The 120,712-nt window shown below is 42.2% G+C and overlaps 1 protein-coding gene and 1 long non-coding RNA gene across 6 annotated transcripts; one reads left to right on the top strand and one right to left on the bottom strand.

Annotated features, from left to right (window-relative positions):
• Positions 1–16,200: 16,200 nt before the first annotated feature.
• On the bottom strand, positions 16,201–95,514 carry LOC122561380 (pantothenate kinase 1). 4 transcript variants are annotated; one of them, XM_087999028.1, is made up of 7 exons: positions 95,284–95,511; positions 56,298–56,650; positions 54,287–54,540; positions 40,566–40,742; positions 34,630–34,753; positions 22,153–22,278; positions 16,201–18,887 (listed from the first exon to the last, which is right to left on the bottom strand). In XM_087999028.1, exons 1-7 carry the CDS (start codon positions 95,435–95,437, stop codon positions 18,828–18,830), a joined length of 1,248 nt encoding a protein of 415 aa, XP_087855154.1. In that variant the 5' UTR covers positions 95,438–95,511; the 3' UTR covers positions 16,201–18,827. The 4 variants fall into 4 exon arrangements, with proteins under 4 accessions (XP_087855154.1, XP_087855157.1, XP_087855155.1 ...); XM_087999031.1 differs by lacking the exon at positions 95,284–95,511 and adding an exon at positions 94,321–94,455; XM_087999029.1 differs by lacking the exon at positions 95,284–95,511 and adding an exon at positions 94,059–94,296.
• LOC148145986 (uncharacterized) lies at positions 94,488–117,969 on the top strand. Of its 2 annotated transcripts, none has more exons than XR_015760951.1 (3): positions 94,488–94,594; positions 99,263–99,447; positions 117,452–117,969. It is a non-coding gene; the product is annotated as an uncharacterized LOC148145986 (long non-coding RNA). The 2 variants fall into 2 exon arrangements; XR_015760952.1 differs by lacking the exon at positions 117,452–117,969 and adding an exon at positions 115,077–115,146.
• The last annotated feature ends 2,743 nt before the right edge of the window (positions 117,970–120,712 follow it).

Raw genomic sequence — 120,712 nt, 5'->3', positions numbered from 1 at the left:
CTGGACAAAGGAACTGAGGGCATGGTTGGTAAGTTTGCAGATGACAAAGATATGTGGAAGGACAGGAAATGTTGAAGAAACAAGGAGGCAACTGAAGGACTTGGACATGCTAGTGAGTGGGCAAAAAGTGGAATACAAAGTGTGAGGTTGTAAGTTTGCTCGCTGAGCTGGAAAGTTGTTTTCAGATGTTTGGTCACCATACCAGGTAACACCATCAGTAAGCCTCTGGTGAAGCGCTGGTGTTATGTCCTGCTTTCTATTTATGTGTCTTGGTCTGTTAAGGTGGGTGATATCATTTCCAGTTCTTTTTCTCCGAGGATGGTAGTTGTGGTCTAAATCGATGTGTTTATTGATGGATTTCCGGTTTGAATGCCAGGTCTCTAGGAATTCCCATGCATGCCTCTGTTTAGCCTGCCCCAGGATGGATGAGTTATCCCAGTCGAAGTGGTGGCCTTCTTCATCTGTATGTAAGGATACTAGTGATAGTGGTTCATGTCTTTTTGTGGCTAGTTGATATTTATGTATCCTGGTGGCTAGTTTTCTGCCTGAGTGTCCAGTGTAGTATTTGTTACAGTTCTTGCCGGGTATTTTGTAAATGACATTAGTTTTGCTGGTTGTTGGTATAGGATCCTTTAGGTTCATCAGCCATCAAATACATTCTGCTGATTTCTCAACAAACCCAAACAAGCAAACACAACACATCCAGAAACCCTAGCTACTCTCCCCAACTCAAAGACATCTCTGAAATAACTTCCAGATTACTCTGAGCCCCTTGGCATCCTGGTAGCCCACAAACCTACCAGCACTCTCAAACAGCTATTGAGGAACCTAAAGGACCCTATACCAACAACCAGCAAAACTAATGTCATTTACAAAATACCCGGCAAGAACTGTAACAAATACTACATTGGACACTCAGGCAGAAAACTAGCCATCAGGATACATAAACATCAACTAGTCACAAAAAGACATGAACCACTATCACTAGTATCCTTACATATAGATGAAGGTGGCCACCACTTCGACTGGGATAACACATCCATCCTGGGCAGGCTAGACAGAGGCACACAGGAATTCCTAGAGGCCTAGCATTCTAACCAGAATTCCATCAATAAACACATCGATTTAGACCTCATTTACCATCATCTGGAAATGATATCACCCACCTTAACACCCAAGACACACAAATAGAAAGCAGGACAGAACACCAGTGCTTCACCAGAGGCTCACCGATGATGTTACCTGGTATGGCGATGAAACGTCTGAAAACAAATCTGCCAGTTCAGTGAGCTAACTTACATCCAGAACCTCAAACTAAGCTACAGATTTTTTCAAAAATCACAAACAAAGTGTGATGTTATACATTTTGTAAGGAAGAAGAGATGTGGACTATTTTTAAACTGGGAAAGCTTTGGAAATCTGAAGCACAAAGGGACTTAGTTCAGGATTCTCTTAAGGTTAACATGCAGGTTTAGATGGCAGTTAGGAAGGCAAATGCAATGTTAGCATTCATTACAAAAGGGCTAGGAAACATGAGGAGGGATGTACTATTAAGTTTGTAAGAGGCTCTGGTCAGACCGCATTCAAAACATTTTTGAGCAATTTTGGGCTGCGTATTTGAGTAAGGATATGCTGCCATTGGAGGATGCCGCCATGGATGAAGGACTTGTTATATGAGGAGCGGTTGAGGTCTCTGTGTCTGTACTTGATGGAGTTTAGAAAAATGAGGAGGATCTGATTAAAACTTACAGGATGCTGACAGGCCTGGATACAATGGATATGGAGAAGATGTTTCCATTAGTAGGAGAGACTAGGACCTGAAGGCAGACCCTCAGATTGAAAGAACAATGTTTTAGAGCTGAGATGAGGAGGAACCTCTTCACCTAGAAGTGGCGTATCTATGGAACTCTTTTCACAGAAGGCTGTCGAAGCCAAGTCATTGAGTGTATTTAAGACAGAGATACACAGGTTCTTGATTAGTAAGGGGGATTAAGGATTATGGGAAGAGGACAGGAAAATGGTGTTGCGAAACATGTCAGCCATGATCGAATGACGGAGCAGATGTGATGGGCTGATTGGCCTAATTCTGCTTCTCTACCTTATGGTCTTCTTGTCCTAAGATGATGGGCTGAGCCTTGTTTCTCAAATCGGAGTTCAGCATCACCTGACATAGTTCAGGAGCCTCACTCTGGGATGGTAGTCTCTTTCCTCATCTGTTGCAGACAAAACAGTGGGGAAAGGCCCATGACTTGCATTTTCTCTGGACTCTCTTTCGGCTTAGTTTTACAGGCTCAATATCAACTATTAAACTGCTTACTTTCCATAGTCGCCTGGTCTTCACCCAAACTAAGAACCAGTTGGTCTCATTTTTGAAGTTGACAGGCATCACGGGTAGGTAGGGCAGCTTTTCACTAACCACATCTCAAACCCTACTGCTCCAACTACTACTTCAGTCAAACAATCAATTAACTTCACACGGTCAATACAGTCCAATTGGACTCTAGATGACACCAGGGTGCTTTGATTGATTGAATTGCAGATATACTGCTCATGTTACATAAAGAAAATCTGAAGGCAGTTCACAAAAAAATGCACCAATCAGGCAAATAAGGAAATCAGATTTGACTTTACCTCATCACTTACAATCAGAACAAGAGGAGGATATTAATGTTGTTTAACAGAATAGATTCCTTTGGATGTTTTTTGGTTGAAATTCATTTATTAAAAGGCTTAAAAAGAAAACTAAATTACAAGGTTTACTATTTTTCTCAATAATACTTTATCACAGTAGAAAGAACTTTTAACTGTTAAAATTAATCAAGCTATTATCTATTTAGAGTTTTAGTCAGAACATTTGTAGGAGTTGGGAGGTCATGTTGCGATTGTACAGGACACTAGTTAGACCACTTTCAGAATACTGTGTACAATTCTGGTCTCCCTGCTATTGGAAGGATGTTGTGAAACTTGAAAGGGTCCAGAAAATATTTACAAGATTGCCAGATTGGAGGGTTTGAGCTATAGGGAGGGACTGAACAGGCTGGGGCTGTTTTCCCTGGAGCATTAGAGGCTGAGGGGTGACCTTATAGAGGTTTATAAAATCACAAGGGACATGGATAGGATAAATAGACAAGGTCATTTCCATTGGTGGGTGAGTCCAGAACTAGAGGGCATAGGTTTAAGGTGAGAGGGGAAAGTTTTAAAAGGGGCCTAAGGGGGAATCATTTCACGCAGACGGTGGTGTGTGTATGGAATGAGCTGCCAGAGGAAGTGGTGGAGGTTGGTACAATTACGACATTGAAGATGCATCTGAATGGCTACGTGAATAGGAAGGGTTTAGAGGGATATGGGCCAAGTGCTGGCAAATGAGACTGGATTAATTTAGGATATCTGGTCGGCATGGACGATTTGGACTGAAGAGTCCATTTTCACACTGTACAGCTTTATGACTATGTAGAGTAATGAGTTCGCAGAATGTTTAATGACAAAAAGGTTTCAGATATCGTGTGATTTGCAGAGCTCTGGAAAGAGGCAAATGGTCTGTCAGGGTTTAAGTAAATGCATGTAAATATAAAGTTTTGAGGAAAACATCTTGGACTCAGCAAGAAACCGTACTTGCGACACTAAAGCTAGTTAGGTCCCATACACACAATTAAGCAAAAATTTTCTCTGCAACAGAGAAATATGAAGTTCAACTCTGCTCTGCCACTCGCTTAGAAGGAAGTTATATTTGTAACATAAATTTTAGCTCAAACATCAGAATGGACAATATCCATCTATACTAAAAAATTCTGTCACCCTCAATTTATGGAGATTTAAGGTTCCCAAGATCAAATGCAAATTATATTGTTCCATTAACAGAAAATCACCTTCCCTTGCAGTAACCTTCAGGGATTACATGCCCAGAGGAAACACTTCTCAAGTGTGATTCAGTGCTTTCCTGAGCATCAAGCCTTTTATATTTCCTAGCTCAGTATGATTACATTGCTATGGGCCGGGTGTCTAAATCCATCGCGATGAAAATAGCAAAGTCAGCAACAATCGCCAGTTACAACAGAAGCCAGCAGGAAGTTTTCATAGGAAAACTACACCTTTATGCTTCAGTAACTAACCTCAAAGGTCCAAAACTCATCAAATCATAGAACAGTGAAAAAGTATTACTGCATCTTGAGAGAATAGATACACTATTCATCATTTTGTAAACTGTTAACTCGGCTCAGCACAAGGGTCCCACTTACGAGGTGACACTTAACACCATTACGTTGTTTAACATTAGCTTGACCAAAAGTCACAGTGCAAAATGCAATTTGAAAATGTGAATGGTCAGCAAATTGCTGGTACATGGAGTACAAATATGGTTTTAAAATATCCCAAAATCAACACTAAAAAATACACTATTCCAATTTTTAACTAAAGAATGGGCAATTTGTCGAAAAGGCAGAGCTAGAAAAATTATAATCCGCTTTACTGTGTCTATCATTGTGGCATGTAATGCTTGGAAAGAAAGTCCAGCCCAATACAAAGATCAGTACTGTGGCCTTGCACTTCAAAGCTGGAAACCATGGAAACATCCTCAGGCAGTATGCACCAGAATGTTTCACGTGAAATGTATTTTATAAACACAACCTATCCCACCCAGCAACGTTCACATCCCATAAATTAATTTTTGAAATTTGTAATGTAGCGAGGAATCTTGTGTGCATTGGAAGAAACAGTGATACTGCGTCTTATATAATTTTACATTTGAACTGTCACGTAAGGTATTTCACAAAATGTTTGGAGTAAAAGTGTATCTTTTCACAGAAAGGTCAGCTTCAGAAATGACAAGTCCTTACAGGGAGACAAAGTTAACCTTGGTTTTAATTCATGTTATGTTAGTTATTTCCTAGCAGATTATCTTCAAGGAATTGTAGGATTAATAATTCCACAATTCAGGTTAAATTACAATAAACATCTTAACTATAAAGGCATACTTCACTTACTTTAACTGACCTCTAGAGGGTAACATTATCAATCAAACTAAAAATTTGATTATAAGATTACGTTAATACCTCCCTTCCTTTTTCAGTCAGTTCGTTTCTTCTCCTCTATTTTCCACCCTAGTACGGGGTCAGCCAATTAACTACATTCCGAACCTGCAGAGTGCATTGATTCTAATTATGATCATCTTGGTTACAGCATCAAGAAGTGTTTGACTGATCAACTAACTCCTCAGTTTTCAATTCCAGTCATTCTAATTTGAAATACATGCTACTTGGAAGACTGCCTCCATGGGGGTCTCGGAGGAACATACTACAATATCTGACTATGCAAGCTCACAAACCTACGAGATCAGCATACTGATTCAGAGTAATATTAGAGACTAGGTGTGCAGAGGTTGCCAAGAGTGAAAAAGGAATGAAATGTTGAGGTTAGTCATTCAAAATCAAGAGTCTCTGAATAGCATCTTCGGTAATGAATTCCCAAATTTTGTAAACATGAGCTGATATAAATATAGGGAAAAATATTTTAAAAACAGTCATATGAACACGGAAAAGAATCTTTTAGCCAAACTGAAACTGAAGCACACCCAATGTAACCTGCTTCCTCAACTGATATATTTTACAAAAATGCTCGTTCAACTTCCTCCTAAAGTTATTGATCATAACCAGTTTCCTCCTGGACCAGTCCATTCTCAGCATTTCGACTCTCTGCATGAAATGAAATAGTACATCTCATCTGTACACTGACCTTGCCTTTCAGAGCTTAATTTTGTGTCACCATCTCCGCCATACTCTGCATAAATCCCTGCAGTTAAGAATTAGACTTTTTCAAATTTTGAAGAACCTCGAATACCCTAAAATCAGATCTCACTTCAGTTTTGCGACCAAAAGACAGCACTTAAAAAGAAACACAGAGCAGTCCCTGTGTTGCGCAATGGCTACTGGAACTTTGTGGCGGTTTCACTGGGTCATACTGGTAACAGTGGTTGAGCAATCAGTTGAGATCCTTGGCTTTGCAGGTTCGCTGACATACTTTTATCTGTTCTTAACGTGATCACCAGCTTACAGAACTCTGAGTGAAAGCACAATTTATTCTTACTTGTAGTACAGGGGTGTTTAGTGTCTGCGCTCAAGCTGTGACTTGTGCAGCACTCTGGTCCCCACTGGCACATCAGCTGACCAATACACGCACCAGATTTTTAAATAAAGTTTTTTCTATATATTTCTGGAAGGGTTAAACAAAGAGTGATGTTCTAATTGCCAAAATGGCCACCAGCAACATAAGGCCATTCAGTCCACTTCTTCATTCAATGAGAACATAGGTAATCCTCAATTCCCTTACTGATTAAAAAGCTATCCAAGTCTTGAGTATGCTTAGTAACCAAATCTCTACAGCCCCCTGCAGTAAAGAATTTCACAAGTTCACTAGCCTCAAAAGAAAATCACTCATCTCTGTCTTAAATTAGCGATCTTTTAGTCTTTTACTCTGGTCCTAAACTCTCCCACAAAACAACCTTTCTGCATATACCTTTAAGGTACCCAAGAATCTTGTATGTTTCAATAAGGTCACCTCTCATTCTTTCATATTCCAATGAATACAAGCCAAAATTACTTGAAGCCAGTCCCCTTCATATCTAATGTATCTTCTCTGGACTGTTCAAAGTATTCCAGATGTGATCTGACTAATGCCTTGCATAATTTTAGCAAGGCCTCCCTTTTTATACTGCATTCCCTTTGTAATAAAAGGTCATCATTTCATTTCCCTTTCCTATTACCTAACAAACCTGGAAGCTAGCTTTTTGTGATTCATGCATGAAGATTTCCAAATCTCTCAGACTTGAGAAAGCTACAACCTCCTCCATTTAACTAATATTCATCTCCTCTATTCAACCTCTCAAAGTGCATAACATTACATTTCCCCATATTATATTCCATTTGCCAAATTTTTTCACACTTGCTTACTGTCAATATCCCTCTGTAGATTCCAAAGGTCAGCCTCACCTCTTGCCTTCCCACCTACGTGTGTCATGTGCAAACCTGGCTATAGCACATTCACTTCCCTCATTCAAGTCATTAATATATATTTGAAAATAATTGCAGCCACAGCACCAGTCCTTGCAGCATTCCACTAGTTACAGACTGCATTCCTAAAAATGCCCTTGCTTATGCCAACTGTCTTATATTAATTAGACAATCCTGTATCCATGTTAACATGCCACCCTCAAGTACTTAAGTAGCCTAATACATAGTACATTAAGTGTCTTCTTAAACTCCACATAAATTATTTACTACTTTATCTATCCTGCTTACTATCTATTCAAAGAATTCTATAAAACTGAAGCTGCCCTCAGTCTGCCTGATTGTATGCATTTCTAAATCCTCTGCTGGTATATCCTTTATATCAGACCCTAAGTTTCCCACAAACAACCATTAACTGCCCTACAGTTCCATTTATTGTCTCCCTCACCTTTTGAATAAAAGTGCTCCGTTGCTAGTTTTTCCAGTCCTCTTGGAATTTCTCAGAATCGAAGGATTCATGGAAGATCACTATGAGTGCATTCACAATCTCTGTAGTTGCTACTTCTTACATCTGAGGATGCATTCCATCAGGTCCAAAGGACTTGTCAGTCGTTAGTCTCATTAGAATTCCTAGTGCATTTTGTCTGGTGATATAATTGTTTTTATTTCCTCTCATCCCTTTGCCCTTTGACTATTTCGTAATTCTGTAACGCTATTAATGTCTTCCACTTTGAAGACTGATGCCATATGCAAATCAGAAGGTTGACAGTGATTAAGTCCAGGCTAGGATTCTAAAGATCTAGGCTAATGTTCCAATCCCACAATGGCATTTGATGGAATTTGAATTCCAATTAATAAACCTGGAAAATAAGTTAGTCTCAGTAATTGTGATCATGAGAACATTGTCAACTGTTTGAAAACATCAATCCTGCCATTTAAGGAAACAAATCTGCCATACTTATCTGGTCTGGTTTTCATGTGAATCCAAACTTACAGCAATACATTAACTTCCTTCAATTGTCCTAATTGCCTCAGAAATGTTGAACAAGCCGCCCCATTTAAGGGCAATTAGAGATGGGCAAGAAATGCTGGTTTTGTCAGTGAGGTTAACATCTCGTGAAAAAAAAGACATCAGCCAGCCACAACAGATGTCAGGAATTGACTGCACGTGTGCCACTCACATCATCATATTACCATCCTTGCACTGACACTATGGCTGGCTGTGTATTCAATGTGCTACAGTTCCTGAGCAGCAGCCTTTTTAATCCACAATCATGAGAGATAGCCTGCTGTAGGAGACGAGATGCAGCAGCAGTGGGGGTGAAGAGGAGTCATAAACAGGTAGTGGTAGCATCAGGCCCCAAGCACTGAGCTTGGGTCAGTCTTGGAAAGGACAACTGCTTCCATCACATATGAAGGACATTGGCGGTAAGTTTGCACAAGCATGCTCCTTGCATCACCTACATTTGGTGTTTACATGATTCACAGACAAAATAAAAGCCAAGAATTTTGACTCATCCCATGTTTGGAATAAAACTCAGAGGATAGATTTTCCTGGCAAAAGGTAATTAGATTGCCTGATAGAGCCGCCCTTTGAAGCCTCTGTCTTTGCACTCTGCAGGGTGCCAAGAAAACTTCAATGTTCCAGGGGTTCATGCAGGTAATTTTTTAGAAGCAACGTTATCAGTCTTTGTTTTAAAAAGAAGTCCAAAAGTTCAATATAAATCAGTAAGTAATTTGGTGTTCTCATCCATCGTCCTAACTCAATTCAACTCTTCAATCCTTCTGCACCATTCAGTGAGGCCATGGCTGATCTGCTTGTGGTATCAACTCCGTTCTACTGTCTGCCCATCATGATATCTAGCTCAGTCTCAAATAAATTCAATGGCAGCCTTCAACAATCTCCAGGGAACAGCACTCCAGAGGGTGAAAGATAAAAGTGAAGAAATTCTCTCAGCTTCTGGGAGAGGTCCTTGTAGCTCAGCTGTGATTTTAGCTAGGTATTAAGTTACTTATCTTACGTACATCATGGATACCAACTTAAGAGTCCTATCAGTCCATGCTGACCATGATCCCAAACTAAACTAGCCCTACATGGCCCATATCCTCCCAAACCCTTCCTATTCATGAACTTATCCAAATGCCTTTTAAACACTATAACTTTACCTGCATCACTTTCTCTGGCTGTTCATTCCACACATGAACCACTGTGAAAAGGTTGCCTCTCATGTCCTTCGTAAATCTCTCCCCTCTTACCTTAAAAAGATGCCTAGTTTTGAACACCCCATCCTAGGAAAAGACCCTCATCATTCACCTTATCTATGCTCATGATTTTATAACGTCAATTTGATGCATGTGCTTCAGGCTCTGAGACACTGTGACCACAATCCCTATACCTTTCAGACTTAATGTCTCTTTTCTGTTCTGTATGGTTTTATTCAAGTCTGCTTGTGGTTGGAGAAAGATGAGGTAAATGGAATCAAGCAGCTTTAAGCATCAGTGCAGTAATAAAAAAAAATTAAAACTCCTATTCAGACATATAAACCATTGTCATTGCTGCAGATCTCCAAGACAAAATAATAATTGGCCTTTGCTGCAACTATGTCACAGAATCTTTGGTGAATTGAAATACATAAAGGTACTCTACATAGGGATGAATTACTATGTCACATATAGACCCCATATTATTGTCTGGATTGTTACATTATGCTGTTTTGGGACTTAATTTCTTTAGGTACACATTCCTTTTTTGTAGTCTAATCGAGCTTCGTTAAAAGAATATATATCCATTAACACAGGAAAAGAGCTTGGCTTCAGTGCAACAGCAGAGGCGTTGTCTAAATCTGCCCTTATAAATAATTTGACTCTGGAGATGATATTTTCACATAACTTCCTTTCAATGTTTAGCAGCAGGAAGGCTTTAACTATAGTTAATGTCTACAATACTTCACAGTTGGCAAATCCTTTTGTAGCATAAATAACTAAATTCATTAATACATGGAAGTTGACATGTCCAAAGATGCCTTCTTTGAGGATGCTGCCTTGTTTTGCTCATCTGGGCTGGAGCAAGCTTGCAAAAGCTGGAAGCTGGTTACTGAAGCCGTTAAGCAGACACTATTAATTTAACCATTTTAACATTTAACTTCAGAGGAACCTCACTTATTTTATGCTCTCAGCAAGCCTTCACACAGTTAATCTCTAATACTACTCTGAAAGAAACAGTTCACAAAAAAAACTGTTAAATGCACAAAGAACTTGGGACAGCATGAACATTCACTTGTTTCTCAGAGGCACATTGTAACAGCACAATTCAACCATTGGTTCAATTACTATTTAGGTTGTGGCAATTAATTGGTTAAAACAAATTAATGAATGCTACATTTTTACTGGCTGCACAGAAGTACTGCGCTGAATAATCCAATTCCCTCCAAGCCAGACAATGAGCATACACACATGTACAAATGTCATCTAGTTGTTCAAACACTGCTTCACAGATGGTCAAGTGCATTATTGCTTAAGTAAGAAGGCACTAACATCTACATTGATTCTAGTTCATTTAACAGCCAATTTGACTGCATTGCCAGAAAATATAATCTCCTACACTGTATTTAATTACATGTGATATTACGCCTTCCATTGATTGTACTTTTAATTCACCATCTGCAATATTTTAGACAATTTGAATAATGAATAGAGTACTCAAATTTACCAAGCGATTGAATATTCAATTATGAAAATAAGCTTGATGTTACATCAGTCTAGGAACAAAGAGGAACTTACGTAACAGACTTTGCAACAGTCTGTGGAGCAATATTCCAGTCACTGCTTGACATATACAAAACTTGGACCGTGTATTAGCATCAATTAGGAAACTCAAACACTTTCATTTGAATTGCCTTCATAACGTAGCACAACAAAATAACAGACGTTAAGGCGCTCACCCGCCTTGACATGTCAAAAAACAACACATTTCCACTGGGTACATTGTGACTGTCCCACTCTATCAAACTTCCTAGATGATAAATATGCTTACAATCACTTCAAAAGCTGAATAAAACTAACAAGATCATGGCCCAAATGACCAGAGCAGCAAAATGTGGTCTCTTTTCGGTGTCAAGTTTTGGGACTCTAGAAGCTCAGGTTCAGACACACCCACCTGTGATAGGTTTAGGGTTGATTTGTGCTGTCCAGGATCCTCTCCAAAACGGAGCTCAGTGCAGACTTGGACTAGATAGATGGAGCTTACTCTGGAAATCCTTTACTGGTTAATACCTGGCCTAACTCAGTCAGCATAAATGAACTGAGCACTATAACTAATCACCCAAGGCAACACATGCATCCACTTGACCTGAACACACACAAACAACTACTCCCTCCACCTCAACATGAATACATGTACCCAACTGGCTCTCCACCTCAGCCAATTACCCACCCAGCTAGACCGCCAACACGATCAGACTACTCCCCCAACTTAACCAAACCTCACCCTCGACTGACTGCCCTTCTATTCATTCAAAAATACACACAATGAGACCTTTCAAAACATGACTGAAATACAGCTGCTACTATATCCTCTCCTCCTCCACTCAAAATCCGTGTGCAGAGTCTGCAACCCATTTCTGCTGCAGCTGTAATCAGATGCTCTGACTGAAAATGAGCAGCTCTGTTGGGACGCAGAAAACTTTGAAGGCTACAACTATGTGCCCAGCACCGCCATTGTCTTCAACCATTATTGAGCTATAAAAGTTCACAGATCGTGGACTTCTCTCTATAATTTCTGGTGGTTATGGCTATCCACTTCATTACTTGTAACAAGTAAAAGTTACCATGATTCGACATAACTGATCTTATAACCAGTTGTTTTCTCCCTTTTCCTGCTACTGAATGACATAAATGGTCTCTTTGACATTTCCTCATTTAGAGCTGCCATGATAATAAATAAAAGTGGCTGAAATAGCAATGGAGAAGTTTTTGTGATCAGATTCAAGGTAAATTTCAGAGAAAAATATGCCTGTTGACTGTGCAATGGACAAATTGAGCTAACTCTTCTCAATTGCAGCATGACCACCAAAACTCTTAGTCCCTCTCTAACAGGAGGTCACCTTGTTAATTACTGTAGCACACCTGCTCAAGGTATAGTGAAAGGAACCCAAATTAAGCTCAGTGATGCGAAGAATGTCACCAAGCTGAATGAACAAAACATACCGAAGAAACACTTTATCCAGGAAATCTTAGAATGGTTAATATCTGCCCTAACTCATTAACTAGCAGAAGTGAACTGAACACCATAATCCCAACTCAACATCCACCTGACCTGACCATACATGAACGTGACTACTCTTCCCTGACTATATTTGGCCACTCCATAATCTCTGATGCTATGACTAGAGCTATTAATGTAGCAAGCAAATCTGTTATTACCATCGGATCCTGGATCAAAAGATGGGCTATTCATTTATAAATGAATGAAAAATCTGTAAAACTCTGCTAGAGGAAAGAGTTGAATATATCCTGTTCCATGGGTGCAGACTACAATGCATCAGTTATTTTTCAATCCAAGATTCACAGGTTAAGGGATCCATGACAAATGCAACTTTATGAAGTTTTGTTACAGAACACACTTGACCACTTCATGGGGCATTGGCATCAGTTTTAGAACAGGGGGGATCTGCACCGTTGGGACGGTCTCCACCTGAACCGATCAGGTACCAATGTTCTCGCGAAGAGGATAAATAGGGTGGTCAGTAGGACTTTAAACTTCTGAGTTGGGGGGAAGGGAAAGTGAAAGCGACAGGGAGTATGGAGGTAAATGGCAAGATAAGCAGCAGGATAGCATGTTTCCAGGCGGATTTAAAATTGAGGCAGACTGAGAATGCAGTAAAAAGCAAGGATAACTTAGGACATATGACTTCCAACATCTCTAATGATAAGGAAGTTAGCATTAAGGCACTTTACCTGAATGCTCGTAGCATTCATAACAAAGCCGATGAACTAATGGCACAGATAATAGTGAATGATTATGATGTAGTAGGCATCAGAGACTTGGTTACAGGGGGGTCAGGACTGGTAGTTAAACCTCCATGGTTTTTCAACTTATCGAAAAGAGAGAGAGGTGGGCAGAGGGGGTGGGGTTGCCTTGTTAGTTAAGAACAAAATTAAATCTATGGTATTGAATGATATAGCGTCGGATGATGTGGAGTCTGTGTGGGTGGAATTGAGGAACCACAAAGGCAAAAAAAACATAATTGGAGTTGTGTATAGACTTCCTAACAGTGGTCAGGACCAGGGACGCAACATGTACCGGGAAATAGAGAAGGCATGTCAGAAAGGCAAGGTTACATTGATCATGGGAGACTTCAATATGCAGGTGGACTGGGTAAATAATGCTGCTAGTGGATCTAAAGAAAGGGAATTCATGGAATGCTTACAGGATGGCTTTTTGGAACAGCTTGTCATGGAGCCCACAAGAGAGCAGGCTATTCTGGACCTAGTGCTTTGCAATGAACCAGACTCTATAAAAGATCTTAAAGTAAGGGAACCCTTAGGAAGTAGCGACCATAATATGGTAGAGTTCAGTCTGGAGTTTGAAAGGGAGAAGGCAAAATCGGATGTAATGGTGTTACAGTTGAATAAAGGTAATTATGAGGGCATGAGAGAGGAACTGACTAAAATAGACTGGAAGCAGAGGCTAACCAGGAAGATAGTAGAGCAAAAATGGCAGGAGTTTGTAGGTATAATTGAGGACACTGTACAGAGGTTCATTCCCAAGAAAAGAAAGATTAACCGGGGAGGGATTAGACAACCTTGGCTGACAAAGGAAGTCAGGAAATGTATTAAAGAAAAAGAGAGATCCTATAAAGTGGCTAAGAACAGTGGGAAATCAGAAGATTGGGAAGGATACAAAAGCAAACAGAGGATAACAAAGAGTGTAATAAGAAATGAGAGGATCAAATATGAAGGTAGGCTAGCCAGTAATATTAGAAATAATAGTAAAAGTTTCTTCAGTACATAAGAAACAAACGACAGGCAAAAGTAGACATTGGGCCACTTCAAACTGATGCAGGAAGCCTAGTGATGGGAGATAAGGAAATAGCAGGAGAACTTAACAAGTACTTTGCGTCAGTTTTCACAGTGGAAAACATGAGTAATATCCCAAAAATTAAAGGGTGTCACGGGGCTGAGTTGAGTATGGTTGCCATTACGAAAGAGATAGTGCTAGAAAAGTTAAAAAGTCTTAAAATTGATAAATCTCCTGGCCCCGATGGGATACACCCTAGAGTTCTGAGAGAGGTGGCTGAGGAAATAGCAGAGGCATTGGTTGAGATCTTTCAAGAGTCACTGGAATCAGGAAAGGTCCCGGATGATTGGAAGATGGCTGTTGTAACCCCCTTGTTCAAGAAAGGATCAAGGCAAAAGATGGAAAATTATAGGCCAATCAGCTTAACCTCGGTTGTTGGTAAAATTCTAGAATCCATCATTAAGGATGAGGTTTCTAAATTCTTGGAAGAGCAGAGTCTGATTAGAACAAGTTAACATGGATTTAGTAAAGGGAGGTCATGCCTGACAAACCTGTTGGAATTTTTTGAAGAGGTAACAAGTAGGTTAGACCAGGGAAACCCAGTGGATGTGGTCTATCTAGACTTTCAAAAGGCCTTTGATAAGGTGCCACACGGGAGGCTGCTGAGCAAGGTGAGGGTCCATGGTGTTCGAGGTGAGCTGCTGGGATGGATTGAGGATTGGCTGTCTAACAGAAGGCAGAGAGTTGGGATAAAAAGTTCTTTTTCAGAATGGCAGCCGGTGACGAGCGGTGTCCCGCAGGGTTCGGTGCTGGGGCCACAGCTGTTCGCATTATATATTAATAATTTGGATGAGGGAACCGGGGGCATTCTAGCGAAGTTTGCCGATGATACGAAGTTAGGTGGACAGGCAGGTAGTACTGAGGAAGTGGGGAGGCTACAGAAGGATCTAGACAGGTTGGGAGAGTGGTCCAGGAAATGGCTGATGGAATTTAACGTGAGCAAGTGCGAGGTCTTGCACTTTGGCAAAAAGAATAAAAGCATAGACTACTTTCTAAATGGTGAGAAAATTAATAAAGCCAAAGCACAAAGGGATCTGGGAGTGCTAGTCAAGGATTCTCTAAAGGTAAACATGCAGGTTGAGTCCGTGATTAAGAAAGCGAATGCAATGTTGTCTCTTATCTCAAGAGGGTTGGAATATAAAAGCAGAGATGTACTACTAAGACTTTATAAAGCGCTGGTTAGGCCCCATTTGGAGTACTGTGTCCAGTTTTGGTCCCCACAACTCAGGATGGACATACTGGCACTGGAACGTGTCCAGCAGAGATTCACACGGATGATCCCTGGAATGACAGGTCTAACATATGAGGAACGGCTGAGGATACTGGGATTGTATTCGTTGGAGTTTAGAAGATTAAGGGGAGACTTAATAGAGACGTACAAAATAATACATGGCTTGGAAAAGGTGGATGCTAGGAAATTGTTTCCGTTAGACGAGGAGACTAGGACCCGTGGACACAGCCTTAGAATTAGAGGGGGTCATTTCAGAACAGAAATGCGGAGACATTTCTTCAGCCAGAGAGTGGTGGGCCTGTGGAATTCATTGCCACGGAGTGCAGTGGAAGCCGGGACGCTAAATGTCTTCAAGGCCGAGATTGATAGATTCTTGTTGTCTAGAGGAATTAAGGGCTACGGGGAGAACGCTGGTAAGTGGAGCTGAAATGCGCATCAGCCATGATTGAATGGCGGAGTGGACTCGATGGGCCGAATGGCCTTACTTCCACTCCTATGTCTTATGGTCTTATGGACCAGAGTGAATAATAGGCCTTGTGAGGCTAAATGGCCGACCCCTGCTCCCACAAATATCAGAGGATTCTTGGCCAATCTGTGGAAATTCAATAATGTTATTTTTATGATTAAGTAGCTAGTTGCAAAGGGTTGCCACAAGAATGCTCAAACTATTTTAGTCAGTAAATCTTTTTTAGTGCAACATGTTGGTCATTGTATCCTTTCAGTTATCATTCATCTATTAATGTATTTCAACACACAAACTGTCATCAGTTACACAACGTGCCATGTTGATAATGAATCAACAATCTCCCAAAATCTATTCCAGTGTCTGAATAACTTGTGAGGTCTATAATAAACTGAATTTCAAGCAAAATAAAATACCATGTGAAATCAGACATACTTCAAGTCTTTATTTTAAGATGTAAATTTTGTCGACTGTCCCAATTGGATTAAAACAGTTTACAACTCAATTTTACAGATTAAAATAGACTAAGAACGACATATAACAGGCTAAGAACCAATATCACATACCATTAAAGTATTTCAATTAGTGTTATCATTTCAGATTTTGTCAGCTGATGACTGCAATGTTCAGTTTCGCTTTCAGCTTCTCAGATAATGAAGCAGCCCATGCCTGCATGCATGCAATGCCAATTTGACAATTACCATCACCAAACCCCCCCATCAATATCCTGAGGGCTTAACCATTGACCAGAAAGTGAAATAGGCCAGATATGCAAATACTGTAGTTGCAAGAGGACTTCTACAGCAACTAACTCACCTCCTGACTCCCTAAAATGTCTGCACCATCTAAAGGCACAAATCAGGAATGTGACAGAATACGTTCGATTTGCCTGGATGAATGCCTTCCAACACCCAAGAATTTTGAAATCATCCAAAGCTAAACTACCAAGCTGATTGGCACCCCACCAACACTTTAAACTTCACTCCCACCAGCAGTGATGCAGTGTGGCACTCCCATGTACCATCTACAAGTTGTATGCAGCAACTTAATGCTTCCAACCTAAAACCTCAATGCGTAGAACAAGCACAGAATGCCATCACTTTCAAATTCCACTTCAACCCAACTGGGAATATATTGTCATCTTTTCATAGTTACAGGATCAAAATTCCTACTTAACAGCACTGTGGACCTATCTCCACCCACTGAGCCTGCAGAAGTAGGCTTATCACTACCTCCAATAGGGCAACTAGGGATAGGCAATATATATTCATTGAAACATGGATCGAATGGCATTCTTCAATGCTCAATAACCAACTGTGACTTTTCACAAATAAAAGAAACGATAAATCAGTAACCTTATATATTTCAGCTCTTCTTGGGGTGCTCACTCTTTTGTGTTCAATAAGGTAAATGCTGATGGTGTACTGAATTAGTTCACTGAAAAACATGTGAAACCAGTCTCCATGAATGACCAAATTAGGGTGGAGCACACATCCCTCTGCGTCAGATGTGGAGTGCATACTCCCTCTGTACTAGAACTAGATGGAGTTGATTGCTAAAGGCATCTAGCCAAGATAAATTTGCAGATTGGACTGGTGATATATCTGGGAGGCAAAAGCAGAAAGAACACATCCAGAGAATGAACTGCATACAACCTTGGCTCCTAGCCACAGACACATAGCAAATCTTTATAATTTGCTATAAAAATGTGACAACGCTGATTTACAGTGTTCTTAGTCAGTCTTTTCTTCAGATATACATGTAAAACAGAATAAAATGTAGATAGAATGACTAGTTACAATAGCATTTATAGCTCAAGATTGCAGTTAAACAATAGATCAATGTACACAAATCGAAAAGTGAAGAGTTTAGTTAAAATCTGTTATGCAGAGGAAGGGGTAGACCATTCCAATTAAAATTCATTACAATATTAGAGTCAATCAACTCCTGCCATCATGAAATTCAGAAAGAAGGACATCTCATGCAATCAATTTTTTTTTTAAAAAAAGGTCCTCAAAACTGAAGTCAATATGTCAGAAATATCATGATATCAATGGAATGTGAAATATATTCCATGAGAAAGCCAATTCTTAAACCACAAACACCTACATTAGGTTTTCCTATTTTTGTGGTTATATTCAGTCATTATACTGCACACTTCAGATATTTAGTATTAACTTGAGGCACCTATCTCAAAATGCACGGTACAATGACAGCAGTTCTTTTTAAATACAGTTTTGAAAGATCAGACAATGAACTGCCACAGTATAAAGCTTTGTGTAGTTTGATGGATTTTCCATCACACAGTAGTTCTTAAGTAGTGGCTTTTCTTAAAAATAGAAGAACAAATTATCCAAAATTTCCACATTAGTGGAAAGGTACCTTCACTTGTGTGGCCAAGACAGTGTTTACATGAAAAAGCTTCTTGTTGCGACTGGATAAGCACTTACATCTAAAAGATATTAGAACATCAAGAAAGCATAGGCTTTCAAGTTGAATGTCTGATCAGCACATCTGCCATGGTCACTACTTGTGCATTTTCAAAGAAAGGTCATTTTTTTTTTATAAATATGCAGGACAGTTTTACAAAGGCAACAAAATCAACACTACACAAATAACAGGTTCATCTTCAGCTTTGTAGTTTCAAATGAAAAATGGCAAAACAATTCCCAGGTGATTTATAAATAATACTTAAATCATTACAGTATGATCATTCACAAGGCAAGTACTTCCCAGGAGAGAAAATTAAGAACGGTTCACATTTATACAGAAATTATCTCCAAATATTAATACAATAAACCAGTTGGTTTTGGCTATTTTGCACATTGTTTAAAATATATACAGTACATACAATAGATTACTCAACTTCCCTTCGAAATGAGTTTCAGTGCAGTACAACAGTAGCTGCTGTAAAGCAAGCAATTTATACTTAACCTGATATGAAAACTAAATAGTTAATTGTTTCGTTAGACAAGTTCCATTCTGGCACTAATTTCTGGATAGTAGCTTTTAAAAATACATGTCCTCTTTGTCAACTCCTGTGTCCGACTCAGCAACTCAGGATGCATCTGTCATCTTGAGTAATTCCAGCAATGCACCAACAGCTCCAAAATAACCCTAAAGATGAAGAGGAACAGATTTGATTGGACTGTCAGTGGCTTCTCCTCGAATTATATTTTAAAGGCACAATTATTCAATAAAACAAATTACAGTGGAATAACTTTAGACAGCATAGATATAACATACCTCAACCAGTGAGATTAAAAGTACTGAAATAATTTTTAATATTGCCCTTTTTTTCCCTCCTTCCCTTCCTATTTGAAAATAATTTTGATACTCTCCTTATGTCAGAAACACACTTTACTATTCCACCAACAAGCAATTACATACTGAATGCCTTTGTGGGCTTCTGTCCTTTTCAGTTCTGTGAAACTAGTAGAGGTTGTCACATGCTCTCAATCTGTTGGGTGAGAAGAATTCCAATAATCCTATATTTCACCACATGGTGTGATTTGTACTTCAACAGAGTTTATTTAGATTAAGTAGGAAACAATTTTGGCAATATTGCATTCATATTCAAAATCTATATAAATAGATCTGCAAACATATTAAATATATCTATGGCATATACAGGAGTTAATCTGTGTAACTGTTTTTTTTGGTTGCATTACTGCTTTCCATTAAAGAGCACTGAGCCAAAACCTGTTAAATAGACAGAAAACAGAAAGAGAATTTCCCAACAAGCTTGCAGTCTGTGGGATGTGACCATTTGCAAGGCTACTTTGCCCGTTGACGGTGTGAAATGAGTGAGAGAAGGATTGCTGGTGCTGGGGCTACCGTTGGACCTTGTAGGGCTTACTGCTGACAATATGATAGATAGGAAGAGGAATCTCACCTTGGAAATCCAGATAGCCCAATATATCATCCTGGGCACAGTAACCAGATCCTACACCTAGTGGTACTATCATTGGTGTGTTTAGCTAGCTCTCTACCCTAGATTATTTCCAACATCCAATAGAAACTTTTATAATATTTCAGCCCGGACCTGCATGTGCATGGTTAGTGGGTACATCACAAGAAGAAATGTAAGGAGGTGGTTTGGTAAAATAGTGACTTTAATGCAAGTAGTAGCATCAGAACAAAGTCATTCGGCCAATCAAGTCTGTTCCAATGAGTCCATGGGTGATCCGACAATCCACAATTCCACTTTCGCGCCTTTGTCTTGTAACCCTTGATTCACTTATATATTAAAAGTCTGTCTCTCTCAGTCTCAAATATACTTAATGACCCAGTTTCGACATTCCTCTGTGGGAAAGAATTCCACAGTTTCATGACTTTCACAAAGCAAGTTCCTCATGTCTTAAATGGGCGATGCCTTACTCTGAGATTATGCCCTCTGGTGCTAGACACGCACACATAATGGAAACAATTTTGCTATATCTATACTGTCAAGCTCCTAAAGAATATTTTATGATTCAATAATATCGTTCCATTACTGTTCTAAACTCCAAGGAATACAGGTTCAACTACTCAAACTCTCATATTCAGGATCAACCTAATGAACACACTCTGGACTACCTCCAATCCCAGTAGTTAACCACAATTAGGATACTTTTCTTCGATCAGGGGATCAAAACAGTTCGCAGAATCCTAGATGTGGCTAGGGATTGGAGGCAGTCCAGAGAACACTCATTAGGTTGACTCTGGGGATAGAGGGAAGAATATAAACGCATTGAGAGATACTGGAGAAAACTCACTAGAGTATATCACCTGGAATAGGCAGGTTATTTTAGGAGGAAAGATTGGATATGCCACACTTTAAAATCGTGGGAGTTTAGGAGATCAAGAAGAAACTTAATTAAAACAAGCAGGATCCTGAGGGACTTAGACAAGATACACGTGGAAAGGATGTTTCCTCCTGTGGATGAATCTAGAACTAAGGGTTTTAAAAAAGGTCATCTATTTAGGAATTTTTTTTCCAGAATCGAAAGTCTTTGAACCCCTCCTCAAAAAGCAGTAGCAAGAGTGAATACATTCTTGATAAGCAAGGAGGTGAAAGGTTATCATGAGAAGGCAGAAATGTGGAGTAATCATTTCAGTCGTTATCTTGTTGAATGGTGGAGCAGGGTCTAGTTGTTAAGTGGAAAATTCCTGTTCCTCTTCCATATGCCTGTACGTAGACAATTCAATCTTCAATTTCCAAAAGCATCTTTTTCCTCCTTCCTCATATTCATATATCCACTTTTAGCTTTTCAGCTTTCTCAGAGTTTCCAACATTTTCATCAACATAATGAGCTACTTTCACCAAGTTCACCAGTTACTTCAACATATGGGTCTTTGCTTTTGTACATTTTGTTTTCATTCAGACAATCAGCATTTAGGCATCTTGGTTGTGCAAAGTCACTTATGTTAGTTTTCTAGAAATAACAAACAGAGCACCACTAATCCAGAATCTGGTTTACTGTTTAGAGTCTGGTAGAAGGGGATTTGTAATTTTATGCGGCTTTCCACAGATCCCACTTTGTCACACATTATACTTATGGCTCCATCTACTGGTGCAATAGCATGGCACCATGACATTACAGAGAACTGGCCAATTACAATAACCTCCACCTGCAAAATCCCTTCAAGTCATAACTTCCTAACTTGGAATGATCTCATTGATCCTTCACTGTTGCTGAGACAAAACCCTGGAACCTCTTTCCTAGCAGTGCTTGTGGGTGTTCGTACACCAAACACATGGACTGCAATGGCTCAAGATGTTGGCTCACCACTTATCAAACAGTACTGGGGTGGGCAATAAATGGCAGTCTAACCAATGACACACATATGCTGGGAAAGAATATCTTTTTAAGATAATAACAATGACCTTGCTGCACTTGTCCTTCTTCAACAATAGTACTCAATTCATTTGCATATTTGATAAATGCAACTCCACTCTAGCAAATTGACAGATCCTAGGTATTTTTTATTTAACCTGTCCAGAAATATTATTACACACAGCAGTTGGGTTTTGAGCCTAAGTACCTGGCTCACATAGACAATACCACTGTGCCATCCGAGCCCAATTGAGTAACTATAGCCTAAGTTAATAGATTTACACTAGGTGTCCTCCGTGGTATGAGATTTCATGGTCTTAGTTTCTTTACAAAAACAAACTGCTTGAACATATGATGATACACTCCCTTGGTAGATAGAACTTGAATCTGGATCTTCTGGCCTAGAAGTAGGATAATGCACCTTCATTAATCCATGTTGATTGTCTACAACTTGGTTGAATGAATTCAATTAGATGGTTAAATTCTGTACATTCAAATCTTGCTCTGGCTTTAATCAATTCAGCTAAACTGAAGCCGTTTCTACAATAAAAGCTGACACTCACTTCATGTTCCAAGAATAAGGCTTTCAATTGCCCATTGGACCAATAATCCATAGCATAAGCCAGTAATTTCATGGAGACCATATTGATTCTCAGGAAGTTTCCAACGAACACTACCCTGTTGATGTTCTGCAATCAAGCAAAGAAATAAAAAAATTAGGACTAAAAACAGGATTAATTTTGAAAAATTTCTACTGAATAGTTATATTATGGAATCTCGAGCTAAATAGACCTACAAGATCCTTTACTCCACCTCAGAGTCAGTTTTCAACTGATGGAATGGTAAGAAGGCAACAATTGTATTCAATGTCATGATGTGCAGGTGAGGCTTTAAAAAAAAAAGTTTCTATTCCTAATACATGCTAGAAAATTACATCTAAATGTTGGAAGGACATTGCTTTGCTTGGTCCTATAGCTAACTGCTAATTACCTGACTCTGGATGTATCTAAGGTTAGTCAATCTTCCCAGCCAGTCTCCAATTCATTGCACCATAACTTAAGGGTGAGACCTATTCTTATGAGAGAGTATAAAGAAGTAATCTCCAGTTTAAGTAACTTTCAGTTTTTAGAAGTTATTAACAAATGTTATTGAATTATTTTAAATTTAAGTTAGGGCAGTTTGCCTTATTTCACTGGGACTGGCATCTTCTCCTTCTGTCCATCCATGAAAACAATGTCATGTCTTGCACCCCTATTTGGAAAACAGTGAAACACATTTTCATTGTCCTGTTCGCCGAGCTGGGAATTCTCAACGAGCATCCCAGCTACAAATCTTCGCCCAAATTTCCATTGTCCCTTCCTCAGTAATGGACACTGTGCAGAGATTAGTACTGGAGTAGGTGATGTATGTGTGTCAAGTTTCTTGGTCTGTTGTTTCACTATACATGTTAAAAGTTTGATTTAAAATGGTTTCATACCTTCATTAAAACACTGGGCTACGGAATACCTGAAACATGTTAAGCATTGGGTGGCACGGTGCCTCAGTGGTTAGTACTGCTGCCTCTCAGCACCAGGGTCCTAGGTGCGATTTCAGCCTCAGGCGACTGTGTGGAGTTTGCACATTCTCCCCGTGGCTGCGTGGGTTTCCTCCCGGTGTTCCGGTTTCCTCCCACAGTCCAAAGATGAATTGGCCATACTAAATTGCCCCATAGTGTTAGGTGCATTCGTCAGAGGGAAATGGGTCTGGGTGGGTTACTCTTTGAAGGGTCGGTGTGGACTGGTTGGGCCAAAGGGCCTATTTCCACACTGTAGGGAATCTAATCTAATCTTCATGCTGCATAATTCTGAGGTCAAAGACTTTAAAGTGGAATCATACTGACCACAATACAAAGAGACAAAGGACCATATCCCAGAAGCTCTAAAATCAACATACTACCATCTTACAAATTTTGAAAAGATTATTGTCTTCAACATATATTTTCAACATGCATGCTATTTTCTACAAGTTTATTGTATAATCGAAGAAGGCCTGTGAGTTCTAAAAATGTACTAAATTTTTTAAAGGCCTGGGCTAAAATGATAAATCACAAGTTATGATGTAACTGTTCAAATACATTTCTATAAACACCACCAGCTGTGGACAAACAGAAGACTGCGTCCAAGATGTCTGTCCCTGCACTTTGATAGCCCTGTACAATGCTGCTTGATCTCCATGCTACAAGGCAACACTGTAAAGAAGCTCAAAGCACTGAGAATATATGTCAAGACTGATTCGAACTTGATTCACAGCATCTTCAAATTGGATTTCCAAAAAGACAAATCATGCAAGCAGTGCTCATCATAATTATGGATTTGATTCTAGAACACTGTGCTATATGGTGCCTTTTTTCCAGAGTAAAACTCAGGTTTTCAAACTTTCATTGAGATACTATTAGGAACGTAAGAGTAAGCTATTCAGCCACTTGTGCTTGTTCTGCCATTCTCAGTCATTACTGATCAGCCACCTCAGCACCATATTCCCATATCTCTTGATGTCATTAGTAACTAGAAATCCATCAATCTCTCTCAAATTTACTCAATGACTTAGCTTCCACAGCCCACGATCCCCTCTTGACAGTTTTGTCATGATAGAGTAATGGCAACAATGCTCTCACATGCAGGCATCCAACTTAAATGCCACGTGATCGGGACTCAAGCTGCTGCAGGCATCTTCGTTGCTTGCTCAACTTAGTTACTGCTCAGAATATTGACAACCTAAGACAACAGGATGACGAGATAAGATTCTGCCCCTTAATTTAGCTCCCACTTTTATTGTGAAGATGTGGGTGAACTATACATTTTAAGAGAATTAAAAGCTAACAGTGACATCAAGTGTTCTCAATAAGACACAATGTAACACGTGCTCCAGCTAGTGGAGTAGCTGGTTGCCTGGAAACGACAAAACACAGATTCGAATTAGGCCAATCAGTTCAAATTATACCCCAAAAAAAACCAAATTCCAATCAAGTTTGAATTGAGTATATTGACAACATACTCAATTCAATCTTAAAAGCCAATGACACAATCTGATGCTCTGGGATAAGAGTCTGGGGAAAAATTGAACAGTTGAGAGAACTGCCAAGCCCCAGCATGTAAACAGACTGCCTGAAAAATAGCTCTCTTAAAAGTACTTTTATCGAACAGTAACCTGTGACACAGAATCCCCAAGAAAAGACGACACAGCATGATCCATGTAGAAGAACTGACAGTTGCCTGGTTTTGAGATAGGAAGTTTTGTTTTGTAAATCTTAATTGGGAGTTTTATCAGACTAGTATAGAAGGTAACAAGTAGGTTAGAGTAAGGAATTATAAATAATTGTTAGTTAATTATTCTTTGTTATGCTTTAAGAAATAAAGTTGTTTATTTTCACTGCAAATAGCTCTTGGCCACTCGAATTTTTATAGATTACTGCACGGGTTAAATCTTTTCTGTGTTGCTGGTTTTAAATTAAGTAGGACAGTTTACACCATGTCGTTAACATGGGGGCTCAGGTCCGGGATTTGAACTGGTTTAGCCAGATTTGAATAGATTTGGGGATATGAAAAATCCCAGCAGATCTAAACACTTGCAGGTTAGTGTCCTCGACCTTTTAAAAAAAAAATGTAGGTGAGACAATTTGTTTAATTTTGGTGACTTGTGGTTCACTAAATTAAAAGTGAGAGAAATGGCTCTTAAAACGGCTAAAGAGGTTCTGGGATTTTAAGACGATTCTCAAATTTGCCAAGAAAGTTTAGAAGGAAAGAAAAAGGCTGTACTTTTAGAATTAGCAAATAAGTTAGATTTGGGTTTATCCAAGGACAAAAGTAAAGCTGAAATTGGAAGAGAATTACTCAAATACTTAGGTGTATCTGAGAAACAAAAATGTGCAGTGGAGGTAGAAAACCTTAAATTACAATTGAGGAAAATGGAGTTAGAAGATAAAGAAAGGGAGAGAAAAAGAGAAAGAGAGAGAGGAGAAAAAGAAGGAGAGAAGGTTCTTAGCTGAGCAAAGAGAGAGAAAAGAAAAGGAGAGACAAAAAGAGAGACAATTTGAACTTGAGAAGTTGAGACTTTGTCAGCAAAGTCAAGTTAACAGGTTGGAGATTAAAAGAGTAGGTAGTGATATATATGTCAAAGCTCTGCCACATTTTGATGAGAAAGATGTTGATTTTATTTGAAAAAATTGGCTAGGCAGTTGGAGTGGTCTGAGGATTTATGGGTAATGTTATTTCAGACTAAACTGGTAGGCAGAGCTAGTGAGGTATTTGCCACGTTGTCAGATGAGGTGTCAAGAGATTATGAAGAAGTTAAACAGGCTATTTTAAGTGCTTATGAATTGGTAGCAGAAGCACATAGACAGCGGTTCAGAAACACAAAGGAGGAACCAGGGAGAGACTTATGTTGAGTTTGAAAGAATTAAACAAACAGTCATTTTGATCAACGGGTACGTGCTTTGAAAATAGCTTAGAATTTTGAGGCTCGAAGAGAGATTATTCTGCTGGAGGAGTTTAAAAACTCACTTCCAGAGATGATAAGAATTCACATGGAGGAACAGAAAGTTCAGGAAGTGAGAAGGACAGCAGAATTTGCAGATGAATACAAGTTGGTGCATAAGACAAACTTCCAACCAGAACTTCGTCCTGCGAGGGATAGAGTTTGGGAGAAGGGGAGATTCTACACTACTAAACCAAGAGTATACAGCACTGGTAAGATTTTTACCACAGGTTAAAGAAGCCCAAGAGGGTGAACAGGAGGTGAAAGGCCTCAGGTGTTTTCACTGTAATGGAGTGGGACACAGAAAATTACAGTTCCAGTGGTTTCAGAAAGGCACTGGGAAAAGGTGCTTTCACTGCTAGAAGGTGGGTCATGTAAAGAGACAGTGCAGGTCGTTAAAGAAAGGTGCTATGGGAAAAGATGTGGTAAAAGAAGCTAAACCAGCAAGACAAGATGATAAAAGAAATATATGTGAATGCATACTCTGAAAATGAGGCAGAGAATATTCCGGACGGTTATTATCTGAAAGATAGAATGCCAAGGCGGAAATGGAGACCATGGCAGGTTAGTGCAGAAGAGAAATGGGCCGTAGTGCACCAGATTGTGTTGCCGGTAGCAGCCAGACAGGAAGCGTTATGGGTAGCACATGAACTGTAGGTGGTCACATAGGGGTACGAAAGATTCAGGCAAGGGTACAAAAACGTTTTATTGGCCTGGAATGCACAAGGATGTGGTTAACTTTTGCCATACATGTCATACATTCCAAATGGTAGGCAAGCCACAGGCAGTAAGAAAACCAGCACCTTTCTGCCAATTCCTGCATTTGAAGATCCTTTCACATGGTTATAATTGATTATGTGCATCCCCTCCCAAGAAATAAAAGTGGGAACCAGTACTGGTTAACCATAATGGACACGCCTACCAGAGGCAATTTAATTATGGAGTATCAAGGCAAAAAAGGTGGTAGAGGAGTTAGTGACTTTCTTCACACGGTATGGGCTACGCAAGGGTTAATTTTTACTGCTGGGCTGTTTAAAGAGGTTATAGATAACTTAGGTATACAGCACCTTAAATCCAGTGCATATCAGCCTGAATCCCAGGGAGCTTTAGAAAGGTGACATCAGACCTTGAAGACCGTGTTGAGTGCATACTGTCAGGATTACCCGAATGATTGAGATAAAAGGTAACCCATTCATATTGTTTACCATTAGAGATGCCCCAACGAATCTCTAATAGGGCAGTTTATTCCCTTTGAATTAATATTCGGTCATGAAATGAGAGGTCTTTAAAATTAATTAAAGAAAAATTGACAGGACCAAAGTCAGAGATCTCACACTTAGATTATGTATCGCAGGTGAGGGAGAAATTAAATCGAGGAGGTGAGTTAGCTAAACAGCACCTAAAGAAGGCACAGTAATAGAATGAAACTGGTAGCAGATAAAAGCTCTGAGACGCTGATGATTTCCCAGAGGGGATAACGTGTTAGTACTGTTACCAGTGATAGGAGACCCCTTCAAAGCCAGGTTTAGGTCCCTATCAAATGGAGTAGAGTTGATTCAGGTGAACTATTTAGTAAAGATGCCAAATTAAAAAAAGGTATCGAGTATGTCATGTGAACCTGTTGAAACCATATTATGTTATGGAGAAACAGATGTTCGTTACTGCCCCGCAGAGTGAGGAATCAATTTCCAGATGATATGGATTTTGAGATCCCTCAAAATAGATTAAAAAATGAAAAAGTCCTTGAGTAGGAGGATTGGTTAGTAAGCTATGTATCTCAGGAACATAGAACAGAGTTGGAAGACTTGTTACTACAGTACAAGGACATAAGTAAGGATTAATGCTATTGCACATGAAGCAGACATAGGGGATACTGCTCCGACAAAACACACCTATCAGCTTAATCCTTTCAAAGCCAGACCGGTCCAGATGGTGGTGAAGGCCATGCTCAATGAGGACATCATTGAATCAAGCCAGAGCGACTGGAATTTGCCAATGACCTTAGTTCACAAACTGGACAGGACTCAAAGATTCTGCGTGCCTTATCGGAAGATCAACACAGTTACAAAATTGGACTCATATCCAATTCCTAGATTGGAGGACTGTATCGAGAAAGTCTGACAAGCCAGTTACATCACTAAGTTAGACTTAATGTGTGGTTACTGGCAGGCACCTTTATCAGAGATGGTGAAACAAATTCCTGCGTTTGTAACCACAAATGGGCTATATCAGTTTAAAGTGATGCCCTTTGGAATGAAGAACACACGTGCCACATTCCAAAGACTCATGAACAGAGTTGTGGCTGGGTTAACAAACTGGCCAGTTTATTTGGACAATGTAGTGATTTTAAGTAAGTCCTGGAAAGATCACATGGTACAGCTCTTTGAATAATTCTGAGAAGCAAAACTAGTGATAAACCTAAATAAAACTGAATTCGCGAAAGCAGAGGAGATGTTCTTGGGACATAATATCGGTCATGGAAGGCTGACCCAATGGAATGCAAAGACGAAGGCCATAGAGGAATTTCCATGACCAACCTCAAAGAAAGAGGTGCTTCAATTCTTAGGATTCAGCGGATTCAATCAGAAGTTTGTTTTAAACTTCAGCAGTGTAGTGGCACTGTTAACTGATTTGCTGAAGAAGAACACAAAGTTGCTGCAGACAGAACCATGTCAGGAAGCATTCGACCATTTGAAATTGATATTAACCACCAAACCAGTTTTAGCTACACCAAACCTTTCAAAACCTTTGAAAGTCACCATAGATGCTAGTGACATTGGAGTTGGAGCTGTTCTCTTACCGGAAGAGGAGGATGGGATTGAACTGCCAGATGGTTACTTTTCCAAGAAGATCAATATCCACCAGAGGAAACACTCCACAATCGAAAAGAATCTATTGAGTTTGGTACCGACCTTACAACATTTTAATGTGTATTTCATGAACAAGGTGTCAGAGATAGTTGTGTACACTGACCACAATCCATTTACATTCTTAAAACGTTTTAAAGGTAAGAATGAGAGATATTTTGTTGGAATGTTATGTTAAGGACTTTTAATTTAAAAAATCACACATGTTGCAGGACAGAAGAATGTAATCTCAGATGCATTATTGTGGATTTAACTGATAGTGTTTAGATGAGATTTGTCTTTATTTAATGTTACACAGGTATTTGGGAAGAAGTTACAGTGAACTTATGTTAAAGTTTTCTGTATGCTAGGGTAATGTATTTAAAAAATAGATGATGGTTCATTTTTCTTAAGGGGGAGGAGATGTTATGAAGATGTGGGTGAACTATACCTTTTAAGAGAGTTAAAAGCTAGCAGTGACAGCATTAAGTGTTCTCAAGAAGACACCAGTACAGGTGTTCCAGCTACTGGAGTAGCTGGTTGCCTGGAAACGACAAAGAACAGATTCGAATTAGGCCAATCAGTTCAAACTTTATCCCGAAAAATACCAAATTCCAATCAAGTTTGAATTGAGTATATTGACAATCTTAAAAGCCAATGATAACAATCCAATGCTCTGGGGTATGAGACCCAGGAAAAACTGAACAGTTGAGAGGCGAACTGTCAAGCCCCAGCATGTAAACAGACTGCCTGAAAAATAGCTCTCTTAAAAGTACCTTTACTGATCAGTAACCTCTAACACAGAATCCCTAAGATAGATAGAAGAGACAAGACACAAGAAGATAGAAAAACCGAAAGCTGCCTGGTTTTGAGAGAAGAAGTTTTGTTTTGTAAATCTTAATTGGGAGTTTATCGGATTAGTATTATAGAAGGGAAGAACAGATAAGTTAGAGTAAGGAATTATAAATAGTTGTTAGTTAATTATTCTCTGTTATACATTTAAGAAATAAAGTTATTAATTTTTACTTTAAATAGTTCTTGACCGCTCGAATTTTTATAGATTACTGCACAGGTTAAATCTTTTCTGTGTTGCTGGTTTTAAATTAAGCGGGAGGGTTGACCCCATGTAACACCTTCCACCCAGTTAAGTTTAGATAAAATTGGGCCACACTGTCAGCTACATTGGAGAAACAGTGTTATCACTGTGGAAACACATATAGGAGTGGCGAAAAAAAGACTTGCAAGGTAATAAACACTGGAGAACTTCAGAGACGTGCCTTGTGCCACATCAGGCAGTGGGAAGATGCTTTTGCTTTGCTCTGTGCAAAGTATAATTTCTGTCAAGCATAGTCCTGCAAAAGAATCCCAGAGCACTATGACAAGAATAAGCTGTTATAGGAAGGGTATTATTTAATTAGAGACGATTCAGAAAAGATTTACCAGAATGATGTCAGGAATGGAGGGTTTGAGATAAAAAAAAAATAGGCTGGCACTTTTTCATGATAGTGTAGGAGGTTGTAGGGTGAACTTACGAAGGTTTATGAAATCATGAGAGGCATCGATAAGGTGACGAGCAAAGGTTTTTTTTCCTAAATGTAGGGTAGTTCAAAACTAGGGCATATTTTTAAGGTGAGAGAAGAAAAATTTAAAAAGGGCACAAGGGGCAATTTTTTTTTTTTTTTTACACACAGAGTGTGGTTAGCGTGTGGAATGAAGTGTCAGAGGAATTATTGGATGCAGGTACAGTTACAAATGTTTAAAATAAGTTTTGATAAATACGTGAATTGGAAAGGTTTTGGTGGGGGGGGTGGGGAGGAGATTGGGTCAAACACAGGCAAGTGGAACCAGCTTTGTTTGGGAACATGGTCAGCATGGACTAGTTAGACCGAAGGGTCCGTTTCCATGGTGTGCGCCTGTATGACTATAAGCTGCTTTGGATGGATCTGTGTGAGACACATAATACCTTTGTCAAAGTACTTGCATGGTGAATAGACAAGTATTACTGGATGCTGTCAGATGGACTTGAAAAATTTTATTAAGCTCCAGAAATAAAAGATTTTGCTAAATCAAAGCAAGGAAACTTTACTGTAATGTTGTGATGTAGGCTAAAACCACAAGACATAGGAGCAGAAATCAGGGCATTTAGCCCATCAAATCTGCTTCACTATTCAATCATGGCTGATAAAGTTTCTCGACCCCTTTCTCTCCATAACCCTGGATCCCCTTGACAATCAAGAACTTATCTATCTCAGTCTTAAATATACTCAATGACTGGCCTCAACAGCCTTCTGCAGCAATCAATTCCATAGATTCACCACTCTCTGGCTGAAGAAGTTTTTCCTTATTTCCATTCTAAAAAGATCTTCTCTTTACTCTAAGGCTGTGGCCTCGGCTCTTCATCTCTCCTACCAAGGGAAACATCTTTCCAACATCCGCTCTGTCAGGCCATTCAGTATTCTGTAAGTTTCAATTAGACCCCTCATCCTTCTAAATTCCAAGTACAGACCCAGAGTTCTCAAATGTTCCTCATATGTTAAGCTTTCCATTCATGGGACCATTCTCATGAACCTCCTCTGAATACACCCCAGGACCAGTGCATCCTTCCTGAGATATGGGGCCCAAAACTGTGCACAGTACTCCAAATGTGGTCTGACCAAAGCCACGTGGAGCCTCAGAAGAATGTTATATTCAAGTCCTCTCAAAATAAATCCCATCATTGTATTTGCCTTCTTAACTACTGACTCAACCTTCAAGTTCATGTTGAGAGAATCCTGGACTAGAACTCCCAAGTCTTTTTACACTTCAGACTTCCAAACTTCCTCCCTGTTTAGAAAACAGTCCACGCCTCTATTCTTCCTACCAAAATGCATGACCTCACACTTTCCTACGCTGTACTCCATCAGCCATTTCTTTGCCCACTTTCCTAATGAGTCCAAATCCTCTGCAGCGTCTTCACCTCCTCAATGCTACCTGTCCCTGTACCTATCTTTGTATCATCTGCAAACTTAGCCAGAATGCCCTCAGTTCCCTCATCTTGACCATTAATGTATAAAGTGAAAAGTCCAGGTAGATAACATCCATTGGCTCTCCTTGGTCTAATCTATTCATTACTTCCTCAAAAGAATTCTAGTAGGTTTGTTAGGCATGACCACCCCTTGATGAAACCATGCTGACTTTGCCCTATTTTACCATACACTTACAAGTATTTAGAAATCTCATCCTTCACAATGGACTCCAGGATCTTACCCATGACTGAGGTGAGGCTAATCAGTCTATATTTTTCAGTCGTTGCTTTACTCCCTTTTTAAACAGGGGTGTCATGTTAGCAATTTTCCAGTCCTCTAGGACCCTCCCTTATTCTAGTGATTCTGAAAGGTCACCACTAATGCCTCCACTATCTTTTCAGGTACCTCCCTTAGAACTCTGGAGTGTAGTCCATCTGGTCCAGGTGATTTATCCACCATAAGACCATTTAGTTAAATGGCTGGGAGATGGGAAACAAAGATAAAGAGATAAAATAATTTACTGATTAGCTGCATCTAACAAGTTGCCGCCGCTTGGCCTCAATTTTTTTCACCACACACAAACTGGTTGAAGGAATAGAACATTACAATGCCATCAGCAAACACTGGCACAGTAAATTGTGCACATTTGATCAAAAATGGTAAGATGGGCAGGGACAATAAATGAGTGTTAAAAATTGTGGGGAATGGGTTAAGTGTGCAGTCATTCACTGTGAATCTAAAAATGACAAAGAAAAGTAATTGTCTTATGGTGCCAGATTTGCAGTTGTGGACGAACAGAAGACGTTGCTTTTCTCTTTACCTTCATACATAGGATGCAAGCACTGTTGGTACAATCTTAAAACTAGAGTTAGGCCACAGTGTTAACGGCTTATTCTCACCCTAGAAGTGTTGCAGATTCCAAGACAACAGATTTTTCTAAACAGATTCAAAGATGTTCATCAAGTAAAAGTAGAAGAAGATATAGAGGAAAGGCATTTAAATGGAGCTGGGGTAGAGGTCAGCCATGATCTAATTGAATGGGCTCGAGAGGTTGAATGGCCTGTTCCTGACAGAGGAACAAGGTGGATGGATGGGTTGGAGGGGCTGGGGTGGGGTGGCGGTGATTAAAGCATAAACCAAACCACGAATGATAACTCAAGGTCCAATGTGTCAAAGACCCACAGAATCCAGGTGGATTTATTTGGCAGATTAGACTAAAAAAAAAATGCTTCTTTGGTTCTGCAGAAGTGCCATTTGCAGGAATCCCTGTTCTCTTGCAGAAATTAAACCTTTAGTGTTGGAGCAGCATGCAATGAGTATTATAGCCCAGCTGACCTGGCCCAACTCACACCTTCTCTTCCAGCTAAGGCTTACTGTTGGTGTTAGTTTCCTCAAAAGGAGAACTGCAGGAAGCAACAGCAAGCTGTAGTGTACATTAAAAAAAGGTTAAACTGACTCTGCACGAAGAACATTGCATGATAGAAATGTCTACTGTTTGTTTTCAGCTGACATGGATCAGACTAAACCATTTGGATTCCATAGAAGAATGCTAAGTAAGGAAGTGGTGTCCAGTTATTGCTTCTGAAATTGTAAGGAGTTCAATAATTATAGCTAATTATGAGCCAACATGTCGACTCTTCAGCTGTCATCATTCTTTAAAGGTGTGATGTCTATAGCTGACCAATCTATCCCACAAGTTACATTCCATTTTTACTGGAGTACAAATGTACGTACCCTGTAACATGATATTGTCACCTGCTGGCATACCAGCAACCTACATAAACGTATGACTATAGTTTCAGAATTGGTTTTCAATCAAGCTCGCTGGCATTGTCCCATTACATGTACAAGTGATTCACTATCAGTAATTCATTTGCATTCTGTGTTGAGAAAATGCTTAACGATTGGGTAACTCCATGAGACCAATTAACATCCTACTATGCAGAAAGTATAATAATGTATATTATTTGCTCTTACTGTCTATCAACCATAAAACTAAGTTGATTTAGCCCTGATTTCCACATCTCCAATTTAAATTGATGATCTAGCATGGGCTGCTTAGATGTGAAATAAAATTATTTGATACTTTGTATCTATCTCTCTCTAGCTCCTATCAAAACTGTTGGCAGACATTACATGGTTTAAGTCATATATGTTTGTTCTCAGTGGGATGTCCCTTATAAGTTGAAGCAAGGATTGAGACTGAAATCAGGAAAACCATTTCCCAAACTGGAAGCACTGACATGGAATCATGAATTTATAGGCTCATTCAGATTTCCTGACAGGTCAGAAGGTGTATTTAAACAAACATGAGAACCTGTGTGTCAAGTGACTAAAATGAATGTTTCAGTAAGTTTCTGAATTTCAGCAAGATGCAAAAAGTCACATCACAGTCTATTTTAATGAGTCGATTTTGCTGTGCTGAAAACAGTTTGAAATTTACAACTATTTGAATTCAACAATGTGAAACGCAGTAAGCACTGGACTTTAGCACTACCAAAATATTAAATTAGCAGACAATTTGAACAAATGAACAATTACAAACAGACTTTTCTAGATTGCCGTCATTCAGACTCCATCCTTCTTTTCATTGCTCTGATACACTTATAACTCAATTTACTGCAATTGACAAATATTGTAACTAAGCAAGAGGCATTGTCCATTAACGAATGCTTACCTCATTCAATGCACACATTCGAGCTATGGATCCAATGTTGTTTGTAATAGTAACCAGTGTCGCTCTGGCCAAGTCTTCCTTACTAATGGAATCTCGCTTCTCCTTACTCATCATGTGACCAAAGCTGCATAAATTAAAAAAAACTATGGCTACAGACATCAGAATAAATTTTCAGATTACTTATGATAGCTCAGCATCTAAAATATTTCTCAAACTTTGATTAACAAATACTTACAAAGGTTATTTCTAAGTTTTCAAGAACCATTTTGCCTGCCTGTGTTTCATGTTTTCCAATGTGTTCACCCACAGACAAAGCAAACTACTCACAAGTGCCAGAACATAATTAAACAATAGTTCACAGATCATGCAAAAGCACTGAGTTCAATTTAGATGGTTACTTAGCCAACTTCCAAGCAATTACATTCGATCTGGTCAAATCATGATTTACATAAACTGGAGTTTGATTGGTCATCAAACTAGCTTTAATTTTAAAAAAAATTATCTTAAACTTGGCCCTTCATTTCAACCACGTGTGTCACTCCTTCTCCATTCTTGCCTTTGTAATATTGCAGACACCCAGCAGATTAGAAGTGAAAAGTTAAACGCCAATGAAAAAGCACCAATTTCTCCATCACTTAAGAAACCCCACTGCACCTATCCCACTGCTTCAAAATTATTCTGATAATGGAGGTGCTTAAAACTACAAACAGCATCATCAATGCAATTAGTCTGCAATCTTCAGACCTTTTTTTATTCTATGCCTTTCTAGACAAAAGACTGAATATCTTTAAATGGATTTATTTACTTTGTTATCTCAAATGACCTGTGTAATTCCATGCCACAGACTAAGCCTTTATTCTCTTTCTTACTATTTAAGTGATATTTCCTTGCCTTATCTTTTATTTCCACATATTTTTATATGTATCACATATTTAACCTTCCTCCTAGACAAAAGTGCTTTTCCTGGTGTGTTGCATAATACTTACTGCATTTCTTCACACAAACCCCACTCCTCTTTCAAAAGGGACTATCAATAGATCTCAAAATAGTAATCAATTTCAATGTTTAGATCATTCACATTTTCAGTCAGTAATAGTAATGCCAACAGTGAATTCTGTGGAACACAGCTCACCATGTTGTTCCAATCCAACTTCCTCTTAGCTGAGCCCTTTGCTTTCTACTTGCTAACTACTTTTCCATTCTCCAATTACAGCTTCATTATCTTTCCTCCAAGTCTCTCACGTGTTACTGTGTCAATGCTTAAAATTCCATAATCGTATCTACGGCACTTCCTTCATCTATGGACTCAATTATTTCTTCAAAGAATTCTATCAGGTTGGTTAAGGAATGACCAACTCCAACTAACTACTGCTGCACAACAGCTTAATCATATTAATAGTCTAACTGCTTATGTTTCATTTTCTGGAAAGGATCATTATATGTGCCACAGCTATCATTTCAACATAATTTTGTAATATTGCAGTCAAATCCCCCATTAGAATTTTATTAGCTTATCTCAGCATCCTCAGAAAGAAGCCATAAGATCCCAGTCATTTCAGTTGAAGTAACATCCTTAGTATCATCAGTCTTTGAATAAGTTCCATGAATCTGCAATGCACAACTTTTGCAATCCATTTCCTTTGAAAGTCTTTATTTAATATCTTACACATTCCTTCATTCTATATGACTAACTTGCTACATTTATTAGTTGCATTAGCCATGGCACTTATTATTAATGTTCATGTGGAAAGTATTTAATTCAGCTCAGCTCTTCCATATAAAAAACTTCTCAAGCTGTTCCAGGGTGCAGTAGCATAGTAGTCACATTTCTAGACTAATAATTCAGATTTTGCTCATTGATTGTGTCAGTGAACTAATAATCCCACGTGTTGCAGCAAGGCAAGTAGAATTTATATGGAATACTTTCCTTTAGAGCTAAATTTTCGATTATAGAAGGAAGAAGTTCATAATGGAAGCATAGATAACTTTGAATTAGGCCACAACTAGGTTGCTATACACAATTCTAGTTACCGCATTAATGGAAGAATGTGATTATACTGTAGGAGGGCTGGTGTATCAGTGGTGATTTGTGAGGGTTTTGCTAGTAATTGAGAATCTCAACAGTGCAGTTTGGACAAATGAACTAAGCCAATAAAATTCTAATGGAAGATTTGACTGCAATATTACAATATTGCTTTCCTTGCAACACAGGAAGTTGAGGGAAGATTTGAAGGAGACATATAAAATTGAGCAGGTTGAGATAACGTGGATGGGAGGACAAAATAAAATTTCTGGATGTCAACAACCAGGGGACATGGATTTATAGCAATCAATAGAAAGATTAGAAAGAAGCCAAAGAAAAACCTTTGGAGGGGGACGAGGTCTGAATGGGTAGCAGACACAGAAACTCTCATGTTTTAGAAAATACTCGAAGTGCTCTAATTAAAAGGGCAACAGAGAGAGACAGACAGAAGGTGGAATTAGGCTAAAATCTTTTTCAGTTGACATAAACACAGCACAGGATGAATTTCCTCCTTTGGTGCTGTACATCTTTCTACCCTCATCTCAGAACTTTTCCTTTTCCGTTCTATTCCAAATAGTTTAAACTAGTCTAGTAGCAGGTTGGGAGTATTAGGAAGCATTAGGAAGACAAAAGAGAAGACTAAGAACAGTACAGGAGTTAATGAAAGCAAATTAAACAGTAAAAGCAGCGTTGGTAATCCTAGTACTAGACAGAATAGGCAAGAGCATGGCGGGAAGCAAGGGAAGTCTGGGTGAACTGCATTTATTTTCATGCAAGAGACCTGACTGGTAAGGCAAGTGAACTCGGGGCATAAATGGGTACATGGGGCAGGAACATCACAGCTATTACAGAAACATGGCTGAGGGAGGGATAGGACTGGCAGCTCAAGGTTCGGAGTACAGATTAGATTAGATTCCCTACACTGTGGAAACAGGCCCTTTGGCCCAACCAGTCCACACTGACCCTCTGAAGAGCAATCCACCCAGACCCATTTCCCTCTGACTAATGCACCTAGCACTATGGACAATTTAGCATGGCCAATTCACCTGACCTGCACATGTTATAGAAAGGATAGAAGGGGAGGCAAGAGAGGAGGGGGAGTTGCATTTCTGATTAGAGCGCACACCATGGCAGTACAGAGAGAAGATATTCTTGAGGGCTAATCCATTGAGTCTACATGTGTAGAACTGGGAAATTAAAAAAAAGTGAGAGATTGCTTTGATAACAATGCACTGTAGGCCCCCCAATAGTCAGAAGATTGAGGAGCAAACATGTAAGAAGAACGCAGATAGCTACAAGAGTAAAAGGTTGCAATAGTAGGGGATTTTAACTTTCCTAATATCAACTGGGACCGCCATAGTTTTAATGGCTTGGATGGAAAGAAATTTGTTAAGTGTGTTCAGGAAGAATTTCTTATGAAGTATATAGATAGTCCTATTGGGGAAGGAGGAAACCTGACCACTTCTTGGGAAATAAGGCTCGGCAAGTGACAGAATTGTTAGTGTGGGAGCACTTTGGGACCAGAGGCCATAATTCCATTAGTTTTGAAATATCTATGGAAATGGACAGGTCTTGTCCACAATTTAAAGTTCTAAATTAGGGCAAGGTCAATTTTGATGGTTTTAGGAACTTTCAAAAGTTGATTGGGAGAGGCTGTTTGCAGGCAAAGGGATGTCTGGTAAGTAAGCGGCTTTCAAAAGTGAGTTAATTATGCATTCAGGGCAAGGCTGTCACGAGTTTGGAACTCTGGATGACTACTGTTATTGAGGCCCTGGTAAAAAGAAAAAAAAAGGAGGCATATGACATAGATAAGTAGCTGGGACCAAGTGAATTGCTTGGTCTCATGAATTTGAGATTTTTGAAGGGGTTACCAAGAAAGTAGATGAGGACAATGCAATAGATGTTGTCTGCATGGACTTTAGCAAGGCTTTTGACAAGGTACCACATGTAGGTTGTTGAGTAAGGTTAAGGCTCACTGGATCCAGTCAAAGCTAGCCAATTCGATACAAAATGGACTTGATATTAGAAGACAAAAGGGTGATGGTACGAGGGTTGTTTTTCAGACTGGAGGCCTGTGACCAGTGCAATGTCACAGGGATGGTGCTAGGTTAACTTCATTTGTCATTTATATAAATGATTTGGATGAGAATTTAGAAGGTACAGTTATTAAGTTTGTGGATGACACTAAGATTGGACAGAGAACAGTGAGGTGGTTATCTGGGAATACAGCAAGATCTTGGTCAACTGGGCCATTGGGCTGAAAAATGGCAGTTGGAGTTTAATTTAGATAAATGCAAGGTGTTGCATTTTGGTGAGTCAAACCAGGGAAATGTGCAATAACACCTCTAAACAGGTTAATTAGAAAATACCCAAAATATTACTGGTTCTCACCCTTTTCTAACTGTACCAATTTTATATTAGCTGTCTAACAATATAATTTGGCATCAGGAATACAGGTGTATTGCAGAATATAATGCCAATTGTCTTGCTTCCTCATTTTAAGTGTGTGAAAGTGACCACCACAGAAATATCCAGTGCTTGTTGAGAGCTATTAACAATTTCAGAAGCTTCAACAATAGTGCAGAGGATAGAATTTCATTCTAGCTACAACCAAAACCTGATTTTCATGGCTTTACTTTAGGAATATAATAATATTATTGATAGACTACTGCACTGGTATACCCAGACAGAATTGATAAAGCAGAGAATGCCAGTTCAAATCTTCCTATGGCAGTTTACTGAATCAGTGAGTGCTGCTAGGAAGCTGTTGGATTGTTGATAGAAGCTTCTCTCTGGGATACTCAATAGATGCCAGAAACATCTGTTTATCCAGAATGATTAAAACAAACTTTGAGATAGCTCACACAAGGAAAACAGCATTGTTTAAGCTTCGATATGTTTTTTGCCTCTGCAATTTTGTACATGCCAGGATTCTGGGAGTACTTGAAAGCAGCAACAATTACATTTGCACCAGCCTGCCTCCTTGTTACTAGTAACAGGTTTTGGATATGCCCTAAGAGCAAACAAAAAGCATGTGTGACTTCCCATTAATAATGTGCAAATTCTCCAGCAACTTGAAGCAAGGTAGTGATATACTGTCAATTGCAAATCGGTACAAATTAACAGATGATTTGTACGCAGACATCTGCTTTGCGAATACACCAGTTCACCCTCATCCTCCCTATGAGGTTCTTCACATTGCTGTATTGAACATTAACTCAATTAAACTTTCCACAGAAATACTGAGTTAGGACTTGGCATCATTCATATGGAATCAATGACTAGATTTAATGTACCTGGAGTGTAATAATCTTGACAGGCTAATAACTTTACAAATGAAACTCAACCATGGGATCACTTGTGTCGGTAAATTGTTTATAAATTTCAAGATTTTCTTTTCTATTTTTCTCCTATGCTCTCAATTGTAGCTACTTCATCCAATTTCTCAGTTGCTGCTTCTCATCAGCTCGTACTTACAAAGCAATGTATTTGAGCTAAATGACAAAGGATAACTGAGCAGTCTAAATGTGTCTGACTCCAGCAAATTTTAAGCCAGCATTCAGTGCGTAATTTAAGGTTCAACAATACCATGGACAGAAATCTTTCAAGACCCAGTGAAACTACCTGCATTTTTAGATGAAGAACAGTCAGGCAGGACTTACTGGCTGTAATGTTTGCTCCATGCTGCAAGATCTCCCAATAGTTTGTGAGGAGGAGAAGAATGATCTCTAATTGTTTGCATAAGCAAATCTAATAAAATGTTCATTGAATATTTTAATAAATACAACTGAATATATTCTCAGGATTGGAGTATAATTGAGAGCATATTATCCCAGCCCTTGTATAGAGAATAGGATTCCATCAGTACTATCTTATTCCATTACTACAAACAGGTTGTTCACTTCAGACTTACCTAGAAGCTACCGCACACCCAAGTAAGCCAAACCGTTCATAGTCTCCTCCGTAAATATCCTTAACGAGTTTATCTACATTAGTGCTGTCTCCTTTTGCTGCCATTTCTAAAGCTTCTTCAAAGGTTTCACATCCAGTAAGCAGGCAACACAGGCCAAGGAAAGTTCCTCCACCAAGACTGAAGAGAAGGGGGAAAGAAAAAGGTTAAATATGAAGCAACTGTACATTAAAAAAAAACTCAGCACAGGTTACCTTTACAAACAAAAACATATATATAGCACCTTTAACATGATAAAATAGCTATACAGTTGCTGTAACAGGTCTACAGCATAGAAGATGATTCCTTGGCCCATCAAGTCTGCATCAGTCTAAAACAACCACCTAACTATAATCTCATTTTCCAACACCTGACCCTTAACCTTATATGCCTTGGCATTGGAAGTGGACATCTAATTACTTGTTTAAAGTGGAGGGTTTCTGCCTCCATCACGCTGAAGAAGGGTTACACCCAAAATGTTGACTTCTTCATCTCCTTGTGCTGCCTGGCTTGCTGTGTTCTTCCAGTCTCCTGCTCATCTACCATCCTTACAGGCAGCGAGTTCCAGATAACCATGACCATCCAAGTGAAAAATATTTCTCTCCTCTAAATCTCCTGCGACTTACCTTAAAATGATGCCCCATGGTCATTGGTCCTTCCACCAAATGGAATCAACACCAGTTAATTCAATCCCTCCTCATAACTAAAAACTTGCTAGCATAGGCAACATCCTGGTAAATCTCCTCTGCACCAGTGCAATCACATCCCTCCTATAATGCAGATTCCAGATTTGTACACAATAGTTAGGCCACAACCTGAGTAAACATTTCCAGGACAACCTCCTTCCTCTTGAACTAGGCTTTGGCTAATCCGACAAAAATCTCGTCTGCCTTCTTAGCCATTTTACTTTCTTGTGCTGCTACTTTATGGAACCAATAACATGCACACCAAGGTCCCTCAGGATTCTGGACTGCACAGAAGAACAATTTACCATGGATTACTTAGCTTGTTTGACCTGCCCAAGTGAATCAGCTCACATTCAGCCAGATTGAATTCTACTTACCACTGGTCAGCCCAGTCTATATCCTCATGTAGTCTAAGGCAATCCTCCTCACTACCTACTACCATACCAATATTCATATCATCCACTGATTAACCCTCCTACATTCAAGTCTAAATCACTGATATACACCACAACAGCAAAGGCCCCAACACTGACCCCCATGAAAACCCACCGAACACAAGATTCCAGTCACAAAAAAACTCAACTGTCACCCTCTGCTTCCTGTCACGTAGCCAATCCTTGATCCAATTTGCCAAAATTTCTCGGATTCCATGGCTCTTCCTTTTGCAATTACTCTCCCAAACGGGACCATGCTAAAAGGATTGCTGAAATCCAAGTCGAATGCATTACCCATATATTCAAATCAAGGTGGTGAAACGTGACCTCCCCTTAACAAAACCATACTCAGGCTCTTGATTAATCCCTGCTTCTCCAAGTGCAGATTACATCTGTACCTCAGAATTGCTTCCAAATGATTCCCCACCACTGAGGTTAAATTGACTGGCTTGTAGTTTCCTGGTTTTCCCCTTCCTTCCTTATTGATTAATAACACCACACTGGCTGTCCTCCAGTCCTTCTCCTGTGGCCAGAAAAGAATTGAAAATTATTGTCAGAGCCATTGCTACTTCCTCCCATTGCTTCACTGAGGGGCATGGATAGGATAAATAGGCAAAGTCTTTTCCCTGGGGTCAGAGAGTCCAGAACTAGAGGGCATAGGTTAAGGGTGAGTGGGGAAAGATATAAAAGAGACCTAAGGGGCAAGTTTTTCATGCAGAGGGTGGTATGTGTCTGGAATGAGCTGCCAGAGGAAGTTGTGGAGGCTGGTACAATTGCAATATTTAAGAGGCATTTGGATGGGTATATGAATAGGAAGGGTTTGGAGGGATATGGGCCAGGTGCTGGCAGGTGGGACTAGATTGGGTTGGGATATCTGGTCGGCATGGACTGAAGGGTCTGTTTCCATGCTGTACATCTCGGTGACTCTACAGTCTAGGATGCATTGTCCTTGGCCTTGGAGATTTTACCCACTCTTAACTCTTTGAGACCACTCAGAACCTTATCGCTGTGTTAATTTCTAAGTATATCACAGTCCTTCTTCCTAATTTCCAAGCCACATTACCTCTCTCACTAGTGACAACTGACAGAAACAAAAATCATTCAGTACCCAGCTTATGTCCTCTGGCTTCACACACAATGTACCACTGATTCTTATATACTCTTTCCTTAGTTATACTTTTACCTTTAATGTTCTTGGAAAATAACATAGGATTTTCCTTTATTTTACCTGCCACTATTTTCTCATGTCCCCTTTTTATAAAAAAAAACTTTCCCCATGCACATTCTCTATTCTTCTACAACTTCTGCTGTTTTGAGCCCTTGGAATCTACCACAAGACTCCCTTTTCCTTTTTATCCAATCCTGTACATCCCTCGAAAGCCAGAATTCGCTGGATCTTCTGGGCCCACCCATGATCAGAAGACGGTGACCCTGTACTTTCCCTATTTCCTTCTTGAATGTGTCCTACTGCTCTGAAACAGATTTACCTAAAAATATTTATTCCCAATCTACTCTGGCCAAATATTAAAAGTCAGCCTTCCCCCCCAGCTTAGAAGTTTGATTTCAGGTCATTATATTCCTGATTGTTATGATCACTGTATGCAATATGATCCCCCACTGATACTTCAACCACTTGCCCAGCTTTATTACCTTAATTTAAGTCCATGGCCAGCCCCTCTCTTGTAAAACCTTTTACTCACGGGTTTAAAAAAATTCTCCTAGACATTTTAAGAAATACGTTTCCTCCAACCCTTTCACCATTATGATCAGCCCAGTTAATGCTGGAAAGTTGAAATCTCCCATCTGTACAGCCTTTACACTGCTCTGAAGCTTGCCGATATATATCTGCACTTCTATTTCTTTCAGAATGTTAGAAGGTCTACAGTACACATTCAGTAACATGCTTACACCGTTTGATTTTCAAGGTCTAACAATATGGGTTCTTTGGGGAGCCTTTCAATGTCACCCCTCCTTATTGCTGTAATAGATTCTCTGAGCAATAATGAGGTATTAGGGAAACTCAGGTGGTCTGGCAGCATCTGTAGAGAGAGAAACTGAGTTAACATTTCAAAACCAGATGGTCTGATAAAGGTTCACTGGACTCAAAACGTTAATGGTGTCTCTCTCTACAGACACTGCTCGACCTTTCGAGTTCCTCTAGCACTGCTTTTACTTCAGATTTCCAGCAGTCTGCAGTTTTTTTTTTAAATTGGGTCTCTCTGGGCAAAACGGTCTGAAACACACACCATTGGGCCAAACAGTGTGCACTGACTGTCTGAACAAGGTGTCAGTGTCTTTACCACTCAATGACTTTAGTCTTAAGACTATAATATCCTTCAATAGTCCTTGGTTTAAAGCAGTATCCTTTTCCTACTTTGTTCCACAATCCAAAATTAAAGAAAAACAAAACAAGGTGGTCTTTACAGTAGACAAGGTCAATGTGACATAACTTCCCTTTGTTATCGTGGCTGACCGAACTAAATATTTGACTATGCATGCCTAAAATCGATATATCGTGAATGAGGCTTTGCATGTTTTGGACAATGGTAGTGAACCGATTTGTTATTTTATCGTAGTTAATTTTCAAGAACGCAAGGAAGAGACTGTTAATTTGAAAACTACTTAATGCAAAAGGAATGAATGGTGCACACAATGGTCTGAAAAAGATGATCTGTATTTTAATGGAATAAGAGTTCAGTTATGAAAGAGGTCTCCCATTGCTGCATGCAGTTGACATAGATGTGCACATGGCCTTTTCAAACCCTTTTGATTGGCAAACAGCTTTGGTAATGCCCATCTTGTCCACTGAAGATGGACAAGGGAGATCCAGTAGATGTAGTGTACCTGGACTTTCAGAAAGCTTTTGATAAAGTCCCACACAGGAGGTTAGTGAGTAAAATTAGGGTGCATGGTATTGAGGGCAAAGTACTAGATTGGATTGAAAATTGGTTGGCTGATAGGAAACAAAGGGTAGTGATAAACGGCTCCATTTCGGAATGGCAGGCAGTGACCAGTGGGGTACCGCAGGGATCTATGCTGGGACCGCAGCTTTTTACAATATATGTTAATGATATAGAAGATGGTATCAGCAATAAAATTAGCAAATTTGCTGATGATACAAAGCTGGGTCGCAGGGTGAAATGTGATGAGGATGTTAGGAGATTATAGGATGACCTGGACAGGTTAGGTGAGTGGGCAGATGCAGTTTAATGTGGATAAATGTATGGTTATCCACTTTGGTGGCAAGAACAGGAAGGCAGATTACTACCTCAATGGAATCAATTTAGGTAAAGGGGCAGTACAGAGAGATCTGGGTGTTCTTGTACACCAGTCAATGAAGTCAAGCATGCAGGTACAGCAGGTAGTGAAGAAGGCTAATAGCATGCTGGCCTTCATAACAAGAGGGATTGAGTATAGAAGCAAAGAGGTGCTTCTGCAGCTGTACAGGGCCCTGGTGAGACCACACCTGGAGTACTGTATGCAGTTCTGGTCTCCAAATTTGAGGAAAGACATTCTGGCTATTGAGGGAGTGCAGTGTAGGTTCACGAGGTCAATTCCTGGAATGGCAGGATTACCTTACACTGAAAGACTGAAGCGACTGGGCTTGTATACCCTTGAGTTTAGAAGACGGAGAGGGGATCTGATTGAGACATATAAGATTATGAAAAGATTCGACACTCTGGCAGCAGGAAACATGTTTCCGCTGATGGGTGAGTGCTGAACCAGAGGACACAGCTTAAAAATACAGGGTAGACCATTTAGGACAGAGATGAGGAGAAACTTTTTCACCCAGAGAGTGGTGGCTGTGTGGAATGCTCTGCCCCAGAGGGCAGTGGAGGCCCAGTCTCTGGATTCATTTAAGAAAGAGTTGGATAGAGCTCTCAATGATAGTGGAATCAAGGGTTATGGAGATAAGGCAGGAAGAGGATACTGATTAGGAATGATCAGCCATGATCATATTGAATGGCGGTGCAGGCTCGAAGGGCTGAATGGCCTACTCCTGCACCTATTGTCTGTTGACCAGGCACTCCCTCGTAAATATTTATTCTTAGGACAGCAATGTTTCAAGAAAGTCTTCCACCAATTCCTTAAAGGCTAGTCAAGTATCAGGAGACCTTCCTTGCCTTGATGAGACTCATGAACCAATTTAAATAATTAACATGCAGCATCCAACAGGAGGAATGTCTATTCACAATTCAAAATACGTAATTGCACCATGACTGAGGTCAATGGTTCAAGTCAAGTCAAAACTGAGCACCAGACTTCACAAGGCATAATTCTCTGGTCTCAGTGGTTCAGGCAGTAAATTAACTGGTGGGTATTCTACTGACCACACACGTGGATGTAAACAACTGCGACTTCATTAATTTGTCTTTGCTAGTTAACCTCAACTCCTTGAGGTGATATATTTTAGCAAAACATTGTTTTTGAAGAGCATTGGTACATCAGGAATTGGTTCATAGTATACTGAAGGCAGTATATTCTGGGTTTGTCATACCAAAGCAAGAGGTAATGATAAATCAATATGGAACATTAATAAGACACTCCTGGTTAGAATGTAACATACAGTATTGAGCTCCACACATTAGGATGGAATAAGGAGGCTTGAGTCAGAGGGTGGTACAAGGCAGATTTATTAAAATGCTGCTTAGTACAAGGAAATACAAGACAGTAAAGACAAATTAGGGTTTTGTTTTGTTGGAGTAAAGGATATAATCATAGCAAATTGTGAAAATGAGTAAAGAATGGCACAGGCTAAATCGAAGCCCTGCTTTCAATAGTTGAGAATTTGGAATGAAGTACCACAAGTGCATTTTTTTTTGTAAGTTAGAGAGAGAAGGAACAAATGACTGTAAATACCAAGCAGACTGCTTTGCCCTGAATGGTGTCAAAGCTTTTTTGAGTGTTGCTGGAGCTCACTCATCCAAGTGGGGAGTATTCCATCACACTCCTGGACTTGTAGAAGATAGACAGATTCTGGTGAGTCAGATGCAAAGTTACTGCAAGATTCCTAGTCAGTGATCTGCTCTTGTAGCCAATAGTAACCTCTGGTCAATGGTAACGCCCAGAATATTGACAGTGCAGTATTCTTTGATGATGAATATCAAAGGGTAATTGGCAACATTCACTCTTGTTGGAGGTAGCCAGGGCCTGGTATTTCTGTGGTTCAAATGTTTCTTGCCACTCATCAGCCCAAACCTGGATGTTGTCCAGGTTTTGCTACATTTCACATCAACTGTTCCAATATCTGAGGAGTACAACTGGTGTTGAACATTGTTCAGTTGTCAGCAAACATCTCACTTCATGATGGAGGGAAGATCATTAATGAAGCAGCTGAAGACAACTGTGCCTAGGAACCTACCCTAAGCAATCAGGGCTTTTGTGGTGCAGCAATAGTGTCCCTATCTCTGGGCCTGGGTTGAAATCCCACCTGCTCCAGAGCTGTGTGATAACATATTAGAACAAGTTGATCTGAAAATACCTCAATCATCGCACAAGAAGAAACTAGAAATTCACAGGGCTCTTGTGGCACAGTGATAATATCCCTACTTCTGAGCAAAGAGGTCTGGGTTCAAGTTCAATCTGCTCCAGAGGTGTGTAATATCTCTGAAAAGGTTAATTAGAAAAACAATCTAAGGAACTCCTGCAGAGACGTCCTAGAGTGAAGAAGTCTAATCTCCAACCACCAAAACTATTTTTGTGCCAGTTATGACTCTAAACCAGCAGAATGTGCTTTCCCCAGTGACCCAGTGACTCCAATTTCGCTAAAGCTTCTAGGTACTATACTAAACCAGATGTCACGGGGAAAGAAGTTGCAAAAGGTTCCCAATGCAAATTTAAAGGAAACATTTTTTTCCTTTCACATAATGAACATGACAGATGCTGGCTTTACAGGTTTTGGATGAGACACCTGAAATTGAAGTTAAGCCACAATGTTCACAAATTGAGCTTCAGTATACAAATTCAATGACTGCAGCTTAAGCAGGATTGTGGCTTGTCACATGCTTAAATGTTCACTTGAAACAAAGATACTCTGAAATTCTGTGTAGAAGAAATTAATAGTAAAAGCTGAATAATGAAACCTTTATCTCTCTTTTCTAAAGAACTGCCCTGAGGAAATCTGCCTTCAGCTAATATATTACAATATCAGGTAGAAGAGAAAGAGGAAACTTTAGTTTCTCCTTTGGAAGTCTTTCAGAACTGACCACACATTACAACTTGTGCAGCATATAAGTTGTAGGGCACTACTGTGATATGAACTATCGAACAGCTACTTGGTGAACTCGCTTCATTCAAAGCTGGGAAAAATTAAGGTTCAATTTGAGTGCACAAGGGCAGATCAGTCCAGTCAGGAATCTCAAGGCATTTCCAACATTCACCAGCTGATTTTTAAGACTAAGTGCTTTCTTCAAAATTATAAATTGACCATCTCAAATTTTATTCTAACCATATTCTATATTGTTAGATGCAAAATAATTTACTGGAGCCACTAGAAACATAACTACAGTGCCATTACAAGTTGAAATAACAGCATTTGAAGAAATACTTGCTCTCTAGGTGATTTTTATTGACCAAATGTTTCATAAATTTACATGCTTAACATTTTTAATATTTGTTGTTCAGAACAGCAAGATTGATTCTTTTTCTGTTAGACTTCTTGAACTACAGATATCAATATGTGAAATAATTAATGCAAAATAATGACATTCTCTCCCCACTTTCTTTAAATCATCAAGTTACTTACTGAAATTTAAAGTTGCCTTTTGTTTGGAAAACAAAAATACCTGGTAATCTGAATTAAGTAATTTAAATAAATAATGTAATGTAGAATTTTAATTAACAAATAAGATGACAATTCATTTGAGTTTGAACAAAATGCTGAACCTTGTGTTGATCTCATTTGGGAATTGAATGCAAGTGTCCTCTTGCTAATTTGCCATGCCTCATTTATATTGAATTGAATGATAGTAACTTGCATTTTCATGAATAACAGTAAAACAGCGAAAAGCTTCATCTGTTGCCACAATTTGCCACCATTTTGAATAGTTTAAGAATAAAGAGAGTAAAAAGATATAACAAAGAGAATATATGTTCACTCCACCACCTCCATCATGAGTCGGCTCACCAGCGACACCTATCCTGCACTCCTCCTCCTCCATCACCTCGCTGCTGCCTGTGCAGACCCATCAATTTAGGAGGTGTCACTCTTGAAGCATCATCACTTTGCTGACACGGAGTCTCACGATAAACACCCATTCTCCCTGGAACCAGAAGCCCCTGGCTCTGCTGCTACAACTGCACCGAGCTGCTCCTTTTTTTGAGGTATTTTAGCTGTTGGAGGTAATTTCCTCGAATTCCAGGAGCAGCAATTACTGTTTTATATGCTGTTGCATTGTTTTGGAACTTTGGAAAAAAAAGTCAAAACAACAGCAGTTTAAAAGGGAGAAGAGCAGACAAAGGAAGCATATGGTGAGGACAGAGAGAGAGAGGAACCTGCACAGTTACCACCTTTGCTGGTAATTCACAATTAATCTTGGAGGAATTGTTGGGCGAAGTTCACAGAACAGAATCAGATAAGTTAATTGTTGTTTTAAGTCTGTCCAAGAGAAAGGCTGCAGTAGTGGGTACAGTGGATTCTTTCTTGAATATGTGTTTTTGGAGGTAAGTCTCTTGATTAAATTTAAAATATAAACCAGCTATTAATTTAACCTGGGGCAGTATTTGTAGAGGAATAAGACTGTTATTTTCTGGGTCTGTAGATTGTGAAGGAGCAAAAATGGCCTTTGCAGTGAGATGTACTTCTTGTCAGATGTGGGAGTTTAAAGAAGGGTTACAGTGGAATATATCTGCCATAAATGCTGTTGGATGCAAATCTTACCAGATCGAGTGGATCGATTGAAGAGACAGATAGAAGCGATGAGGAATTTGCAACAGCAACAGTATGTGATGGATGGCAGTTATAGGAAGGGGGGAAAGTCTCAGATAGTCACACAGATGGGTTAACTCCAGGAAGGGTGGGAGAGGTAGGCAGCTAGTGCAGGAATCTTTTGTGGATATACCCATTTCAAACAGGTATGCTGTTTTGGGAAATGTAGGGGGTGATGGATTCTCAAGGGAACATACCAAGTTTCTGGTATTGAGACTGGCTCTAACGCAATGAGGGGCACATTGGCTTCCAAGTGTTAGGGGATTCTGTAGTCCGAGGTACAGACACGTTTCTGTGGCCAGCAGAGAAAAAGCAGAATGGTGTGTTGTTTCCCTGGTGCCAGGATCAAGGATGTCTCAGAGAGGGTGCAGAATATTCTCACAGGGGAGAGGGGCCAGCAGGGGGTCATTGTCCACATTGGAACCAACGACATCGGAAGGGAAAAGGTTGAGATTCTGAAGGGAGATTACAGAGAGTTAGGCAAAAATTTAAAAAGCAGGTCCTCAAGGATAGTAATATCTGGATTACTCCAGTGCTACGAGCTAGTGAGGGCAGGAATAGGAGGATAGAGCAGATGAATGCATGGCTGAGGAGTTGGTGTATGGGAGAAGGATTCACATTTTTGGACCATTGGAGGGTAGAAGTGACCTGTACAAGAAGGACGGATTGCACCTAAATTGGAAGGGGACTAATATACTGGCAGGGAAATTTGCTAGAACTGCTTGGAAGGATTTAAGCAAGCAAGGTGGGGGGGGGGGGGGGACCCAGGGAGACAGTGAGGAAAGAGATCGATCTGAGACGAGTACAGCTGAGAACAGAAGTGAGTCAAACAGTCAGGACAGGCAGGGACAGGGTAGGACTAATAAATTAAACTGCACTTACTTAGATTAGATTAGATTAGATTAGATTACTTAGTGTGGAAACAGGCCCTTCGGCCCAACAAGTCCACACCGACCCGTCGAAGCACATCCACCCAGACCCATTCCCTACATTTACCCCTGTACCTAAGACTATGGGCAATTTAGCATGACCAATTCACCTAACCTGCACATTTTTGGACTGTGGGAGGAAACCGGAGCACCCGGAGAAAACCCACGCAGACACGGGGAAAATGTCTGTGTGGAGTTTGCACAGTCGCCTGAGGCGGGAATTGAACCCAGGTCTCTGGCGCTGTGAGGCAGCAGTGCTAACCACTGTGCCACCGTGCCACCCACAATGCATTTATTTCAATGCAAGGGGCCGAACAGGGAACGCAGATGAGGTCAGGGCATAGTTAGGAACATGGGACTGGGATATCTTAGCAATTACGGAAACATGGCTCAGGGATGGGCAGGACTGGCAGCTTAATGTTCCAGGATACAAATGCTACAGGAAGGATAGAAAGGGAGGCGAGAAAGGAGGGGGAGTGGCTCTTTTGATAAGGGTTAGTATTACAGTCATGCTCAGGGAGGATATTCCCAGAAATACATCCAGGGAAATTATTTGGGTGGAACTGAGAAAGAAGAAAGGGATGATCACCTTATTGGGATTGTAGTATAGACCCCCCCAATAGTCAGAGGGAAATTGAGAAACAAACTTGTAAGGAGTTCTCAGCTGTCCGTAAGAATAATAGGGTAGTTATGGTAGGGGATTTTAACTTTTTGAACATAGACTGGGACTGCCACAGTGTTAAGGGTTTAGATGGAGAGGAATTTCTTAAGTGTACAAGACAATTTTCTGAGTCAGTATGTGGATGTACCTACTAGAGAAGGTGCAAAACTTGACCTACTCTTGGGAAATAAGGCAGGGCAGCTGACTGAAGTGTCAGTGGGGGAGCACTTTGGGGCCAGTGACCATAATTCTATTCGGTTTAAAATAGTGATGGAAAAGGATAGACCAGATCTAAAAGGTGAAGTTCTAAATTGGAGAAAGGCCAATTTTGACGGTATTAGGCAAGAACTTTCGAAAGCTGATTCGAGGCAGATGTTCGCAGGTAAAGGGACGGCTGGAAAATGGGAAGCCTTCAGAAGGGAGATAACAAGAATCCAGAGAAAGTATATTCGTGTTAGGGTGAAAGGGAAGGCTGGTAGGTATAGGGAATGCTGGATGACTAAAGAAATTGTGGGTTTGGTTAAGAAGAAGAAGGAAGCATATGTCAGGTATAGACAGGATAGATCGAGTGAATCCTTAGAAGAGTATAAAGAAAGTAGGAGTATACTTAAGAGGGAAATCAGGAGGGCAAAACGGGGACGAGATAAATTTGGCAAATGGAATTAAGGAGAATCCAAAGGGTTTTTACAAATATATTAAGGACAAAAGGGTAACTAGGGAGGGAATAGGGCCCCTCAAAGATCAGCAAGGCTGCCTTTGTGTGGAGCGACAGAAAATGGGGGAAGATACTAAATGAATATTTTGCATCAGTATTTACTGTGGAAAAGGATATGGAAGATATAGGCTGTAGGGAAATAGATGGTGACATCTTGCAAAATGTCCAGATTACAGAAGAGGAAGTGTTGGATGTCTTGAAATGCATAAAGGTGGATAAATCCCCAGGACCTGATCAGGTGTACCCGAGAACTCTTTGGGAAGCTAGAGAAGTGACTGCTGGGCCTCTTGCTGAGATATTTGTATCATCGATAGTCTCAGGTGAGGTGCCGGAAGACTAGAGGTTGGCAAATGTGGTGCCACTGTTTAAGAAGGGCAGTAAAGACAAGCCAGGGAAATATAGACCAGTGGGCCTGACCTCGATGGTGGGAAAGTTGTTGGAGGGAATCCTGAGGGACAGGATGTACATGTATTTGGAAAGGCAAGGACTGATTAGGGATAGTCAACATGGCTTTGTGCATGGGAAATCATGTCTCACAAACTTGATTGAGTTTTTTGAAGAAGTAACAAAGAAGATTGATGAGGGCAGAGCAGTAGATGTCATCTATATGGACTTCAGTAAGGCGTTCGACAAGGTTCCCCATGGGAGACTGATTAGCAAGGTTAGATCTCATGGAATACAGGGAGAACTAGCCATTTCGATACAGAACTGGCTCAAAGGTAGAAGACAGAGGGTGGTGGTGGAGGGTTGTTTTTCAGACTGGAGGCCTGTGACCAGTGGAGTGTCACAAGGATCGGTACTGGGCCCTCTACTTTTTGTCATTTACATAATTGACTTGGATGCAAGCAAAAGAGGTACACTTAGTAAGTTTGCAGATGATACCAAAATTGGAGGCATAGTGGACAGCGAAGAGGGTTACCTCAGATTACAACAGGATCTGGACCAGATGGGCCAATGTGCTGAGAAGTGGCAGATGGAGTTTAATTCAGATAAATGCGAGGTGCTGCATTTTGGGAAAACAAATCTTAGCAGGACTTATACACTTAATGGTAAGGTCCTAGGGAGTGTTGCTGAACAAAGAGACCTTGGAGTGCAGGTTCATAGTTCTTTGAAAGTGGAGTCGCAGGTAGATAGGATAGCGAAGGCGGAGTTTGGTATGCTTTCCTTTATCGGTCAGAGTAGTGAGTACAGGAGTTGGGAGGTTATGTTGCGGCTGTACAGGACTTTGGTTAGGCAACTGTTGGAATATTGCGTGCAATTCTGGTCTCCTTCCTATCGGAAGGATGTTGTGAAACTTGAAAGGGTTCAGAAAAGATTTACAAGGATGTTGCCAGGGTTGGAGGATCTGAGCTACAGGAGAGGCTGAACAGGCTGGGGCTGCTTTCCCTGGAGCGTCGGAGGCTGAGGGGTGACCTTATAGAGGTTTACAAAATTATGAGGGGCATGGATAGGATAAATTGACAAAATCTTTTTCCTGGGGTCGGGGAGTCCAGAACTAGAGGGCATAGGTTTAGGGTGAGAGGGGAAAGATATAAAAGAGACCTAAGGGGTAACTTTTTCACGCAGAGGGTGGTACGTGTATGGAATGAGCTGCCAGAGGAAGTGGTGGAGGTACAATTGCAACATTTAAAAGGCATCTGGATGGGTATATGAATAGGAAGGGTTTGGAGGGATATGGACTGGGTGCTGGCAGGTGGGACTAGATTGGGTTGGGATATCTGGTCGGCACGGACGGGTTGGACGAAGGGTCTGTTTCCATCTCTAGGACTCTAAAGTGCTATTCTGCGGACTTGAATCACAATAGTAAGAGCTGAACTTGAACTTCCTGATATTCTGCAGAAAATAACGATCCAAAATTTCTCAAGTGTTCGTTGCTGTTCAATGGCGATTTGCAAGTTAACAGTAAGAGTACTGTGACGGACTTGGGTGCTTTGGTCTAGAATCAGGTACCGATCAAGATTGTTGCATAATCAACTTTGCATGCAGACATTGGGAATGATCAAATCAGGCTTGGCTGTGACATATCTCTTTCTCCCTCTTTCACTGCCCATAGACAAAAAATAGAGAGGTGGAGAAAAGTAGCCAAATTAAAGGAATTGAATCAAAAGGAGGAGAGTTAGCCCTGTTTCTGCCCTTCATGCATCTCCTGATCATTTCCTCTTTTCCCATTCTCTCCAGTGCCAGCCTCTTGCCAATGTAAGAAGTCAACATAAAACTGGACAGATTAGGCAGAAACAATATCAGTTTAAGTGAAACACAAAATACATCATGCTTAAAGTCATAAATCTGTTATTTGATATTCACAAATAGTATTACGGAAAGTTTATGCTTACCTGGTTCCCGTTACCCTTTTGTAATTATCTTTGGAATAAACAGCCAAGATGCTGACCCCTGAACCTATGTTGACCAGCAACATTGGGTAAGGGTTATCTAAGCAGTACGGTTTTTTCTGGCACTGGTCAGGGTCAGTGGGGTTTTCAAAATAGTAGCACTCAGATTGACCATTGTACCCAACGGAATCAATGTAAAGAAGGCCTTGGATTAAACAGTCCAACTCATCCAGTTTGTGGAGCTGTAGGTCAGCCATCTGGAAAACAGGAGTAATCAAATAAATAGCAGATTAACAAATACCTGTCTGAGTGTCATTTGGTTCAGTAGAAAGCTCAATACTGTAATAAATATTAACTTAGATTTACATTATAATTGTATTTTACAAAGGAATTATTCCGTACAAAAGGACACATGATAGGCCAATGCACTTTATCCTCATTAACTTGAAAAGTAATCCACAAAGGACAACACCTTTCTTTGGTGATACAAAGAGTAAACAGAAGTGTCAATCCAAATGTGAATTATTTCCCTGTAATAGCTAGTTTCCAAACATTTAAAACAGAAATAAATAAATAACTTCTAGATTGGAGGCAGTTAAAAATAAAACTGCTCAATAACCTGTAAGATTTTGCAAAATACACAAAGTAGCTTTGACGATAAGATTTCAGTCCCCTACTGCAGTGATGGTACTATGTAATGATGGGCTTGAGTTGAGTAGTTATATGTAATAATGTGGCTCAGGATCCAAACTTAGCCCTCTTTCTTTTTCTATGGATGCAAATGGCTTATACCAAATGTTTCGGAGAACAAATGTACAAGTTTGTTAATAATATTCAATTAAAGGCATGGCAAATCTTAAGGGAAAATGCAAAGCACAGTAAATAGCTGTAAATAGAAGCGGGCGGACTGATGTAAAATGCAATTCAGCACACAGAAGTGAGAAATGGGATGAAACATATTTTCTAAATGACAATATACGTTTACATACCATATTTCATGTCAGTAAATCTTCCAAGATTCTTCACAGGATCATTAGAAAAACAAAATAACACTGTACCATATAAGGAAAATGAGGTATGGTAATAGAAATATATAAAAAGGAATTCTAGAGCTTGAGGCCAAGGCAGCTAAAAGCATAGTCACCAGAATGCAAAGATTAAAATCTGGCCCGCATGAGGAGGCAGATAGCTTGGAGGTGTGTGGGACTGAGGGAGATTACAAAAAAAAAGGGACAGTCAAAGCCATGGAAGGATTTGAAAGGTAGTAAGTGTGCTTTAGGGTCAAGACCATTGCTTGACTAGGAACCTAAGTACAGCAGGTCAGGCAGCATCCAGGGAACAGGAGAATCGACGTTTCGGGCATAAGCCCTTGCCCGAAACGTCGATTCTCCTGTTCCCTGGATGCTGCCTGACCTGCTGCGCTTTTCCAGCAACACATTTTCAGCTCTGATCTCCAGCATCTGCAGACCTCACTTTCTCCTCTAGGAACCTAAGTAAGTCAGCAAGCACAACTTCAAGACAAGACAAAGGCTGCACAGCTTTTGATGATTTTAAGGTTAAAGGTGAAAATATAGGAAACAAGCTCAACGTACATTGCAATAACTGTGGAAGTAACAAAGACTTGAATGAGCTTTCAGTAGGGGAGTCAAAACAGGATCAAATCTCTAATAGAGTAAAATAATGAGGAAGTATTGGGATGCTGACAGATACTTGGAAATGGGAATTCTACAGAAAAATTGATTAGATTTAAAAAACTAAGGAAACAAAGTTAAATTTGTACCCTAAATTGATTACAATATGGTTGGGCTATTGCATATTTTCATTACCCAAGCACAGAACAAATATTAGCACTGTGGAAAGGTACACTAGAACGATAGGCTACAGCCTAAGAATGACTTCCAAAACATTCAAATCTTTTATAATAGTGACAGAGACAGTAGAAGAATTTTTAATAGTCCACGAAGCAAATACTTTTCCGCACTCAAAAGAACTATGTTGCACAACTATGACATACCATTCTGAAATCATCTTCAAACTTGTAGGCACCACCTCCTGTTGCACACATAGTGGTATGCAAACTAGAGAAATTTTTGTCTCTACCCATTTGGATGAATTTAGGCATAGAATGTGTTGGAAAGCGAATAAAATGCAAGTTCCCTTTACGTCCACACATGGTCAAGTTCTTCAGCTCCAGGTGCACATCCCGAATCCCTGTTTTTCCATAAGCTATGTTAGAAGTAAGGTACTTCCTAATGCTCTTCAGATTCTCCACTTCCTCCTGCTCTTCTTCAGCAGTGATATCCTTCGGCTCAAAATACACGAGTTTGACAAGCGTTCCACCAATATCCATCCCAAACCATGGGAATGCTAGGAGGAAAATCAAAATAAATTATTGTAACAAGCATTGCTGTATGTTGTTATTGGTTTCAATACACTGCGGCCCGCATAAGACATTTAGAAATCTGACTTTCACATTGCAATCAGAAGTAATATTAACAAATATTTACATTTCAACTGATCAATGCAAGTGAATGCAGTTTTTCATAAAATAGAAAACAGTGCTTAAAGCATTAAGGTCATTCGGGGAGAAAGATTTTTCTTTGTCTCCTTCCCAACTCTTAAAATTTGCCTGGAAAACCTGAACTTTCTTTCTACCCGTATCATCGGTATGAAATGGACCATGACCTCTGATTGTTCAATCTTCCCTTCTCAAATTGCTCAGCAGCCAGTGAAAGCTTTATGATTGCTCTGTACCCAGGCGGGCACAAATGAGGAAACATATCATCATGAAATCACAAGTGCAGCCATATAAAACATCTGTATCCTGAACGCCAAATCTCAAATGTTTTCCCTAGGCAACCGCATAATGGTATTGTCACTAGACTAACAATCCAGAGATGCAGTTAATGTCCTGAGAATATAGATTTGAATCCCATCCTGGCAGATAATGTGACTTAATTCAAAAGAAACCTGGAATTAAATCTTACTGTGACCATGATGTCACTGTTTAAATGTTGCAAAATCCCAGCTTTGTGCTACATGATTCTAGACTCTCAACAATGTGGTTGACACTTAACTGACCTCTGAAATGAGTGCTGGAATGGTGCTGGAAAAACACAGATCAGGCAGCATCCAAGCAGCAGGAAAATCATCATTTCGGGCAAAAGCCATATATCAGGAACGGCCTAGCAAGCCAGAATTGCATCAACTGCTATAAAGTCTTTTTAAAAAATGTAATTAAACTTGACAGATTATCCACCATCAACAATGGCAACAGAAACAAAAAAGGCAAACTCAGCTTTCTAGACACGGTAAATCTTCCTCACTAATTTGGGGGGGTTACTGGTAGAATTAGCAGAGCTGTCTCACAGACGAGTTAGACAGCAACCTGACATTCACACTCATGAATCACAACTTACAGATAATGTCCCAGATACCACCATCACCACCCCCTCAGTTATATCCTGTTTCGTCAGAAGGACAGACACAGCAAAGGTGCAAGGACAGTGGCAAACAAACAATCAAGAGTGAGTTGCTAAGGGAACGCACAACGTCGACCAGAGAGCCCATAAAGATTTGTGGCATCATGTGCATAGATCATCATATACTGATCCCCCACTGAACTGATGAATCAATATTCCTCCCAGTTGAATACCACATGGAGGATGCACTGATGATGGCAGGAGCGTAAAACGTAATCTGGATAGGGATCCCAATGTCTACCAAGAGTGCAATGGCAGCACCACACTGATCAACTGGTCAAGTCCTAAAAGACTTAGAGACTGAGTAGAGACAGACAGACAGACAGACAGAAAGAAAAGAGAAAGAGAAAGACAGAGAAAAACATACTTATATCATCCTCACCAATCTGTCTGCCGCAGGTGCATCTATCCATATCAATATTGGTAAGAGTTACGACAGCATAGTCCTTTTGGAAATGTATTGTTTCTTCACATGGTATTTGTGCCACACAATACAATGTTACAAGTAATAGATTTCCAACAGGAGAAAATTAAGACCGGACAGCCATGAGGTACTGCAGACCATTTTCAGGATTGTATTCAATCTACAACCTTATGACCCAGCAAATCTCGCAGCCTACAATTACGCTCAAGCAAGAGCATCAATTCTCATTCAGACATCTGCAGGAGGGCATGCCAAGAGCACCACCGGACGTAGCAAAAATAAGGTCTAAACCTAGTGAAGCTATGAAATAAGGACTATTTACATGCCAACCAGCGGAAGCAATAAATGATAGTCAGAGTTAAACAATACCACAACTAACAGATCAGGTTAAAGTTCTGCAGCTGCATCCAGTCATGAATGATGGTAAACAAGCAAGCACACTGGAGGAGGCTCCACAAACATCTCCATTCTCAATGATGGGGGAGCTAAGCAAATCAGTGCAAAAAGACAAACCTGATGCATCTACATCCATCTTCAGCCAGAAGTGATGAATGAATGATCTATTTTGAGTTCCTCCGGTGGTCCACAACAACACAAATGCCAGTCCTCAGCTAATTCAATTCACTTCACCTAATATCAAGAAATGGCTGAAGGCATGAGATACTGCAAGAGCTATGGGCCCTGACGGCATTCTGACAACAGTATTGAAGAAATTTGCTACAAAACTAGCTGCACTCCTAGCCAAGCTGTTAAAGTACAATTACAACACTGGCATCTGACAAGGTGTCAAAATGCCTATGCACATCTGTTCACAAAAAGCAAAACAAATCCAATCCTGCCAATTATTGCCCCAGTCTACTCTTGGTCTTCAGTAAAGTGAGGAAAGTTGTTATTGACAATGCTGTCAAGCAGCACTTGCTCAGCGATAATCTGTTCACTGATGTTCAGCTTGAGGTCTGCCAGGGCCACATAGCTCCTGATCTCATTTTATCCATGTTTGAACCTAGGTTGTAAAGAGCTGAATTCCAGAGGATAGGTGAGGTCAGAGTGACTGGAGGGTGTGGTGGTATGGACAGAACAACATCTCGGCTGATTAGAATTAAACCTCACAGCTGGCATAAAGGGAAGATGGTTGTGGTTAAACAAAGGCAGTCATCTCAGCTTTAAGACCATTTTACAGAAGTTCCTCAGGGTAGTGTCCCACACCAACCATCGGTTTCTTCAAAGACCTATCCTTCTTCATAAGATTACAATAGAGATAATTGCTGATAATTATACAATGTTCAGCAACATTCAAAACTCCTCAAATACTGAAACTGTCTATGTCCAAATGTGGAAAGGTCCGGATAATACCCAGGTTTCAGCTGAAGGGTGGCAAGTGACCTTCTTGCCACACAAGTGTCATCTCCAACAAGAGAGAATCATATTGTCCCATGATGGTCAATGACACTACCATTATTGGATCTCCCACTAACATCGTGGGGGTTATCACTGACCAGAAATTAAACCAAACTAGCCATATTAATACTAGAAGAGCAAGTCAGCAGCACAGTATCCTGCAGCAAGTAACTCACTTCCTGACTTCCCAAAGTCTGTCCACTATCCACAAGGTACAAGTCAGGAGTATGTTGGAATATCTCCACATGCCCGATTGAGTGCAGCTCCAACTCCCAAGAAGCTTGACACCATACAATGAAAGCAGCCCATTTGACAGGCACCATAACCACAAACATTCACTCCCTCCACCATCACCGCTCAATGACAGATGTGTGTTCTGCAGAAATTCATAAAGGCTTCTTAGTCAACACCTCTCAAACTCACAACTACTACCATCTAGAATGTCAAAGGCTTCTAAATGAGAATACCAATACATGCAAGTTCCTCTCCAAGCAACTCATCATCCTGACTTGGAAATACATTGCAGCTGCAAAATCCTGGAAACCACCCATCTCACTCCAGCAACAAACACCCAGCAGCCCCACACCCTAATGGTATATGGGCGTACTTACTAGAATGGACTGCAGCAGTTCCTGAAGGCAGATTACCACCACCTTTTGAGGTGCAATTAGGCTTGGAGAGTAAATGCTGGCTCAATTAGTGTCATCAAAATATCATGAATGAATAAAAATAAATTCAACAGCCGTCTTCCTGTACAGCTGAGCCACTGAGGTGCATTGGAACGGTGTTGGGCGGCATTGCTCACATGAATAGCACTCATCAGTCAATATCAATTGGAAAACTGGACACATTCAGAAAACTGCTGCACTGCCTACTTGCTGGTCCTTGTCTGTTTGGAAGTTACTGCTCCCCTCTATGCCTGTATATTCTTGCAGGATGACCATCTCTTGAAGCTTGCTGGTCAAGCAGCACTCAACTTCAGTGCGTGCTGCAGTGACACCAGCTGTTGCTCAAGCTTCCTGGATATAGTTGCTCTTGATTTCACATTTTGAACATAAGACAATTTTCTTTTGCAGCACTTGCAATCTAAATTCAGGATCTGTGTTAGCTCTGGAGCAAATAGAAATATAATGACCTTAAAAAGGACTTCTTAATGACATTAAGTATATCTAATTTGCACTAACACTATGAAATTAGTATAAATACAGACCACAGAAACCACATTCAGTTAAGGTCAACCTCTAAGTGCTTTGTTTGAATGGAGATTTCTTGTATGTTATAACTTTCACATGCATGAGAACTATCACTTCCAGGGAGTGATGTGTTTGTTTATATTATGAATCACAACACAGTTGGCTGGTAGACAAACAATCCATGAACTCACTAAAGTCAATGCATTCTTATCAGGAACATCAAGAACAAAGGTTTACTGGACAACATATCACATATTGTTGCCAAGGCATTCAATCATGCATTCGAAGATACATGGAACCACATCAATCTTTAAAAACAGACCAAAGTGAATGCCCTTGGTAAGCTTCAAACTTCCAGCAGACACTGCGCAGCATTTAGAGGATTGTAATTGCATTTTTGTGCTATAGATTTTCAGTTTAAATGTTTTAATTCGCCTTTAAAACATATAAGCCAATTCTGAAGAAAATTAATCTATTTGAAGTATTGACTCTATTAGGTGACCTAGATGTTGAGTGTTTCCAACACTTGGTTTTTGTTTCACGCTTCCAGTGCTCTCAATTTGCTTAACCAAAATCTTCAAGGGCTTGCACTATTTACTAAAAGTGTTTAACTCAAAAATGAGTTTTTAAATTAACAGGAGACTATTTTAACCATTTCAGTCATTTCCATGGACACAGTACCCTGGTAATTGCAAAAACCTTGCAAAATCATTTGTCAAGGCAAATCAAGGCTCTACCAGTTATTCAATACAATAATTCCAGCACCAAGAACAGGATAATTGGTGTATGAATAGCAATAGCCATGCAAAATGGAAGGACAAAGTTATCGACTGTTGGCAAAAGGCTCATTTAGAGAAACAGGAAACACAGTCATAGAGTCAGAGGCCTACAACACTGAAAAAGACACCCTTAAAGACAGAAAGTTCCACGTTCCCACTACAGTCTGAGTGAAACCTTTTTACGTCTAATCTATTTTGCCCATAAACCTTTGCTCCTGATCACTGATCCTGCCACCAAGGGGAAGATTTTCTTCTTGTCTAACCCTATCTGTGTCGTATAGAATTTTACACATCTGAATCATGTCTCCCTCAGTCTGCTCCGCTCCAAAGGAAAATAACTCAGTCTACCCAATTTCAGTTCACAACTAAAAAAACATCTCCAGCCAGGCAACATCATGGTAAATCTTCTCTGCTCTGTCTCCAGTGCAATCATATTCCTCCTATAACATGGTGTCTAGAACTGCACACAGTACTCTAGCTGTGGCCTAACAAACAGTTATACAGTTCCAACATTACCCGCTCCTCTTAAACTTTATGCCTTGGCTAATAAAGGCAGTGGAAGGGTCTGATAAGGACATTTAAAAAACTCATTAGAACCCTATGATCATGTTTTAAAATACAAAACAAAAATGTTATTTCATTAGAATTATTTTTTTCTGCATCCTCTACATGTATTTTTAAATATTCAATTATAGCCACATCTTTCCACTTAGTGGTTTACATTTTTTTCAGATTTTGTGTAAATTATCCTTTTTACTCACTTATCACTTGTAACACTGCTAGTTATTTTCCATTCTGCACTCTCTTAAAGATATCCCAGATTGCAATGAATTATTTTCAAATAAAACATTACGTCAATTCTGACTTCCCGTTGTGTTCGCCTGCAATGATTTGCTCTGAAGTGCACTGACTTTCAGATGTGGTGATGCCAGTGTTGGACTGGGATAGACAAATTTAAAAATCACACAACACCAGGTTATAGTCCAATAGGTTTATTTGAAAACACCAGCTTTCAGAGCGCTGCTCCTTCAGGTAATTGTGGAGCAGGACCGTAAGACAGAATTTATAGCAGAAGATTACTGTATCATGCAACTGAAAATATATATTGAACAAATTCAGATTGTCGTTAAGCCTTTCAACTTTTAGAATAGGTTACAGGTTTTGGTTCATGAACATGTAAATCCAAGAGCTTCTTATAAGTCTCATTCTCAAGATAACTTAAGGTTTTATTTTTAAGAAAAGGTGACCTCTCAGCTCAGACAATGAACTAAAGATGTGAGGTTAGAATCTGTCTGCACCCCAACCTTGAGTCTAACTGGTTGTTTTTCAAAGTAGAATTTACAAAATATTTCATGGATTGCACGCCTGCAGACTGTGCACTTTTTGAGCAAAATAGAATAAATCTGAAATATAATTCTGCAAATACAATTTCACCCCATAGACTTACATGTGCACATGCAGATGGACAGACAGTGAAATATCAAGCCATAGACAGCTGGAGAGGGAGCGAGAGGGCGGGCGTGCGGGGGGAGGGAGGCGGCGGAGACAGGGCGTGTGAGAGAGATTGATATCGAGAGAGAGAGAGAGAGAGAGAGAGAGAGAGATTGATATCGAGAGAGAGAGAGAGAGAGAGAGAGAGAGAGAGAGAGAGAGAGAGAGAGAGATTGATATCGAGAGAGAGAGAGAGAGAGGGAGAGGGAGAGGGAGAGAGAGAGAGAGAGAGAGAGAGAGAGAGAGAGACAGACAGAGAGAGAGAGAGACAGAGAGAGAGAGAGACAGAGAGACAGAGAGACAGAGAGAGAGAGAGAGAGAGAGAGAGAGAGAGAGAGAGAGAGAGAGAGAGAGAGAAGCATGCATGTGTGAGTGCATGCCCATGAGTGGGAGTGCACATGAGAGAGTGTTTGCATGTGCGCAAACTTGGTAAAGTGTGTGTGTGATTGAGTATAAGTCTGTGCTCGGGGCATGCTTGCCTGCAGCATACGAGATCGACAACTTTGACCGAGTCACGTGTACTTTGCACGTACATAGTGGGTGGTCTCACCACATATAATGGTGGTATCCATGTCAACACTGACATGTCTTGCAGTGGTTGCCGTGACAGGGTTGTGCGGTGGTGTCGTCGATGGTGTCCTGAAGGCTGTCTATTTTGCTGCAAACCATAGTCTGTTTAAGGTTTGGCGGTCGTTTAAAAGCAAGTAGAAGCATAGGGAAAGTCTCATCAAGGTGCTCATCCTCATCGTTAATGCATTGCAGGCTGCAAAGAACTTGGCAGAGTTTTTTGGCTCCTGGGAAGTACTGCACAACAAAGGGTACCCTATCAGTTGCAACCCGTGTCTGTCTCCTGGAAGATCATTACAGTTTCTCGCCGTGGCACGTCAGAACTGGTAATCGAGGAGTTGAATATCGTTCTTATGAGTTACTCATGTGACTCGGCTAATGTTGCCTATCTCATACGCTGCAAGCAAGGATGTCCCGAGGCATGGTACATTGGAGAGACCAAGCAGATGCTACAACAATGGATGAATGGACACTGCACAGCAATCACCAGACAGGGTGTTCCCTCCCAGTCGGGGAACACTTCAGCGGTCAGGGACATTTGGCCTCAGATTTTCAGGTGGCCATCCTCCAAGGCGGACTTCAGAATAGGTAAATATGCAAAGTGGCCGAGCAGAAGCTGATAGCCAAGTTCAGTACCCATGGGGATGGCCTCAATCGGGATCCTGGGTCCATGTCACACTACAGGTGACCACACACACACACACACACACACACACACACACACACACACACACACACACACACACACACACACACACACACACACACACACACACACACCCTCTCTCAGGCTTATACTCCATCACACGCACTTTACCAAGCTTGCACACTTGCACTCACATGCACATACTCACTCACTACAAGAGAGATGGTTCGCACCTTAATAGGTTAAGGACCAGCATTCTGGCAGGCAGGTTCTCTACTGCAACACCGCTGCATTTAAACTAAGTAGCAGGGGGGAGGGGACAAACTGGATGTTTAAAAAGGAAATTGAAGGGAAAGTTAGAACAAGGGAAGTCAAGAAAGGCAACTGTATCAATGAGGCAGAAAACTCGGAAAGGGATCATGCTGTAAAGTTAAGTGAAATAGGGGTTGATGGGAAGGGTGAGAGCAGTAACAAATTAAAAATACTATACATGAATGCATGAAGCATTAGACATAAGATGGATGAGCTTGAGGCTCTTTTGGAGATTGGCAGATACAATATTGTGGGGATAACTGAGACGTGGCTTCAAGTGGACAGGGCCTGGGAAATGAATATTCAAGGCTACACGTGCTATCGTAAGGACAGACTGACGGGCAGAGGGGGTGGGGTGGCCTTGTTGGTAAGGGAGGATATTCAGTCCCTTGCGCGGGGGGACCTAGAGTCAGGGGATGTAGAGTCAGTGTGGATGGAGCTGCGAAATACTAAGGGTAAAAAGACCCTCTTGGGAGTCTGGATGTCGGATGTAAGTTGAATCAGGAGTTGAAATTGGCCTGTCGCAAAGATGTTACTACAGTTGTTATGGGGGATTTTAACATGCAGGTAGACTGGGAGAATCAGGATGGTTTTGGACCTCAAGAAAGAGACTTTGTGGAGTGCCTCAGAGATGGATTCTTCGAGCAGCTGGTGCTGGAGCCGACCAGGGAGAAGGCAATTCTGGATCTGGTATTGTGTAACGAACCAGATTGGTCAGAGACCTCGAAGTGAAGGAGCCATTGGGAAGTAGTGACCATAATACAATAAGCTTCAATCTGCAATTTGAGAGGGAGAGGGTACAGTCGGAAGTGACAGTACTTCTGTTGAATAAAGGGAACTATGGAGCTACGAGGGAGGAGCTGGCCAAAGTTCAATGATGCAATACCTTAGCAGGGATGACTGTGGAGGAACAATGCCGGATATTTGTGTACAATGGAGAAGTTGCAGGATCAGTTCATTCCTAAAAGGAAGAAAGATCCCAGGAGGAGGCATGGGCGACCGTGGCTGACGAGGGAAGTTAAGAAACATATAAAGTTAAAAGAGAAAAAGTATAACATAGCAAAGATAAGTGGGAAAACTGAGGACTGGGAAGCTTTTAAAGAACAACAGAGGATTACTAAGAAGGAAATACGCAGAGGAAAAATGAGGTACGAAGGTAAACTGGCCAATAATATAAAGGAGGATAGTAAAAGCTTTTTTAAGTATGTGCAAGGCATAAAAATTATTAGGACTAAAATTGGGCCCTTGAAGACAGAAACAGGAGAATATATTACGGGAAACAAAGAAATGGCAGAAGAATTAAATGGGTACTTCAGATCAGTGTTCACTGGGGAAGACACAAGCAATCTCCCTGAGGTAACAGTGGCTGAAGGACCTGAACTGAAGGGAATTTATATTTGCCAGGACTTGGTGTTGGAGAGACTGTTAGGTCTGAAGGTTTATAAGTCTCCGGGGCCTGATGGTCGATATCCCAGGGTACTGAAGGAGATGGCTCGGGAAATCGTAGATGCGTTGGTGACTATTTTCTAGAGTTCGAAAGATTCGGGGTCGGTTCCTGAGGATTGGAGGGTGGATAATGTTATACCACTTTTTAAGAAAGGTGGGAGAGAGAAAGCAGGAAATTATAGACCAGTTAGTCTGACCTCTGTGGTGGGAAAGATGCTGGAGTCTATTACAAAGGATGAAATTATGGCACATCTGGATAGTAGTAACAGGATAGGACAGAGTCAGCATGGATTTATGAAGGGGAAATCATGCTTGACTAATCTTCTTGATTTTTTTGAGGATGTAACTCTGAAGATGGACGAGGGAGATCCAGTAGATGTAGTGTACCTGGACTTTCAGAAAGCTTTTGATAAAGTCCCACACAGGACGTTAGTGAGTAAAATTAGGGCGCATGGTATTGGGGGCAAAGTACTAGATTGGATTGAAAATTGGTTCGCTGATAGGAAACAAAGGGTAGTGATAAACGGCTCCATTTTGGAATGGCAGGCAGTGACCAATGGGGTACCGCAGGGATCTGTGCTGGGACCGCAGCTTTTTACAATATATGTTAATGATATAGAAGATGGTATCAGCAAAAACATTAGCAAATTTGCTGATGATACAAAGCTGGGTGGCAGGGTGAAATGTGATGAGGATGTTAGGAGATTACAGTGTGACCTGGATAAGTTAGATGAGTGGGCAGATGCAGTTTAATGTGGATAAATGTATGGTTATCCACTTTGGTGGCAAGAACAGGAAGGCAGATTACTACCTCAATGGAATCAATTTAGGTAAAGGGGCAGTACAGAGAGATCTGGGTGTTCTTGTACACCAGTCAATGAAGGCAAGCATGCAGGTACAGCAGGTAGTGAAGAAGGCTAATAGCATGCTGGCCTTCATAACAAGAGGGATTGAGTATAGAAGCAAAGAGGTGCTTCTGCAGCTGTACATGGCCCTGGTGAGACTACACCTGGAGTACTGTATGCAGTTCTGGTCTCCAAATTTGAGGAAAGACATTCTGGCTATTGAGGGAGTGCAGTGTAGGTTCACGAGGTCAATTCCTGGAATGGCGGGATTACCTTACACTGAAAGACTGAAGCGACTGGGCTTGTATACCCTTGAGTTTAGAAGACTGAGAGGGGATCTGATTGAGACATATAAGATTATGAAAAGATTCGACACTCTGGCAGCAGGAAACATGTTTCCGCTGAAGGGTGAGTGCTGAACCAGAGGACACAGCTTAAAAATACGGGGTAGACCATTTAGGACAGAGATGAGGAGAAACTTCTTCACCCAGAGAGTGGTGGCTGTGTGGAATGCTCTGCCCCAGAGGGCAGTGGAGGCCCAGTCTCTGGATTCATTTAAGAAAGAGTTGGATAGAGCTCTCAAAGATAGTGGAATCAAGGGTTATGGAGATAAGGCAGGAAGAGGATACTGATTAGGAATGATCAGCCATGATCATATTGAATGGCGGTGCAGGCTCGAAGGGCTGAATGGCCTACTCCTGCACATATTGTCTATTGTCTCTCGCTGTCTACACACACACACACACACACAAAGTCTATGGGTGAATTTGTATTTGCAAATACATTCTATTTTGCTCAAAAAATGCACAATCTGCAGGCAGTCAGTCAACCAATGTTATATATTGTAAATTTCATTTGGAAATAGAACCAGTCTGACTCAAGAGTTGGATACAGACAGACTCTAACCTCACACTTTTAATGTATTGTCTGAGCTGATATCACTTTTTTGTAAAATAAAACATTAACTTATCTCAAGAATATGACTTAAAAGAAGTTCTTGGATTTACATATTAATGAAGCGAAATCTGCAACCTATTCTAAAAGGTGAAAGACTTAACAACAATCAGGGTTTGTTCAATATATCAATTTAATTGCATAACACTGTAATCTTTTGCTACAAATTCTGTGCCTTATGGTATGACTCCACAACTATCTGAAGGAGCAGCATTCCGAAAGCTAGTGCTTCCAAATAAACCTGTTAGACTATAACCTGGTATTGTGTGATTTTTAACCCTGACTGTCAGAGGCAAATAAAGGTACTCATTTAGCAGGTAACATACCACAAACAATGAAACAAACTAGTTAACCTGCTTGTGGTAGTACTGGTTGCCAGAGAAATGTTGGGAGAAGTCCTTGGTTTTAAAAAAAAATGGTACCACAAGATCTTTTACATCCAGGTAAAGAAAGCTTTGGTTTCAAGCCTTTTCTTAAGAAAATAACATCAATGCAACTTCCTTCAGTTAAGCTCTGAAGAAGCAACCTAATTTATGCATTATATTCCTACATCAAGGCTCAAACCTAATGTCAGTGATTCAAAGGAAAATCAATTATAACCATAAGACTTGGAATAAACACCTATGGCACTGCGCTTTAAATGGCTCTGAAATCATCACTCATCTATTCCATAAAAAAAGTCTGACCAAAAATGGATTTAAAAAAATGAAAAGTGGTTTAAACTCTATTTAACAAGATGTGGAATATTTTTACAAAATTAAAGAAGATAAACTTGCCACAGTCTTACCAGATCTTAGGGCTGCTCTCCCAGTTGAGAGAGAGAATTGACTGGAAGTTACTCCATCTCAGGAAAAGGGCAGAGGTTGAGAAAGACAATCCTTTGCAGGAACCTCAGCTCGTGCAGAAACTGAACCCACAGTATTGGCCTTACTTGGCATCACAAATCAGTCATCCAACTAAGTCAGCTGCCTGACCTGCGGTGCTTTCCCAGCAACACACACTCGACTCTGACATTACGAAGTGCAAATCAAATCAATTTCTTTCAATACTATTACTCACCACATTTCTAAGCATTTAGAGTACCTGTTAAAATGTCAAACTTATAGGCCAAAGGATTCATACAGTTTCTAGCCCCTTGGCATATTATGGCACGTGGGTCTTAGATAGGAACTTTTCCCACTGTACCTCAGCAGCATCTGCTCTAAGCTTAGCATGAATTTCAGCATGTAGTTCTGGGCTTTGCAATACTCCAATCGGCAACATTCAAACAATCTACAGGTCTTTAAGTACAGCAGATTTTAAGGCTAAAACTCGTTTTAATCATACACCGTCCAGACAAAGAAGGGTGCAGGAGTTAACATATTAGAGTACAAATTCCCTGTGTAGCATAGTGTAGTGATGGGAACTCTAATACACACACTCCTGCAGTCTTGCTGCAACGTCAACATAACTAGACCGATTGCTAGCAGTCTTTGGAATTGCTCTCTGTGCCATTTAGACCTAGGCATATAAAGCATTTATGACCTATTGGAGGAAACACATTTTAGTTAGTTTACTTTTGGAACTGGCTAACCTTTGGAGGATGGCTTTTAGCTTCACTTAAAGATTCTCATACTTGATTAACTTTAAAAAAAAAATCTTTCCTGCTTGAGGAAGGCATCATCCTCAAGTGTGTGGCAAAGCTCAACAGCAAAAATGAGTTAATGAACAAAAACTATTATCACAACTTAGTGTTGTGACAGTGTATATATATATATCTGAGCAGTTAATGCCCTTTCAATGCAAACAATATTGATCCTTGCAGTTGTGAGAGAATTAGCAGTTATTCTAAAGTTTGTAATATTGCTGAATAACGGAAATAAAACGTACTGTCGCAGTGATCTATGGAAGATTGGGAAATACTGACCTGAAAAGCTCGAATTATGTGGAAATGGAATGAAAAAACCTAAAATAAACTGTGGAAACAATTCAATCGAATGGGTCCAGTCAAACTTTAACCTGAATGAACAAGATTATGAAGGGCACATTGAAACTATCCTTATTTAGATACTGGCTCAACTACTATTCACGGCGACCCCACTTTAACATGGAAATGAATGCAGCCCCAGGCGCTAACATAAACAAAATAGCAATAAAACGGCATAATACCAAATCAGTATGTAATTATAAAGTCTTTTAAGTTAGATATCAACATATGACAGACACAATACAAATATGAAAACCTGTGATGAATACCCCAAGCTCCCAGTTTTCATACAAATTGCTCAGTCCACATGTGCATCCGCAGCCATCGCTTCAGGAAACCACTGATGTGTATATGTGGACATGTAGTTATGCCTCAGCATGCATTTCAAAGCTCCCATCACCACAGTGCTACACTGGGAGTTTGTACTTTAATATGTTAACTCCTGCACCCTCCTTTGTCTGGACAGCGTATGATTAAAATGATTTTATTTCTCACTGACCAAAGTGCTAATTTGACTTTACCATCATGGTAACTTCAAGCATTTTAACTTCAGCGAACAATTGATGCAATATTGTTCAGTGGTTGCAACGCTATCAAAACACCAAGCTGGCTCAACCATTTTTAAAATTAGGATTCAGATCATGATTAATATAAACAGTTTCATATGCCAAAAATTAACTGCAAACCTCAAGACCATTTCAACTATGAAGAACATTCGTGGTGTGGTGACTTAGTGGTATTACCACTAGACAAGTAACCCAGGAAGGTCAGCCTAATACTCTATGGGATTGTGGCTCAGATCCCACTGCAGATGTGAAATTTGGATTCAGCGAATAAATCATGAATTAAAAGCTGGTCTAAACATGACCATGAAACCATAGTCAATTATTGTAAAATCACTGATATCTTTTGAGAAAAGTTTGGGGTTCTTTCAACTTGTCTGAGTGAGAGTGAAGGCAGCAGCGTGGACCGGTTAACTGATCATGGCACTGTGGTGCAACAAGTCCTTCAAGGGGGAGTAGAGTTAGGAAAGAGGAATGCAGTGGCAGTAGTAGAATTTATAATGACAGATACAGACACTGTTCTCTGCAGAAAAGAGTGAGCGTCCTATCTGCCTGCTGCCAAGGTTTGAGACATCTGTTCAGGGCTAGACAGCAATTTGCAGTGTGATAAGGAGGATCCAGTCACAGTCATCAGGGAATTATCAATGACACAAGCAGAACAAGAGGTGGTTCCATATAATCAGAATGAAAAGCCAAATACCTCGGACATGCAGAGGGATGTGTGCCCTTGTGTATGAATTACAAAAAGGTTACTATAAAAGGTACAGCAAATAATTAGGAAACTAATAGAATGCAAACCATACATTACATGGGTAATGGAGTATAGGAGTAGCTTATGCTTCTGCTATACAGAGCAGGGAGGGAGAGAGAGTGAGACCGCATTTGGAGAATTGTATACTGCACTGCTCATCTTTAGTGAAGAATGCAAATAAGTAGGAAGCAGTCCAGAGAAAGTTTACTAGATTAGTATCTGGAATGAGAAGTGTGTCTTCGGAGGAAAAGTTGATTAGGCTTAAGAAATGTTTTAACTGAAGTGCAAAAGATCCAAAAGAACCTTGACAGGGTAGATATGGGGAGGACGCTTTCCTTTATGGGAGAATCTAGAACAAGGCATCATTTTTTGGGACTTTTTTCCTGAAAGATGGCAGAAGCAGAGTCCTTGAATATTTGTAAGGCAAAGGTAGATAGATTCTTGTTAAGCATGGGGTGAAAGGTTATCTGGGCTGGGAATACAGTTGAGTTATAATCAGATTAGCCATGATTGTGTTGAATGGCAGAAGAAAACCGACTGGCTGAATGGCCTCCTCCTTTTAATTCAGGTATTTGAAATGAAAATCTATTGTCCTTGCCTGTTCTGATCTATATAAGATTCCAAACATACAGCTACAAAACTGATTAACAGCTTAATATTCTGAATGACCTAGCAAGCCTGTTGTTTTCATCAAACCACTACAAAGGCTAAGGACTGAAACTGACAAACCAGCCAGCATAAATCTGGCAAATGTTGTCCTGTCAATTCTGTAAAGACCTCCTTACAGACAATTCCAAAACTGGAACTGTGCCAAAGACTAATCAAGCAACAACCTGACATTATGGGTCTGAGTATGATACCACCACCATCCTTGATTGAGAACCCTCACCAGACCTCATAGCACAGAGTTATATGATCGAAGAGAAGTTTCCCTGGTAATCCTCAACATTGACTCTGAACCCCATAAATCTCACATCAAGTCAAACATGGGCAAACAAAAACGTTCTGATTAATATCACTTGCCATCCTCCCTCATCTGAGAATAATTTAGTATTCCATACTGAATACCACTTGGAGGAAGCATAGGGAGCCAAGGGCACTGCATGTACTTTGGATAAACAACTTCAATGCTCATCACCAAGCATGACTCAGTAGCAATACTACTAACTGAGTTGGTGAAGTCCTGCACAGCCTTCTGAGGCAATGAATTCCATAGATTCACCACCCTCTGGCTGAAGTAGTTTCTCCTTATCTCCATTCCAAAAGGTCTTCCCTTTATTCTAAGGCTGTGCCCTCGGGTCCTAGTCTCACCTACCAATGGAAACATCTTCCTAACATCTACTCTGTCCAGGCCATTCAGTATTCAACAGGTTTCAATTAGATCACCCTCACCCTTCTCAACTCCATCAAGTATAGACCCAGAGTCCTCAAGCTTTCCTCATATGGTTAAGCTTTTCATTTCTGGGACCATTCTTGTGAACCTTCTCTGCCGGCATCTTCCCAGAAATGTGGAAGATTGTCCAATTATGCCCATTCCATAAAAAGGGCAAACTCAAATTGGCAGTTTGGATTCCACCAGAGACACTCTGCACAAGACCTCCTTAAAGCCTTAGTCCAAGCAATTGACAGGAGCAGAGGTGAGGCAAGTCAGACTACCCCAGACTTCAAAGCTACATCTGATGAAGTGTGGTATCATTGAGCCTGAACAACAGTACAATGTGAATCAGAGGAAAATCTTTTTATTGATTTGAGTCATACCTAGCACCAAAGAAGATGGTTACGGTTGTTGAAGGTCAATCATCTCAGTCACAGAATATCATTGCACGAGTCCCTCAGCGTAGCGTCCTCAGCCTGACCATCTTTAACTGCTTTAAAATGTGGTAGCTTCAGTGCAACAACCTTCCTACAGAGAGAAACGTGACAAGCAAGTTCTAGCCATGATCAAGTGCCATCTGAGGGACTACCACACATACACACTAAGATTTTACGACCAGATAATATTTTTAGCAACATAATGGAAAGCTGTCAGGCAATATTCATAATCTCTTCTTCAAAATAATGTCAAAATCTCTCTTGTGCTCATCTAACAGGGCAGAACTCCTCAGTACTGTACTCAAGCACCAACCCAATACAGTTTGCTTTTGTTAAAAAGCATATGATGGAATAAGGCCAATTAGTTCAGATGGATAACATGTTGTGCATAGTGGAGTTGACAGAATGATCAATCCCTGTACCAGGTGAGGTAGTTTTTACAACCTGTTGTTCTTACCACATTGCAATCTTCTATCATATGAAAAAACTGCTCAGGATAGAGATTGCAAAAAATCATGGTTAGTAACCTTCAGCCAATGAGGAGGGAAGAGGGAGAGATACAAAGCTTCACTTCAGTTAGAACACTTATAATACTTCTAGGCAGGCTAATATGAACAAGCTTTGGAAAGACATTTTTCACAATTCCTTGGAGCCAGGTTTCTAGATGTAAGCAAAATATTCTGGATGCTGGAAATCAAACATACACAGAATACTAAAGAAATTGAACAGGTTTATCAATATCTGTGGAGAAAGAAACAGAGGACATTTAAATTCTGTACAGAACTGGCACAGACTTCAGAACTCAAGAGTTCTGAAGAGGTCATATTAAACTCGAAACATTAACTCTGTTTTATCTCACCACAGGTGCTGCTCAACCTGCTGAGTTTCCCTGGCATTCTGTTTGTTTCTAGATTTAGGATTGCATATATTATCTCGCAGTAGATGAACATTTTGAGATAACAAATGCCTATAATATCAGACATGTTGCTCTAAATATATTTAATTGTTATGCTCAGACCTGGTAAGATTCCCAATTTTATTTTTTAAAAACAGCTCAGGACAGGATACCCTAAATCATTAAACTCCCAAATTAAGGAGGGATAAACTGGCTCCTCTTTCATCGCGCACTCTCTCAGATAGTCAGAAAGTTAATTTAAAACCTAATTCCCTCCTTTGTAAATACGTTCATTAGTGTCTAGGTGAAAAAAGTGTATTTTAAAAAGCAGCCAATTGAGCCAGAATTGGATTTAACAAGGAGTTTATTCATTGCAAAACACCAAAAAAAAGCAATGCAACACACATCAGAAGTCGGGGGGGGGGGGGGGGGGTGTGGAGGAGTCCAAAAGGTTAAAGAGAAGTTTATGGATCAGTCTCAAAATTGTTTGAAGAGTAAATAGATGAAAATGTGGTTACTGCAGAGGAGGTTACTGACAGCATCGACATTGATAACTGAAACTGACCAATTTCAAAATGCTTAATTTTTGTTCGTTGATATTCTGTTGTTCCAATTCTTTATCGTGACTGAATTCCACAGTTCTAGCTGAGCAAGTACCCTTTTGTAAACCGTCTGTCAGGCTTGCTAGTTAGCTGGCTTCCTGCACTTAGATTACACTAGTTCCTTTAACCACAACACACAGGTGACTAGTGGATAGTACTTGACTATGACTCACGCAACACACAAATGCTCAAACCTAGGCCAGTAGACATAGATACCCTAGATCCCTAGCAAACAAACAAACATTCAGATGCAGTAGAGTTGAAATTCATCTTTTAACCCCTGTCCTTGTGAATTCCTCAAAGAGAAAAACAAACTTGTCTGTAAGTTTGGGACCTAATCAACACAGGGTCATCAGTCCCCTCATTAGCTTTGCAATCTCAAGAAATCACAGTCAAGACCAGGAATTTGATCAAGAAATATTGAATAAATAAATCAGGATGGAGAGAGGCTTGGAAAGGAACTTGCAGATATTTGTGCTCCCACGCACCCGCTGCACTTTGTTGCAGGGCTAAAGATAACAGGAGCTGATAAGAGGCTTTACAATGGGCTGTTATGAGAGTGGAAATACGTTGAGTCATTCAGGTCTGCTAAGCGCTAAGATTGCAGGAAGTCAGTAACTGCTGTCTCGCAGGAGAAAGTGAGGACTGCAGATGCTGGAGATCAGAGCTGAAAATGTGTTGCTGGAAAAGCGCAGCAGGTCAGGCAGCATCCAAGGAACAGGAGAATCGACGTTTCGGGCAGAAGCCCTTCTTCAGGAATGAGGAAAGTGTGTCCAGCAGGCTAAGATAAAAGGTAGGGAGGAGCGTTGGAAATGCGATAGGTGGAGGGAGGTCAAGGTGAGGGTGATAGGCCGGGGAGGTCAGGAAGAAGATTGCAGGTTAGGAAGGCGGTGCTGAGTTCGAGGGATTTGACTGAGACAAATCGGAGTTCAAACAGATTTCTCCAGTTTCCTCATTTCCCCTCCCCCCACCTTGTCTCAGTCAAATCCCTCGAACTCAGCACCGCCTTCCTAACCTGCAATCTTCTTCCTGACCTCTCCGCCCCCACCCCACTCCGGCCTATCACCCTCACCTTGACCTCCCTCCACTTATCGCATTTCCAACGCCCCTCCCCCAAGTCCCTCCTCCCTACCTTTTATCTTAGCCTGCTGGACACACTTTCCTCATTCCTGAAGGGCTTATGCCCGAAACGTCGATTCTCCTGTTCCTTGGATGCTGCCTGACTTGCTGCGCTTTTCCATCAACACATTTTCAGCAACTGCTGTCTCTACCAAATAAAGATGAAACATTTGGGATTGGTCACATGCATGGATAATTCCAAATAAGGCACACACTTGGCACAGAGACCGATATATAAAGCAGCCTAAGAAAATCCTTGATTTTCAGCAGGACTTTGAAGAATATCTCTGCAGGAGGTAACCTACATCAGGAGGCATGGTGAAGATATCAAGAAGCAATCCAGCCTGGTCAGCTGCCAACTCTCCCAGATAATTATGTTTGGAGTTAGTTACACAACCCAGGTTTGTTAAAGACAGTGATTGAGATATCTCGAGAAGTTAAAAGTGTGTTTTATTCATTTAAATACTTAATAAATTGAGGTTTATAGAGCTCCAAGTGTCTCTGCTAAACTGTTATCTCTCAGAGATGGGCAACTGGTTGTCTTTCTATATCACTGAGGTCGTGGATTTGGAAGATGCTGTGTGAGGAGCCTTGATGAATTTCTGCAGTGAACCTTGTAGATAGTACATTGATACTGAGCCAGTAGTGGAGGGCGTAATTGGATGTGCTGCCAATCAATGAGCTGCTTTGGCCTGAATACAGTCAAGCCTCTTGAATGTTTAGCTTGCAGTAGCCAGTACTAAAAAGTACTACGTACATTCCAAATAATAAGAACCCTTCTGAAACTATGTCATTGCATCATTTACTGAGATTACTTTAGTGCCAGTTCCGCATCAAAAAAGGACAATTGACTGACTTGTAAGACTGAATTTGCATGGGAGACTCGATGACTACACTGCTGGCATATGAATGGGTAACAAGTTCTTCCAAGGGAGACTCATCGGCCATAGTGCTGAACAGTGCTGCCTAGTCAAACACAAGGGAACAAAAGATACATTACACTGAATCTAAAACATGAGTTAAATAAGAAGCAGCATTTCAACTGGAGTTGTGTAATCAACATCACTGTATGCAGTTCCATCTGTTGTTCAGTATCTCACTGGTATAATCCTAAAAACTACAGCACTTTTATTTCTATCATCATTCATTTTGAGCCCCAAACCAGCATTCTTAGTAAATCAAATCTCTGTAATGACTGCCCTTATATAGCTGAACAATAGTGAGCATCCAGCTCTAAACGAGCCATTTTTAACCCTCCATACTAGCTGAATAATGAATTCAATTGCACTGCATTTCAAAGTAATTTAATCATATAGGCAGAAAGAATAAATCACCAGATTTGCAAATGCTGATTTTTATAAATATTTCTGTTTTTCATGCCATTTTTATGCACTCACAGTGCAGATGCCCAAGGCATGTAAAATTAACTGGTAGCTAGCTGTACAACAAACAGAATGATTTGAGTGTTTTCCATGTATCATTATGAACTGAACATAAACAACTCCACTGTTGAAGGGAGAGTTTCAAATCGGCTAAATCAACCCCAAAGCACACAGAGCAAGTTAAGCTTTTAAAATGGGCAGCACGGTGGCACAGTGGTTAGCACTGCTGCCTCACAGTGCCAGAGACCCGGGTTCAATTCCCGCCTCAGACAACTGTTTGTGTGGAGTTTACACATTCTCCCAGTGTCTGCGTGGGTTTCCTCTGGGTGCTCCGGTTTCCTCCCACAGTCCAAAGATGTGCACGGTAGGTGAATTGGCCATGCTAAATTGCCCGTAGTGTTAGGTGAAGGGGTAAATGTAGGGGAGTGGGTCTGAGTGGGTTGCTCTTCGGAGGGTCAGTGTGGACTTATTGGGCCGAAGGGCCTGTTTCCACACTGTAAGTAATCTAATCTAAACCTCCTCTAAAAGATTTTCAACATGTCAGTCTCCTGGAAACTCTGCCAAAGAAACCGTAATCATTAAAGGAGGCTTTTACAAACATATCAATTAGGAGGAGTGGGCTTTTAAGCCCTTTAACAAGATCATTGTTTCCCTGTTCTGTTCCAAATTTTACTTTCCCATCTATGGTTAGATTCTTGATAGGCAAGCAAATCAATCTCCACCTTAAAAAGTATTCAATGACCCACTTCCACCACCCTGAGGTGAAGCATTCCAAACACAATCTTCAAAAACATTTCTTTATTTCATGATCCTAAACAGAAGATCCCTAATTTTAGGAATACTTGTCAACACCATTCATGACATTATAAACTTCAATTGAATCACCATTTGCTCTTCTGAACTCCAGGGAAAAGCCCAGCCTGTCAAATCTTTCCTAGGTAGATAACGCACTCATATCAGGTATAAATCTAGTCAACCTCAGAACCACCTCCAAATCATTTACATCTTTCCTCAAATAAGGAAACAAAACTGAACAGTGGCCTCACCAAGGTAAAAACGATGATGAAGGGCTTTTGCCCGAAACGTCGATTTTGCTGCTCGTCGGATGCTGCCTGAATTGCTGTGCTCTTCCAGCACCACTGATCCAGAAAGTGGTCTCACCAACACTATGCATAACTGAAACAGAACATCCCTAATTTATTGCAAGATGTGTTCAACATTAAAGGCTAGCATTGCATTAGCCTTCCTGATTATGTTATACTTGCACACAGACTTGCGATGTATCATGTACTAAAACCTAGAGATTCTGCTGCACTGAAGAATTCTGCATCCTCTGTTTAAGTAATACTGTTTTTTAATTCTTCCTGTCAAAGTGACCAATTTTGTATTTTCTAACATCGTACTCTAACTGCCAGATTTTTGCATGTACACAATCATTACACATGTTCCTCCCTTTTTGTAATCTACAAATGAAACCAGTCTGTCTTTAGTCTGACCTAAATGATTGATATTAAATTCTAAGAGGCTGAGGGCCCAGCAGAGATTGAGAGACTCCACTCGTCACATCTTCTCAATCTGAAAGACCCATTTATGCATACTGTTTTCAGCCTTCTAACTACACTAGAATGTTATCCTCTTACCAGCAGTTCCTAACTGGCCTTTTGGGGAATCGTGTCAAATGCTTTCAGACAATCCAAGTACAATACATCAACTGGTTCCCTTTTGGTTAAAGAATTTCCTTTGCAAAACACCAAGTTGGCTCTTCCAAAATACCTTGAGATTCTTCCAATGCCTGGTTGCAACTCTTTTGTGATCAATTCCAATATAGCCTCCATGACAGATCTAAACCTAACTGGCCTAGTTTTCCATTTTCTGCCTCCCTCCCTGAAATTGAGGGGTTATATTTCTTTTTCCAGAATCTAACAAATCATAGAAAATTATCAAATACATCTATCTTACTGATAATCTCTTAAGATCCAAGAATAATGTCCATCAATATATTCAGTTCCCCTTCTTGTGATAATTTCATCAAGTCACTGTCTTCTCAAAAGCTCAGATGTGTGTAATTGTGAATTTTTCTGTATCCTCAATAGAGAAGCCAGAAACAAACTATTTACTTATTGCATACAATGTTTCTTTATCATCAACTATTAATCCCCCATTCTCACCCTCTAGGGGATCAATATTTGCTCTATTTACTCTTTTCCTTCTTGAATAGTTTTGGAAGCTCCTGCCATCTGTTTTTACATCTCTAGTCAGCTTTATCTCATGCTGTAACTTATCTGTCCTGATTAACCTTTCAGTCATTCTCTGTGATCCTTTATATTCTGACCAGTCAACTGACTTTGTGAAATTATATGTTGTTTCCTCAGGTATAATGCTAGCCTTAACTATTTTTTTAGTAACAAATGATGGTGGGTCCTCCCCTTGGAAATTTTATTCACAACAGGAATATACTTACTTTAATATTTGGAAGTATCCCTTTAAATGTCTGCCATTGTGTTTCTACTCATCTCATAGCTAAATATTCCAGTTGACTTCAGCTAGCTTGGCTTTCATGTTCATATAATTCCCTTGATTTAAATATTAAAATACTAATCTTAAACACGTTTTTCCCTTTCAATTGAGATGTAAAACTCAATAATGTTATGATTACTACTATCTGAAGGTGCTTTTACACCAAGGTCATTAAGATAAGATCAGCCATGATCATGTTAAATAGCAGAGCAGGCTCAAAGGGCTGAATTGCCTAATCCCACTCCCATTTCCTCTTTTATGGATTTGTGTCACATTACACAATACTATGTCTGGTACACCCTGCCCTCTGGTCTGTTCCAGAACATGCTATTCTAAAAAGGAACTTTCTTTAAATGTTCAACAAAGTTCTCTTGAAGGCTACAATCACCAAACTGACTTTTCCAGTTTTTGACTTACTAAAATCACCCATGATTACAGTTGTCCCTTTATCACTAACACTCAATATTATTGCTTATATAATTTCCCCTACATTATGGTTATTGTAAGAGACATGGAATCACTCCCTTATGTGACTTCTTTTCCCAGATACTCCACACCTCCTAAACCAAAGTCACCTCTAGCTGCACCAATACCTGTCTTGATAAAGTGTGCTACTCCTCAGCTTTAGTCCAGTTTCCTATTCTTCTTGAGTGTCACATATCACTCAATACACAGAACCCAACCCTCTTCATCCTGCAACCATGTCTCTGCATTGGCTATCAGATGATAGTCACTCACCTCAATGTGTGCTATTAATCTTGACTACTCATATACTCTTAGGTTCTTTATCCAACCCCTGTCAATTTCTGCCATTCTCTTGACCTTCATTTTTTACGAGTGTTTTGCTGCCTCACTTCGAATCTATGGATTGACTTGTTATAATTACGTAAATCTGTAACCCTGTTTAGTTAAAAGCCCTCTTTACTTCCCTACTTATGTCGCTCACGCATCCATCAGTCCCAGCATGACTCAGGTGTACATTGTGCCATTGGTAAAGATCTCACTTTTCCTAGTACTAGCATCAATGCCCCATGAACCAGAAACTCTTCTCCCAAACCAGTCTTTTGAGTCACACAGTCAATTAATTAATCTTATTCACTCTGTGCCAATGTGCATGTGGCTAAGATAACAATCAAAGGATTACCACCTTGGAGGTCTACTTTCAATTTAGAACCACCTTCTCAGCAACACCTCCTTCCTGGTTCTACCTTTGTCATTGGTAGCAATGTGAACCACAACTGGATCCTTCTTTTTCCAATACAAGCTATTCTCCGTGCAGCTATCCCGAATCCTGACACTGGGCAAAAAACACTGTCTGAATTTATGCTCTTTGCTGCACAGAACAGTGTCAATATCCCTCACTATAATGTCCTCCGATCACCATATTACTTCTTATCCTCTTTTATTAATGGTTTCCTGTACCCTGGTGGCATGGTCAGTTAGTTCATACACCCTACAGCCCTTACTTTCATCACAGCAAGCTAAGAAAACTTCAGTCCTGCTGGACAGTTGGAAAGACAGGGACTCCCGTCCTCTGGATCCCTTTACTTGCCTCATTTACAGTCATACCCTCTTGGCCCTGGCTGTTTTCCAAACCATGGACTGAAGGGACACACTATATCCTGGAATAAGTGCCCAGGTAACATCACCCCCTCCTGATATGCTGTGATGACTGCAGATCATTAGCTCCTCCAGCAACGAGCACAAACTGAAATATGCTTGCCCTGGACTGCACTGGCATCCAGAAGCTACCACATTCTGCAAGGATAGAACATCACCTGTGTTGCCATCTTCAATCCATATCCATTCACAATTGCTAATCAATCAATTATAATGCAGAATAGGCCACTTGACCTATCAGGTCCACTCTGACATTCAGTAGCTGGCCTGGTAATTAGATTCACATCGTACAGAAAATGCCCTTCGGCCCATCGAGTCTGCATCGACGTAGCACTAAAAGTGCACGAACCTGAATTTCCTGCGCTTGTCCCATATCATTGAATATTATGATATTTGAAGTACTCATCCAAATATCTTTTAAAGGTTGTAAGGTTTACAACTTCCATCACCTTCCCAGGTACTGCATTCCAGATTCTCACCAACTGTGGCACTTTTTTCCTAAATCCCCTCTCAATCTCTACCTCTTACCCAAAAATTAAGCCCTCTTGCGATTGACTCCTCGACCAAAGGGAATAGCTGTTTTCTATTCACCCTATCCATACCTCTCAATCTTACATACCTCAATCTTCTCTGTTTAAAAAAAAAATCCAAACCTATCTAGTCTCTCCTTATAACTCGATTTCTTCATCTTAGGCAACATCCTGTTGAACCTCCTCTGTACTCCCTATAATGCGATCACATCCTTTCTCTGGTGAGGTGACCAGAATTGCACACAGTACTCCAGTTGTGCCTGACCAATACTCTGTACAACTCCAACATTACCTCCTTGCTCTTATACTCTATGTCACGACTGATGAAGGCAAGTGTTCCATATGCCTTAACTCTCCTACTCCCGTGCTCAACTTCTACTTTCCTGTCATATTCCCATAATCCTTGATTCTCTTGATTAGAAAACTGCCCATCTCAGCCTAGACCAAAGACCCAGCCTCACCAAAACTCTGGTTAAAATAAATTCCACATATTCAGCACCCTGAGAAAAGAAATCTCTGAATTTCTATTCTAAATGGGCACTCTCCCACAAGGGAAAATAACCTCTCTGCATCTAACCTGTCAAGCTCACTAAAAATCTTCTGTTTCACTAGACTTCCTCAAATTCCACCAAGTACAAGAAAAATCGACTCAACCTCTCATCAGAAAATCCTTCCATATCCGCCATATCCTTTTGCTTCACAAGCTTATTCTTCCCACTTCGGGTTTAAAACCCTTACAGCCCTATGGGTGCAATGCTTCAGGATACCTCCAAATCATTTTAGTACTGTCATAAATTTCACAATACTGACAAAGTAACATTGATAAAACTTGCTCTTTGATACCACTAGTTCCCAATTTACCTGTCCTTCTGAACAAAATTAAAAATCAAATGCTGAAGGCTGGCAAACAGTAGAAAAAAGCATCTTCAAATTTCCCTTCAGCACACTTCACTTCATGTAGAATCACAGAATCACTACAGTGTGGAAACAGGCCATTTAGCCCAACAAATCCACACCGATCCTCTGAAGAGTATCCTACCCAGACTCATTCGCTACCCTATTACTTTACATTTCCCCTGACTAATGCACCTCATCTACACATCCCTGAACACTATGAGCAATTTAAATTTAGCATGGCCAATTCACCTAACCTGCACATCTTTGGACAGCATGGATTTGTGAATTGGAAATTATATTGATGAACTTGTTGGATCTTTTGAGGATGTTATTAACAAAGTTGATCATTAGGAGCCAATGAATCTAAATCTATGCTTAGATTTACACAAGTGGTTTGATAGATTCTCCTACACACTGTTGGTTAGCAAAATTAAAGCTCATGGGATAGCATGCAATGTACTGGAATCAGTATTAGTTAATTGGCAACAAAGAATAGAAATAAGTGGGTTATTCTCACATTGACAGGCTGTGAATAGTGAGGTGCTGCAAGGATCAGTACTTGGGCTCCCTGTTGTTCACTAGGAGAAAGTGAGGACTGCAGATGCTGGAGAACAGAGCTTAAAAATGTGTTGCTGGAAAAGCGCAGCAGGTCAGGCAGCATCCAAGGAGAAGGAGAATCGACGTGTCGGGCATAAGCCGAAGAAGGCTTATGCCCAAAACGTCGATTCTCCTTCTCCTTGGATGCTGCCTGACCTGCTGCGCTTTTCCAGCAACACATTTTTAACCCCTGTTGTTCACAACATATATCAAAGATTTGCATGAGATGACCAACACAGTAATTCCAAATCTGCAAATGATACAAAGTTAAGTGGAAATGCATATTGAGAAAGATATAAAGCGATTTCAGGAGGATCTGAACAGGCTGAGTGAATGGACAAGAACATGGCGACTGTTAGAGTAAACCTTAAAGCATTTCTTTCCCCATCATGCACCTAATTCCCACATACCCAGTTGGCTACCAACTCATTCTGGCAAGGCTCCTTTGCATTCACTGTACTCACTCACTGACCATGCTTATTAGAATTACTTTTCTTATAGAACCATGATAAGGCATTCTTCAGATTAGCTTCCGTGGCCAAGAGTTTCAAGTGATTGATCAATAACTGCCACTATCAGCAGCTACCTGCTTAACTAAGATTTTTTTTAACTGTTAGTTTTGGGCCAGAATCTGATTCTTAGTCTAAAAGTGAACTTAAGAGACTTACCAGTTAAATTCCCACCATAAAGCAAAATTTTCAGATGCGTTCACTTGGCCCCTGCCTCACTCAGACAAAGTCTGTCATAATGACCTTACTGTTAAAGATAATTGGCCTGGAATTTCTTGGAAAAATTATACATCTACAACACTGGATACATTTTCCAATTAAAAAATTCTTAGGAAATTATACTATAACGACGATAATGGTATTATTGCTAGACTAATAATCCAAAGACCAGGTAATGTTCTGAGGGGCTAGGTTCAAATTCCACCATCTGCTATGCAAGATTCAAACCCAATAAAAGCCTGGAAATTAAGAAACTGAAATGACCATGAATCCAGTAACCATCATCAGAAAAATTCATCTGGTTCACTAATGTCCTTACCCAGTCTGACCCACATGTGACTCAAGAGCTGTGGGCCTAAACTCTTGATTCTAAACTCTTAACTGCCCTTTAAATACTTAGGGATGAGCAACAAAAACGCTGGCCTACTCAGTGATACCCACAACCTATATATGAATTTTAAAGAGTGCATTATTAATGCCACACCCTAGTTTTCTGGGATTTTGTAGAATTCTTTGAGAAGTTGATCATAACTTTGCATCAACACCACCTCCCTTTGACACACCTGAGAATGTACCTGGATTTATGCAATTTTGCTCACTGCAGAGACTTAGAGCAGAAATATAACAGCACAGAATGAATGCATTCAAAACAAGCCCAAAGCTTGATTAAAAACGTCTGCCTTTTCTTGATATATAAAACCAATATAAAGAAACTTCGTTGTTCACTGCGTACAACAGAGCGCATTGTTAAAAAGTTGACAGAGACATGGGGAAACTCCTTTAGGCTTGCTATTGGATTCACACATTGGAAACACAAGCAGCTTTCACCAGAATCCAGGGAGTCAAGTTTCAAGTCAAATTGGGCCTTGCGCCCACTCAAACTTGCAGCTAGGGGCAAGCCAATCACAGAAATAATATGATTCATATTAACTTAAGGAGCACTAAAATAAAAAGAGAAGCTGCAGTGCAGGCGAAGCCATGTCAAATATTGTGGCTTTATTGCACTTGCATCCCACAACTAATTCGAATAATCTAAACTTATATTATGGTGCACAAAACCACAATTTTAGTTTAAATGATTAGTTACGTTAGCCTATTAGTCACAGTCTTTTACACTATAGGCTAAGTGTACATCTATTGCAAAACTTCCACACACAAATATTCACTAATGCTGAACCAGATGCCCACATTTATTCAGTTTGTTATTTGCTGTAAGTTAGCACCTTAGAGTTATTCAAAACAACATACTCTTGACAACAACAACATTGAAAGCACTCAAGAAGATCAAAGTTCTATTAAAAGTGGCAAGACTGTACCAAATAAAATTCTACAAAACAACTCTTGCCACTTCTTAGAGCTGGGGTTAACATTTGTTGATTTTGGCCTACATCTTTTGATTGAAAATAGAGTTAACAGAAGGCAACCTGACCAAAACAGTAGAGGCAGCAAGTAAATAGCTGATAATTTGGCAAGTGGTCAAATTTACCTTATTACACATATACCAAACATGGCAGTATGCATTTTGCATCAACTGCTGCATGGTGCTCAAATGATGTTTAAATTAGAGACCTTGCACAAACAACAGATTGTGCTTGATCAGTTAAAATGTGAATGTTTCAGATGTGGTGCAGATTATTATTTCAAGTACACTGAACTTTGACTTATCTTAAGTAGCAACTGAGAATCTGTTTAAGAGCATGTAAAAAAAATTGTAGATGGCCACAGCTGATAAGTAATGCACATTGATAAGAGCGACCACAGTGCATTTGAACTCATACAACCTTCTGATAATTTAAGACTCAAAGTAGAATGGAGATACAAAATAAAAAGAATAATATTAGCTGTCAGGTGTATGATCAACTTTACTTTGATGCTCCTGAGTGTAAATGTGCGATGCTTTGCCTACTATAGAATCAAACCAAACAGTGCATCAGTGGGAGAGATGACAGGGTAGAAGTGGATGATATTTCATTGTTCAAATTACAAATTGCATTTAATAAATGCCTTTAATATTGTAAAACACACTAAACCACTTCTCAGTAACAATATTAAACACAATTTAACACCAAGCCACATAAGCCAAGACCTGCAGATTAAAATGCTTGGTCCAAAGGTAGATTTTAATAGCATTTTAAAAGGAAGAAAGCTGGAGAGTTAGGAGGTTTCAATCAGGAATTGTAAAGCTGAGAGCCTACGCGCTGAAGGCACAGTTGCCAATGGTAGAACAATTAAAAATCAGAAATGTGGGGGGAATCCAAGATGGTGCGATCTGAGTAGATCTGCCTTACTGAGCTCTGCAGCCCAGAAAAAGGTACCTGTGCAGCAGAATTTCGCTGAAGAACACGTGGCAATCTGAGGGATGATCAAGGAGTTGATGGAAGACAATCACACTTGACTGGAGCCAATTTCGGTCATGCTACAAAAGCAAGAGTTGGAAGGGCTCAGGAAACAAGTTGAAGAGGTCGAGTGGCAGACTGTGAGGTCGGAGACCGAGGTCAAGTCCTCAGTGGGGTGGATCCTGTCCCTCGAGAAACAGATCCGGGCCTTGACTGAACAGGTCAATGATCTGGAAAATCAAGGGAGGAGGAAAAATATCCAGGTCATTGGGCTGCTGGAGGGAGTGGAAGGTAGGTAGCTAGTGAGCTTTTTTAAAGACTGGCTGCCACGCCGATGTGAACAAGGTGACGGCTGACAGAGCTCACCGGGTTGCGGTTCACAGATCCATTCTGGATCGGTGCCCCCGCCCTGTTCTGGGATGATTTCAAAACTACAGGGACAAGCAGAGAATCCTGGAATCTTCTAGAAGAATGGGTAAAGATCCACAGGTACTGACTTGTCATGAAAGTAAGTTAACGTTTTTCCAAGACTTTTCTGCGGCAGGGATCCATAAAAGGAAATAGTTTGGTGACCAAGCAAAAAAGAAGGGACGTTGGTATTCAATATTCGATGAAATACCCAGCGGTGTTTCATATTACTCACGAAGAGACAGTGCGGGGTCATTTAACTCCTCAGAACAAGCAAAAAGTTTCTTGGACACTAAAATAATTCAGATGGATTTATATACTGGAAAATAACGTTTGGGTTTTTTTCTCCTGCTAGGTTTCTTGTAATGTTACCCTTTTCATAAAAAAGCTGCTCTTGGTGTGATTTTTTTTCTGATTAGGATTGGTGTTGGAATATAGTTGGGGGCGGGCAGAGTGCTCACTATTTTGTCTGTTTCCTTCTGTCCCTTGGGTCTCGGATGCAGCTCGAACCGGATAGGGAACTGGAGATATGCATGGGAAATGTAAGCACCCTCTATGGTCAGGGTGCCTTTTAAGTGCCTTTAAGTGCCTTTTGTGTTTTGTTGTTAGTTTAGAGTTTTAGATTTTCGTAAATACACTCCAAGAGTCTTCTTTTGAATATGCCCATCATTCTATAAGTCAAATTCTTCCTCTTGGCAGGTTAAAGGTGGTTGTTAAGGATCATGGCTAGCAGTGTTCTTAAATGATGCACCTGGAATATTAGAGCTATCCTTTCACCTAAAGAAAAAGGTGTTGTTGAGCCTTAAAAAGGAGAGAGTGGATGTTGCCCTGCTGCAGGAAATTCACCTTAATGACATGAAACACGAAGTTACAGCAGGACAGGTTTCATCAGACCTTTTTCTCATCCTTTAACACTAAGAGCAAGGGGTTGGTCATACTTGTCCAGAAGAATGTTCCATTTAATTTAATAGATTGCGTTAAAGATGAATATGGTCAGTTTGTTATCCCTAAGGCCCTAATACATGTGGAGGAATATGGTATTTTGAATGTCTATTGTCCTCTGGCCCAAACCCTTAATTTTCTGACTGGTGCGCTAAGTAATGGCCTTTGCATTGCATTGCAGTATAGTATGGGTAGGGGGGAGAGGGGAAGAGGAGAAGAAGAGAGAAAAAAAAGACTTTAATTGCCTGATGGATCTGTGCTGGATAGAATGCCCAAAGATTCCCCAAAGCTTTCTTCACAATCTAAACAGTTGGGTGATCTACGTGTGGAATGGGGATTGGTAGATGTTTGGAGACATCTCCACCCTACGGGCAGAGACTTTACATTCTTTTCCGATCCGCATAAGTGCCATACAAGGATTGATTTTTTTCCAACTCCTACAGCTGTTCAAGATTCGGTGGTATCTTGTTCAATCGCGAATATTGCTATCTCTGATCATGCAGCAGTATATTTAGTGGTCAAGGTTAAGGGTTATGCAATGAGTTCTTGGTACTGGCGAATGGATCCCTTCATTCTCAAGGACAGCAAGTTCAGAGTACTTTTCTTGGGAATTTGAAGCATTTTTGGCCACCCACTCAGATGCAGCTAGTAACCCATCCATTCTTTGGGAGACTGGAGAGATAATAATCTCATACTCGGTCAGTCAGAAGCAACGGAAGGGAGAGCAGCAGCGTCTACTCAAGGTACAACTGAAGGCAGCTGAGGCGGCACATTACAGTAGACCATCAGCTGCACTAAGCTGCAGCAGATCATAGCCCTTCGATTCATTTTAAACTCCACACTAATGCATCCAGCCAGGAAGGAACTTTCCCCTGCGAAGCAAAGGTTGTTTGAGCACGGTGATATGCCAAATATTTACCCGGCTTATCTGATTAGTAAGAAGAACGCCTCCCAATCTATTGCTTCTATGAGGGAAGGGAATGGGACTCTTTCTTTTAATGCTAAAAAGATCAATGCAACATTTCGGAGGTTCTGCTCTGAACTATATCAATCTGAATGTTGTGAGGACAGGAGGGATAAAATGGAGTGTTTTTTAGGAACTTGAATCTTCCAGGGGTGTCTGCTGAGCAGGTGCCACTCCTTGGTGCTCCATTAACAGCACAAGAGATGCAGGAGGTGGTGAAGCAATGTCAAAGTGGAAAGACACCCGGCCCTAATGGACTTCCCAGTGAGTTTTATAAAGAATTTGTAAACATACGGTCAGGGCCAATGCTAGACACTTATAACTATTCATATAGTCGTGACTGCCTCCCGGCATCCTTGAGTGAAGCTAATATCTCTCTTTTCCTCAAGAAAGGGAAAGCCCAGGAGGGCTGTGCTTCTTATAGACCCATCTTGCTCTTGGACAAAATTTTAAAATCAGAATTTAAGACTTTGGCATTGAGGTTAGAAGGTGTGTCGCCCTCTATTGTTAAAGAAGAGCGGAAGGGCTTTATAAAGAGTTGTAGATGCTCTAATAATGTTAGGGAGCTGCTTAACTTGATTCAAGTGTGCCAAGAGCCATTGGTTCAAGGGTTGGTGGTCTCTTTGGACATGGAGAAGGTAGTTCATTGGGTTGAATGGCCATATCCCTTTTATTCTCTGGAGCAGTTTGGCATGGGTGAAGTGTTTACTAGATGGGTAAGGGCCCTTTATGGTGATCATCTGGCAGCGGTTCTCACCAACAGTATCATTTGTGAGGATGCAAGGAGGATTTCGATATGTAATAGGACCTATGCTATGAAGTTAAAAATTCTCCATAGGGATCACCTTGCAAAGTTTGAACAGGGAGCCTCTTCAATGTGCCCCAAATGTAAAATAAACACAGGTACCCTCACTCGTTGTCTGTGGTCCTGGCACAGGCCCTGTGCATATTGGAACACTGTGGCAGGAGTAATAGGGAGGGTCTTTATGGATAGACATTTTAGTCAACATGGACCAGTTTGGGTCAAAGGGCTTATCTCCATGCTGTGGGACTTTGAGATGGAGAGGTACACACTGTGGAATTCCCAACCCCTGTTCTGATTTTATATGGCTGCTGCAGTTAAGTTTCCAGAATGTTAACACTAGGAGATACCAATGATGGTAATGCCATTGAAAGCCAAGGGAAGATGGTTAAGATTCACTTGTATGAAATGGTCATTACCTGGTTCTTGTTTTGGAATAACTGTTGTTATACGCCACTTATCATTCAAGCCTAAATGTTCTCTGGATCTTGTTGCACATGGACATTGATATCTCTCATATTTAAGAGGTTGAGTGGTGTTGAACACTACAATCATTCATGACAATCTACACTTCTGACTTCATGTTGATGTAATTGAATATGGTTGAGCCAAGGACCTATCCATGAGGGATTCCTGCAGCAATATGCTCGTGTTGAGAAGAACAATCTCCAAAGTCTCCCTGCATGGAAAAACTACTCTAATGAGTGGAGTTTTGCCTTCAACCCCAAGTCCTCCTAACTTCAAATGTTGTTAATACTGTTTGATGCCACACTCAAATGCTGCATCAATTTCCATTTGTCACTCTTACCTCTTTTAAAATTACCATATGTGCATTTTGCATAGGTGCAAGTGTTGTAATTGTACTAGAACTTGGCTAGTGGCACAGCTAGTTCTGGAGAACGAGTTCAGTATTATTGCACAATAGCTTTTGTAGCATTGTCTTCTGCTGCTCCTTATTATGGAGTGATTGAAATTGGTTAATTAATAGCATCAGAGAAGTTGGAAATTTCAGGAGGCAGCCAAAGTGGATCATCCATTACGTATTCCGGCTGAAGATGAAAGCAGATGTATTGGTCTTACTTTTTGCAGAGGATATGCTAGGCTCCACAATGATTGAAAATGGGGACACATGTGGAATCTCTTCCAGTTATAAGTTTAATTGCCCACCACCATTCACCACTGGATGTGGCTGGACTGCAGAGTTCAATTACTTTGTTTTTTTACAGCTTCTTAGCTCTGGCTTCAGCATACTGGCCATTATCACTTAGCCCTTTGTGAGACTTTGCAATGTACGAAATTAGTTGTCACATTTCTTACATAATAGTAGTGAGAGTTCAAGTGTCTAATTGGCTGTGAAGTGTTTTGAGAGTTTCTACATAAAATGCAAGCTTTACTTGATACTTTCATAAGCTGTTGGTCATAGAATTATTTACACATTTTAAAATAGGCAACCTATCACCCACCCATCAAATAATATGCACGCATTTAAAAAGTTAGCAAAATTAATGCCTTTACCTATTTTCCAAAGAAAGAGCTAATTTAAGAGTTCAGAAAGTGAGGTTGCACATCTGAGCTAACACAAATATACTGACTGGAATTTTATGAGGTTCTTGTGGGAACAATCACTTAAATTTCCATCAGTGATACAAATTGTGGATCTAAAAGATAGTGGATAGAGGTCTGTGACTAGCGGTGTGCCACAAGAATCAGTGCTGGGTCCTCTACCTTTTGTCATTTATTTAAGGGATGTGGATGTGAATATAGGAGGTATGTTTAGTAGGTTTGAACATGATAGCAAAATTGGTGTCAAAGACAGTGAAGAAAATTATCTATTGATCAGATGGACTGAGGAGTAGCAGATTGAGTTTACTATAGATACACATGAGGTGCTGTGCTTTCACAAGTCAAACCAGGGCAGGTCCTTGGTGAGCTCAGTGAATACTGCTTCCATTCTGGTTACCCTTCTGTAAGGATGTTGTTAAACTTGACAGGGTGCAGAAAAGATTTACAAGGTCTTTTCCCTGAAGTCAGCAAGTCCAAAACTAGAGAGCATAGAGCATCAAGGTAAGAGGGGAAAGATTTGCAAACGACCTGAGGGGTATTTTTTTCACGCAGAGTGTAGTACATATATGGAATGAGCTGCCAGAGGAAGTGGTAGAGGTAGGTACAATTACAACATTTGAAAGGCATCTGGATGGACTTGGGGGATATGGGCCAAATGGAACTAGGTCAGATTTGGATGTTTGGTTGGCACAGATGAGTTGGAGCGAAAAGTCATACAGCACAGAAATGGACCCTATGACCAGAGCCATGAGGCAGAAACCAGAGGCTTGCAGAGACTGAGCAGCTAGCTAACTCACTCAAATGCCAAGATCACTTTCAACTTCATCTTTGGTTAAATACGATTTCTTGCAGGCAGCACTTTATGTTTGTTGACATTGGGTCTAATCTATCATTATTCATGCCCACTTATATTACATTCAACGCTTAATTTCTGAGCTGTCTCTTCTAAACCACTTCCTTTCTAAAATCATATAGAAATGCGATCAACTTACATTGATGCAAATTAGAAATAATAAATAAATGAGTCCTTCACACCAATGCACACATTGTAGCTCACTTCCCTGCCCCCACTCAAGCACAACTCATTAAATATCAAATTGCTTCCTACTCTTCAACTAAGTTATCATTTCTTTAAATTCATTCATGACACAGAGATGTCACTAAATAGGCCAAGATGTATTGCCCATCCCTAGTTGCCCACAGATCAGTTTACCTGGATGTTGCCAAGAATAGAGATTTTGAATCTCTAGTTTCACTGGAGTGGAGTTTGAAGGGTGACCTTATAGAGGTTTATACGGTCATGAGGGACATTGATAAAGTTATCAACAAAGGTCTTTTCACTAAGTTGGGAAAGCTCAAAACTAGGGGGCATATTTTTAAGGAGAGAGGAGAAAGATTTTAAAAAGGACATGAAGTGCAACTTTTAAAAAAAAACACAGAAGGTTTTGCGTGTGGAACAAACCGCCACAGAAAGTAGTGGATGGTGGTACAGCTACAACGGTTAAAAGAAATTTGGATAAGTTCATGAAGAGGGGGGTTTGGAGGGATATGGGCCAAATGCAGGTAGGCAAAACCAGCCTAGTTCGGGAACATAGTTGGTCCAAAGCATCTGTTTCAATGCTGTATGATTATGACTTTGATTAGATTCGATTCCCTACAGTGTGGAAGCTAGTCATTCGGCCCAACAAGTCCACACCGACCCTCCGAAGACTAACCCACCCAGACCCATTCCCCCTCTGTGTAATGCACTTAACACTATGGACAATTTAGCATAGCCAATTCACCTGACCTGCACATCTTTGAAAGGTGGGAGGAAACAGGAACACCCGGAGGAAATCCACGAGGACACGGGGAGAATGTGCAGACTCCACACAGATAGTTGCCCAAGGCTGGAATCAAACCTGGGACCCCGCGCTGAGAGGCAGCAGTGCTAACCATGTAGTTACAGTGACGCCATTTGACTCGACTCAAATTCTGGAGTCACATGCAAACCAGACCAGACAAGAACAGCAGTTCCCTGAATCAGATAGGTGTTTCCCCCCCCCCCCAAAGATTAGCAATGGGTTCATGATCATCATTAGACTCTTAATTCCAGATTTTTATTAAATAGAAAATTCCACCATCTGCCATAGCAGGATTCTGGCGACCTGGGTTGCTGGATCAATAGTCGAGCAATTCTAGCACGAGGGCACCACCCTTTCCTTTGTCCATCAATAACATCCATGCTGAATTCACATTTTTAAAAAATGTAAGAGAGAACATATCTGTAGAACTTTCTAAATGCCTTCTACCATGTTAACACTTACTTCTTGGCATGCCATTTTCTCAAAGAAATGATACTCCATGTAGATAGGATTAGATGGATAAAACAGGCCCATCTGCTCCCCTCAAACATTTTATTTTCTTTTGGATGATTTTTCTCTCAAACAAATCTATATTACTCATATCAACTTTTCCTTGTGGTCATGGGTCTCCTCATGTGAAAATATCTGAAAACTTTGTCTAGCTGATCAATTTTTTTGATAATATTCCACAAGAATATTCCTCAGCCTCTTATTTTCCTGGAGAAAAATACCCCAATTCATCCACATAGCCGCAATCTCAGTTCTGGCATCAGCTTTGTAAACCATGCCTACATCTTCTCCATTGTCTGTATCTTTCCATTTTACATAAGCAAACCAGAACTGTGGTGCATATCCAAAGTGTAGGCTAATCAAGTTTCAAGACAAATTTGACAAATGCTGATTTCCAATTCTTTGATTTTGACATCCATTCATAAAAAATCATCCAAATTGATGATTGCACAAAGAATGTTTGTGTTTGTTGATGAACCATTATTTAATATAGTCATGTTTGAGGCAATAGACAACATATCCATGGTGAAATTCTTAGTACTGATGTTTACTGCAAACGTTGACTTTCTGATGAGTATCCCAATATTGAACAAATGTCTCCTGGATGCAGGTTTCTGCGTCAGAATAAAGCATCTGCTGGAACTTAATTGTCAAGGTTAGAATCAAACTCAATGATACAGCACAGAAGAATGACATTTAGCCTGTTACTTATATACCAACTGTTTAGAACAAACTGTTCCTGTTTGTTTACTTTGGATTCCAACATCTGCAGTTTTTTTGTCTCCAACACATTTCCTACTCTTTTCCCATAATCCTGCAATCACTTAAGAATTTATCCTTTTGAAAGTTCAGGTGTAGTACTTGTCTCTGAAGTTAAATAAGTTACTTACATGGCTTTTTAGCTTCTTTCCGTTTCATATCTTCTTTCAACTTCATTACAATTTATAATTGTTAGCAGCCCAGGACAGAGAATAAGCTCTCACTTTTGCAATTTTTTTTGAAAAAATCTCAAAACTCAAATATGCTACAATGTAAACTCAGCTCAAACGTGCAAACTGAACAAGTAGACAAAAAACTGCTCATACATGCAGAATATCTAAATGCAAAGCGACCAGAAAACTTGCTCCAGCACTTTGGCAAGATTCACGTTACCTTTTCCCTGATGTCAGTGGGTGTACTTTACATGTAGTGGTTTTATTGGTCATGACGGTCGGCTTGCGAAGTCACAAGTGATTACTAACAACGAACCAGAACCTCCTGAGGAGACGCTACCCAATCAGACAAACCAGCGCTGCAGGAAGACACGACGTTCAAGGATCGCAGCAATAACATAACGACACCATTCACCGGGGACCGGACTACAGCACCATGCAATACCACTGCCAACACAGAAACTACAGTGTATAGAAACTACAGATGACCATGAGTAAATACCCGCAGAATTTTTCGAACTGATTTTTACGCCAGTCATCTTTCATAATGTGAACAGACCAAACGTTCAATTCATACGTGACAAATCTGTACCATCATCTCTCATTCCCTGCACAGGAGGTGCAAATCGACCCTCAACGCCAAGAACTGTGCCACCTCCCACTGTACTCCTGCATCTACCCCACCCCATCTCCATCTCCCCCCCCTGTCCCATCTCCATCTCCCCCACTCCATCTCCAACTCCCCCCCGTCCCACCCCATCTCCCCCTATTCCCCGCCCCCCCAATTTCCATCTCCCCCCCCCCGTCCCACCCCATCTCCATCTCCCCCACTCCATCTCCAACTCCCCCCCGTCCCACCCCATCTCCCCCTATTCCCCCCCCCCCCCAATTTCCATCTCCCCCCTCTGTCCCTTCCTCATTCTCAGTCCCCAGCCGCCTGTCTCCGTGCCACCTCGTTCCCTATCCCCACATCTCCCAGCCTCCAATCCCTCCCTGGGCAGCCCATATTTCCCGCCTCGCCCTGCGAACCCTCCCTGACCATCCACCGGGACCGTCATATCCCCAAACCCCTCAGAAAGGCCCCATTTTATTTGCCTACCGCCGGTGGCGATTACCCACAAAATGCCGCTGGTCAGTTAGCCCCTCCCCCTCCCTCTCCTTCTCCCCCTCCCCCACCACTTACGGGGTCTGTTTTTTCTCCCCGAGTCTATCCTCCTGCGGATGCGGCATTTCTTGGCGGGTGACTCGTTCTCCCGCTCCGGGCTGCGGCGGCTGGGCCCCGGGTGAAAGCCATTCTGCAGCCCGTTGTGGGCCGGCCTCGGGCTGCCCGCGTCCATGCTCCGGGCCTGCGGGTCAGTGTCCGGAGTCCGGCCTCAGCTCGAGCCTTCGGCGGCAGCAGCTCGCGTCCCGGGGTCACTGGCGGTCATCCCGGCTCCGGCTGACGTCACGCGCCTGCGCACTGCCTTTACCAGACACAACTGCGGGGCTGCGTTCATACAATTACCCGTGAAATACCTCCCTGTTCACGGTATTGCTCACACAATTACCTCTAAAATGCCCCTGTTCACATAATTACCTCTAAAATGCCCCTGTTCACACAATTACCCCTAAAATGCCCCTGTTCACACAATTACCCCTAAAATTCCCCTGTTCACATAATTACCCCTAAAATGCCCCTGCTCACACAATTACCTCTAAAATGCCCCTGTTCACACAATTACCTCTAAAATGCCCCTGTTCACACAATTACCCCTAAAATTCCCCTGTTCACATAATTACCCCTAAAATGCCCCTGCTCACACAATTACCTCTAAAATGCCCCTGTTCACACAATTACCTCTAAAATGCCCCTGTTCACACAATTACCCCTAAAATGCCCCTGTTCACACAATTACCCCTAAAATGCCCCTGTTCACACAATTACCTCTAAAATGCCCCTGTTCACGTAATTACCTCAAAAATGCCCCTGTTCACATAATTACCCCTAAAATGCCCGTTCACATAATTACCCCTAAAATGGCCCTATTCACAGAATTACCTCTGAAATTCCCCTGTTCACATAATTACCCCTAAATGCCCCTGTTCACATAATTACCCCTAAAATGCCCCTGTTCACATAATTACCCCTAAAATGGCCCTATTCACAGAATTACCTCTGAAATTCCCCTGTTCACATAATTACCCCTAAAATGCCCCTGTTCACACAATTACCCCTAAAATGCCCCTGTTCACACAATTACCCCCAAAATGCCCCTGTTCACATAATTACCCCTAAAATGACCCTATTCACATAATTACCCCTAAAATGGCCCTATTCACAGAATTACCTCTGAAATTCCCCTGTTCACATAATTACCCCTAAAATGCCCCTGTTCACATAATTACCTCTGAAATTCCCCCATTGATTAGATTCCCTACAGTGTGGAAACAGGCCCTTCGGCCCAACCAGTCCACACTGACCCTCCGAAGAGTAACCCACCCAGACCCATTTCCCTCTGACTAATGTACCTAATGCTATGGGCAATTTGCCAATTCACCTACCGTGCACATCTTTGGACTGTGGGAGGAAACCAGGGCACCTAGTGGAAACCCACGCAGATAGGGAGAGAATGTCTCCACTCAGACAGTCACCCGAGGCTGGAATCAATCCTGGTGCTGTGAGGCTGCAGTGCTAACCACTGAGCCACCAAGCTGCCTGATCATGTGATTATCCCCATAGTTACCCCAAAAATGCCCCATTCACACATGTATCCCTGAAATGCCCCACTCATATAATTAACTCATAATTATGAGGGGCATGGATAGGGTAAATAGGCAAAGTCTTTTCCCTGGGGTCCGGGAGTCCAGAACTAGAGGGCATAGGTTTAGGGTGAGAAGGGAAAGATATAAAAGAGACCTATGGGGCAACTTTTTCACACAGGGTGGTATGTGTATGGAATGAGCTGCCAGAGGAAGTGGTGGAGGCTGGTACAATTGCAACATTTAAGAGGCATTTGGATGGGTATATAAATAGGAAGGGTTTGGAGGGATATGGGCCAGGTGCTGACAGGTGGGACTAGATTGGGTTGGGATATCTGGTCGGCATGGACGGGTTGGACCAAAGAGTCTGTTTCCATGCTGTACATCTCTATGACTCTATAATTACACCTATAAGACTCTGTTAACACAATCACCCCTAAAATGCTCTGTCAATAATTATCCTCATAATTGCCCCTAAAATACCCCAATCACACAATTACCTTTAAAATACTCCTGTTCATATAATTAATCCTAAAATACTCCATTCATGCAATTACCTGAAAACACCCTTGTTTGCCAAACCACAATGATAAAAACTCCCAAACTATCCCTGCTCGTTCAACGCCAATGATAATTTTTAAAAAATTATTTGCAGAATGTGGGTGTCGTTGGCTGGCCAGCATTTATTGCCCATCCCTAGTTGCCCTTGAGAAGGTGGTGGTGAGTTGCTTATTGAACCACTGCAGTCCACCTGCTGTAGATTGGCCCATAATGCTCTGGGGAGGGAATTCCAGGACTTTCACCCAGCAACAGTGGAGGAACGACAATATGATTCCAAGTCAGGATAGTGAGTGACTTGGAAGAGAACTTAGTCCTAAAATGCCTATATCTACCCAACTACAATGATAATCACCTTTAAATCCCCTCTGTTCACAGAACTCTAATTATAGTTACCTGTAAAATACCCCAGTTCATCCAACCTTAGTGATGGTTACACCAAAAGTAACATCTGTGATGTACAAGTGCCAGGCAATGATAATCTTCAATAAGAGACAATCTAATCACTATCCCTTGACATGCAATGGTGTTAGTATCATTGAATATCCCACTATCAATATCCTGGGGATTTTTATTGATACCCTCCATCATGAGGTCAAAAATCAGGATATTTGCTGATAATTACACAATGTTCAGCAATATTCACAACTCCTCAAATATGGAAACAGTCCATGTCCGAATGCAGAAAGGCCTGGACAATATCCAGGTTTGGGGGTAATGGGTGGCAAATAATATTTTTACTGCACAAATGCCATCTCCATCAAGACAGAGTCTTACCATCATCTCTTGTTATTCAATGAGACTACCATTATGGAATCACTCACTGTCAACATCCTGTGGATTATCATAAAAATATGGCTACAAAAACTTTCCAGAGTCTGTCCTCCATTGACAAGGCAGAAGTCTGAAGTATGATTGAATACTCCCCACTTTCCTGGATAACAACAGTCGAGAAACCTGACACTATCTGGGCTAAGTGGCAAATCATATGATTGGCAAGACATCCACAAACATCCACTCCCACCATCAGTGATGCTGGTGTCCAATCCTCTTTCAAGAGCATCAATTGAATCTGCCTCCACCATAATCTCAAGCAGAACATCCTACATACTAACCACCACCAGCCAAATAAAGGCTTTTCCTCATGATGTTGCCATTCCTTTTTTTTGGCAATCACCTTAAATTACTGCCTCTAGTTATTTATCCCTCTATCAACATTTTAAACACTTCCATATATGATCTCTAGACATGAGCTCACTCAAATCATGTTGCTTATTACCTTAACACACTAAATCCTATTTTGACATTATCAGTGAGATGTAACATTGGATCCAAATTTATTATTCGGTTCATGTGCTTACGTTCCTCGCATTTACTCAATCCTCCCAATCTCTTTCAGCTCTGCAAGATCTCAGCTTTCTGACATTTTGTGTATCTGTGATTTATTTTCCCTTACAAAAAACAGCCATGACTTCAGCTAAAACATAAGCTCTAAAATTCCTTCCAGAAACCCACCCATCTTTCTGTCCTCCTTTCATTACTCCTTTAAGTTGTTCTTTCTCACCTAACTCTTTGACCAGGTTTTTGGTCCTCCGTTCTCTTATCTCCTTTTGTGGCCCAGTGTCAAACTGACTCTGGTTAACCTGCTGTGAAAAACTTTGGGTTGTTTTAGAATAGTAAAGGTGCTACATGAATGCAAATTGTTGTTGTCACTGTAATACTGACAAAAGTAGTGGAGTGATGACTTCCATGATATGAAGGGCTGTCCACTTTGGGGGCCACTACCCCCATTTTGCACAGGCAGCCCTGAAGTTTCTACAATAAAACTCAGTCATCAATATCTTTTTTTTTGTTTGAAATGATAGCAGTCAAGCTGTGAGTCAGGATTGATCAACTACCAAGGCAGTGAATGCTGCTTCCCAACCACCAACTCTTCCAGCTGAGATGGGAGAGAACTTTATGAAGGTTTCTATGAACAGGAGACTTTTGGGATACTGAATGGCATGAAAATAAAGAGAAAATAACAGAAAGATGGGCACTGCACAAACAGGTAAATATTTTGACCCAGGTACTTTGCATCCAAGGTTGCTGAAGGAAATAAAGGTAGATATTTCAGGGCTGCTGTCCTCTAATTTTCTCATTCTCGTTATAAACAGGGATAGTGCCAGAGGACCAGAGAATTACAGACATTGTACTCTTATTCAGAAAAGGATAATCTGGCATTTAAAAACCAGTTAGTTCAGTCAGTGACTGTGAACATTCCTTCCGCCAGCCAACATCTTGAGTTTGACGCATGTACTGACTTTCCCCTTTACATTCCTTATTTTCTTCATCTGCTTCAGCAGCACCTAAACCCCCTCGCCACACCCAAGATGTCAGGGCCTCCCCACTGCAAGTTTACATGGTTGGACTCCACCATCTTCCTTCAGAGCTTTCCTCTGCTCCTTCAAGTAAGGACCATACCTGAATCACCCACTGCCCTCACCTCTGATTCCCACTGCCTCTCCTAAGCTTCCATTCTCTTGCTCCTCTCTCTCTCTCTTGCTCTGCAGCTTCCACAAAGAGAATTGCTCACCTCAAACATGACCACACAAAGACAACTAATGCACACCACCTTTAAACAACTATGAACCTGATGCCATGCAGTTGTTGCATGCCCTTGACTTAACCTTGAATGTAGGACCTCATTTCTAAAAGATTTAATCTACTGAATACTCATGTCATATAACACAAGGAACAGTCCACCACAGGACAGGGTGAAGCCCAATCCACCACTGCCAACAGAGCCAACTTAATTTCTCATTTTGAATCCAGCATCATGAGCTTGACATTTTGGTTCCCAGCCAACCAACCCCAAACTTAACTCAACCACCCACTTATTACCATATTCCCACTGCATTAATTAAAACTTCACCCCAAGTTTCAGTAAAGATAGATGTGGATTTGGAAGGTCATAACACGTTTAAGAACTTCAAGAAAGCACATTTGAAAATTGCACGGTAGTTTGAAAGGCGTTGGGTGTTTTCTTTGCAGGGGGGGAGTGAAGATTTCGATTAAAAGATGAGAAGGACAAATGTTGAAAAGTTAGGACCACTAACAATATTGATTTACCTGAGGCCAAGAGGAGGCATTGGATAATCGGTGGTATAATGGGAACAGGATCAAGGAACAGAAGGTTTGTAGAGAGCTTCTAGGAAGCTAGGAAACTGAAATCAGTGTCAGTTCAGGGTTACAGTGGGTTAGTAGAAGGATGGTAGAGGCAGAGGTGGCTGATCAGATCGTCTTGATCTTAGTGGCAAGAACCGGATGTGCTTATTGTTGGAGCAGAGAATGTAGCAGACAGGGGTGTAGTGTTCAAGAAGATCATTTGTAGAAAATAATTCAGGGTCACCTTTACATTCAGTCCAATCCTGGAATGATGGGAAGCTTTAGGACCTGAGAACAGCTCCTGATAGTGATCTATGTGGTCCAGATCTGTGATGAATCTGTGAAACAATTGTTTGGCAGATCCTTTCCGTATTATATCTCGTGCGTTTAAGATAGTGAGGGCTACAGTAGAGAAGTGGCTTTACTTGGGAAGGGTGTATCAAAAGTGGAGGTGATTGTGTATCTGAGTAAACCAGTAGTTCCAGAAATGTTGTGGTAAACCAAAGACTAGACAGTGATATTATGAATGTGCATTTGTAAGTGAATTGTGAGAAATGCTTTTATCTTATACTCTTCCTATGTATCACTATATACTACAAAACTGCCTAAATAAACTGCACAGTTATGAACTCCAGCTCCAGCTATGACTTCATTCATAAACCTCTGGAATGTAGTTTCTGTAACCAAATGACATGACTTGACATTAGCATACCCCGCAGGTATTCAAGGTTTGCATAAAGATTTGTAGCTCGGCTGCCAGTTTCCATGTATGTGAGTGTGTTCACCAAGCTGGGAAGTTGATTTACAGATGTTTTGTCACCAGTCTAGGTGACATCTTCAGTGCCACAGCATGGAATCCCGTGAAATTGCAATAAATAATCAGTTTTTAAGAAATCACATTTGCTGCAAATGTACTGAAACATTTCTCCTTCAGTGAAGATACTTGAGACGTTGCTGGATCTGATCAGTTTTTAAGAAATCACATTTGCTGCAAATGTACTGAAACATTTCTCCTTCAGTGAAGATACTTGAGACGTTGCTGGATCTGATCGAATCCTAACCATCGCCACCTCCGCCATCGCCACAATACAGTGTTGCTGTATTGTGTCTTCCGTAATATATTTGAATCCATTTCTGCTGCTTCTGTTCGCCAGATCCAGTTGCTCGTTTTAGTGGCCGGTATATTGGGTCGAAGTCTATGTGCTTGTTGATGGAGTCTGTGGATGAGTGCCATGCTTCTGGAAATTCTCTGGCTATCCTCTGTTTAGCTTATCCTATGCTCATTGTCTAGTCCTAGTCAGATTTGTGGTCCTTCTCATCTGTATGTGTGGCTATAAGTGATAGCTGCTGATGGCATTTAGTGGTTGTTGGTGTTCATGGATGTGATTGCTAGTTAGAAAATCATAGAATCCCTACAGTGTAGAAACAGGCCCTTCAGCCCAACAGGTCCACACCGACCCTCCAAAGAGAAATTCACCCAAATCCATTCCCCTACATTTAGCCCTAATTAATGCACCTAACCTACACATCCTGAACACTCTAGGCAATTTAGCATGGCCGATTCACCTTACTGGCATATCTTTGGATTGTAGGGGCAAACTGGAGCACCCAGAGGAAACCCAAGCAGAGACAGGGAGAATGTGCAAACGCCACATAGACAGTTGCCCAAGATAAGAATCAAACCCGGGTCCCGGCGCTGTGAGGCAGCAGTGCTAACCACTGAGCCACTATTGTCTGCCTGTTTATCCCATATCGTGTTTTGTGCAGTTTTTGCATGGAATCTTGTAAATTACATTAGTCTTACACAAGATGGAAATAGGGTCTTTTGTCCTGGTGAGTTGTTGTCTGAGCACAGTTGTCGGTTTATGGGCTTTCATGAATCCCAGTGGTCAGAGAAGTCTGGCTCTCAGTTCTGAGATTTTTTTATATAAGCGTGGCTAGTGAATTAGGTCATGGTCTGTCCTCATCATGTTGTTTTTCTGTTAGGCATCTGCAGATGAAGTTGCGAGGATATCCATTCTTGGCAAATACTCAGTAGAGGTCTTCTTCTTCTCTTCGTAGGCCGGGAGTGCTGCAGTGTTTGAGGCCCTTTTGAACAAGGTCCTAATTAGATTCCCTGCAGTGTGGAAACAGGTCCTTCAGCCCAACAAGTCCACACCAACTCTCCAGAGAGTGACCCACCTAACAATATGGGCAATTTAGAATGGCCAATTCACCTGACCTGCACATCTTTGGACTGTGGGAGGAAACCCACACAGACACAGGGAGAATGTGCAAATTCCACACAGATAATGGCCCAAGGCTGGGATAAAACCTGGGTTCCTGGCGCTGTGAGGCAGCAATGCTAGCCACTGAGCCACCATGCTGTCCATGCAGCTTCTCTTATGTGTGTGTTAGAGTGGTTGGTGTTGGAGTTCAGGACCTGGTCCGTGTGTGTGGCTTTTCTGTACCCTTTTGTAGTACATTCACAGTTCTGTATTCTTTGTGCCATCACATCCAGGAATGGGAGTTGATTGTTGGTTTCCATTCTCTCCTAAATCTGATCCCTGTGAGCATGGCGTTGATAATCTGATATGTGTTCTTGATTTCTGTTTTCTTAATAATTGTGTCTTCCACCTATCTGATTCAGAGTTTGGGTTGGATATGTTCTAGTCTTTGCATCACTACTTCTGTTATGAGCCCAGAGATGAGTGAGCCCATTGGTGTCCAATTGAATTATCGTATATTTAGTTGTTGAATGTGAAGTGTGTCCCAGCAACCACAAGCAGCAGGAACGGAACCAAATAAATTCCAGAAGACACAGTACAGCAGTTCTTCACAGGAGGCTCCAAAGTACTGAAGATGTCCCCTAGACAAGGGACAAGACGTCTGCAAATCAACTTCCCAGCTCGGTGAACATACTCACAACCACGACAATTAGCATAACCCATTTGGTGCAACGAAAGCAGACATTTCTTCAACCTCAATGTTAATGGCACTTACCACTACCAATTTAATAGATCAAACTTATTAAGGAATGGGGCACTATCAATGCAGTCTTCCAACCATGAAATTGTATATGAATCTATTTATGTGACTGCATTCACCTTTCAATAATCTATACAAAATCTAGGGCATTTATTTTTTTTTTTTCTTTTTCTTTTTTTCCACCACCAGGAAGATAGGAAAACACCCGGGTGGCCAGTGACAAACACTGCCCTTTACATCAAAGGGCAGTGCTGTGTGAATCCCTATTTATGTTCTTTTAACCCCCACACTACCACCTAAGTGCGGTAGTGCTTATTTTTTCCCCCAGCACCCATGGTGTGTGTGTGCAGGTGGGAGACACAGTGAACTGGCATTCCTTTTTTTTTTGTTTTTTTCACATCAAGGGACAGTGCTGTGTGAGGAAGCTTTTTTTTTCCTTTTAACCCCCACACTACCACCTAAGTGCGGTAGTGCTTATTTTTTTCCCCAGCACCCATGGTGTGTGTGTGCAGGTGTGAGACACAGTGAAGGACACAAAGTGCACAAATTTTTTATTCAATTTCCACCACCAGGAAGATAGGAAAACACCCGGGTGGCCAGTGACAAACACTGCCCTTCATATCAAAGGGCAGTGCTGTGTGATCAAAACAGTGAAGGGGAGGGTAGGGACTAAATCAAAATAGAGTTGGAGGGAGAAATAATGCACTCCACTCCCTGCAGCGCCCACCTCTCCCTGAACAACTCCAGGGTGTTGGTGGACACCGCGTGCTCCTTCTCCAAGGACACCCGGGCTCTAACGTAACCGCGGAAGAGGGGCAGGCAGTCGGCCCTAACGACCCCCTCCACGGCCCGCTGCCTGGACCTGTTGATGGCCAGTTTGGCCAGGCCCAGGAGCAGACCCACGAGGAGGTCTTCAGGCCTGCCCTCCTTCCTCCGTACCGGGTGCCCAAAGATCAGGAGCGTGGGACTGAAGTGCAGCCAAAAACAGAGGAGAAGGTTTTTCAGGAAATCAAAAAGGGAGTGCAAACGCCCACACCCAATATATACATGGTCCACGGACTCCACAACGCCACAGAACAAGCAGTTGGGCTGGGAGTCCGTGAACCACCGCAATCTGCGGTTGCAGGGGACTGCTGCGTGCAGCACCCTCCACCCCAGATCCCCGAGAGAAAGGGGGAGGACTCCCACGTAGAGAGCCCTCCACTGGGGATCCCCACCGCCCGGTGGCAAATGGGCACGCCAAGGCATGTCCGGACGGTGGATGAGGGAGAAGAGGTGGATGGTGTGCAGCAGCAGTCGGTACAGGGCTCTTCTTTTTATTTCCTTAAACAAAACAAAATTAAAATTCCGGAGGCGGCTCAGGTTGTGGGGCACAGGCTCCCGTGGGAAGTACGGGACCTTGGGGCCAATGTGAAATTCCGTCCGGGCTGGGGTGAGCGCGGACGGGATCCCACCGCACACCTGAGCGTCCTCCAACTGGTACACTACGTCGGGTCCGAGCACCGCCGTTTTAAGGCGTCGGATGGCGGTGGCCACGTACCGGACGTCTACCGCTGCCCTGCTATGTCCTGCGGCAGCGTCCAGCCCAGGCCCCCGGCACCCAGCACGTCCCCGACCCTGGTCACCCTCGCCGCCGCGGCCCTCCCCTCCGACAGCCACTCGAACCCGCGAGTACGGAGGTGCGGATTCCTGAGCAACGGCTCCCTGACGACAGCCGCTACTCCAGCCGGAGGGTAGGCGCGACGCGATTCGACCATGTTCCAGACAGTGATCAGGTCCTGGTAAAAGACAGGCAGCGTCTTGAGGGCGACCTCCAAACCATCACGGTCGATGAACAGGAGCTGCGTGTCGTAGTTGAGGTTATGCACCTGGCGGAAAAAATACGTCGCCAGGGCGCACCACCGAGGAGGAGGCTCGACGTAAAGGTATCGCCGCAAGGTCTGAAGGCGGAACGTCGCGACCTGGGTGCGGACGCACACCAGCGACTGACCGCCCTCCTCAATAGGGAGACTCGCTGCCTGGACCTGTTGATGGCCAGTTTGGCCAGGCCCAGTGCATCTTTTTGTCCCAGAAGAAATCGACCAACGTTCTCTGGATGTCAGCGACAAAGCCAGGAGGAGGGACCAAAGTGACCAGCCGGTACCACAGCATGGCGGCCACCAGCTGGTTTATGACCAGCACTCGACTCCTGTAAGATAGCACTCGGAGCAGTCCTGTCCAGCGGCCTAGGCGAGCCGAGACTTTGGCCTCCAGCTCCTGCCAGTTGGCCGGCCAGGATTCCTCAGCCGGGCCGAGGTAGACCCCCCGGTAGAGGAGATGGGTGGTACTCCAGCTGAACCCCCGTAACTCCTCCGGCAGAGAGTCCACCCGCCACGGGCCGACCAGGAGTCCGGAACATTTGGCCCAGTTGATCCTGGCGGAAGACGCCGCCGAGTACACGGCCTGGCACTCGCGCATCCTCCCCAGGTCAGCCGGGTCGGTGAAAGTGAGGAGCACGTCGTCGGCGTAGGCCGAGAGGACCACCCCCGTGCCTGCGCCGCGCAGAACCAGCTCCGACAACCTCCTCCGCAAGAGGCGCAGGAAAGGCTCCACGCACAGGGAATACAGTTGGCCGGACAGGGGGCAGCCTTGAAGCACTCCTCTCCCGAAGCGAAGGGGCGCCGTCAGGGACCCGTTAACTTTAACCAGACACTCTGCGGCGGCGTACAAAAGTCGGATCCGGGCGACGAACTGCGTCCCGAACCCGAATGCCCGCAGAGTCCCGAGCAGGTACTCGTGATCGACCCTGTCGAACGCCTTCTCCTGGTCGAGAGACAGGAAGGCGCTCGGCAGACCAGCCCGTCGACAGAAATGGATCAGGTCCCGGACCAGGTGGACGTTATCGTGTATCCTCCGGCCCGGGACCGTGTAGGACTGGTCCGGGTGAATCATGTGGGCCAGCACGGAGGCCAGGCGAGAAGACAACACCCTGGCGAAGATTTTGTAATCCGTGCTGAGGAGGGAGACCGGACGCCAGTTCTTCAAAGAACGAAGGTCCCCCTTCTTTGGCAGCAGGACGATGACTGCCCTGCGCCAAGAAAGGGGCAGCAGTCCGGCATTTAGACACTCCCCCAGGACCTGTGCGTAGTCGCTCCCCAGGACGTCCCAGAACGCCCTGAAGAACTCCACAGTCAGCCCGTCCAGCCCCGGGGTTTTGCCCCTCGAGAGCCGGTCGAGGGCGCCGGTCAGCTCCTCTAAGGTGACGGGAGCGTCAAGCCTTCCGGCGTCCTCCGGGCTGAGCTGCGGCAGGTCCTCCCACAGAACTCTGCGAGCATCCTCGCTGGACGGATCCGGAGAGAACAGAGCCGTGTAATAGTTCCGGACGTGTGCCCTGACTCCCTCCGGATCCGAGACGAGGGACCCGTCGTCGGCCAGCAGCACAAGGAGCTGCTGACGGGTGCCACGCCTTTTTTCCAGCGAGTAGAAGAAGGGGGAGCCGCGGTCCAGGTCCTGGAGGAGCTGGATCCGCGACCTCACGTACGCGCCCCGAGCCCCGACGAGCTGCAGGTCCCGGAGCGCGGCCTTCTTCTCTTCGTACGCCCCGCGCAGGGCCGGGTCCGCGTCGGGCTGACCGAGGCGTGACTCCAGGTCGAGCAACTCCCTCTCCAACTCCCGGATCCTGGATTTCCGCCTCTTCGTCGACCCCCTCGCGTACTCCTGACAGAAGACGCGGACGTGAGCCTTGCCCACGTCCCACCATAGCCTCAGGGAGGGGAAGCTTCCCCGCTTCCTTCTCCAGCCGGCCCAGAAACGACGAAACGAGTCCCGGAACCGCTCGTCCTCCAGCAGCAGGTTGTTAAAGTGCCAGTACGCGGAGCCCAGCCTGGCGCCGAACGGAAGGAGTTCCGCCCACACCAGGTGGTGGTCCGTGCACGACACCTGCCGCGTGGAGGCCTTCGGAAAACAGGAGGCGTACGCCCGCGAAACGTACAGGCGGTCGATTCTGGACGCTCTGACCCCAGGCCTCACGAAGGTGAAGGCGATGGAGTCGGGATGGAGATTCCGCCAGACGTCCACCAGGTCGAAGGACTTGACCAAGTCCCCCAACCTCTTCCCCGACGCGCAGCCAGTGCGGGCACCGCCGTGGTCCCTGCCCTCGAGGACGCAGTTAAAATCTCCCCCGAGGACGACGCACTGGTTCTCGTCGATGGAAGCGAGATGAGCGGACACTTCTTCGAAGAAGCTCGCTTGCCTCGGCCCGGCCAGGGGAGCGTATACGTTCACCAAGTGAAGCACCGCGCCCCCCAGCCGAACCGTCAGGTGAAGCAAACGGCCTGGCACTGGCTCCCTGACCCCCAAGATCTCCGGCTGAAAATGCGGGGCCAACAGGATAGCCACCCCGCCAGATCTGCGGGTGAGGTGACTCATGTAGACCCCCCCTCGCCACTCCAGGAGCCAGGTGGCTTCGTCTCCCGGGGTAGTGTGGGTTTCTTGCAGGAAGCACACCGCATACCTCCCGTCCCGAAGGACCGAGAGGGTCTGGAATCTGCGCTGCGACTCCCTGCTGCCGTTGATGTTGAGGCTGGCTATAGTCGTCTCCATGTCGGAAGCTTTGTGCAACCACCACCGGTACAATTAACAAGCCCGTGTATATATTTACAGGGAGGACGAGGGAGGGGCACTGAAGTCCCTCGCCCTCACCAGGCGTGCCCCCAGGAAGTTCCTGACTCGCTTTCGCTCGTTAATGTCGAGCCCAGGCACCTGGCGGGCAGGGTGGGCCGACCAGTAAACTTTCTCAAAAGAGCTCCAGCGGTCGAGCGCCAGTTGGGCTCTATCCCGGCGACTCCGAGTTTCCTCGACAAATTCCCGGAGTTCCTCGAGGGGGATGAGGGGGAGATCGGTGGGGGGCACCCGGGACTCAAAAAAGTCACTGCAGACGGAGTCCGCGTCGTCCCCGGTGTCCGCCAAACCCTCCTCCGGGTGGTCGCCCTCGGTCACCGACCCCTCCCCCACCGAGAGGATGGGGGCTGGTCCGGCGCCGCCAACCGGCCTCAAACCCCCGGCGACCCCACCCCCAGGGTCACCGGCGGTACCTTCCTCGACGCACCCCTTCCCGGAACACCCCGAGTTCGGGTCGTCGGGCGGCAGAGGCTCGGGGCCCCTCTCCTCTCCCGACACCGGGAGGCCTGGCTCCTCGGGGAAAAGGTCATCCCCCGGGAAAAGGTCATCCCCCAGGGCCAAGGCCCCCGGAAAAACAGTCTGGGAGGGAGGAGCGAGGATAACACCCTCCTCCCCTCCACCGCTCGACGACCCAGCAGAGGGTCCTCCGTCGTCGCCCGCACCACGGCCCTCGTGGTCATTGAGGTCCTCCCCAGGGGCCGGAGGAGTCGAGGCAGCAGGAGGCCCTGCTGTAGCCCCCGGGGGTTTGGGCGAGTCGGGCCGCAGTGCGGGACAGTCGAGGGGCACCATTGGCTCGTCCCCCGGAGAAGGGCAGCGCCGCCGGCGTGCTGCAGGAGAGTCCCTCCCCTCCAAGGGCCGGTGCCTCTTCCCCAGAGAGACCGGGGGGGAGGGGGGGGAGGGGAGGGGGGGGAGGGGAGGGGGGGGGGGAGGGGGGGGGAGGGGGGAGGGGGGGGGAGGGGGGGGAGGGGGGGGAGGAGGGGGGGGGGAGGGGAGGGGGGGGAGGGGGGGGGGGAGGGGGGGGGAGGGGGGGGGAGGGGGGGGGGGAGGGGGGGGGAGGAGGGGAGGGGGGGAGGGGGGGGGGAGGGGGGGGAGGGGGGGGGGGGAGGGGGGGGGGAGGGGAGGGGGGGGAGGAGGGGGGGAGGGGAGGGGAGGGAGGGAGGAGGGGAGGGGAGACGAGACGAGGGGAGACGAGACGAGACCCTTGCAGGGGGTGGGTCAGCGGTGGTTCCCCCCAGGCTAGTGCCAGGGCGTGGCTGGGCTCGGGCTCAGGGGCCCCTGGGCCAGGTGTCACGGCGCCAGGGTCGGGTGTTAAAGCCCGAGGGGTTTCTCCATCGGGGCGGGTGGTGGATGTGGGGTCAGCTGGGTTAGGATCAGGTAAGGGTTCGGGGGTGTGAGGGTCAGGGGTCCCGCGCCGGGGCGACGCTGGCACGGCCGGAGGGGCATTGTCGTGCCGGGGCGGGGTAGGTCGTGGGCTAGGTGTCGGGGAAGGGGATAGGGTGGTCTCCCCGTGGGCGGGCTTGACGCGTCGCGTCTTTTTCTGCGCCTTCTGGCCTGCCGGACGCTCACCCCCCTCCCTGCCAGAGGCTGGAGCATTGGAAGCCTCTGGCTTAGCCTCCGGTGCCGGGGCCTGTGGTGTTGACTTCGGGGGAGGGGGAGTGGGTGCGGCGGCACCACCATGAGCCGTTGGTGTGGGCTGGGCGGCCTTCTGGGTGGGGCAGTTTTTTCTTATGTGCCCCACCTCGCGGCACAGGTGGCACCGCACACCGTCCGCCGTCCAGAAGGCGCGGTAGGCCGCGCCCTCATGGAGGACAGTAAATGAGCCCTCGGTGACCTCCTCCCGGGCCAGGCAAATAAACACCTGGCGCCGGAAGGAGTAAACGTGTCGGAGGGCAGGGTCCTTCAGACTGAGCAGGAGCGGCTGGACACCCGACCGGATTTCCCCCAGGGTGTTGAGGTGGGGGAGAAGGAGCTCGCTGGCAATGAAGGGCGGGACGTTAGAGATCACGATCCTCTGGGCCGTAACCTCCAGAGGGTCGACGGGCAGATGTGTCCCGCCCACAGCGAGCCCCCTCTCCACGGCCAGGTGGACCGCCTGCTCGGTCCTCAGGAAAAATATGGCCTTCCCGTACATGCGGGCCGCAGCGACGATGGCCAGTGGGCCGACCACACTAGCCATGGCCTTGCTGCAGGCCTCGATGGTCATGTTGGGATGGGGATAGGCCTTGACCCCCAGGCGTTTGGTGAGGTGCCTGAAAGGGGTCGACGTCGCAGCCGGGGTTGGGACAGCCGAGCCCAAGGCAGCGGCTACCCCGGCGTAGGTGCGGCTGGGCCCCGCGACCTTCGGGCTCGCCATACTCTGCTGCCGAATGTTACGCCCCAGGCAGCAGCAGCGACGGTGGAGACCGGCCTCGGACAACAGCAGCGGTGGAGGCAGGCCTCAGGCGAGTCTACGGTAGGCCTTCGGTCGCAGTGTGGGGGCAGACCTGTTGGGGAGAGTCCCCAAGGCAAGTCCCAGGCAGCCCCAAAATTAAGTCCCAGGCAGTAGTGGTGGAGGAGCCCGAGGAGAGTCTCAGGCAGCGGCAGCAGTGGAGGCAAGCCTCAGGCAAATCCCAGGTAGGCCCTTGGTCGCAGCAGTAGTGGGGCAGACCTGTTTGGGGAGGGTCCCCAAGGCAAGTCCCAGGCAGCCCCAAAATTGAGTCCCAGGCAGCAGCAGTGGAGGTCCTGGGGAGGGGTCCAAGGCGGGTCCCAGGCTGCGGTGGTGGAGGCGGGCCTCAGACAACAGCAGCAGTGGAGGCAGGCCTCTGGCAAGTCCTGGGCAGGCCCTTGGTCGCAGTGGTGGGGGCAGACCTGTTGGGGAGAGTCCCCGAGGCAAGTCCCAGGCAGCCCCAAAATTGAGTCCCAGGCAGTAGCAGTGGAGGTGGGCCTCTAGTAACAGCAGCAGTGGTGGAGGTCCTGGGAGGGCCCCAAGGCAAGTCCCAGGCAGCAGCAGTGAGGTAGGCCCCAAGCAGCAACAGCTGAGGCAAGTCTGGGCGGGGTCCCAGAGACCAGCAGTGGGAGTGCTGGTCTCTCCTTCTCCTTCTCCTTCTCTCTGTAGGGCAGCTGGTCTAGGGATAGTCGCCTTCAAGGAGAGTCCTTACACATACACTCACAATAGGCAAACACCCGGGTGGCCAGTGACAAACACTGCCCTTTACATCAAAGGGCAGTGCTGTGTGAATCCCTATTTATGTTCTTTTAACCCCCACACTACCACCTAAGTGCGGTAGTGCTTATTTTTTCCCCCAGCACCCATGGTGTGTGTGTGTGCAGGTATGAGACACAGTGAAAGACACAAAGTGCACAAATCTTTATTCAAATTCCACCACCAGGAAGATAGGAAAACACCCGGGTGGCCAGTGACAAACACTGTCCTTCACATCAAAGGGCAGTGCTGTGTAATCAAAACAGTGAGGGGGAGGGTAGGGACTAAATCAAAATAGAGTTGGAGGGAGAAATAATGCACTCCACTCCCTGCGGTGCCCACCTCTCCCTGAACAACTCCAGGGTGTTGGAGATGTTAGTGTCTAACTGTTCCAGGATTTGCGTTTGCTAGTTGAATTATACAAGGTTCACTTTGAGAAGCTTCTGCTTCTACCTCACTTTTATAATTTCTGTTCTCTTTCATAACTCTTACCGCTTGATACAGTTACTCCTCCTTTTCCTCTTCCTTAAGATGATAGTTTTCGGCATGTTGACATGCCATAACCAATTCTCCTTCCTACGATCAGGTGTATTTATCAGATACATCACTTTACTATCTCTCCTTTGTATGGATCATTGAGTTTCACTTTCAGAGGTTCACCTTAAGGCCAATACCAATCAACAGCACCATCTCATACTTGAAACCCTCTAGCTGTTGAAGCTTTATCTGCCCATTCTTTAATTTTCATCTGTGAAACTTTCAAATGCTCTTGTACTACCCTTTCCAGGTCTTTCCAGAAACATTGAGGACTTGTGTTTTTGGTTCAATAATGTCTCCCTAATCAATTTTAATAGACCTCTAATCTCATGAGCATAAACCAATTCAAGTAATCAAAACCGACTAGATTCATTTGGGCATTCTCCGCCAGCAAATAGGAAATCTAAACGTGTCCCAATCTTCTGTGTATTTGTGTCAGTATGCCTTAATAATGATTTTGAGAGTCTGATAGTGCCTCTCCAAAGCAGCCCATGTTCGTGGATAACAGTATGTGATGTTCCCTTACTGGACAATGACAAGTTTTGGGTCTACAATGAGCACTGGGAGCAGAGAAGCAGTGACTTTTAGATGGTGTTTAGGGAGGACATATCGAAAGACAGGTAAAGTGTGTGGAATACTAGCTAAACAGTGGCATGCAAAAATGGGATGTATGTGTGAGCCAATGCTTCTCAAGGTCTACAGGTCTTTCAAAAATGGTACGAGCTCAAGGGATGCTGGTCTTTTACCAGGTAACTGCTATGTAATAAGTTGGTCCAGGAATGGCATTTGGTAAAATAGAGAAAGAATCAGACATGAGAGATGCCACAGAGATGGAATTAGTAGTTAATGAGGCAAGTTTGATAAGATGCAATGGGAAATACAGCTACACTTTGCACAAGAAAATCTTCAGATTAATCTACATAACTTGCATTTAGTCAAAAATACATAAAATTCACTCCAATATCTTCTTTCAGTTGCTCTGCGCACATAATAGTGCACATTGCTACTTGACCAGGATCAGGAAATAGAGAACAGCAAGGTTGAAACCGATTGTATTTGACATCATTCCATGCATAAACACATAACTCATTAAAGTATATTGCGCACGCTGTCGGTAAGATACTTCAGTATTAGAAATAGTGTGGGTTGTTTAAAACCAATGGAAGAACAATGCATCCTATAATAACTTGGCTAAGTGACTCATTTAGAAAACAAATTAATTGTGCATCGTTATGTGTTTCATGTAGTGTTGGATCTATAGCTGTTTTAGTAAAGAGCCATTTAGTTACTTATGTCAGCAAGTATAATATCCTGGTATGTTGGTAAAAAAAATCAAAATGCTGTCTAAATTGATATGTAAGTACAATTTGTATTTGTGAGGTAAATAGCTAAATCTAGGAAAAATCCAGTTAATTATAACCCTGAGCTAAGCTTCTTTTATTTATTAAGTAACTCCTGTTGCTGTATGTGACAGTATAAATGCTCTATGTGGGTGTAATTATGAAGCGCGATTTTTCCATGTGATCTATTAATTAATAAGGTTTTGCCTAAATACTGGCAAATTGCTGTCCACACCATTCATGCCAGCTGACACAGGAATTTCTGGATGTTCTGAAGTTGTCGTTATGACAAAAGCAGAGTTTCGTTTTACGTCAAATTGACAAAATTATTGAGTGCAACTTTTACCTTCAAAGGGGGGAGTATATTGATAGTATTGGATCCAAACCCAGCCTCTCCTACTCCCCTATTTATTTATAACACTTATTTATAACAGTTGAGACAAAGGAAAACCTTTTGGAAGTAACTATAGATAAGATGAAAGCTGCCTTTCTGATCTAGCTTACATCAGACCCCAGATATGTGATCTATAGATGAGCCTAAATATGGAGGCTTTGTCTGAAGGTGCTGATATTTGTGCCCGATCAAAGAATTAATAGCTATATGAAGTTCAACAATACATAGGCAGTTTATTGTGATGTACTTGCATATCAATTTACCATGATAACTTTGAGTTTGGTTCATTAGCCACCATTTCAAGGTTAAATGACGATGGTCTGATTGTCTTTCATTGGATATGGTCATTGCCCAGCACTTGTATGACAGAGCTGGTACTTGCCACTCATCAGCCCAATTCTGGGTATTTTCCATGTCTCGCTGCAAATGGACGCACACTGCTTCAGTATCCAAGGACTTGTGAATGATGTGAATGTTTAGCAGTCATCAGTGAACATCCTCACTTCTTATCTTATGATGAAGGCAAGGTCATTGATGAAACAGCTGAAAATGTTTCAGCCTAGGACACTACCCTGAGGAACTCCTGCAGAGATGTCCTGGAGCTGAGATGACTGACCTCCAACAACCATGACCATCTTCCTGTGTGTCAGATATGACTCCAACCAGTGGAAAGTTTCCTACATGAAGAACTGTATACTATATTATTTGAGGAAGTAAACTCAATTTGAAATTTTAACTTTGAACATCAGCTTGTCTTTTTTTAAAAAAAGAGAGCAAATATTGTTATTTTCTGTTGGGAACTGGCCTGGGAAAAAAAATGTAACTTAATTATTGATGTAAAGATGCTGTAGGTGAATCTGCATTGATCTGCTGCTGTGCAGCCGGTTAGATGTTAAATTGGTCAGTCAAGGGAGAAGCGATGCTGACTCAGTTTTGCCAGAAGGCAGTGTGATACTTGGTGGCTTCCACTGACTGTGCTTCTCTGTCTCTCTGTGCTTCTCTGTCTCTCTGTGCTTCTCTGTCTCTCTGTGCGTCTCTCTGTGCGTCTGTCTCTTCAGTTATCAAGTTGATCGATGTTCTGAGGGAGGAGTCCACGCCTGTAAGAAATAAGTAAACATTTTTAGAAGTCTGCTGAAATATTTGCATCTATCAGTGACTTTGGAATTCAATCAAGATATACAGTTCATCTTGCCTGTGAACAACCCACTGTCCAAGGATTTCATTAAGGCCTGGTGTAAATCTTTCAAAACTGTTTATTCAACTGGCAAATCACAATTCCTTTAGTTGTTTTTTAAATTTATCACTTAACTGAGTCTATATGTCAATCTGTCTGTTTTGAGAATGTGGTTATGATCAAAGAAGATTAAGTTTTAGATCAGAGTTATTAAATAGATTGTGTTTCTGTTTTCTGCTAAAGTTACATATTAATAATAAATTAATAATTTTTGTTTAAGTTAGAACCTTGGTGTCCAAAATCCATTATTCATAAAGTTTGGTTAGGAATGATTGAGCAGTTTGGAGGATCATTGATGTTTTACTTTCACTCTGTTGTGAATCCAGTAAGGGTAAGCTGATTTGGTTTGGGTTGCTATCCCTGTGTCATAATACATACTTTAAATTTCTTTATAATTTTTAAAAGTACATATTATAAAACCAGACAAGGATCTAAACAGTTTTCAAAATAATGAAAGTTACAATTAGGTCATTTTATGTTCTTGTTTATTTTATGATTATCTCAGATCTCCCCAGTGGTTAGCACTGCTGCCTCACAGCACCAGGGTCCCAGGTTCAATTCCAGCCTCGGGTAACTGTCTGTCTGTGTAGAGTTTGAACATTCTCCTTGTGTCTGCGTGGGTTTCCTCCAGGTGCTCTGGTTTCCGCCCACAGTCCAAAGATATGCAGGTCAGGTGAATTGGCCATATTAAATTGCCCATAGTGTTAGGTGCATTAGTCAGAGGGAAATGGGTCTGGGTGGGTTAGTCTTTGGAGGGTTGCTGTGGACTGGTTGTGCAGAAGGACCTGTTTCCACATTGTAGGGAATCTAATCTCTTTTATCCATGTTTGAAGCAAGGTTGTAATGAGGTCAGGAGCTGCGTGGCCCTGGTGGACCCAAACTGGGTGTCACTGAGCAGGTTACAGCTGAGCAGGTGCAGCTTGATCTCACTGTTGATGACACCTTCTGTCACTTTATTGGTGATCTCGAGTATACTGATGGGGCAGTAAATGGTTGGGTAAGCTTCGTCTGCATTTTACGTAAAGACATACCTGGGCAATTTTCCACAATTTCAGGTAGATGCCAATGTTGTAACTGTCCTGGAACAGTTTGGCTAGGGGAGCAGCAAGTTCTGGAACCCAAGTCTTCAGTACAATTGTCAGAATGTTCTCAGGGTCCATGGTCTTTGCAGTATCCAGTGCCTCTAACTATTTCTTGATGTTGCATGGAGTGAATGAATTGAAGGAAGTCTGACATCTGTAATTCTGGGAGCCCCTGGAGGAATGTGAAATGGATCATTCTTAGCTGGGGGGTGAAAATCTCACCCTGAGACAATTAGAATCATCATAGTGTGCGGCACGGTGGCTCAGTGACTAGTACTGCTGCCTCACAGCGCCAGGCACACGGGTTCAATTCCCACCTCGGGCAACTGTCTGTGTGGAGTTTGCACATTCTCCCCGTGTCTGCATGGATTTCCTCTGGGTGCTCCGGTTTCCTCCCACAGTCCAAAGATGTGCAGGTTAGGTGAATTGGCCATGCTAAATTGCCTGTAGTGTTAGGTGGATTAGTCAGGGGTAAATATAGGAGGGGTGGGTTTGTCTTCAGAGGGTCGGTGTGGACTTGTTGGGCCGAAGGGCCTGTTTCCACGCTGTAAAATCATAGAATCCCTACAGTGTGGAAACAGGCCATTTGACCCAATAAGTCCACACGGACCTTCTGAAGAGTAACCCACCGAGACCCATTCCCCTAACATATATCAGTCTACATTTACCACTGACTAGTCACCTCACCTATACATCTAACCTACAATAACATTTTGGGCAATTTAGCATAGTCATATCATCTAACCTGAACATCTTTGGACTCTGGGAGGAAACCGGAGCATCTGGAGGAAACCCACGCAGACAGAGGGGAGAAAGTCTCCCAAGGCTGGAATTGAACTCTGGTCCCTGGAGCTGTGAGGCAGCGAACCACTGAGCCACCATGCTGTCCTTAATCAATACCTCATTGAATGAAAAATGGCTGTTGCACAGCTGGATCTTTTGTACATGAACTTTAGAAATAAGTTTTATTTTGTCTGAGAGATTGGTGGGAAAACATAGCGTTCTTTAACATGAATGATCCCATTAGTCAGGAAAACAATTTGATTGTACATACCAAACAAGGATTAAATTTTATGCAGAGTTTATATTAGCTAGTTGAGCCATAACCAATAAATTCATTTTATTCTTGCATAAAATAGAAAGTCATTATTGATGTAAAATCATTAGGTTTTGGGTTTTTCTTTAAGTAACATGGATTTTTTTTTAATGTGAAATGGTAATGTTCATCAAATATATAATATTTACTCCCAGGGCTTTCATTCCATTAACGCCCTGAAACATTGGATAACTGTGTGATGACCTTTCAGGAGCTGTGGACTATCTATCCTCTGTTCAGCACCGTTAAGAAAATAATCATTCTTTTGATAATTGATTCTTATTCCCTGCTGTGCTATTTTTGCCAAATTGCATTTTTTTGTTCAAAGATAAAACTCTGCCTTGATTTGCATCCAGAGGGATAATTAAACTTCGCTAATGCACATTATAATCCTTTCCATTCTCTTTGAATCCGCAGGTGGATCTGAATGAATGGAACCACCACACCATTCAGTGATTTGCACCGCCTTATACAGGAATTGAAATAACCTGGACAAAGTCATAGTTTTCTTTTGTCTCTCCGAGATCACAGAATGAGTAACTCTCTGTATGACCTGAGAGAATCCTCACAGAGCAGGAGGTTAGGCTGAGGAAGGGCTACGGTATACTGCCCTGAATATCAAACCTCTTCCCTGAAAGCAAGTCTCCCCACTCAGAGCACAGCATTTCAAATAATAAATAGGTGTCACCTTCATTTGAGTCAGGCCATGGTTCACACTCCACTCTAAGGTCATAAACATTATGCAGATAGACATCACACTGCATGAATGAGGGAGTGTTGCACTGTAACATCAGATGTTAACCTAGGGCTCTGCCTTTCTGCTAAATGTAAAATATCCTGTAACTTTTTTTTATATTTTAAAAAAAAGTTGGAGCTCCTCAGTTGTGTTGACTAACATTTATTTCTCAACTAACATCTTTAAAGTCATTTCACTCTTCATGGAACTTAGCTTCACATATGTTTATGTTATATCAGGGAATGCACTTTAGATAAACAGTTCATTAGCTGTCTTTTTTTTTTGCAATGTTCTTATGTCCATTAGATTCAATTCTTTCTTTCTTTTCCTTTAGTTTGATTAAAACTTTAGGACCCAGAAATTGGTTTGTGATGTCTTTCAAGTGTAGTTGATCCTTAGATTACCTGCACGCACTGGCTTGGAAATATACAGAATGCAAACTTTGTGCTGCTTCTTTATTTAATCGATTTGGAACATGCAACCTCGCATAACTTACGCTGTTGGCCAGCTGCACACATTCAACGGGAGATGGATGGGCTAAGAGCATATGAGACTCGCACATGTTCCTATTAACCTCCAGCTCTTAAAGGCAGTCTATCCCTTTTGAAGGGAGGCTGTCCTAGATAACAGAGGGCTGCTGTTCTTTCTCAGGACTACAGCATCCATGTTCTAAACACTGCCATTTCATCAGCGCTGTTGTCGCTGTCCATATCAAGATGGTGCAATTCAAAGTCGAGCCAGCAAGGTATAATGCTACTAAAAGGTGTTCTGTAAGGCCAGCTGCAGCCTTCCCAGAACCTACTGCAGCCACAGGGCAGCATGTTATAGAAAGTAAAGGCACACATAGGACAGATATTGATGCTGGCATAAGTGTGTTTCTGTTCATTGAAATTAATTAAGGTGGCATGATGGCTCAGTGATTAGCACTGCTGCCTCACAGCACCAGGGACCTGGGTTCGATTTCTGCTTCAAGCAACTGACTATGTGAAGTTTGCACATTCTCCCCATGTGTGCGTGGGTTTCCTATCACAGTCCAAAGATGTGCTGGTCAGGTGAATTGGCCATGCTAAATTGCCCATAGTGTTAGGTGCATTAGTCAGGGCTAAATGTAGGGGAAGGGTTTGGGTATGTTGCTCTTTGGAGGGTCAGTGTGGACTTATTTGGCCGAAGGGTCTGTTTCCATACTGTAGGTAATCTAATCCAATTTTGTTGTTTGATAAAAATGCTAACGAGAGGTTTTGCATGCCGCTTTTATGGTTGCTAAGAGGTTGCTGTGGTGAGACATCTCAAATGGACGTGACAGTGAGGGTTGGTGAGTCGCTGGTGATCTGGGTAAGTATTTACAATAGAAACAACGTCTGATAATGCACTTTCTGATAATCCATCCCTATCTCTTCCCACACTGGCACTTGTTCAATGACATCACATCATCGTTTGAGCTAGGGACTGCATCATCCATGGAGAAAGTGAGGACTGCAGATGCTGAAGATCAGAGCTCAAAATGTGTTGCTGGAAAAGTGCAGCAGGTCAGGCAGCATCCAAGGAGCAGGAGAATCAATGTTTCGGGCATAAGCCCTTCTTCAGGAAGGCTCATGCCCGAAACGTCGATCCTCCTGCTCCTTGGATGTTGCCTGACCTGCTGCACTTTTCCAGCAACACATTTTCAGCACTGCATCATCCATGCCATAACAGGTACCTACAACTGCTGGACTTCTCTGGCTTATCTGATCCACAATCTCCATCAGCCCAACCAGGAAACAGCAGAGACAATAGAACCAATTCCACAAGAAACTAACATTGAAATCCACAAAGATCCTACAAATGACCCTTCTCTGATAGTGTCTCATTGTCACCTTATCAGACTCTGCTCATAGGGAGCTACAGTGTGCTGTAGTTCCTAGTCGACCTAGAAGTCCAGACTAGTAACAACCTGAGAAGAGGTCCTTGGTCTCCCTGCAGGAAACATTGTGACTGGTTTTACAGAAATGACAAAACAATATTGGACTTAACTGAGCATCAGAACAAAACTTTCACAGAACGGAGACATCACCACAATCCCGCAGGTGGCTGAAGGCATAAACACCTATAACATCAAGAACAAATGATGACAGGAAAGAGTTCAAGAGATCCAACAACTCTGATACACCAACATGTGCAGTTTCTTCCACAATGTCAAGAGGACCTAAACACTCAAGAGCCCATTCTCTGAGAGTCAAGCATGGACAGGAGCTCATAAAGAAAAGACAGCCAGTAGAAATTAGTTTGATGAACTCCGCAAACAAGACTCTATCTTTGATTGGAATATCCTCAACTCTTTCCTTATATCTTGCTTTTTATGTAAGGTAGCATGTGTTGGATCGTGGCATGTCCTTGTCGTGTCATTTGTCCGTTAGGCATCTCGAGATGAAGTTGCGGGGATACCCGTTCTTGGTGAAGATTCTGTAGAGGTGTTTTTATTCCTTTCTTCGGAGGTCAGGAGTGCTGCAGTGTGCTGTAGTCCTTTTGAACAGGGTCCAAATGCAGTTTGTCTTGTATAAAAATCACCTCAGAACTGACAGCCAGATTTCTCGGAACACTCAGATAGCCCATAAACCGATAGTCACGCTCAGACAACAACTCACCGGGACAAAAGAGCCCATACCCATCATGTGCAAGACTAATGTAATTTACAGAATTCCATGCAAAGACTGCACGAAACACTTTATCGTGCAAACAGGCAGACAACTAGCAATCCACATCCACGAACACCAACTAGCTACTAAAGCTGTCCCTAGTAGCCACACACACAGATGACAAGGACCGCAAATTCGACTGGGACAACACAACAATCATAGGACAAGCCAAACAGAGGAGAGCCAGAACATTTCCAGAAGCATGGCACTCATCCACACACTCCATCAATGAGCACGTGGACCTAGACCCATTATACCGGCCACTACAAC

This window comes from Chiloscyllium plagiosum, unplaced genomic scaffold (assembly GCF_037043375.1).
Source record: "Chiloscyllium plagiosum isolate Xiang-an unplaced genomic scaffold, Cpla_swu_hap1 HiC_scaffold_22, whole genome shotgun sequence".
NCBI classification, from domain to species: Eukaryota; Metazoa; Chordata; class Chondrichthyes; order Orectolobiformes; family Hemiscylliidae; genus Chiloscyllium; species Chiloscyllium plagiosum.
This window is presented reverse-complemented; position numbering and strand designations above follow the sequence as displayed.

Coding starts and splice junctions, on each gene's coding strand:
- LOC122561380 (XM_087999028.1), bottom strand. CDS start 95,437: ATGGACGCGGGCAGCCCGAGGCCGGCCCACAACGGGCTGCAGAATGGC. Junction 54,541..56,297: donor TTGAAGATGATTTCAGAATG/GTATGTCATAGT, acceptor CCTGTTTTCCAG/ATGGCTGACCTACAGCTCCA. Junction 18,888..22,152: donor CCTTATTCTTGGAACATGAA/GTGAGTGTCAGC, acceptor CTTCATCTTTAG/GGTTATTTTGGAGCTGTTGG.